Raw genomic sequence first — 121896 nt, 5'->3', positions numbered from 1 at the left:
CTTGACAGGATGAGCACTGGGTGTTATTCTGTATGTTGGCAAATTGAACACCAATAAAAAATAAATTTATTATAAAAAATCTGTACTGGACATAGGAGTTGTGGTTACTAAAAGTCAAATCATATAGGGGAATTAAGGAAATAATGATTACCATTTTCCTTTCACTTTTAATTCTCTTTAAAATAGGAATAAAGTGACTTTTTTTTGCTACCCTACATTTCCTCTAAACGTTGGTTTCTTGATGGAGAAATGGAAACTTTTTCTACTGGAAGGAAAGAAGTTGAGAATTATTTCTGTGTTTAGTTCTGCTTTTGTTATTTATGAACCAAATGTCCATAGACTGAAGAGAAAATAAAAAGACAGGCTGTGCACTGAATCATGGCATGTTATAATCGGCATGTCATAAAGCGAGGGGGTAATTTTATATACATTTCCTCAAAAAGTGATGAAATTAAATTATTCCTAGAATTCAGCAAAGTGACTCTAGGGGCACCTGGGGGGCTCAGCATTTGAGCGTCTGCCTTCAGCTCAGGTCATGACCCTGGGATCCCGGGATCGAGTCCCACGTCGGGCTCCCCGCAGGAAGCCTGCTTCTCTCCCTCTGCCTGTGTCTCTGCCTCTCTCTGTGTGTCTCTTATTAATAAATAAATAGAATCTCTAAAAAAAAAAATTCAACAGTGATTCTAATTCAGTGTAGTGGAACTTTTTTCTTTAATGGAATAGCTACCACATTTTTATAGAGTGACAATACAGTAATTAATAAAAAGTGGTTGTGTCAGTGATTTTTTTCCCCCTTGACTGAGGCTAATCAGTTTTGTGTTCCATATGCATTCACTGAACTGTTTTTAGCTCTATGTCAGGTAATTTATTCAGGTGTTGAAATCATCACAAGACTTTTCTGAGAACTCTAGATCTTCCAAAGTGGCAGAAAGTTGATTGCTGCCTCAGCAGTACCAGTTGGAGCACTGGGTATGCACCATCGTGTTTAGTGGAGCTCATGTTCAAAAGAAGCCTCCCAGAATCCTTCCTGTAATCCTTAATATTAGAAGCAGGTGAACTGAAACACTAATTGGTGAGCAAAGAGTGAGGTGCAGAAACAAGAGGAAAAGATGTTTTGTTCTAAGTCTTGAAGCAACCCAGGCGGTTTGTAAATTGTGATATTTTGTCCTTACATCTTTCACCGCTCTTACCTGCTCTCCTCTGCTTCGCAGTGTGCAGTGCCAACTTACCCGATTTATCACATTGCCCCCATCCATCCAAACGTGTTTTTTTTTTCCCCCATCAAAGCTTTTTTTTACACCAAAATTACCTCCACTCCTTTCCTGGAGTGTCTCTGATATTAGAAAAACAGAAATTTTGTTGAACTGATTTGCCCTAACAAGTACATGGATTATTAATAGCCAGCCTCTTAACGTTTATCAGATGTTATTTTTATGAATACCTGTTCATACCTAGTGAGTTTATTTTTTTTTTAATTTTTATTTATTTATGATAGTCACAGAGAGAGAGAGAGAGGCAGAGACACAGGCAGAGGGAGAAGCAGGCTCCATGCACCGGGAGCCCGATGTGGGATTCGATCCTGGGTCTCCAGGATCGCGCCCTGGGCCAAAGGCAGGCGCCAAACCGCTGCGCCACCCAGGGATCCCTACCTAGTGAGTTTAAATTTGAAAGAATCTCTTTTGTTATAATGATGAAAAAAAGAAATACAGGCAATTTCCAAAGAAGACCTTTTTTTTTTTTTTTTTTTTTTTTTTTTTTTGTAGAGGTAAAGCAGTTTATCTCTTGGGAGACCAGTTTTGCAGGTGTTAGCAACCTAAGCTGTTCCTACTTTTCTACAGTCCTATGCAGACAAGCCCGTAAATTTCTAAGCTTACAGTTATTTCACAGTATCTCCCTTGATGATAGTAGTGCGGATGTTGGTTTTGTTGTATGCTTTGTTTGAGTTCTTTCCTGTACCTTGGTCACAAGGTTACCAGGTGTCTTTGTTGTTAAGGTTCTGTCTTTTTTTTTTTTTTTTAACTAAGATTTACTTATTTATTTGACAGAGAGCACAGGGGGAGCTGTAGAAGGAGAGAGGGAGAGAACCTCAAGCAGGTTCCATACTCTCTGAGGAGCCCTATGCAGGGCTTGATCCCATGACCCTGAGATATGACCTGAGCTGAAATCAAGAGTCGGACACTTAACCAAACTGAGCCACTAAGTGCCTCTGTTTCTGTCTTTTTAAATTTTAAATTTTTAAAGATTTTATTTATTTATTTGACGGAGAAAGCACAAGCAGGGGAGATGCAGGCAGAGGGAGAGGGAGAAGCAAATTCCCGGTGGAGCAGGGAGCCCAATGTGGGACTCGATCCCATGACCCTGGGATTGTGATCTGGTCCGAAGGCAGGTCACTAAGATGCCCCCGTTTCTTTTTTTTTTTTTTTTTTAACTAATCTCTAAACCCAACTTGGTGCTCAAACCTACAATCCTGAGATCAAGATAGATTTTCTGTCTTGAGAGACTCAGTCCAGAAGGAAAAACATGTAATAAGCACCAAATAAAATTTCTTAAAGGAATTAACATTTGGCTTTATTAATTTGTTCATTAAGTATTAATTAGGTGCCTACTATGGGTCGAGTACAGCCTAGGTGCTGGGGATACAGTGATTAATAAGACCTGGTGCCCCATGGAGCTCACTGTCTAGTGGTCCCAGTGAACTGCAGGTAACATGGCTTCAGGGAAATGGTAGTTACATAGATAAGGCAAAGGGCGGAGGCTTCCTCTCATGTTCCCTGATGGTGAGGCGGCATTCGTTCCACACCACGGAATGGCAAAATAGCAATCAAGTTATCTATGGTCACATTGGGCTGTGTACTCACTGAAGAGGAAGTTCTGGGGAATCAGATAACTTGCCATAGACCAATTTAAAGGGGAAGAGGAGTGATTGGGCCATGATGGATGCTTTTAATGGCTTGGGATGATTTAAAAACAAGCAGATTGACATTGTAAAAATTGTAATTGTAAAAATATTGCTTTAATGGAATGACACTCAAGCCTTTATGGGATAGGGTTGAAAAAAATCTCTTATAGCTCATAGTCATAGGGCTGAGGTATCAGAAAACCAAATACAAAGAATGATTCCGTGGTTTGGAAAATTATATTAGTACATGAATTCAAATACTTAACCAAGTATTTTATATGAATGGTAGGTTAGGCTAGATTGGGAGGTACTGGAGGGAATTGACAAATTGAGTGGTGGTATATGGCAAATCAAGGCTTGGAGAACCCCAAACTCTTAGGTTTATCTGAAATAGAGTTCTCAATTGTGGCACATCCATAGTTGAGTGTTAACATCCACTTGGTCATAATTTATGTCATGAAAATATGAGGAATATTTGCAGGAATGGGTTTGAGGGTTCTTGACCAGGAAAATGGAAATGGAATTTTTAGATTAAGCCAAATTAATAGATAGGATTGCACTTTTAGTCACTGTGGTTGCTTGGGCAGCCAGCTGTAGTTCTAACAAGGTACTGAACTGGCTAATCCCAAATAGCATTGAATAGTTAGAAAGAATTTGGTCTAAAAGAAGGGATAAAAAAAATTTAGGATATATGAGTGTGGGATTAGATCTGTCATGCAATCTGCCCATGGACCCGTCATGGATCCCCTGATATATTCCGGAAGACTCTCAGTTTAGTTTAGCCACAGGAATGGGTTAGTGAAGGACGTATGAGAATCTTTAAAGAGCACTTTGCTGGCTGCTCTTTCTAGGCTGAGGATGCGGAAGGATAGAGACCTAATCTCAGTGGGAGAGGGAGAGCCTATGACAGAAATGAGCAAGCAGCAGACGAGGTCATCACATAGCAAGGTGAATGTGATGATCAAGTCGCAGGGTGGCTTTCCCATAGTTAAATTACTTTATGAAAATTTATTTTTGATTGTAGGAGTAATATGTGACACTTTCTTATTGCTAAGAATTAAAACAAAATAGATAAAAAGAATTTAAAAATAAGGATAAATAGGGATGCCTGGGTGGTTCAGTGGTTAAGCGTCTGCCTCCAGCCCAGGGCGTGATCCTGGAGTCCCAGGATCGAGTCCCACGTCGGGCTCCTTACATGGAGCCTGCTTCTCCTCCCTCTGCCTGTGTCTCTGCCTCTCTCTCTCTCTCTCTCTCTCTTTCTGTTTCTCATGAATAAATAAATAAAATCTTAAAAAAAAAACAAAGTAAGGATAAATAAAAATAAGAATAAAAAATAGGTAAAAAGCAAATGCTCCCTTGACTTCTTTCTTCTAATCCCTCTTTCTTTCATGAAATGCTCAGCAGAAATTCTCCACTGCAGAAGAGGTACCTGGTACTAAGATGTTCAAGACGACCCACTCTGTGGATGTCAGTTCTGTTTTGCCGCCAGCCAGCCTGGTGCTTGCTGAATGGACTTGTCGACCAGTGGCCGTGGTGTCAGTGGTGGAGGCGATATATGGGTTTCAACCTCGTGGACTTCCCGTCTTCCTGGCTGCCCCGGTGCATGCCACGGCTGAGGGCTCAGTTATTAGCAACAGCAGCCAGTTCTGGGTTCTAGACTTAGCCTTACACCTGTGGGCACCTTGCCATTTCCCTGTTGGCAGAGGCGTTATGGTGGATCCCTCCGTTGTGGGGAATGGGGAGTAGCAATTTTAGATCTTAGGTAACGACTTCCCTTAGGAAAGCTCAGCACTTAGCTCTCATCCTGCCATCCTCTCTGCTTCCCTTCTCTATCCTGTCAACATAATTTTTGGTTGAGTGGATGTTCAGTATTTACACGATACCTATGCCAACATTCTATATATCAAACCTCATAATATATTATAAGCGTATTTCTTATTTTGTGCTTTTTCTGAGGTCAAAAATTGCTTATTTAAAACTTTTTCTTCTTTTTCTTTATACCAGTTACTGCTTTAAATTGCTTTTCAGTACAATTTTATGTGTCCCAAGAAAAATACTAATGGAGTCCCATAGGCCACATGTCTAAATATTTAAAAGTTAAAAATCAAACTACTAAATAAACCCTCCTTTCTTCTCAACTTGACATATATACCATCACAACAAAACTGAAAATTATCTCAAGCTATGGTTTTATGACTGAAAGCCTGTGAATTATTAGACCACTGAATTTTAATTTTTATTGCCAATGTCTGAGTCAGTGATGTTTGGATGAGAAGTAAAGGCTTGCCAAACTAATAAACCATTATGTTCTTTGCTATGAATTTTGTTTTTCTTAATTTCAGCAAAATATTACCCTGAAACTTCACATAAAATTTGGCTTATTGACAATAATGTCACATTAGACATTTCTTGAGTCATTGTAGACTTTACATATTTTTCTTTTAAAACATTCCTGATAATCTATTAAAACTAAAAAGGTAAGATACTGACTATAGTCAACAAATATAAAAACTTAAAATATTTAAAGCTGGAATTTTTAACTTCATATTTTGAAAATTTAATTAAATCTTATCAAACATTATATAAAAGTAAAACCAATTATAATTCTAGAATTAATATCCGTCAGTATAAAATATGAATAGCTAATTTCACACATATTACTTCTAGACACACACACAGATTTAAGAATAAAATAAATTACTTAATACTACAAGATGTTTCTCAGCTGCCAGGTGTATCAGTGTTGAACAGTATGCTAATTAGTGAATATCACTGAATTCTCTGTGTAGAGCCAAAATGAGGTTTAAAAAAATGGATATTCAATACTCTGAGACTTTAAGATGCAAGTATCTATTCCATTCATGCTCTCAGAGAAGAAGGATTTGTCACACTAGTTTTTTTCTTTAACCAAAGTGCTTCTGTGCACATTCTCTCTTTAGCAAAGTCGGTCTCTGAGAGCGAAGCACAGCCCACACAGCTACACAGTATATCCAGGGCCGTCACCTTTTACTTTGAGGAGAAAGGACAAGAGCAAGAGACGTGGGGAAACCTCCCTCTGGAGCCTAAATGAAGTGAGCGTCACAGAAAGAAATATCTAAGGTTATAGATTGTGCTAAGTTGGCACCGAGTGCTGGGTCTTGAGTGATAATGGTACCCGAAACCATTTCTTTTCTTTTCTTTTCTTTTCTTTTCTTTTCTTTTCTTTTCTTTTCTTTTCTTTTCTTTTCTTTTCTTCTTCTTTTCTTTTTTCTTTTCTTTCCTTTCTTTTTTCTTTTCTTTTTTTCTCTTTTCTCTTTCTTTTTCTTTCTTTTCCTTTCCTTTTCTTTCTTTTTCTTCTTTCTTTTTCTTTCTTTCTTTTCTTTCTTTCTTTCTTTCTTTCTTTCTTTCTTTCTTTCTTTCTTTCTTTCTTTCTTTCTTTCTTTCTTTCTTTCTTCTTTTCTTCCTAGATTTTATTTCTTTATTTGAAAGAGAGAGAGAAGAGATGCACACAAGCAGGGGCAGAGGGAGAGGGAGAAGCAGAATCCTCACTGAGCAGGGAGCCTGATGTGACACTCAATCCCTGGACCCCAACATCATGACCTGAACCAAAGGCAGACGCTCAACACTGAGCCACCCAGGTGGTCCTCCATGTGTTTTTCCATCAGTATATTCTCCTTTGACCTGTGGGCTCTACCATGTGGGGCCTCAATGCCCAGTTCCAAGGCTGATCTTGGGTCTCAGCATTCAGTATGCTCCTACTTAGGTCATGCTCCTATTTCCCATTAGGGTATGTGTTCCTGCAGCTGCTCCGTCACTCCCCATTTACCAGTTCTGGTCTTCTGCAGGAGTAATTTACTCAATACCATGCGGGAAGGGAATGAGAGCTCTATCTCCTTTTCTTATTTTTGAACTTTAAAATCCTTCTAATTTTTTAAAAAGATTTTATTTATTTATTTATTCATAAGAGAGAGAGAGACAGAGACAGAGACACAGGCAGAGGGAGAAGCAGGCTCCCCAAAAGGAGCCTGATGTGGGACTCACGATGCCGGATGCGGGCTCAGGACCTGAGCCGAAGGCAGACACTCTACTGCTGAGGCATCCAGGTGTCCCTAAAATCCTTCTATTTTGAAATTATTTTATTTTATTTTTTAAAGATTTTATTATTTATTTTTTTCACATTTCATTTTATTTTTTAAATTTATTTTTTATTGGTGTTCAATTTGCCAACATGTAGTATAACACCCAGTGCTCATCCCATCAAGTGCCCCCCTCAGTGCCCGTCACCCAGTCACCCCCACTCCCCGCCCACCTCGCCTTCCACCACCCCTAGAGTTTGTTTCCCAGAGTTAGGAGTCTCTCATGTTCTGTCTCCCTTTCTGATATTTCCCACTCATTTTTTCTCCTTTCGCCTTTATTCCCTTTTACTATTTTTTATATTCCCCAAATGAATGAGACCATATAATATTTGAAATAATTTTAGATTTGCCAAAAAAAGTTGCAAAGATAGTATGGGGTTGCTGTATATTCTCCCCCCAGCTTTTCCCCTTATGATCAAGCTGCATGTACCCAAACTAAGAAATTAACGTGAGGATAATACTGTTAACCAAACTGCAGACTGTTTGGATTTCACCAGTTTTTCCATGATGTCCTTTTTCTGTTGCAGGATATCAGATTGCATTCAGTCATGTTCCATCATGTTCATCTCCAATCTATGATGGTTGTTTGGCCTTTCCTTGTGTCTCATGACCTTGACAGTTTCGAAGGCTATCGGTCAGGTGTTTTGTAGACGGTCCTTCCATTTGGACTTGTCATGATGACATTAGGAATATGGATTTCGGGGGAAGAATACTGCAGGGATGAACTGCATCCTATCAGGGGTGCGTGATATCAACATGACTTAAGATGGGTGATGTTAACCTTGAGCACTTGGCCAAGTTGGTATCTCAGGTTTGTCTATTTATTGTTTCTGTTTCCATATGCTGTTCTTTAGAAGAGAGTCACTAACTAAATCCAGCCCACACTCAAAGGGTGGGGAATGTATTTTAAAACTGCATTCTATCAATCCTCATTTAATATTTCTTTTTACCCCCCACTTCTAAAACTCCACTCAGTTCCTGAGCCTTTGGAAGATTCTGTGATAGACATCAATTTAGCTCTTGGCTTTCCCCACTATATCACTTTTCTGCATTCCAGCTAGCCAAATTTTGTTTCTATTATCTCCCTTGTCTTTGTATGTATGATTTTATGGGCTTTAAAAAAAATCTATTTATGGTAGTTTTAGTGGGGTTTCAGGGGAAGTGAAATTGAATTATTATGTTCGATCTACCATCTTTATCTGGAAGCCTTGGGGGAACGTTTTTTAATCATCAAAATTGACATTTAATCTGTTTGGATTTGCCATTTCTGTTTGTTATAATTCTACCATTAATATAATCCACGGACTCACTGAATGTTTTTTTGGGGTATCATTTTTGTATTTCATAAAACATTGTGATCACTCAAGAAACTCAGTTCACAGTAAGTAAGAGAAGTAAGGCTTCTCATGTTGGTTATGTGATTGGCCCTAATTATCAAAGGTAAATTAGGGTTACTGCTATAAAGCCAGACTTATGTAGCCTAAGAACTGCTTCTTTTTACATGACCTGTTATTAAGTCTAACAAAAAACAAAGCAGACTTGGATACCTGGGGAATAGTCAACCAGGCAAAGAGCCCTAGCTGGCTGATGCTAGCCAAAGGCAACCCAAACATGAATGAGTAGAGGAGTAGAGCTAAAATATCCACAATAGCTTCTGGACCAGTCGCATAAATGAAGACAGGAGGCCTCTGGATATTTACTGCTTTTCCTTTCCTCTCCCTTGTCTCTCATCTTTATGTTTCTAGAGCAGTTAGATTCACAGTACAGTGGAGAGGAAGGTACAGAGATTTCCCACATTCTCCCTGCCCCCACCCAGGTGAATCCTCCTCCACCCGAGTGGTGCATTTTAATTTTAATTAATTAATTACCAAGGATGAATCTGTATTGACATAATCACCCAAGGTCCACTCAGTTCAGTCTTGGTGCTGTATTTGTATGAGTTTGGACAAATATATGATGACATATGTCTATCGTTATAGTATTTCCACTGCCCTAAAAATCCTCCTCACTCTCTTCCTGTTCATCCCTCCTCCGATCCCCTGATTTTCACTGATCTTCTGTCTCTATAGTTTTGCCTTTTCCAGAACATCCTAGAGTTGAAATCATACAGTATGCAGTCTTTTCTCCTCTTTTATTTTCCTACAATTTTATATAAAGTACTTTCATATTGGTTTTGTTTATCATTTAGTGACTAGATTGCATTTTTCTCCTATGCATAAATTTATGGTTTTTGTTACTTTTTCTATTGGTAATGTGACTATCTGGCTCAAAAGCCAAAACGGCACAGAATATATATTGAGAAAACTCCCTCTTGCTCTGTCTACCTTGTTCTCCTTTGCCTTACCCACTGTAAGTAACCATTTTTGTTTTTTGTGTGTCTTTATGTTTCCTTATGCAAGTGCAAGCATATGTTCTTCTTCTTCCACAAAAGATAACACACTATACCGTTCTGTGCTCTATCTTCATTGAATAATTTGTATTAGTACAAGGGAGTTTTCCTTGTTCTTTTTTACAGCTCTATAAATGTTCTAATATTTATTTAATGAGCTCCCTTACAGAAAGAGACTTGTGTTTGTTTCTCAAAATACCATTGGTTTTGCCAATAGAATAGACTTCTACAAGTCTCATTTTGAAGGTGTGTAGATATATTTATATGAATTCCCGGGAGTGGAAAAGTTGCAAAATATTGACTTAGCATTATAGTGCACCTAGAGTGGGATTAGCTATCATTTGTTTCAATAGTCAGGGACAATGAGGAAAATAGCAACTGTCTTCAGTATTTACAGAGAAAATATACTACAGGGAAGTGGCTGCCAAATGATAGAACTGAGTGCTTAACTGAGAAAGTGAAGCAATCCAAAGATTAGTAACAGTGGAAGAGCCAGTGCCTGTACCCTGGAAAGATAAAAGTAAGAAAGCTGTGTTACTGAGTCCCGGGGCTGGGGCTCATCTGTTTGAGGCTGGGACCTCTAAGGGCCTGTCTGGTGAGCCCTGGGGCCCTTATGGAGTTGCAGTCACTGCCAGAGACGTGCTTGAGATAGAAGGGAGAGGGAGAGAAGTATCCCGGTTTAGTCCTTCCTGCCCCTGTCCTCCAGTCTTTCAGAAACCAGCTGATAGTAGGCCTGGGCACCACAGTTAAGAGAAGCCAGTGCCCCCTCTGATATGTTGCAGAGCAGTAGAAGGGCAGACATGAATTTGAGGACAAATGTGCTCAGCATCTAGATAGTCCACCCCTTTTTACTACATTTAAGTTCACTCTTCTACTCACATTTAATACCTTCCTACTTCCTACTTTTGTCTTACTAACAAAGACACTCCTTCTCCCCAAACAAGAAGAGAGACCCAAAGTCCCATTAGTCATTGTATCCTCTTCAAGTTCAGGATCTACTGGTGATCCTCATTCCTCTTTAGCAGGTCTAGAGGTGACTTGTGGCCTGATGACTTATGAACAAAGTTGTAAATTAAGTTCCACCCACACTCCGTACAAAGCTGTAAAGGGGAAGGAGAAAAAGTATAAATCATTGGTTAATATGTACTTAACAAAAATACAACACACTTTGGTGATTCAGTCTTCATTGCTGTGAAAAAATCATTGTTGGTCATAGGTCATAGTTGACATTCACCACTTCCCTCTTCTACTACTTACTTCTTATTTCCTTTGTTTTTAGCCAGCATTGCAGGTACTTGGGGTTCTTTACTTAGCAGGGTGACTGGACCGGCCAGGATATGTTCAGAACAATAGAAAACACACCTTGGAATTTCAACAGAGAGCATTTAGCATAGGCAATTGGTTAAGCAGTTTTGGAGAACTGAAAAGACAAAGGAGGGGATACCGAGCTAACCCAGGAGGGGAACTCCAGGCTGAAGCTGCCTCTCTAGGCCTGGAGAGACCGCAGGAAGCTCCAGGGAGAGGCCCTCAGATGACTGAGCAGGTGCCTTGGCCTGACTATTGCCAATGTCTTTGATTAGGCATGTGAGTCTGGTTCTAGAAGTGTCCCCTAAAAATCTAGTGTTATCCTTGCTAACCACTTGTCAGGAAAGGAGTGCATCCCTTCTCCTGTCTTCTGCCTTACGGAGTTCAACAGGAAGTCGACAGGCAATGCTGACGTAGAATTCCCATAGTCCCAGCCCTAGCATCACAAAGCAGAGCCTGAAAACGGGTTTGGACTGAAAGGCAACGCTTTAATGCCGGGGGCAGCTCATCGTGTTGCCTACTCCGTTTCCACACACAACTTCTTCCATCTATTTCAGCTTCCTGGGCAACAATACCAAATTACGGCCATTTCTTTAATAAGAAACAACTACCCTTTGTAGAAATAGGCACTGGCACCTTTTCCCCAAAAAGAAAGGTCCCAAATGTCATTACATTCATGTCTGGATGATGGCAATTACTCAGGTTTACTTGAAGTCCGTCTTGAATATCCTGTAACCTAAAGAGGAAATTGGAAAGTTAACCACTGCCATTCATTCGTAAAACTACAATGGGTAGGCAGAAGGAGAAAAATACATAAACACACACGTGTGCACGTACATTAAGCAAAGAAGAAAATAACGTCTAGGTATTAGTCCTTTTTTCTGTCTGGTCATGAGCCTTTGTTTGATGTTTCTAACTTCCTTCCTTCCCTACTCACTTCATCTTCCCTTCGCTCTGAGCCCGTGTCTATACCAGATGACATGATCCAGAGCTTCACTCCTGAAGGCTCCGAATCTTCTTGGTTATTGCAGTTTTCCACTGACTTTTACAGTGGGAATGTTAAGGAGAAAATGAATATAGGTGACACAAAGGAGATAGAATTGATGGGTTTGGTGATGGCCACATGTGGAATGGGAAGACAGAACAAAAACCTACAGGAGTGCTAAAAATTTTACACCCACGTGACAGTTGTGGCCTGAGTTTGAGTGGACGGCAGACAGATCTGGGCTTCATGCAGAGTTACCAACTGTCCTAGTTTACGCTGGATGGAGGGACTTCCTGGAACCTGAGACTTCCTGGAGCCTGAGACTTCCTGTGCTAAAACTGGAAAAGCCCCTGGTAACCCAGGATAAGTTGGTCGCCCTGGCAGATTAGTGACAACAGCTTCCTGGCGGGGCACCGAGTCAAGTCACCTTCTGGGAGACGGATTCGTGAGCGGCCAAGAAGACTTAAACTTGCAGGAAGAGCAGCTTCCGTGGCCCAGGGCAGCGGTGGTTCCTAGTCCTCCGTGGTGGCTTCCATTCGGACCCATCCTCGTCCGTGGACCCCATGTGTCCAGTGTGGGCTCCAGGGAATGAAGGATGTTGGAATTAAAATCTGTGAAATCTAGCAGAGTGAAGGCCAGAGGGGACAGGCGCTTCCTCACCACAGACCACCCCACAGCTCTGGAAGCCCTCAGGCTTAGTGCGGTGGGGACTTCAGTTGATGGGGTGAGGGGATTGCTGGGGGGCGGGCTAAGAACTTGGTAACAGGGACTGGCCCGTTCCCACTAGCACTTCCGGAAGACCTGAGATGCTTGGCAGGACGGTAACATCACACCAGTTACTACAGCAAGAGGCTGGGGAGCCTGGAGGCCGGAGGAGACTTGGCCCCACCGGCTTTTCTGGAAGCGGAGTCAGGAGGGCAGGACGGGTTGCTTGTGGTTGCTTTCCTTGCGGTGTGGCGTCACCTAGTGTCAGCTTGATGTACTCCTCCTGTCCTAGCTGGATGACCAACCGCAGATGGGAACAGTTTCCGAAGTCGTCATTTTTCTTTCATTCAACAAATACTGATTGAATAGTTTCCATATCCAAATGGTTTTCTAGGTATTTTTTAAAAAAGATTTATTTATTTATTTATTCATGAGAGACCCAGAGAGAGAGGCAGAGACACAGGCAGAGGGAGAGGCAGGCTCCCTGCAGGGAGCCGGACACGGGACTCGATCCCGGGACCCCGGGGTCGTGCCCTGAGCTAGAGGCAGACGCTCCACCGCTGAGCCCCGCAGGTGCCACATAGGTATTGAAATTAAAGCTGTAACAAAACCCCAGGATTTATGGAAGCTTGCATTCTTGTGGGGATAAAGATAATGCCTAAGTACAGTGTGTCCTATGCTGTATTGTTATAAATGTGAAGGAGAAAAAATAGATCAAGGAAGGAAGAATTAGGTTTAAGGTTTTGTGGGGAGGGGTCTATAATCTTACATCCGGCGGAGAGGGAGGCCTCTGAGTGAAAAAGAGATAGTGAGGGAGCGTTTCAGGCCAAGGAAGTAGGGCCAACGCCCCGCCCCGAGGTGGGGGCTCACCTGGTGAGCTCAGGGAGCAGGGTGGGAGGCGGGCTGGAGCAGGCTGGGAGCATCAGGAGGGGGAGCCTTGGAGGCACAGTAGGGACGATCCCATTTATTTTGAGATGGGAAATCCTAACAGAGTTTTGAGCAGGGACGTGGTCTGTGTACAGTGTGACAGGGTCTCCCTGAACAGACTGAGAGGCCAGGGCAGAAGCGGGGAGAGCAGCAAATGCCCTGGAGTCCTCCAGGTGGGCGAGGGCAGCTGAGCCAGGTGGGCACACAAGGGAGGCTGAGGGAGTGAGAAGTTGCGGAGGCCTACTTGGCCCCACCTCGACGCTTTAGGACTGGCTGATTCAGGAGAATAAGGCAAAGGAGGAATTTTTAATTCGCCTGGATTTGGTTTCTGTGTATGGTGAGACAAAGTATGATTTCATTTTTTTTTCATAGGAATATTCTATTTTCCAGGGCCCCCGGTGGTTCAGTCGGTTAAGTGTCTGCCTTCAGCTCAGGTCGTGATCCCAGGGTCCTGGGATCGAGCCCCGCGTTGGCCTCTCCACTCAGCAGGGAGCCTGCTTCTCCCTCTCCCCTGTGATCACTCTCGCTCTCTCTCAAATAAATAGTCTTTAAAAAAGGGGGGGGGCGGATATCCTGTTTTCCCAGCACCATTTACTGAAAAGATTGTCTTTTATGTAAATAGGATTGAATTGAATTGGTAAATCATTTTTGAGTGAACTGACATCTTGACCCCTTTAAATCTTCCAGTTCACCATTTATTTTGGTCCTTAGTGATTTTCAAAGGATAATGTCTATCTTTTGATAGGTTTGTTTATAGATACTTTTTTTTTCTAAAGATTTTATTTATTCATTTGAGAGACACAGAGAGAAAGAGAGGCAGGGACACAGGCAGAGGGAGAGGCAGGCTCCCTGCGGGGACCCCGATGCGGGACTCGATCCCGGGACCCCGGGGTCTTGAGCTGAAGGCAGATGCTCCACCGCTGAGCCCTTCCAGATGCCCCTGTTTCTAGATACTTGATGGTTTATGCTTTTGTAAAAAACATCTTTAAACAATTTATTTATTTTCTAACACTTTATGGCTAGTATTTGGAAATGCAGTTGGTTTGGGTACATTGATTCTTCATCTAGCATTTTGCTAAATGCTCTTATTAATTCTAATTCTAATGGCTTATGTTTTGGAAGGGGTTCAACATACATGATATATCATCTGTAGTTAATTATACTTTTTTTTTTTTTACCTTCACGTACTGGCTGAAATTGCTAGCACAATATAGAACAAAAATAGTGGTATCAACAAACCTTTAATGGCTCTTTTCAGAGGAAAAGCTTCCAATATTCAACATTGAGCAAACCGGTAAGTTCACTTTGTTTATCTGTAGATTGTCTTGATTGGATTAAGAACATTCCAATCTATTTTTTGGGGGGGTAAGTTTTAAATACAATCATGAATGGGTGTTGAATTTTATTTAAAAAAGTTTTTTTAAATTTACGTCTATCTAGAAATAATATTTTTTCCTGCTTTAATTTTTTAATGCGGTAAATCTCACTGTTTGATTTCCTAATGTGAAACTGACCTTACATTCCTAGGATAAATCCACCTTGGTCATGATTGATTATCTTTTTAATATGTTTCTCAATTTGTACTCCTAACATTTTCTTTAATATTTTTTATATTTGTGGCCATAAATGAGATTGGCCTATAATTTTCATTGTCTCTGTCAGTTCAAGGATGCCTGAGAGCATCATCGTTTTGGTTTCTGAGTTTGCCAGCCTCTGAAAGTGAGTCGATGAATCTTTTCCAGTCATTCAAGGGTTTGTGCAATTTTGGTATTATTTCCTCTTTGAATTTACTGAAGGATACATCGGAGCTTGAGGTTATTTTTAAAATTAATTAATTTGTGGGGCACCTGGGTGGCTCAGTAGTTGACCGTCTGCCTTCGGCTCAGGGCGTGACCCAGGATCCAGTCCCACGTCGGGCTCCCCGCAGGGAGCCTGCTTCTCCCTCTGCCTGGGTCTCTGCCTCTCTGTCTCTCTACCTCTCATGAATAAATAAAGTCTTTGGAAAAAAATGAAATTAATTTCTCTTAATTTTATTAAGATACAGTTCACATGTCAGAGAGTTTACCCATTGCAAGCCTGCAATTTAATGTTGGGTTTTTTTAGTATAGTCACAAATATACCATCAGCACAGTCAACTCCAGAACATTTTTGTCGCCGCAAAGAGAGGCCACATGCCCTCAGCTGTCACCATTCCGCCCCTGTAACCCCTCGCCCTGCGCCGTCACTGGCCTGCTTTCCCTCATGTGACTTGCCTGCTCTGGACATCTCGTGTAAACGGAGCCGGATGAGGGGTCGCCTTTCGTGGCTGGCTACTTTCACTCACCATAACGTGTCCAGGTTCCTCCAGGTGACAACATGTGCCGGTCCTTGGTTCCTCTTTATGGCCGAATAATATCTTATGTGTGTGTGGGGAGCCACATTCTGTTTATTTATTCATCCCCTGGTGGACACTTGCATTGTTCTCACTTCTGGGCTCTGCTGAATAGAGCTGCCGTGAACATTCACGTACAAGTTTTTGTTTGAACACCTGTTTTCAGTTCTTTGAATCTATACCTAGGAGTAGAATTTCTGGGTCATATGGTAATTCTATATTTATCTTTTTGAGGAATTGTTAAAATATTTTCCACAGCAGGTGTGTTATTTTACATTCTCACAGCAATGTACAAGGGTTCTGACTTCTCCACACTCTTTCTGACGATTGCGATTTTCCATCTTTTAAAATTATAGCCATAGCCATCCTAGGGAGTGAGTTATATCTCAGTGTTTTGATTTTCATTTCTCTAATGACTAATGATGTTAGACATCTTTTCATATGCTTGTTGGCCATTTGTATATGTAGTTTTAGAAAAATACCCATTCCATTTTTAAGTTGTGTTATTTGTCCCTTTTTTGTTGAGTTGTAAGAATTTATATAGGTACGTCTGGATGCTAGACTTATTAGATAAATGATCTGCAGATTTTTTGCCCGTTCTCTGGTTGTCTTTTCACTTTCTTGACCACGTCCTTTGATGCACAAAAGTTTTGTACTTTCAGCTTATTTTTTCTTTTGCTTGTGTTTTTGGTGTCATGTCTAAGAAACCATTGCCAAATCCAAGGTCATGGTTTGTCCCTATGCTTTTTTCTAAGAATTTTATAGTTTTAGCTCTTATATTTAGATTTTTGATCCATTTTGAGTTACTTTTTGTTAATAGTGTGACGTAAGGGCTTATTTTTTTTAACATACTTTTTGAGTGTTAATTCCAGCATAATTAACCAACAGTTTTATATTAGTTTCAGGTGTACAGTATAGTGATCCAACAATTCTATACACTACTCAGTGCTTATCACGGTAAGTGAATTCCTAATCCTATCACTGGTTTCACCCAGGTCCTAGTTATTTTTGAGGGAAGACTTATCCCCCCCCCCACCTGAGTCAGTGTCTTTAAGATATTTTATTTTTCCCTTTCTACCTGTGTCACTTGCAATTTTATATTTTTCTTTAAAAATTTCCATTTCTTCCATATATTCAGATTTATTGGAGATTTTTGTTTTAAAGTATCCTTTTATTATATTTGAGATATCTGTGGTAATAATGTCTCTCCTTCTATTTATGATATTGGTTATTTGTGGGAGGTTTTTCCTGGGTCTAATTTTGCAAGTGGTTTGTCAGTTTTAATCCTCTTTTTGAGTAGGAACTGCTACCTCATTTGAGACCTAGAACATTGGGGGCACCTGGATGGCTCAGCTGGTTGGGCGTCTGCCTTCAGCTTGGGTCATGATCTCGGGGTCCTGGGATTGAGCCCCACATCTGGCTCCTCGCTGAGTGGGGAGTCTGCCTCTCTCTCTCCATGTCTCTCTGTCCCTCCCCCTGCTTGTGCTCTCTCTCTCTCTTAAATAAATAAATAAAATCTTAAAAAAAAGAAGAAGAAGAACTAGAACATTGACAACCTCTCCTGTTAGGTACTGGTAATATTCTAGATTTCATCATAGATGGTGATTTTACATGTATATATTTTGTTCTTTTAGAAATACATTCATTTTGTATAGTCTTCAGTAGGTGCAATAGATTTCATAACTTAAAAACTTCAAAGGTGAAAGCAAAAATTAGCAAATTAAGTTCTAAAGCTTTGTTTAAGGTACTGAGTGAAAATTTTTGAACTACAAAATACAGAGGTCACCTAGTGATCTCAACAACTCAATAAAGTTTTCAATAAAGTAATTTTTTGTTATATTTCAGACATAAAAATGTAAAGACTATTATAATGAACACCCTGGTACCAATAACCAAGGAAATAAAACATTTCACACCCAGATGAAATATAGTACATATTCCTTTCTGATTGCATTTCCTTTCTATCACAGAGGTAACCACAATCACAAATTTGGTGATTATCCCTGCAATTTATATCTTTATATTTTTGCCTCTATGTATATATCCTAAGCAGTATGTACTGTTACTTTGCATTCTGTAAAGTAATATATAAATGATGCTACATGGTATGTGTTCTTCCATAGATAATTTTTGCTAAATATTCCTTCATTTCATAAACATTTTTCCTGAAGTTTTCTATTATTTATTGATTTTTTTAAAAGATTTTATTTTGAGAAAGAGAGCAGAGGGAGTGAGAACACAAGGTAGGGAGGAGGGGTGCAGGGAGAGGGAGAAGCAGGCTCCCCGCTGAGCAGGGACCCAGACAAGGGGCTGGATCCCAGGACCCTGAGATCATGACCTGAGCTGAAGGCAGACGCTTAACCAGCTGAGCCACCCAGGTGCCCCAGTTTTGTATTTTTTAATTTGTTTTGAGAGAATTTGGAGTTGTTTGTTGAAACTTTTTTTTTTTTAAAGCAAATTCTACACCCAGTGTGGGACTTAAACTTACAACCCTGAGATCAAGAGTCACAGGCTCCATCAACTGAGTCAACCAGGTGCCCATTGAAGCATTTTTTATGATGGCTGTTCTAATTTTTGTCAGATAATTGTAGCATCTGATTTATCTCTATTTTAGCATCAGTTGATTGCCTTTTCTTGTTTGGTTTGTGACTCTTCTTGTCTTTGTATGAATTATTTTTTTATTGTATCCTGGAAATTTTGAATATTCAGTTTTGAGACTTTGTATCCTACTTAAGTTTTTTATCTCAGCAGCTAGTCACCCTGTTTATGTTTAGTGCATCGTCCCTCGCTTTCTTTGCTGGGCTGTGGCTCCAATGATAATGTAGGGTTCAGAGCTTGTCTAGTGCTGTTCTGGTCCGTTTCATTCACCTGGTATCATCAGGGCTCCTGCTTTATTGCACTGATGCTGCCTGCGGGGCCGGGGTGCACTTTGCCAGGCAGGTCCTGAGAGGGGGTGTGTGTGGGGGAGATGCCAGTCTGTGGGACAGTGGGTGCTTCCCTGAGCCTGTTCTCTGGGCCACCCTGTGCCTACCTAATCACTGCTGCTATTGTCTGAGGGAGTGCAATGGGCTCTCCTGGTTCCCCAGTGCCTCTAGGTGGTGGGTGCAGGATGCTGGGCATGTGGGACAGGGTGTTTTCCAGGTCATCTCTCTAAGTCAACTGGTGCTCACAGGCTTCTTACTCCATCCCTGCCAGTGCTCCTGACGGAGAAAAGCATGTACCTGGGCCTCCTTCTGCCTCTGGTGGTAGTCCTCTTGGGTAAAGTCCCAAGAGATGCTAGAATGGGTCTTCCTTTACTGCTGAGTGGAGGCCCAGGGGACACTGGGCCTCTTGGAGCTTCTGGATGGGATTCTCTACCTCTCTCTCTCTGTGCAGGTGCTGCTGGTGTAGGCAGAGCAGGCCAGGCCTCTGATGAGCTGTCTCTTTCCTGGGCCCTTTTCTAGCTAGCTTTTCTAGAGCTTTTTTTTTTTTTTTTCTTTGCCTTTTGGTGGTTCTGTGGAGCTGTGTGCCTCTCCAGTGCCTAGTCTGGGATATATGGGAGATAAGAGAAATCCCAGGGAACTCTCTGACGTGTTGTTCCTTAAGTCCTAAGGTCCCTAGCCAGTCTGCTCTCCTTTTAGAGTCCTCTTACGGTCGCCTGTAATTATTGCCAGGATTTCTCTCTCCGTCTGCTCCTCCCCGCCTCAAAAAAAAAAAAAAAAAAAAAAAAGAATGAATCCAATGTCTTTGTAGCAATAGAGGTATGATGTTTTTGGTAGAACGTCTCTAGTTTAGCTAAGTTCAATCAGATAATAGATTAAATACTAATTGAGATGAAATACAAGCAGTGTATATCTCCCAAACACTTAAAAAGAGTATTTTATGAGTGAGTTGATGAATATTTATTTTTTCCCTTGCATATATCCCTTTGACACTGTGTATGTATGTGTACGTGTATCTATCTATCATCTATCTGTCCATCTATCCATCTTTATTTTCTGAACTAGAGTCTGGGTGTGTTTCTTCATTTTATGCCTCTAAAAGTATTTCTACATTATTTATAATATATAGATAATAACAGCACTGGTACATTAACATTAAATCAATATTCATTTATTCTTAATCCACTTTAGGTAGATTTAGATGGTTCAAAATTGCAAGGAGAAAAACAATTTATTTGGAAGATTGCACATTTTTGTAAGTTTCTAGAACACAGAAACATTTAATAAGTTTTATATTTGAGGAATTATTGTGATGATTCACTTATTAATCCATAAATCTAATAATATAAGCATCAAATACTTGCTGACTGCCATGCTATCTTCACACGTTTAATCTGTGGGGGAGTTCTAAAATTTAGATCCCAATTGTATTCTGGTGATAACAACTTAGTGGGTTTATTGATAAACAAATATTTGTTTAGGTAACATTCATATGTGCTCTGAAGTCCTCTTCTGGTGTCGTTTTGAATTCCTTTTATATATTCTTCAGTGAAGGCTAAAACCTCACGGGGTGTGCCACCAAAAATTGCACTATGGTAATAGAAATCTCCCTCTCCAGGAGGGATGAAAGCTGCTGATTTAGATCTTCTCTCATAAGGGAAGTTTTTGGCATGTCCAAAATACCACCATGCGTGGAGTTGGGCTACAGACTTGCCCAGGTTTTCCACCCCAAAGTTATTCTTGAAGATCTGGTTTACAGACATACTGAAGAGAAAGTCAACTTCATACTGGATGTGTCCTAGGATGTATACACTGAAGTTCCTCATGTATATGTAATTTAAGTCCTTCCACGTATGTTGTTTGAATATAATACATAGTTTAAGTGTTCGCAGGGGGCCTAACTTTATGGGAGGTAGTTTGGAGAAGTCATCCATCAAGATGTAAAAGATAACACTGTAGCCTTTCATGAAGTGTTTATTAGCAGAGTGGATGAACTGTTGCAGGTACTGATCTACAAACCTGTGAAACACGGAAAACAAAACACTTATTTTGCTAAAACTCATCAGGAGAACACACGTCATTTAAACATGCTGTCTAGGGATCCCTGGGTGGCGCAGCGGTTTGGCGCCTGCCTTTGGCCCAGGGCGCGATCCTGGAGACCCGGGATCGAATCCCACATCGGGCTCCCGGTGCATGGAGCCTGCTTCTCCCTCTGCCTATGTCTCTGCCTCTCTCTCTCTCTCTGTGACTATCATAAATAAATAAAGATTTAAAAAAAAGTTTAAAAAAAAATAAACATGCTGTCTAGAAGAGAAACCTCACAGAGGAAGACACAGACATGGCCAACACGCACATGAGAAAATGCTCCGCATCACTGGCCATCAGGGAAATACAAATCAAAACCACAATGAGATACCACCTCACACCAGTGAGAATGGGGAAAGTTAACAAGGCAGGAAACCACAAATGTTGGAGAGGATGCGGAGAAAGGGGAACCCTCTTACACTGTTGGTGGGAATGTGAACTGGTGCAGCCACTCTGGAAAACTGTGTGGAGGTTCCTCAAAGAGTTAAGAATAGACCTGCCCTACGACCCAGCAATTGCACTGCTGGGTGTTTACCCCAAAGATACAGATGCAGTGAAACGCCGGGACACCTGCACCCCGATGTTTCTAGCAGCAATGTCCACAACAGCCAAACTGTGGAAGGAGCCTTGGTGTCCATCGAAAGATGATGGATAAAGAAGATGTGGTCTATGTATACACTGGAGTATTCCTCAGCCATTAGAAACGACAAATACCCACCATTTGCTTCAACGTGGATGGAACTGGAGGGTATTATGCTGAGTGAAGTAAGTCAATCGAAGGACAAACATTGTATGTTCTCATGCATTTGGGGAGTATAAATAATAGTGAAAGGGAATAGAAGGGAAGGGAGAAGAAATGAGTGGGAAATATCAGAGAGGGAGACAGAACATGAAGACTCCTAACTCTGGGAAATGAACTAGGGGTGGGGGAAGGGGAGGAGGGAGGGGGTGAGGGTGAATGGGTGACGGGCACTGAGGGGGACGCTTGACGGGATGAGCACTGGGTGTTATTCTGTATGTTGGCAAATTGAACACCAATAAAAAATAAATTTATTAAAAAAAAGATACAGCATAGGGAATATAGTCAGAGGTATTGTAATAGCACTGTGTGGTGACATGGTAGCTACATCTGTGGTGAGCATAACAAAACATATAGACTTGTCAAATCACTATGTTGTACACCTGAGACTATTGTAACACTGTATGTCAACTATACTCAAATACAAAATTTTTAAATAAAAAATAAAATAAAAAAAAATAAAATAAATAAAATAAAATAAAATAAACATGCTGTCTAACACGTTTTTGTTGCTAAAGAACTACCAGTAGGCAGGAGCAGAGAAGTTGGGTCTAGAGGCTTAACTGTGTTGGTTAGTGAAAAAGGAGGTAGTAAGCCTGGGGGCCTGAGAAGAGCCATAAAGTTGGTTGAGAAGAAAGGAAAAGAGATCTAAGTGGATAGTAATAAAGAGAGGCTAAGTCGTGTAAAGGACTTGGCTGTGGCTGGAGAAAATAACCGATACACGTGATTATGCAATCCGCCGGAAATCATGATCAGGATTAATTGTGAGGAACTCTTTCGATGTCGAGTTCTTGGGCGCTCATCTATGTTTTTCCAGAATAAAAAAGGAGGAATGTCAGTAGCACCTACTTGCCCATAGCAAACACAGCCAAGCCTATGGTGATGTTCAGCCTCTTGTAGTACTTCTCCAGGACTTGTCTATTGTAAGTTCCTTCCCATATGATCGGTGCAAACCAGTCAGTTGTTTTTACATCAGGACGTTTTTTGTTGAACAAAAAGAAACAAATTAGGCAGGGACCACTTTATCACGACAACAGAAGTTGTGGGCCAAGTGATAATCGCTAAGGATACGGTGCTCACCCTGTGCCAGGCACGGTGAGGAAAAGCTTTGCAGCGTTCATTTGACCCTCGCAGTGGCCTACAGTCTGAGCGCCACCATAGCCCTGTGTTTCTTATGAGGAGATGCGAGTGCAGATTGGTCGAGTCAGTGACACGGCTAACAAACGGCAGAGTCGGGATCCGAGGCCAGCCAGCTGGCCTTCCCAGTCTGGCCTTCCCAGTCTGGGCTTCGGTCGGTCCACCGAGACTGCCTTTGGAGCCCAGGGATGTTGTTCCCTTGAGCTCTGACTGTCATTATTGCCTAGAGCAGCACCACCGCCTGCACGTGTCCTCCTCCCTCTTCTCCTGGGAGACCTACACTGCCTTCTTCCCACCCTTCCTGCTGCTCTACAGGCCCAGCAGTGCGACCTGGAAGGGAGTAAGATTAGTCCAAAACAGGAGGCTAGTATTAGGTTTGCTCCTAATAATAACAAAATAATGCAGAAGCGGCAGTGTTAGTGATGATAAATAAAAAACAAAGCAAGCAAACAAAAGTAATAATAACAGTTCAGCCGGAGGCAGAGCATTAAACTGTTAAACCAAATTAACACCTTCAGTTCGGAAGGAATTGAATACAAAATGAGAAGCCATTTGGCTTTTGGTGATTACAGGTTTTATTTACAAATCCAGACCCAGACAAGATTCGGCAACCCTTAATACTACATTAATAATAATAAAAAAAATTCTTTAGGGACTTTTTTTTTAAAACTTCCACATTTATTTGTTGTACATTTATTTTTAAACCTTTCTTGTAGTTGATAATCACACACTTCTTTTTGACTCCATCAAGTCTCAAACTCCACCTAAATATTGGCCAGATGTGCCCTCATCACAGTGACACAGGCACATCACAGATGCAAATGGGTATCGATTTGAGAAGACAAGCATTTGAAGAGTATCCCTCTCTCTTCATTAGATCAAAGATTCCCTGGTAGAACAAAAAGAACTTCTGAAAGCACAAGGCGGTCAGAAACTTAGGCTTAGAAGTTGTTTGATGAGAGAAGAGGAGGGAGCAGGAGACCCGTAGGAGTCAGAGATTCCTGTTGCAAGTGTGGGGGCGGCTGCGGCCCAGGGCACGGTGTGCGGTGTGCGGGAGGTGCTGGGCCAGCAGGAGGACAAGCTGGTCTGTCCCCTGAGGCAGACAGGCCTTGCCCGGTCTCCACTGTGGCTGCCTCACTGTCTCCGTGTAAGGTGGCCCAGCTACTTGGGGTCCAGTGGGGTTTACGCGTGGGCCCAGTGCTGTGGACATCCCCTTGCTAAAACTGAGCTCTAGCCGGTGCTGAGCAGCCAACTTGCCAACAACAGGGGCCGTCAGAGCCCACGGGTGACACCGTCTCCCAGGGGGACCAGCTAACCAAATGATGGCGGGTTGATACATTAGACTGTGAAGAAAGGGACAAAACTCTTCCCTCCGGGGAATGTTTTATGTTCTGGGTAGAAATTTGCTTTTCCTGCCTACAAATCTGTCAGCTTTGTTGACTTGCAGAATATTTTCCCCAGAATATCTTATTAACTGCCATTGAGTCGCACGTAACATTGCCTCCTTCCAAGGTGCTCATTTGATGGTGAACGTGGTGCAGCAGTTGGCCTGCTGCCATGAAGTTCTCTGGCCCGACCGTGTGCCGCGCTGTCCGGAGGCAGCTGACCTGGTGGAAAGTGGAATAGCCAGGAAAAGTCTCCATTTCAGTGTCAGTTCTGAGATGAATTCCCTGAGAAGGTGGAGAAACGGTTCTGTAGTCGTACGCCCTTGACGCTGCGAATCAGGGAGCAACGCGACGCACCGTTTCTTCCAAAGCTAAAATGCGCAGTTCCTAGAACAAGGTGGATGTTGGGATGTTCCTGCTCACAGGTATGTCTAATGGTTCACTTATGGAATGTTCACTTGCCTTCGTTGTGCCCTTGGGTTCATCACGTTTAGTGCTCTCAGTTCCCCCGGGAGGAGTCTTTCCTCTAGGAAACAAGTCCTGGTCCTGCTAACCTGATAGCAGGTCACGCTGTGGCTCCCCGTGCTGCTGGGCCAACAGGCAGGAAACAGCATTGCCGCGCGGGCTGGCATGACTGGTCTCCCGCGCCAGGAAGATACAGTGACGGCCAGGAGGGCTTCATATCCAGTGCAGGAGACTCGGGGTTGCCCCTACTCCTCTCATTTCCAGTAATAATGATCAGTGGGAAATTGTGGCAACTTCATAAGGTCAGACCACCAAGGGAATCAGTCTTCAGGGCTGGAGGTTTGAGTCACCCCATCAGACGGAAACTCTGGCCTTCAAAGGGGTTAGCGGAGGATGAAGACACTATAGGGCGAGGATTATTAGCTACCTCCTTTTATTGCCAACCACCTGTACAGCTACAGGAGCGGGACTGCAGCTGTGATTTGCTGTGTTAATTATTTGCCCCCTTCACCGCCTTATAGAAGGGTGCTAGACAACGCAAGTATTACAGTTTAGGTTGGGAATATGGCTGGATCACCATCCCCTTGATGATACCCCCTGATTGATGTGACTTTTTTTTTTTAATTTTTTATTTATTTATGATAGTCACAGAGAGAGAGAGAGAGAGAGAGAGGCAGAGACACAGGCGGAGGGAGAAGCAGGCTCCATGCACCGGGAGCCTGATGTGGGATTCGATCCCGGGTCTCCAGGATCGCGCCCTGGGCCAAAGGCAGGCGCCAAACCGCTGCGCCACCCAGGGATCCCCTGATGTGACTTTTTATTTCCCCTGTTTGGGGAACATGAGCTTCTCCATCTAAATCAAATTTGAGAAATGATGCTTAGTTGCAAAAAGGATGGATTGTATCAATTATTCTCCGTTTACCATTCCACTCTCCACCCTCAGTCTGTCTCTACCTTGCCTGCCCTGGGAGCAGACTGATCACCCCAAGTTCCCTGCCCTCCGACTTGCAGTAGGTTCCACCAACATAAAGGTCGGGGGCAGGAAAAGAGGCTGCCTGTTTTCTTCGCTCCCAGCTTTGTTGAGATCTTGACACTGGCTGTGTCCACATACAACCACCGCTTCTGCTGGGCAGCCCTTTCCTGGTTCCAGAAATCCCTGGTCTCCAGGAACACTGTCTCTCCCCTCGTCCCTTTAGGCGGACGATGGTCACAGCTTCTTGCTGTTGCAAGCTTCTGGATGCCTCCATATCCTTTGCTGGGTCTCTTAACCTTGTTCAAATCTCTGCCAACCATCCCTTCACTAAAGTTACTTCATCTCACTTGAGTTGTTTCCCTCATACCCGGATAGATTCCATATCTGAGGAGCTTAGAAAATGCTTCATGAGACCTGAGCGGATGGTCCTCGGCAGGATACAAAGTGACCTACCGTCGAAGTATATTGTTAACAATGGAAATTTGCAGAAGGAAGGTGCAGATGAGGGTGCTGAAGTGTCACAGTCTATAGAGTATCCCAGGGATAAGGTAGAAAGAAGCGTGATAATGAAGGAGGGAAATTCTATACATGGCCCAAGACAGGCACATTCTTAATAGAGAGAGAGTAGGTGCTAAGATGATTAGAAGTGACTTCAGCGCTAGAAGCTAAGATTTGATGAGATGAGACCGTGATCATGATCATGAGGTGTGATCGTGTCCCTTTGACATGGGAGGTATAATTTGTTCAAAAAGTAGTTCTGGAGAGACAGGGTGGGGACTCTTCCTGTAAGTCAAGGTTATACTGATGTGTATCTGGTTTTAGGAAACAGAACACAAGTCTAAAAAGTATAAGAAGCAGAAGTGATGTCCTAGAGATTAAATATACCCTGAGCGGGTAGATCACGGTGGCAGCAGAGAATTTCCCGGGGCTGTAGCTCATCTGCACTCCTGCCCCTCAGCGAGTTTCCCGCCTCCCTCCTTCCTGGTCAGATTGTGGGGTCAGCGGCCGGTTCGTGCCCTTTTCTTCCTGCCGTATTGGTAGAATTCCAGCCATAATATGTGTGCGATATGCACATATGCTGAAATACAGGCATATATCCAAGCTTTTAAAATCTTGTTTATTTTAGGGCAGCCTGGGGGGCTCAGCTGTTTAGCACCTGCCTTCAGCCCAGGCCGTGACCCTGGGTCCTGGGATCGAGTCCCACGTCGGGCTCCCTGCGTGGGGCCTGGTTCTCCTTCTGCCTGTGTCTCTGCCTCTCTCTGGGTCTCTCATGAATAAATAAATAAAATCTTTTTTAAAAAATCTGGTTTATTTTATAATGAGATAATGCATCCTTTTCTACACCTTGCCTTTCTACTCAGCACGAGTTTGTGGAAATCCTTCCGGGCTATCGGGGCTAGTTCTTATTCACTCTGTGTAAAGGCCGCACAATATTCCAAGCTGTGGACAGTTATTTAGCCATTTCCTTATGAATAGATTTTCATTTTACTTCTGTGATTTCTGTCATTATGAAAAAATGATGCAAGAAAAAAAAAAGAAAAAAAGAAAAAATGATGCAACAGACCTTGATCTTATGTCTTTAGGTGTTGTTGCTGTTACTTTTACTGGCTGGACCCAGGAGGAGGATTGCTGTATACTTATGTTCATTTTTTTTAATTTTTATTTATTTATGATAGTCACAGAGAGAAAGAGAGAGACAGAGACACAGGCAGAGGGAGAAGCAGGCTCCATGCACCGGGAGCCCGACGTGGGATTTGATCCTGGGTCTCCAGGATCGCCCCCTGGGCCAAAGGCAGGCACCAAACCACTGCGCCACCCAGGGATCCCCCATATGTTCATTTTTAATAGTTGTTACCTGGGGCTCCTGGGTGGCTCAGTCGGTTAAGTGCCTATTCTTGGTTTCAGCTCAGGTTGTGATGTGATGGGTCATGAGATCGAGTCCCTTTGGGGCTGTGTGCTCCGGGGTGTCTGCTTGAAGATTCTTTCCCTCTGCTTCTCCCCCGCCCCCCACTCACTCACACTCTCTCAAATAAATAAATCTTTTAAAAAAGAATTATCCACAAAAAAAAAGAATTATCCACTTGCTTTTTTAAAGGGTAGGCTGCAATACTTCACTGTCCTACCAGCATTTCCCCATTACTATTAGGTTATTACTTTAAAAAGATTTCAGTTTGATGGGTATAAGTAATAGCTCATTATTACACTACATTTCTCTGAATTTGAGTATCTTTTCATATACTTACAGGTGATCTCTAATCTGCTCTAATGTAAGTTTAATATATATATATACATACATACATATATCTTAGAGAGAGCATGAGCAGAGGTGGGGGCAGGTAGGAAGAGGGGAGGAATCTCAAGCAGGCTCCACTCTCAGCGCAGATCCCAGTGTTGGGCTTCATCTCACAACGCTGAGATCATGACCTGAGCTGAAATCAAGAGTCACATGTTTAACTGACTGAGCCACCCAGACACCCCAAGTTTCATATTTTTCTGTTGAATTACTAATTTTTTCTCAGTTCATAAAAATTCCTTATATTTAGATAATTACTCTATTACCCGTATTACAAATAATTTTTTCCCAGATTTTTTGTCTATTAAATTTTTGTTTTAAACCAAATAAAAGTCAAAAATTTTTATATAGTGAAATATGTCTTTTTAAATAGTAGATTTCCAGCATTAATTCAGAAGATTTCCTTCCTACCTAGACTTTACATGTCGTCATACTGATTTTCTAACAAAAATTTTTATCACTTTACTTTTTACAATTAAGTCTATAATCCATCAGGATTTTTTTAATTCATGAGAGACATAGACAGAGAGAGGCAGGGACAGAGGGAGAAGCAGGCTCCCTGTGGGGAGCCCAATGTGGACTCGATCCCAGAACCCAGATCACGCCCTGAGAGTGAGGCAGACGCTCAACTGCTGAGCCACCCAGGTGTCCCTCCATCAGGAATTTATCCTTATTTATGCCATAATATTAAGGTTCCATTCCCCACCACCTACTTAGACTGCCACTAGTATCTGTATAATTTATGAAATAATCCATCCTTTCCTTACTGATTTTTTTTTTGACAGTTAAGTACCAAGATCTTTATTCTCAGACCTGATGTTCCATCTGTGACTACAGATGACGTGTCACTATTTTGAGAACATCTCCACTCTTGGCAAGTCTTCAGCCACAAGGTTACACCTTATTCTCATCATAACAAGATAAATTAATCAGACTGAAAGAGGATTAAGAAGATACACTGAAGATAAAAGCAAAGGAGAACATTTTACAAGCTTAGCATCCCAGATGCCCTACAGGTTAAGTTTCAGATTTACAAGAGTAGCGACAGAACCGTATAATTTCAGTGAAAATCAATGTAAGTTAGATCTTTTTTAAAAAGGGGAAAGGGGTTTAGAAATACTAGGTCAGGCAAGCACGCAAACTTCAGAATATAAAAAAATGCAAGGCCTGGTTGTCCAAACAAATATATCCCTCAGGAGAAGAACTGATTTTAAAATACCATTTTTTGTTATATATCAACTTTGATACATACTTTACTACTCCTCTGATCTATCCCAGGTTGATTTGATCACAAGGATGCTAAAATATGTTTGGATATTTAAGGCAAAATCCTCTTAAATTTTTTATTTTTCACACTTTTATCAGCTGTTCTGAGATAATTATTCTTTTGTATGTACGTTAAGCTTATAGTTTTTTCTACTTAAGAAGAACCAAAATGAACTTCTTCTCTGATATCTCAATATTGAAGAGGTAATTTCATTTTAAACTAAAAGCCAAAGTGATGCTTCATAATAAGGCACAATGCCTTCTACCAGTACTATTACATTGTTATGAAGTGCTATCATTTCAGTTAAACAGAGGGTCTCATGTATTTATTTATTTTACAAAGATTGAACCTCTACTATGTCTATGCTTTTTTTTTTCTAGGCACATTCTCATGGGAGAGGCGGATAATAAATGAATAAGCAAGCAAATATACATTATGTCAAATGTTGATGAGAGCAATGGAAAAAAAACAAATCTGGGTAAGGGAGAAAGGGAATGGGTGTGCTGGTGTGTATGGAGTGATTAGAGAAGGCTTCACTGATAAAATAACATTTGAGTAGAGTCCTGAGGGAAGTGAAAGAATGAGCCGTTTCACTGTTTGGAGGATGAATGGTCCAGGCAGAAAAACCGCAGGTGCAAAGATCCCCATGTGAGAGCATGCTTGAGGTATCCAAAGAACAACAAGGAGCCAGCATGTTTGGAGTGAAGAGAGGGAAACAGTAGTTGAAAGTGAGGTCAGAGGTGGATGTTGGGCAGCTATTTTATCTATAATTTTTTGTATTTTAAACTCTTTGAACTCTTTGGAAAGGCCTTTTACAAGAGTGTTACTTCTTAATGATCATAATAACACAAACCTAGAAACAGTTCAAGTGCCCACTACTAAGACAATGGATGAACAAACTGTGGTATATTTCTATAGTCAACTATTGTGCAGCCATCAAAATGAATGATGGTAATATGCAATTTGGACGAATCTTAGCAATCTAATATTAAGGATCAGAATAAGTCCCTGGTGATTACACACAGCGTTATATCTTTAGAAAGTTACCAACAGCTAAAATTTAAAGATGTATTTTTTTCCAGAATACAGTCGGAAGACCTACATTTATATTAAAAACAGAGAAAGCAAGGGGATGATAAAGCAGGATTCAGGATGCAGGTTGGTTCAAGGCAGAGGGTGAGGAGACTGAATGGGGTTACTGGAAAAGGCAGAGCTGGATGTTGAAGTTCTTGTTTCACTGAAAATAAGAAAAAAAAAATAACCAAGCAAGAAGGTACACGAATAATGTGGGCAGATCTTGCATAACATAATGATGAGAGTGAGTCATGAAGCAAAGATTATTATTTAATTCTATGCACTTGAGGCTATTTTAAAAACATAAATATGGAAAAAGAATTCACAGAATATGAAATACAAACACAGAACACATATATAAAAGATGACCAAATTCAATAATAGTTACAGAAATGCAAATTGAATTGAGATGTTTTAACTAACAGTTTTGCCAATAACAAAATGTTTAATACTACTAGAATAGAATGTAAATTTATAAAACAAAATATTTTTACAGTTATCCACTGTGGACTAGAAAATTAATGGTATAATTATTAAAAGGCAACTTAGCAACCTGAATAAAAATGTAAAATGTCTACATCTCTTAAACTAATGATGTTACAGTAAGTATTCATCATACAGATAAGAGGATACAAAAATACGTGTACGAGAATGTTCATCAAAGCATGACTTATAATAGCTCTCAAATTGCAGACGATTCAAAACCAACAGGGAATTGGCTATATAAATTATGGTATATAGCCATAAAATAGAATATTTGATAACCATTATAAAGAATGAGACTCTCCCCCAAGTGTTAATGCCAAAATCAAGAGGAGTCATTAATGGCATTTTCAGTCTGCTACTAAAAAGATTTTTTTTTCTTTCCCCTAATAAAACCAGGAATGTTAGACTAGATAACAGTTTTCTTATTATGACCCCCAATTGCCTGATTCTTGGTAAATAGACATCAGGTTTATATATAAAAGCCTTAAAAATTCAAACTCCTAAGGCCTGGAGGCTTCTAGGATAGGTACAATTTGATGATGGAAAAAAAATCTTCCCCGTTTAAATTGAGTAGTCTATTATTATTATTATTATTATTATTATGTGTATGTGTGTGTAGAATATTTTTTCTTATTTAGGATTAAACCAGTCTGAGAGCTGAGGTTCTTCGGCTTCATGATCCCTGGGTACAAAGAGAAAGTCAAGTTAAGAGTAATCCACTTATTTAGCAAGTAATTTTTGTGACCCTATCATATGGCAGGCACTATTTGGTGCTGGTTCTATAACTATGAACATTTAGATGCCCTCAGGAAGCCAATCGACTAGCTGGAAAGACAGCAGTCAACGTACAATTACAGTACAGAGTGTTAACTACTAATAGGGAAAAACACATCTCCAAGGGGAGCATATAAACAGTGCATCCAACCTAGATATGGGGTTAAGGGAAAGCACTTGGAGATGAAATATGTAAACTGGGTCTGGAAGGATAAGAGCTAGTTCAGGAAAGTTATGTAGGCAAGAAACAGTATGGGTCTTGAATGGGGGATATATAACAGAGCAAGAAAAATAATGTGTATTTAGACAAAAATACAGATTTAATTCATTTATCATGTATTACTATATGATAGATACTTAATTATGTGTTAAAGGGGTTAGAGTAGGGATCTAGATGTTTATCTTTAATTTTCACTTAAAGATAGGAATCACCTAAAATCTTGTTTTACCTTTAAGTTATTTATTTAATTAACAAGTCTATGAAGGAACTTCACTTTCATAAACTGGGGATATTTTGTAAAATAAGAATAACTTTGGGATCCCTGGGTGGCGCAGCGGTTTGGCGCCTGCCTTTGGCCCAGGGTGCGATCCTGGAGACCGGGATCGAATCCCACATCGGGCTCCCAGTGCATGGAGCCTGCTTCTCCCTCCGCCTGTGTCTCTGCCTCTCTCTCTCTCTCTGTGTGACTATCATAAAAAAAAAAAAAAAAGAATAACTTTAAGTGACTAGTACTTCTAGAAAAATGGAAGAGATACTAATTTTCCCCATTCCCAACACTTAGTGTAGCTAAAAACCCGGGAGATTACATATAAAACAAAAGAAGACTCTGAAAGGAGATGAGAAGAAAGCAGATCAGGTTTTCTGGCACATATAGCCCAGATTGGGTGCCAGAGAAGCTAGCAATCCAGAGACGCATGGGCACAGACCAAAAAAAATAAATAAATAAAAAACCCTGAATAAAGGCTGCTCTTGATAGCTAAGGGCCACCCACCAAGGCAGAGAACTTGTAGGTACTACTCACTGTTTTCCAGGCCAATACTACGGAAAAACCGTGGCCCCATATCCATCTCTCCAGCAAAGGCCAAGTAGAGAGCCTAGATTTCTACCCTCACCAGACCATAAATGAGAATCCCCTCCCTCCCCCACCGGTGTGGAGTTAAAGGAGTTTAATGGGGGTTAAAACTGTCACCACTGCTCAGCAGTTGTAGCAGTCCCCCTGTGGTTGTGTCAGTAGAGACCACGTGGGGGTCCCAAACTCTCATCCCTGCTCATTAGTAACAAGGAGCCCCTCCTCATTGAGTTTCAAGGGAGGCAGAGTCAAGTGTCAAAAGTTTCATCCCTCAAGTGACAGAAATGAGGTGGTGCCATTCTATTTCCCAGCTGCAGCAATGTTAGAGGATGCCTGTGAAAACAAAAGATTTAAATAAGACCCAGAGTTTTGTAATACCCCAAATTGTCCAAGTTTCAATGAAAACAAATCACTTATCATACCAAGAATCAGGAAGATCTCAATGTGATTGAGAAAGGATAATCTATAGATGGCATGATAACACAATTATAATTATCTGACAAGGAATTTGAAGCAGCTGCTTGTAAAAGTGCTTCAATGAGAAATTGCAAGCACTTGAAACGTGAAAAAATAGGAAGTCACAGCAAAGCAATAGAAAGTCTTATTAAAGATATGGAAGATGTAAAGAAGAACCAAATGGAAATTTTAGAACTTAAAATATAAAACTGAAATAAAAATTCAAGAAATAGGCTCAACAGCAGAATGGAGAGGATGGAGGAAAGAATCAGCGAACTTGAAGATAGAATAACAAATCACTCAACCTGAACAACAGAAAAAAACCGGGGGGGGGGGAGTGGTGGGTGGCGTGGGGAGGGAAAAAGAACAAGCCTCAGAGATATGTAGGACCAAAACAAAAGATCTAACATCCCAAAAAGAAAGAAAGAGGATGGGGCTGAAAAAGTATTAAAAATATGACTGAACATGCCCCCCAACATACAGATTCAAGAAGCTGAGTGAACCCCAAACAGGATAATCTTAAAAGATGCAAAGTAACATTACTAGCCAAATTTCTGAAAGCTAAAGGTGAAGAGAAAGCTAAACATGAAAATAATCTTGAAAACAGAAATGATTCACCTATAGGGGAAAATTAATTTGAATGAAAATGGATTTTTTTTATTAGAAACTATGGACCCAAAAGGAAGTGGAACAATATTTTTCAGATGCTGTAAGAAAAGAGCTGTCATCCAAAATGTCCCCCAGTAGAGGCACCTGGTTGGAGCAGTCAGTTAAGTGCCTGACTCTTGGTTTAGTCTTGGGTAGTGATCTCTGGGCCATGAGATTAAGCCCCGTGTCAGGCTCTGTGCTCAGCAGCGAGTCTACTTGAGATTGTTTCTCCCTCTCCCTTTGCTGCTCCCACTAATGCTCTCTCTCAAATAAAGAAATCAGTCTTTTTTAAAAACTCCCCCAATAGGTAGGTAATGGTTAAACAAACTTTGGCACATCCCTTCATGGAATACTACAGAGCAACAAAAAAGGAGTGATCTATTGAGATAAAAAGGTGGCTGGATCTCAAAAGCATTATTCTGGGTGAAAAAAAGCTCATTTCAATAGATCACATACTTCCATTTATAAAACATTCCCAAAGTGACAGAATTATAAAGATAAGAATAGGTTCGTGATACTAGGGGTTAGAAAAGGTTGAGGAGAGGAGGTTGGGAGTGAGTGTAATTGGTAGGTCAGATGAGGTCTTTGTGGTGATGAATAGTTTTGTGTATTGATTGCTGTGGCAGTCTACAAACCTACACACATGATAAGATGGTGTATAATTATATATATATACTGTCCCCAGCATCAATTTCCCGTTTTGATATTGCATGACAATTATGTAGATGTAACACTGGGGGAATTTGAGTGAAGGGTACATGTGACCTCGTTACTGTCTTTGCAACTTCCTGTGAATCCATAATTACAAAATCAAATATTAAATAATAACTTTGAAAGTGCATCCCATTTTGACATTTCAGAAGTGTTTTTAGCCAAAAATATTTTAATAAAGGATTGCTCAAGACTCATGCTTTTTCAAAATCCAATTTGTCCACCATGCCTAACTTCATTAAAAATGTATAGTGACAAATGGAGAACTTTTTTAAAAGCTTATTTTTTGGGGGGGAGTTGGTTTCACTAATTTCTTGGGTTCTACAAAATGGTCATTGTAGAAAATATGGCGGACTACATGGTCTATTAATCTACAGGAAAATATCATCCAGACAGAGATACTTAAACTATAGCAAATGTAAAAAAATCTGTCTGGTATAAGCAGGTGAGTGTGTTGAGGGAGCAAAATTTGGAGACCTGCACACACACACGTTCATGCAAACTCATATACGGGTACATGTACACGTGCCTCAAATATTTCCAAACTGATACTCAGGAAATTTGTCTATGGTTGTCTCTAGAGATTTCTGCCCAGTTTTCTGCTCCTGTTGACTGCCATCACCATTAGAACTCACTTGACTCCAGGCAGTTTGCCCTCAGTGCAGTTTGTAGACTACTTACAGAACAAAGATTCTTACCAGCAGAAATTTGTCTCCTGTAGATGGTTGTTCATTCTTTACATAAATGAAAAAAGATACTTTAGTGTTGAATTTGAACAAATGCCCATGCAAATGGGAATAACAAAAAATCTGGAATTCGAATCCATTCACTTACCCACTTGTTAGCCAAATAATTACTGAATATCTACTATGTGCCAGGCATAATGCTATGGTTCTGGATACATGGCATCCAGTTCTGACATGGCATTGTAGGTCTGGAATCCAGGCCTGCAACGAGCTGTGGTCTCCTAGTTTCTGTTTGACTGAGTCCATTATCTTCAAAAAGATTATAATAATATTATTACAAGTGACAACAAGTCCTTTACACCCTGGGAGGTAACATCTAGAACATGATACCAAAGCCAGGTTTGTTTCAAAAGACATCCGCTCGCACAATATAGCTGATTTGCCAATAGCAGTCAGGAACGTTGGTTTGCTTAAAGAGAATAAAGAGGAAGGCATGGAGGAGGGGAGAATTGGAATTTTTCTATGAGAGAATTCTAGCAGCTTAACATATTCCCGGTACAGCTGTTTCTGTAGCGGGTTACTCTGAGTCTTGTTCCTATCAGGTGGGACACTGTCATAACTTTAAGCTAAAATGTACCTAAAATAGTGCCCAACACTCTCTATGTTCTTATCTTGCCTTATTTCTTTCTTCATAGCTTCTTATATAAAATACAAAGCTCCTGACCTTATATTATATATTCCTTTGCTTATTATCCATCTTCTCCACCTAGAATATAAAGCTGCGTAAGAGCAGTCACTTTGGGTGGCCGTTTTACTGTTTTCCCAGCACCTAGCACAGGACCTGGTGCCAAAAAGATGCTCAGTAAATATTTGTTGAATGTTGAAAAGTAAAAGGATATATTTATAATTTAAATAGTTCCTCAAAGAGGAGACAATCTCCAATTAACTTAGGGAGTGTATATTAACAATTTTTGGACAAAACTCTGCATTTAAGATCAACTCTGCCAATCATTAAAGATGGTGATTCAGGGATACCTGGGGGGCTCAGCGGTTGAGCATCTGCCTTCGACCCAGGGCGTGACCCCGGGGTCCTGGGTCCAGTCCCACATGGGGTTCCCCCCAGGGAGCCTGCTTCTCCCTCTGCCTGCATCTCTGCCTCTCTCTCTCTGGGTCTCTCATGGATCAATAAATAAATTCTTTTAAAAAAAGGTGATGATTCATCAATCTTTTATATTTACCGGGAATGATACTTAATCAATATCAGCAATAAAGCAAATGAAGTTAATAACAGCATCTTCCATTTAGAGTTCATTCTCCCCTAAGGAAAAAAAAAAAGAGGAGAAAAGGAGGGTTTTTTTTTGGAAAGTAAGAAACAACTTCCTTGCCATCTTCTAATTAACTAATCAGGGAATCAATTTATGGAAATTTGGCCACCAAAGTGTCTGATTTCTAATTCTAGAATGCTTGGCTTCAGGAAGAAGGCAGATTTAGGGAAACCACATATTTTGTTTGAAGTGCCTACAAAAATGTCAGGATGCTGACTGATACTTTTTAGATCCGATGCAGAATGTCTGTAAGATTCCTTTTCCTTTATCAAAGTCCACCTTGAATGCCTAAAGGAAATGCAGTAAAACTGTCATTCTTTTCCACTTATGCTTTTGAGAAAAGAAAATGATGTCCTTATGATGTTTTTATGCAATGGAATATATTCTTCCCTCAAAGTTTATTTTTATATATTTTTTCCTCACAAAGGTATGAAGACTAATAATTTATTCAAAGACTATAGGACTAGTAACCCTAAAAAACATACGAGCTTTCTTAAAGGTATTTTCTTGTAAACAGTGATATAAAATCTAAAATAAAGGCACTACACTCCAAAATAGAATATTTGGCTCCAGCCAATGCACTGAGCTTGTGCTGAAGGTGTTAGATAGGGTTTCTCTTTGCCTATGGGGCGTCTCCCTGGCTTAGTGGAGCATGTGACTCTTGATCTTGGGGTCATCAGTTTGAGCCCAACATTGGGGGTAGAGTTTACTTAAGGAAAAAAAAGGATTTCTATTGACAAGCATAAATTGGTTTTCAGTAGGCATCATCCAAGAACAGGTCCTGCTTTTGGGTTATGTGTTGGAGTAAAATGGAGGCCTCTGATACTTACTTTTTAAACACTTATGTAATGAGCAAGATGCTTAGATCTGACCTTCCAACATGGTGGCCACTAGCAACAAGTGACTAGTAAGTGCTTGAAATAATGCTAGTCCAAACAGTGGAGTTTGAAGACTCATTATTGAAAAAATAACGTAAGATATCTCATTAATGATTGTGTATATTGATGAAATGTTGGAATGAAATTTTGGATATGGTGGATTAAATAAAATATTTAAATGAATTTAATCTGTTTCTTCTTTTTACCTCTTTCAATATGGCTTCTAGAATGTTTAAAGTTACAAGTGTGGTTTGCATTATATTTCTGTTGGACTGTTCTATAGACAATACCAGACCGGGAAGGCTTGAATTTGACACAATTTTAGTTCCAACAATTAGTTGGACAATTAGTTCTACAATTTAGTTCCAACAATGTGGAATTTTTAAATTCACCTTTTAAATTTAAAAATATTACAGGGGCATGGGTGGCTCTGTCAGTTAAGTGTCCAACTCTTAGTTTTGGCTCAGGTCATGATCTCCGGGTCCTGGGATCCAGCCCGATGTCATGCTCCGAGCTCAGCAGGGAGTCTCCTTGGGGATTTTCTCTCTCTCCCTCTCCTTCTGCTCCTCCCTCCGCTTGCACTCTCTTTCTTTCAGGTAAATAAATCTTAAAAAAAAACAAAAAGAGTTATCCTATGTATGGGGTAAGAGTCCATCTGTCAGATTATTTTCTGAGAGCGCACCTTCAAAGATACTATTCTTAAGGGCCTGTAATATGTTGAAATGTCACCTATTTTGTACAATATACTTTTAAGGCAAGGTCTGGGAATGACCCCTACCTGTGATTTTGCCAAATTGTCCACCTTTTATACAGTTTCTCCCTAAGAGCCTTACCTTTAGTTTTGGTGATGTAAAAAGAAGAAGTCCTAGGGTGTTTCCCAATCACTACATTTTTGAATCTGTATTTTAAAAATCAGATATTGTAAAATACTCTCCTTATGTTTGAATCTTTTGCTTGTGGTGATGTCACCAGACTCTTGATGATGAAAGCATTAGAAAGTCACAATGATACTGTCGTAATGATACATGTGGTCGCAAGTTCTCCTTGCTGCCAGATGGTGGAACTTTGTCCCATTTGAAAAAGGGTTTTTAAAAATGGTTTGCTTTTAGTTTCCTTTGTTGTGTTTCCTTATCTTTCTTGATGACTGATTTTTACTTACAGAAATGTATTTTGAATACATTGTGCTGTGAGTGTATGTAGGTATCAATAAATGACAAAAAACATGCGCCCTCTTTTTCCGCATCCTCTTTTAGTCATTGTCCAACTATCCCAGGTAAAGCTAATTCCTTCTTATCCTTTCTAGGAATGTTTTATGAGTACTTTCTGATTGTCAAAGTAACACATTTTCATGTTACAAAATTTGTCAAGTGCATAAAACCACAAACAAGAAAATGATAATCAAATGTAATCACCCTCTTCTGAGATAATCACTCTTAATTTAAGATAGCGTGTACCTTTATTATATTATTCTTCTTTTAATTGAGTTCGATTTGCCAACGTACAGTCTAACACCCAGTGCTCATCCCATCAAGTGTCCCCCTCAGTGCCCATCGCCCACTCACCCCATCCCCCCACGCGCCTCCCCTTCCACAACGCTGTGTTTGTTTCCCAGAGTTAGGAGTCTCTCATGGTTTGTCTCCCTCTCTAATTTTTCCCACTCAGTTCCTCTCCTTTCACTATTTCTTATATTCCCCGCATGAGTGAGACCATATAATGTTTGTCCTTCTCCGATTGACTTACTTCACTCAGCATAATACCCTCCAGTTCCATCCACGTCGAAGCACATGGTGGGTATTTGTCGTTTCTAATGGCTGAGGAATATTCCATTGTATACAGAGACCACATCTTCTGTATCCATCATCTTTCGATGGACACCGAGGCTCCTTCCACAGTTTGGCTATTGTGGCCATTGCTGCTAGAAACATCGGGGTGCAGGTGTCCCGGCGTTTCATTGCATCTGAATCTTTGGGGTAAATCCCCAGCAGTGCAATTGCTGGGTCGTAGGGCAGGTCTATTTTTAACTCTTTGAGGAACCTCCACACAGTTTTCCAGAGTGGCTGCACCAGTTCACATTCCCACCAACAGTGCAGGAGGGTTCCCCTTTCTCCGCATCCTCTCCAACATTTGTGGTTTCCTGCCTTGTTAATTTTCCCCATTCTCACTGGTGTGAGGTGGGATCTCATTGTGGTTTTGATTTGTATTTCCCTGATGGCCAGTGATGCGGAGCATTTTCTCATGTGCGTGTTGGCCATGTCTTTGTCTTCCTCTGTGAGATTTCTGTTCGTGTCTTTTGCCCATTTCATGGTGGATTGTTTGTTTCTTTGCTGTTGAGTTTAATAAGTTTTTTATAGATCTTGGAAACTAGCCCTTTATCTGATACCTCATTTGCAAATATCTTCTCCCATCTGTAGGTTGTCTTTGAGTTTTGTTGACTGTTTCTTTTGCTGTGCAGAAGCTTTTTAAAAATTTTTATTTCTTTTTGTTGCCTGATTGCTGAGGCTTAGACTTCTAGTACTATGTTGAGTAGCAGTGGTGAGAGTGGACATCCCTGTCATGTTCCTGATCTTAGGGGAAAGTCTCCCAGTGTTTCCCCATTGAGAATGATATTTGCTGTAGGTTTTTTGTAGATGGCTTTTAAGATACTCTTCTTTTGAAATAGTTTTTTCTTTTTGAAAAAGAAAGACACATACACAGTAAAAAATTCAGAGGGGCACCTGGGTGGCTCAGTCGGTTAAGAGTCTGCCTTCAGCTGAAGTCATAATCCCAGGGTCCTAGGATGAAGCCCTGCGTTGGGCTCCCGGCTCAGAGGGGAGTCTGCTTCTCCCTTTCCTTTTTTTTTTTTTTTTTTAAAGATTTTATTATTTATGAGAGACACACAGAGGGAGGCAGAGACACAGGCAGAGGGAGAAGCAGGCTCCCTCTGGGGAGCCCGATGCCGGACTCGATTCTGGGACCCCAGGATCACGCCCTGGGCTGGAAGGCAGACGCTGAACCGCTGAGCCACCCAGGCGTCCCTGCTTCTCCTTTTCCTCGCCGCCCACCCCCCCATTTGTGCTCTCTCTAGATCTCTCTTTCTCTCTCAAATAAGTAAATCAAATCTTTCAAAAAAAGAAAAAGCTGTTCATGACGGCTCATAGTAGTTTTCTTGGTTGTAGCCAAAAGGCGGAACCGACAAATGCTCATCAATAAGTGAATGGATGAACAAACTATGGCGTGTCCTTGTGATGGAATAGTACTTAGCACTGATATGTGCAACAACATAAATGAACCTTAAAATAATGATGCTGTGAAAGAGACCAGACCAAAAAAGGTCACATACTGTGTAATTCTGTTTATATAAAATTCCTAAATATGCAAAACTGTTAAACTACAGAATGCATGTTTTTATGTTTTATATGCCCAGAAACCCAAACACCATTTATAGGGAATCTTAAATTCAAGAAGCAAGAGCATCCTTATGTTCACTGTGGAAGGTGCAATAGGCAGAAATTTCCTCTCCCCATCCTTTGCAGCTAAATGGTGAACCCACAACCTAAACTCCTGGCATTCTAATCAGATTCTCCTACCTGGGACTTTGAACCTTAAGGGGGTTCAATTTGAAATTATGTGTAACAGAGTCAAGGGCTAACGTTACGCAAGATATTTTCAAAGGCATGGAGATCAGCAGGGCGATAACGGTGTTGGGATCAGCCATTGGTATTCAGATTGTACCTGTGGCAGGATCTTACCTGTGTATTTCCCCCACAGGAAACACACAAATACCCACCATTTGCTTCGAGGTGGATGGACCTGGAGGGTGTTATGCTGAGTGAACTAAGTCAATTGGAGCAGGACAAACATTATATGGTCTCATTCATTTGGGGAATATAAAAAATAGTGAAAGGGAATAAAGGGGAAAGGAGAGAGAATGAGTGAAAATATCAGCGAGGATGACAGAACACGAGAGACTCCTAACTCTGGGAAATGAACTAGGGGTGGTGGAAGGGGAGGTGGGCGGGGGGTGGGGGTGACTGGGTGACGGGCACTGAGGTGGGCACTGACGGGATGAGCACTGGGTGTTATTCTATATGTTGGCAAATTGAACACCAATAAAAAATAAATTTATTTAAAAAAAGGAAATACACAATCTGCGTACTGTCCATTTGTATTTCCTGGTTTTAATTTTTAAAAAAGATTTTATTTATTCCTGAGAGACGGGGAGAGAGAGGCAGAGACACAGGCAGAGGGAGAAGCAGGCTCCATGCAGGGAGCCCAACATGGGACTGGATCCCGGGTCTCCAGGATCACGCCCTGGGTGGAAGGCAGACGCTAAACCACTGAGCCACCCGGGGATCCCCTCCATTTATATTTCTTTTCCAGCAGTTACTTGCTAAGGATGGTGAGCTGCTTCCTACTCTTCTGTAGTAAACATTGCTGTCACTCATCACTGCTTTCTAGCCCTTTTGCATTTAGCAAGGGCGTGTGATCATTCCAGGCTGAGGCACCGAAGAGCCCCTGCGTGATTCTCCGGTATGTCTCTTCCCTTGACACTGTGACAAGAACTATCACAGATAGTGGACTCTCCATTGTTCTGGGTCTGCAACTGGTAACTTGGAGCAGACTTCTGCCTCCAGCCCTCACTTGCATATGTAGAGTGAGTGAGAAACTTGTTTTTGTGTAAGGCTGCTAAGATTTGACGGGTCCATATTTTTACCCAACATGCCATTTCACAAGTTCTTTCTCTGTCTGGATGAATCAGAATCAGTATCAATGCCCCAACAAATTCAGGTTTGGGTGCCAGAGTGAGGGTTTGTAAGCACATACTTTTAGGGAAATAGGAGGAATCTAGAGTTGGTTTTCAGGCCTTGTTTGGGTCTAAAGTCAGTTTTTTAAAAACCACTTTAGTATTCAGAGATAGGGTTCTGGCACCCTGTGGAATATAGTAGTAAACATTGTCCCTGGGTTCCCATGACTTAGATGCTCATCAAAGGCAAAGGATTTGGGGCAAAATATATGATAATGATGACTCCTATGATACTCATGCACCAGGTACTGTGCTGTGCACATATACTAATGTACTTAACAAAATGAAGGACATAAAGAAATCAAGGACCAACAGGTAGGTGAAGTGGCTGTGTCTAATGGCACTAGAGAGCTTAAAGAAAAAGCATAAAGCCAAAGTTAAAGTCCACTCTGTGACTCTAGCTCCCACCAGATAGCTGTGCCCTTTGTGGTAGCAATGGGTTCCAGCCCCAACGATGGCCCTGGCTCTCAACCTTTGGTGCCACCACCTCCTTCCTGTGCTGCTCTGGCTCTCGGGGTAGTCACAGCTTCTCAATTTCCTCACTGTCCCATCTGGCTCCTTAGCAGTCCTATCACCTGTGTAACCAGTTCTCAAATTAAAATCTCTCATTTGAAATACCCTGATTTTCCTGATTGGACCCTGACTGATAATAGTTCTTAAGACTAGGAGGGCTCTGATAACAATTTTTGCTGTATAACAACCCACTCAAACCTTAATGGCTGAAAGCAATGATGCATTATTTTTGCTCATGGGTCTGGAGGCTGATCTGGGCCAGGCTTAGCTGATGTCAGAAGGGGGAGCGCACAGTTGGTCAGTTGGTTGGGGGCTTGCTGGTCTGTATTCACATGTCTGTTGGAGAACATCAACTGGGGCAATGTAAAATGGGCGTGAACACAGAGAGGGGATACTAATATTTACGTTTGCCAACTATATCTACCAAGGGCCCTAAGAAAGGGTCTCTCAAAGTGGGATTCTGGTTTTGGGTTGCTCATCTGCTTGTCTATCATGTAGAATCCTGTCCTACTGTGGGTTACTAGAAATCTGTGGCATGTAGTGACATCACAACTATTTAAATTATTTTGTCATTATTATTGCTTGATAGGAAATACATTGAAGGGAAGACTTTAGGGCATGTCATAGGTATTGTACTCGCCATTGTGGCCATAACAAGTGCCAGGTCTTTGAGATGGGATTGCTGCTTCTGACTGTTCTAGAGAGTTTACAGAAACAAAACGTTAAGTCTAAAAATTGGAAATTTCAGCTCAAGGCTTGGGCCAGACCAAGATGGTTCCTTTGGAGCCTGCGCATGCATGTGTACATATGCACATGTAGCCATAAGGCACACATGTCTGAGGATAAGGCCGCAAATTGAATGATGTGATATACATAATTAGAATATAAACTTTACATAAAACTTCAAAAAGTGTCTTGTATTGGTGGGAATGCAGTGCACCCACTCTGGAAAATGGTATGGAGGTTCCTCGAGAAGTTAAAAATAGGGACGCCTGGGTGGCTCAGCGGTTGTTTCTGCCTTTGGCTCAGGGTGTGCCCCCATGGTCCTGAGATCGAGTCCCACATTGGGCTCCCTGCATAGAGTCTGCTCTTCTTTCCGCCTACATCTCTGTGTCTCTCATTAATAAATATATAAAATCTTAAAAAAAAAAAGAAGTTAAAAATAGAGCTACCCTACAACCCAGTAATTGCACTACTAGATATTTACCCGAAGGGTACAAAAATGCTGATCCAAAGGGATACAGGCATCCTGATGTTTATAGCAGTATTATCGACAATAGCCAAATTATGGGAAAGAGCCCAGATATCTATCAACTAATGAATGGATAAAGAAGAGGTGGTATATGTATACAGTGGGATATTACACAACCATCAAAAAGAATGGAATCTTGTCATGACGTGGATGGAGCTAGAGAGTATAATGCTAAGCAAAATAAGTCAGAGAAAGACAAATAACATAAGATTTCATTCATGTGGAATTAAAAAAGAAAACAGATAAACATAGAGGATTAAAAAAAGAGAGGGAGGCAAACCAGAAAACAGACTCTTAACTATAGAGAACAAACAGGGTTACTGGAGGGAGGTCGGTGGAGGGATGGGGATTAAGGAGGGCACTTGTGATGAGCACTGGGTGTTGTATGTAAGTGACAAATCATTAGGTTCTACATCTGAAGCTAATGTTACAGTGTATTGTTAACTAAATGGAATTTAAATACAAATGTGGGGAAAAGTCTCATGTTAAAATTAGAGAATTTGGAAAGACTGGGACCCCTATATTTGGAAAGAGAACATTTGGGTGGATTCAGAAGAATCTGAGAGCTTGTAATTCTAATCCTTCTGAGCTTCCCTTGTCAGTGGAAACAACTCCCCTTCAACTCTCTGAGAAAATAAGCCTTTCCTTGCTTAAAGATACCATAAAGGTCTCAACTAAGATATTGGATTTACAAGGTCATGCCTGTTCTCATTGCATAAAGACCTAATACCTAGAGTCAGAAACAGCATGCCTCATGGAGGTGATTCAAGGTCTGTTCCAGTAGGGGATAGGTACATTAAAAGAATTTCAAGCTCTTGCTTATTTGTATTAGTAGGGAAACACATGCGAGAATGGATTCTAATGATATTAGATTGGGATGAATAGAGTAGAATATTGGATTGAGCTGAAGTTCTGAAGTCATTAAAACAGGTACATTTACCTGATATTCTGGATTTAATATGTTGTCCTTGTCAGTTATAAGTGGTTCTAAGAGTTTTCTTGGATGTTAACTGAAATTTGAATTCAGTGGTAACCTACATTCAATGAGGCTAAGATGTCATAGCTTTTCTGGCATGATGTAGAAGAAGAAATCCAAATGTTTAGGGAGACAGAAATGCTGAAGCGAATTTATTGTGCTCACACCATCTCCTGCCCCTCAACAATGTTCCAGGGTGGAGTTGGGGGGGCTCAGAGGACTCTCTCTTTCATTAAGTCCTTGAGAAATGAATCAGTGTGGAGACATACTGATATTGAAATGGACTCTCAGATTTCAGTGAGAATTACGGGATTTACATTATTGGGGTAACCCTAGACCTGGTGAGCAGAAACCTGAGTTGAATTGTCAACAAGTTATAGTATCTCATCATGTTCCCGTACCTCAGCCAGTTTACAGACCGGGAGTCTCTTGATAGAAGAGGAGTCTATGTTGCCTCAAGAGAGGACCTGTGGTCATTTAGTAGGATGACTGTATCCTTGGAGGAAAATGCAGAATGGACACTAGCTCAGAGTTGACAATTTCTAAAAGATGAAAATAGCATTGTGATCTACTAAACAGAGTGAGGGCTTATGGAGAATAGAGGATAAATTAAATTCCACCCTGAGTTTATCTCACAGTGGTCCCATCATATAGAAGAGCCACTCTGTGGTCTCTAAATTCCTGAATTCATGCTTTAAATATTTACATTCAGCAACTACTGAAGTATTTACATTAGTCTCTGATTCATGGTGTAAGGGCTAATGTGGTGAGAAGGGTCAAAATGAAGCCAATGGAAAAGGCTTTCTTATTAAAATAGTAAATCAAAAGCCATATAATAAGAAGACCTCCCTCTGGAGATTGTAAAGATCACCATTAAATACTTGAACACTGCAGGCTGTTGATTTCTATTACATCCTTGTTTAATATCTATTGATATTAGATTGAGATGAATGGAATATAATATTGAATCGAGCTAAAGTTCTGATGTTACTGAAACAGGTACACTTCCCTGAGATTTATTAATATCCTTGCTTGTTTGACCATAAAATATGCAAACCAGTCAAGTTGTATCATCATATTTCCATCTATATTTGTAGAATGCCTGGGAATCATTATGAAGTTCGTTAAGTGGTGACTCCAATTACAGCTACGTCTAGTGTTGTATTTTTGCTCGAGCAAATGAACACAGTCCCTGGTATTTGGTCTGCGGGTGACAGATGTTTTTCCTTATACCAGTTAGAATGGATTATCAAAAGCAGTTTGGTTTTACCTGACGGAAGCCTCAGTAAACCTCAGAGTTACACAAACTCTCCTGAGTTATCATAATACAGTCCACGGCCTCCTTGACCACCTGCACCTCTTACAGGATACCATTGTTAACACCATGCTGAGCATTTTGAGCAGAAAGGAGCAAGAATCCCAGATGTCATGCTAATACAAATGTATGCCAGGAGATGGAAGAAAAAATCAGGTGCCTGACACATCAGTGAGATTTCTGCGGAGCATGTAGTGTTATTGGCTCTAGGCAAGTTCCTGCACCTTGCACCACTTATCAACAAATCGGAGTAGGTGTAAAGCTCGGTGGGACTTTTTGGATATAGGAAGCAACATATATTGTACTTGAGTGCCACTCTGACCTGTATATTGAGAAACCAATACCCTGCCCGTTTTGAGAGAGACTCGGAGCAAGAGAAGGCTCCATGTAAGATAGACTGAAGAGCAAGGATCTCTGCCCCTTGGCATGTTAAAGTGGCAAATATAGATACTAGATAGAGCATTTTGTGTAGCCAGGTAGAGAAGTATCTATTCACTGGACACATAGGATTCTAAATTTTGCTTGAACTATGACCTCTCCTACCCACCATGAACTTAATGCTTTCTGATCCAACTAACTAAACACTTGGATATTTGCAGTGTAATCCGTTATCATTGGAAGTCATTTCCATTAAGATTGTACTCAGGCAGGTAGAAAAATTGGTGACAAGAAAGACTGAGGTCCTGTATGGGCTTCTGAAATAGGAACAGAGTGCAAGGCTGTGAGTATCTCATGAAAATTCTCATCAAAGAGCAATCTTAGTAGAGGAGGCTCTCTGTAATCAAGTAGGGAAAAATCTGTTCTATGATATCAGTCAGCCTCTTTTTTGCAGCCACACAGTGCTTTTGTGATGACCCATGTACAAAGTGGCCTTAGTGGCAGGGATGGAAGCTATCCAGTAGCTCAGTAAGAAAAACTTCCTTCCATCAATGAGGATCTGGCTTTCTCTGCTGCTAAATGTGCAAACCACCAAGAGCAAAGGCCACTCTGAGTGCATCTTATGACTCCTTTCTTCTGAGGGACTGGCCACTGGTGGCATAGTAGTTACATTGGATCTTTTTCATCAAGGAAGGGGAAGAAATGTGTCCCCAAGCAAATATATTCTGAGTACAGACATACCTTCCTTTTCCATAGTGCTTCTGCCAGCAGCACCACTTGTGGGCTTACAGAATGTTTTATTTTATTTTATTAAGATTTTATTTATTTTTTCGGGAGAGAGAGAGAGAGAGAGAGAGAGAGAGAGAGAGAGGCAGAGACACAGGCAGAGGGAGAAGCAGGCTCCATGCAGGGAGCCCGACGTGGGACTCGATCCTGGGTTTCCAGGATCACGCCCTGGGCCGAAGGTGGTGCTAAACCGCTGAGCCACCTGGGCTGCCCCAGAATGTTTTATTCATAGTCTCTGGCAAGGAGATAGATTTTATTGTCAAGTGCAACAATAGGCTCCTGTCCATGGAATTCACCGGTCTTACCATGTAACTCATGACCCAAAAGCATCTAACTTTATGAAATGGCCTCGAGAAGACTCACAGTATCAGCTGTAAGACAACATTTGGTGAGGTTGGGGTGCTGTCCTAAAAGTATGGGATATATCTTAAAATAATGGTCATTATATCATATTGTCTTCCTCAAGCCAGGATGCATGGGTCCTGGAACTAGCAAGTAGAAATGTGAGGCTTTCTTTTACATTTACGCCAAATAATCTACTGGAGCAATTTTCACTTCCCTCCCTGCAACCTTGGGCTCAGTGAGTTTGGAGGTCTTAGTGCATAAGGAAACAAAGTGATGGTCTCATTGAATTGGGACCTGAGACTTCCCCTAGCCATTTTGCATTCTCATCATGCTGAATCAACATCCAGAGAAGGGGTCTCTACACTGGATCAGGAAACTGATCACAGTTATCAAGACGAAAGCAGGTTGCTATTACACAATAGTGGAATGAGGGCTATAATTAGAATTCAAGGTGTTCTCTGGGACCCTATTAAACTATGTTATCCAACAGTCCTTGTTAAGGGAAAACCATGGCAAGCGAATGAATAGGCCCACTAAAGACTCAGATCCCACAGGGAAGAGGTTTATGTCATGTCACTAGTAAAGAACCCTATTCAGCGGAGCTTCTAGCAGAGGATAAAGAACAATAGAGTTGGTGTGGAAGAAAGACGTGGTCAACAGGAACCTGACCTTAGAACTGGCTGCGGAAGTGAGGACTACAGCAGGCAGGTGTTTTTATATTACAAATATCAGTATATATTGTTCTCTATATGTACCTTTTTATGTGTTAACCAATTATTTTCCGTTTTTCCTGCTCCTCCTACTTTTTTTTAAAATGAGGAGTGTTAGTTATTCTTTTTTTTTTTTTTACAGTTTTATTTTTTTAAAGATTTTATTTATTTATTCACGAGAGACACACACACAGAGGGAGGCAGAGACACAGGCAGAGGGAGAAGCAGGCTCCATGCAGGGAGCCTGACGTGGGACTCGACCCCGGGTCTCCAGGATCAGGCCCCAGGCCAAAGGCGGCACTAAACCACTGAGCCACCAGGGCTGCCCTTCTTTATAGTTTAGATCAGAGTTCACCAAACTTTGAAGAACCACGTGCAGTCCTGAGGGAGAACCTCATATCATCTTGGGTTCCTGGACATGAGGAAGGAAACGATGTCAGGTGGTACTTTGTGTTTCACCCTCTTGGGAAGGAAGTGGTCATGTATAAAAAGTTGGTTGAATTCTGCAAGGTAGAAACATGAAGTTGTTTTATGGGAGTGAGGCATGGGTAGAAGGAGGAGTATGGGTGTTTTGTGGCAAAATGGTACTGGAACTGGTACTGGAATGGAACTATGGTAGCCACTTACCTGTTTAGCATCAGATTTCTCTCTCACTTTTCCCACGCTCTGCTCAGTATGGCAGGGACCTACATCTCCCGGACTCCCTTACATCTGACTCGTGGATAGCACTGGACAGTAGAAAGCAAACAGGGTAGGAGAAGGAGAAGAGTCTATATATTTCTCTCCTGTCTCTGTCTCCTTGGATGACATCGTTAACAGCGACTGGGACTCCTCTCTTTGTTGTCCGCATTCACGCCAGGCAACTCATGCTAGGTTCCAGCTCTTTCTGGACATTCTACAATTTTTCCTTCAGCCTTTGGACTGCACTGCCTTCAGGAAAAACTAATTATAGGCTGCTTCTCTCTTGTGTGCTCCTTGGCTGTTATTACCTTGTTTATACGTCCAATTCCCTGCATTAAATCCCCACTGTTTAAAATACCAAGAATAATAGAATCTGTTTTCCCAACTGGACCCTGACTACTGATAAAATCTGTGTGTGTGCGTGTATGTGCATAGGTGTGGTACAGATCAGTTTGTATAAAATATTGAATAAGTGTGTGTGTGTGCATATTCATGTGGTGGGTATGTAAATGCACATAAAAGGAGTATTGAAGGATAGATTTTCAAAGGGAGAGTAAACGGGAGGCTTTCAATTTTCTCTCTATATTTTAATTTTTTTCTTCAATTAGTTTTTACGACAATGTCGTAGTTTTAAATACAGTTCTTTTTGAATGACTCAAACTTTCCTAAGTAGTTTTCTGCCCATCTGGTGGCAGCCTTAACACCTTGGACATTTTACGTAGAGAGAACATTACTATCGTTACAGTGACACCTCTAGACACACCTCTAGACAGTCCCCTTTCTTAAGCAATATGAGAAATGTGTATCCACATAGATCAATAAAGATATTTAAGGTTTCATTTTCTTGTGACAGATTTTATTTTGTTCAGTGTGATCCAATAAATAATATTTACTCGACATTCACACAGGATATGAAATCACGTATCTCTATCTGATGTCAATACATTCATCCTGCAACGGCTGTATCCCATGTTATACAATTCAAAATGAATACGAGGAAAAGTGTGAGTGTGCAGGGCTGGTGGTCTTGCCATTTGTTAGTGATTCTTTTTTAGTGCTAAAATTTATCAAGTGCTGATTTCCTAAGGAATAAGACAAAAAGATGCTCTGAATTTCAGAAATTTGAAGAAAGTGCTATCACCCTAAGATTTTTATAATCCTTGATGGCCCAATAGAGTTTGATATTTGGATAATAAAGACCATTCATTCTACCATAATCCCAGCAATATTCTGGTGATAAGAGTTTAGTAGGTTTATGGAGAAAGAAATACTTGTTTAAGTGGCTTTCATCATGCCACACTGCTTCAATGCTGTTTTTCTTGTCATTCATGATTCCTTTTAAGCACTCCCTGGCAATATCAAGTACTTGGATGGGAGTGCCGCCAAACACAGCGGCATGGTAATAAAAATCTCCCATACCAATAGGTATATATGCTTCTGATGACTCATTCCTTTCATATGGCACCTCTTTAGGATCTTCCTTGTACCAATAAGCATGTAACTGAGCCACAGACTCCCCCAGAGTCTCCGACCCATATTTCCCTATGAAGATCTGATCCACGTCCATGCAGAAGAGAAAGTCAACTTCATACTGGATATGATTCACAACATGTTCACTAATAGTCTTCATGCGCATCATACTGATGTCTTGCCATCTCTTCTCTCGCTTTATTTCAAATACTTTGATTGTACGGAGGCGACTCAGCTGTATCCAAGGCATCCTGGATAAGTCATCTATCAGAACATAAATTATGACTTTATGGCCAGCCATGAAAAACATATCTGCAGATGATATAAATTTCTTCAAATAGTGGCCAATATATCTGTGAAACAAATAAGAAATGATTAACTTCCTTGTCTTATATTTCAATGGAACATATGCTACTTAAATTACCCTGGCTGTAGCTTGTCCAAACATGCTAGTAAGCAAACCAAATATTAGATATACTTCTTGAGTTATATTTAAGCAGTGTAAAAGCAAGTGAAGTCGTGTCTTTCTTCTTCCTGATGGGGCTCTGTGGATTATAGGAGAGAAAAGGACTTCTTCATGAGAGGGAATGAAACTTGGTGAGATCAGAAAACAACACAGAGCCCAGTGCAAGATGAGAGCCAGAGTCCTCAGGATTATCAGAGAAGAGGGAGCTTGCTTTGCAGGTTGTAGGCAAGAGGGTCTTGGGTCATTGCAAGAGCCGTGATTGGTGTCTGCGGCTTTCTTTACAAAGACAGTTAGGCAGGAGGGGTTTGAGGTAGCATAGTCAGTACCCCACTATCTGCACTGTGTCTCATGGCTTTTTAATATGGTGCTAAGATTGCTGGATTAGAAAACAAAACTTTCTCATTTCTGGGCTCTCCAACCTTTGAAAAATTTCAGAGTAATAAATGACTTCAGGTAAATTCAAAAAAGGAAGGGTAATCATACACACCTCAGCTTCAAATAATGTTTATATAATCATTAAAAATACATTCTGAATATTGACCTAATTTTTAAGAAACATAGCAGATGGAGCTGGGAGAAAAACTCTCTAGTTTGGAATATCTAAAAATTATGGCAATTTAATAACTAAAGTAAGATAAATTATGAAAGATATCACTTAAAATATTCTACTGAGTTGGAAGCTAGCAACTCAAATCCAAAAAAATAGTTTATCTACATTTCTTTATGGTTAGTGCTTTTGTATTATGTTTCAGAAATGGTTGCCTCCTCAAAGTAGTGAAAATATGCTCCTATATTTTCTTCTAGTTGCTTTATCGTTTTAACTTTCACTTTTAAGTTAGTTATTCGTTTGAATTAATTTTTGTGTCCAGTATAATAATATAGGGCTATTTTTTTGTTGTTGTTCTCAGTCTTTGGTAGTAATCCTATTGGCCAGGAATGCCTGGGACCTACCTTGGCCCTGCTGCTTGCGGTGAGACCCCCACAGACATTTCCTCTACCAGAGCCAATATTGGGCTGGACCAGCCCTAGTGGTTCTTAAGACACTTACAAGCTGCACCTCAGCAACAGCCATCAGAGAACTTTGACAAAACAAGGTTTATTACTCAGTCCTGGTACAGGGGTACAGGGTAAGTGCAGGGCCACAGAACGAGGTCGTAGGTAGGGAGCGAGAAGGGGGGACCTTGAGGCTCCTGCCTTTAAGGGGTGGAGTGCCTAGGGTTTTTCTATTTAAAACTGAAGAGGAACAATGAAAGTGCAAGGAAGGAAAACACAGGGTCACTCAAGTGGTCAGTTACATAGGTTACCCAGGCCTTTCTAAAAGGGGAATCTCATGGGATGGACAGCCTGGCTGTACAGTCAAGGCTGGCAATATGTTTATTTGAGTTGGATGTCTTTGACATGGATGTCTCAGGGATCAAAAGCTATTGTTAGGCACTTACAAGAAAAAAATGTTATTGTCAGGTTATTATCGTCTCACACGATTGTGAACTTAATAATTTTTTTTAATTTTCTATTTTGGAATGATACTAGATTTACAGAACAAGTGCAAACATATTATAGAGATTTCTCATATGTATTCTACCCACCTTCATGTTATTATCTTATATAACCATGGTACATTCGTCAGAACTAGGAAATTACCAGTGGTTAAATACTATAACTAAATCACAGATTTTATTTTAATTTCACCCATTTTTACCCTAATGGCCTTTTTAGTTCCCAAGTGCCAATCCAGGATACACATTGCATTTCATCATTTTGTCTCCTTAGCCTCCTTAGGCTTCTCAGTTTCTCTCCTTGTCATTTATGACCCTGACCCTGAAGAGTACTGATCAGGTATTTTATAGAATGATCCTCAATTTGGGTTCTGATGTTTTCTTAGGTAAGGTTAATTAATTTATTTTTAAGGATTTAATATATTTATCTCAGAGAGAGAAAGAGGCAATGGGAGAAGTAGACTTCCCATTGAGCAGAGACCCAGACTTGGGACTCGATCCCAGGACCCTGGGATCATGACCTGAGCCAAAGGCAGATGCTTTTTTTTTTTATAAGTATTTATTTATTTATTCATGAGAGACAGAGAGAGACAGAGAGAGGCAGAGACACAGGCAGAGGGAGAAGCAGGCTCCATGCAGGGAGCCGGATGCGGGACTCGATCCCAGGACCCCAGGACCACAACCTGAACCAAAGGCAGACATTCAACCACTGAGTCACCCAGGCACCCCTGTATAGATACTTTCAATCTATACTTCTGTTTTTGGTTCCACCTATACTCCTAATTTCAGAGGCACCTGATGCTATTAATTTCTGAGACTTTCAGGGGTTCTTTAACACACAAAAAGGGGATTTTACGATAAAGTTAATGAAGCTTTGGTTTCAGTGTCCTTCACTTACATTGGACTCTTCTAAGTGTGTTCTACTGAAGGGGCGTGGAAAGGAAGCAGAAACTCCATCTGTGTCCTGAAAGTAAGAGCACTGCCCTGGCATGGGGTCACTCACTGTGCCCTCTTACAGATTGTGGAGCAGCAATGGAGAGGGATCGGAATGGATCTGGGAAAGAGGTACACAGAAGTTTCTTCAGCAGGGATTCCTCCTTCCTTCCTTCCTCTTCTGAGTTATCTTCTGTTTAAGTATAAATTACTATCAGAGGTGCCTGGCTGGCTCAGTCAGAAGACCATGTGACTTGTGAGTTTGAGCCCTACATTGGGTGTAGAGATTACTAAAAAAATAAATAAAACTTTTTTTAAAAAAAGGTCTATTAAAAAAAAGAATAGGGATCCCTGGGTGGCACAGCGGTTGGGCGCCTGCCTTTGGCCCAGGGCGCGGTCCTGGAGACCCAGGATCGAATCCCATGTCGAGCTCCCGGTGCATGGAGCCTGCTTCTCCCTCTGCCTGTGTCTCTGCCTCTCTCTCTCTCTCTGTATGACTATCATAAAAAACAATAAAAGATAATGTTTAAAAAAAAAAGAATAAATTACTATCAATATTTAATAATGAGTTACTATAAAGTTGATGAAATTTATAATTTTAATGGGTAATATGTACACTGTTCAACTTAATACTTTTTTGGGTATGATTTTGTTATTAGAGCAGCACTTGCTTCATAAAATGAATTGGAAAGTGTTGTTTCTTTCTCTTCTATTTTTTGAAAGAGATTACATAGAACCGATGTTAACTCTTTAAATATTTGGTAGAATGTTCTGATGAAACCATCTGGGCATGGAGACCTTGGGAGTTTTTTAAATTATGAATTCTATTTCCTCAACAGATAAAGAGCTACTGAAGTGATCACCTTCATTTTGGGTGGATTGTGACAGTGTTGTCAAGGTCTGTTTCACTGAAGTTTTCACATGTATATGTAGAGTGTAGTAGTCTCTGATTTTCCCTTTGATGTCTGCCAGTTCTGAGGTGATATACCCTGTTTCTTTCCTAATATTGGTAATTTGTGTCAAACTTTTTCTTTGCCAGACTTCCTTGATAATTGTGATTTTTTTTCCAAAGAAAAAGTGTTTTGATTCTTTGATTTTTCTTTCTTTTTTTTTTTTTTTTTTGGTGCTCCTATAATCTCTCATTTTCTATAGTAAGAAGCTTGAATGTAAAGGACATTTGCCATTACCTACCTGCCTACAGCAAATACAGTCAATCCCACAGTGATTTTATGTTTTGCATAATACTTTTCCAATACTTCTTCATCAAAAGTGCCTTCCCACACAATTGGAGCCGACCAGCTGGTGTTAGTCAGGTTCATGGATTTACTGTAAGAAACAATTACAATAACAATTATGAACAGTATATCTTTTAATAAAACTGGTAGATGTTACTAATGATTAAAGTGTGTCTGGTTGCAGCATTTCCTTACTTCTAATCCAAAGCCTTGATGGTTACAATAAACAGGAGAACAGCTTGTCAGAAATGGTCAGATCATTACAAAAGTACATGTACAGATTAGTCATACTGTGATTCCAAAAATCTTTTGAGGACACCGTTAAAATGTCACCCAAAGCCTAAAGTCATATCACCTGTGTTTGAACAAAGTCTCCCAGTCTTAGACTTTTTAACATTTATTATTTTCAGATACCATATTTTGAAAAATGAGCTTTCCAGTTTCATACTCTAAAATGCTGCCAGGCTAATATTACTGCATACAGTCAGAAGCAACTTTGTCCGAACTCTGGAAAATAGCCAAAATTTTAGAGCAGTCAAGCAAAAATTAAGGAAAGGATGACAACACAATAGGAGAAGGAAAGCTTTGCAGTATTTTAACTTAGCCTTACTCCAACTCCCTCCGAGTGTGGCAGTGGTATGGAAAACAGCAGATCACGTGTCAGTGTGAGTATGGGCTTCTGGAAGAAGAGTGGGTCTAATGCTGAAGGAATTGTGTTTGTCCGTTTTGACCTGAGAGTTCTCCAAAGGAATGGATTCCTAGTGCTCTCCTTTGTTTCACTTAACTCAGAACTCTCTCAAAAGGGAAAAGTGGCTAAGTAGGGGGCAATCCTTGAAAACATTTTAAAATGGAAGAAGCCCTGCCACCACAGTTGGAATAAACACTGGATACGCTGAAGCCTGGGAGGAAAGGTTTGAAAGAGAGTTCTTTGAAAAGTAAAGGCTTTGACAAGATCCCATGTATAATGAGGAATTGAGAAATCCATGCACATGTTCAGAGCAGGTTACATGCTCAGGAAAGATCCCTGAAGATCCTAAGGTTTCACCTCTGGCTGATACTTAGGCTCTCAGTACAAGCAGGAAGTGAAGGCTTAAGGCAAAGTTGTAAACAGCTGAACTGTGTTGAAGGAGGGCTCAAACACAGAGTCAGTTTTTACAAGAGGGGGGTTATTTTCTTCTTCTTCTTTTTCTTTTCCTCCTCCTTCTCGTCCTTCTCCTTCTTCTCCAATAACCTTCCAACTACCACCATCACCACCACTCTGGCTCTGGTCATTTAAGGATATCTCTGCCAAACCACTAGCTGACCACAAGCTAAAGGAACAGAGACCTCTCAGACCAAACAAGACAAAGAATTCAGTCTTTAAAAATGGTTTGAAAAAGTCACTAAACAGACAAAGCAGCTACAATCCACAGTAAGCAAGAACAACTCTGAGCAGGCGAAAGAATCTGACATCCAAAGCAACCATATCATAATATACAAAATGTCTAGTTTTCAACCAAAAGTTGAGGCATGCAAAGAAACAAGAATGTATGGTCCATTCATAGGGAAAAAAATTAATAAAAACTATCCCTAGGGAAGCCCAGACATTGGGCTTACTAGAACAAGACTTTAACTATTTTAAATGTGCTAAAAGGGCCAAAGAAAACCATGGATAAAGAACTAAAGGAAACCAGGAGGACAACAGCTTAACAAATAGGGAATGTGAATAAAGAGAAATTATAAAAGGAACCACATAGAAATCCTGGAGCTGAGAAGTAAAATGGCTGAAAACAAACAAACTTGCCATTGGATTTCAACAGCAGATTTGGGCAGGCAGAAGAAGAATCAGACATGGAACACTGTAACCAACAACAGAATTCATATTCTTCTCAAATACACATGGGACATTTTCCAGGATAGACATATGTTAAGCCATAAGACAAATCTCAATAAACTTAAGATACTTGGAAACTTTCAAACTATCTTTTTTCATTGAGAATGGAATGAAATCAATAATGGGGCACCTGGGTGGTTCAGCGGTTGAGCATCTGCCTTCAGCTCAGGGCGTGACTCTGGGGTCCTGGGATCGAGTCCCACATCGGGCTCCCAGTGCATGGAGCCTGCTTCTCCCTCTGCCTGTGTCTCTGCCTCTCTCTGTGGTCTCTCATGAATAAATAAATAAAATCTTTTTTAAAGTTTTAAAGAATATCCATTAAAAAATAAGAAATATATAATAGCCTAACCTTCCACCTTAAAGAACTGGAAAAAATCAGCAAACTAAACCCAAAGCACACAGAAGGAAGAAATAATAAAGACTGGAGCAGAGACAACTGACATACAGGAAGAGAAAAAAATGATAGAATTAATGAAGCCAAAAGTTGGTTCTTTGAAAAGATTAACAAAATTGACAAATCTTTAACTAGATTGACCAAAACCAAAAAAATCCATAAGTGACTCAAATTATTAAAATCAGGAATGGAAGTGGGGACATTACTATGGGCCTTATAGACAGTAAAACATTATAAGAGAATACCAAAGCAACTGCACAAGAGTTTACTAGATAACACAGATGAAATGGACAAATTCCTAGAAACACACAAACTACCAAAACTAGTTGAAGAAGAAATAGAAAATCTTTTTTTTTTAAGATTTTATTTATTTATTCATGAGAGACACAGAGAGAAGCAGAGACCCAGGCAGAGGGAGAAGCAGGCTCCCTGCAGGGAGCCCGACATGGGACTCAATGCTGGGATCCTGGGGTCATGCCCTGAGTCTAAGGCAGACATTCAACCTATGAGCCACCCGGGCATCCCAAGAAATAGAAAATCTTAAAGACCTAGAACAAGACAAGAGAACAAGTAAAAAGAAGTGAATCAGTAATCAAAATCTCCCCACAAAGAAAAACCCAGGACCTGATGGCTTCCCTGGTAAATTCTACCAAACATTTAACAGATTGACATCAATCATCCTCAAAGTCTTCCAAAGAAATTGAAAAGGAGAGAATACTTTCAAACTCATTATGTGGCCAGCATTACTGGTACAAAAGCCAGAAAAAGACACCTCAAGAAAATGATAGATCAATATCTATTATGAATAAAAATGAAAAAATCCTCAACAAAATTTTACAAAACTGAATCCAATCGCATATTAAAACCTGAAGTGAGGGGATCCCTGGGTGGCGCAGCGGTTTGGGGCCTGCCTTTGGCCCAGGGCGCGGTCCTGGAGACCCGGGATCGAATCTCACATCGGGCTCCCTGCATGGAGCCTGCTTCTCCCTCTGCCTGTGTCTCTGCCTCTCTCTCTCTCTCTCTCTCTCTCTCTCTCTCTCTCTCTCTCTTTTTGACTATCATAAATAAATTTAAAAAAAAAATCTGAAGTGAGATTTATTCCCAGGAACGCAGGCTGGTTCAACATACACGTGCTGATCAATATAAAATACCATATTAATAAAATGAAAGAAAAAACCTACACGATCATCTTAAATGATGCAGAAAAAGCATTTGACATTCTTTTTATTTTTTATTATTTTTTTATTGGAGTTCTATTTGCTAACATATAGTCTAACACTCAGTGCTCATCCCGTCAAGTGCCCCCCTCAGTGCCCGTCACCCAGTCCGCCCCCCGCCCGCCCATTTCCCTTCCACTACCCCTGTTCGTTTCCCAGAGTTAGGAGTCTCGCATGTTCCGTCACCCTCTCTGATTTTTCCCACTCATTTTCTCTCCTTTCCCCTTTAATCTCTTTCATTTTTTTATATTCCCCGTATGAGTGAAAGCGTATAATGTTTTGAAAAACATTCTTGCATGATAAAAATATTCTACAAGCTAGGAATAAAGGGAAATCCCTCTACATGATAAATGGCATCTATGCAAAACTCACAGCTGACATCATACCTTTTTTTTTTTTTAATAGAGAAAGAGCATGCACACCCAAGTGGGGGACAGTAGGAGCAGAGAGAGAGGGAGGGAGAGAGAATCCCAAGCAGGCCCCACACTCAGCACCGAGCCTGACACGGGGCTTGATCTCATGACACTGAGATCATGCCTGAGCCAAAATCAAGGGTTGGACACTTAACTGACTGAATCACCCAGGATCCCATCATACTTATTTTTTAGAGACTGAAAGCTTTTCCCCCTAAAATTAGGAACAAGACAAGCTGTTTTATCCACTTCCATTCAACATTATACTGGAGATTTAGAGCAGTTGGGCAAGAGGAAATAAAAGACATCCAACCAAGGAAGAAGTAAAATGATCTCTTTTAGTAAAAATTCTATGAAATCTACAAAAATAATCTATTAGAACTAATAATTATAGTTATTATAATTGCAGGATACTGGAGATTTAGAGCAGTTGGGCAAGAGGAAATAAAAGACATCCAACCAAGGAAGAAGTAAAATGATCTCTTTTAGTAAAAATTCTATGAAATCTACAAAAATAATCTATTAGAACTAATAATTATAGACAGTATAATTGCAGGATACAAGATTAACATGAAAGAAAAATCATTCGTTGCTTCCATACACTGGAAATGGACTGAAAATAAAATTAAGAAAACAATGTCATTTACGATAGGAACAAAAAGAATAAAATATTTAGGAATACACAGAGCCAAAGGAGGCGCAAGACTGTACAATGAAAACTGTAAAACGTTGGGAAAGATTAAAGAAGGCCTAGATAAATGGGAAGACATCCATGTTTATGGATTGGAGACCTACATTGTGAAGATGACAATACACCCAAGAAAGTGGTCTAGTGATTCAGTATAATTCTTACATGTGGTGGGTTGAATTGTGACCCCTCCCCCCAAATTCAAATCCACTTGGAGCTTCAGAATGTTATCTTATTTGGAAATAGTGTCTTTGCATATGCGATTAATTATGATGAGGTCATTCTGAATTAGGTTAGGCCTGTAAATCCAACGATCGGTGTCCTTATAAAAAGATAAAGAGCACATAGAAGAGCGACACAGGCAAGGCCATATGAAGAAAGAGGCAGAGACTGGTGTTCCGCTCTCACAAGCCAAAGGCCTGGGGCCACCAGAAACTTCAAGAGGCAGGAAAAATTCTTCCCTGGGGCTTTCGGAGGGGTCATGGCCCTGCTGATAACTTGGGATTTTGGATTTCTGGATTCCAGAACTGTAAAAAAATTAATTTATGTTGTTTTAAGTTATGCAGTTTGTAGGCAATTTGTTACAACAGCCCTAGGAAACAAATACACTATCGATTTTCCAACTGCCTTTTATTTTTTTTCATAAGGAATTTTATGGGCAAAACAATCAGGAAAAGAAAAATAAAGAACAAATCAGAGGACTCGCACTTCCTGATTTCAAAACTACTACAAAGATACAACTATCAAAACAATGTGGTATTGACATAAGGATAGACATATAGATTGATGGAACAGAATCGAGTCTGTAAATAAACTCATACAACTATGATCAGTTAACTTTAAATAAAGGGTGGGAAGACCATTCAATGGGGGAAAATAGTCTTTTCAACAAATTGTGCTGGGACAGTAGGATACCTGCACTAAAAAAATAAAAAAAAAAGAAAGTTGGACTCTTCCATCATATACAAAAATTAACTCTAAATGGATCAAAGAGCCAAAAAGAAGAGTAAAAATGATAAAACTCTTCTCAGAAAACTACAGTAAATTTTCACAGCCTTGGATTTAGCAATCATTTCTTAGATGTGGCATAAAATGCACAGGCACCAAAAGAAAAAAAAGTAGATAAATTAGACTTCATCAGAAAATAAAATTTTGTGCATCCAAGGATGCTAACAAGAAAGCTGAAAGGAAATCCACAGATATAAATGGCATTTTACAGAAGTGAATATCCAAATGGCCAATAGTCATATGAAAGTGTTCAATCTTGATGGTCATCAAATTAGAAAATGAAAATTGCAATGGAAATTGAAGTGCTTTTGGAAGAAAAAAATGCTATTAACTATTTCAGAACTAGTTATGGACTGAATGCTGTCTCCCCCAAATTCATATGTTAAGTCCTCATCTCCATCGTGACTATTTGGAGACAGAGCCTTTAGAGAGGTAATTAAGGTTAAGTGAGGTCATATAAGGATCCAGCCCAAATTCAATAGAACTGGTGTCCTTAAAAGAAGAGGAAGAGACACCAAGGATGCTTGCGCTGAGAAAAGTCCCTGTGAGAATACTGCAGTCAGAAAGCCTTCTGCAAGTCCTGGAGAGAGGCCTCAGGACAACCCAAACTTGCCAACACCTTGATCTTCCACGTCCTGTCTTCAGAAGTGGGAGGAAATAAATTTCTATTGTTTAAAAAAATATGCTGTGGGAATTGAAATTTATCAGTCGCTTATTTGGAATCTGTGTAAATGACTATATGGTTTTCTCCTTTGTTCCATTGTTGGGATAAATCATCACCCTGTTACAAGCATACGCCTTACCTGTCTTGTTAGGGGGATCCTGTGCTCCCTAACATGCTAGCATCTTTCCTGACTAAACCCCCAACACTATACTCAGCAAGCCACATTTGCCCTCTGCCAGCGGGCACCCTGTAAGGCTCTGCTAATAGAGGGCACTGGAGGAAGAAGGAGCTTGCTCTTTCCTGTTTCCAGGGGGCTCCTCACCGCCTCCCATTCCTGCAAGACCCACATACAGCAGTTCCTTCCCAGACTAGCAGTTGAGTCCAGATTTCAGCTTTTCTGATACTTGCAAACCCAGCCTCTCGGTGCCCCTTCCTAGAGGGCTGGTTCCCTGTCTCGAGAGGCCTTTCAAGAGCTCAGAGATACCAGCACATGGAGTTCATTTAAGTTTAAGCCTTCCAAGTTTCTAGGATTTAATAATTTTGGCCTCTTCCTTTCCTTTCTTTGGCCCTAGGAACATAGTTCCTGTAATCTTTCCCTCCATGACACCTTAGAATTCTCTTTTTGGTCTTTCAAGTTACCTAGTTAACAACTTTATGTTAGTTAATCATTCTTTATATTACATTCTCTGTTAAAATAATCTATGTGCTTTCTGTGTCTTAGACAATGGTTACGATATCATGGGAGGACGAGTCACAGACCATTATCTAATCATGATCGTAACTGGATGTCTCCTTTCAAAGTATTAATTAGGACAAGTCCTGAAACCCTGCAGCACGAGGGAGAAAGACCGGTGGGTGTAGTAAGAAGAGGGACGCAGAGAGGCTAGAGGAAAGCCACCGGACTGAAGTGTCAAGTGCACAGATGGCCCACCTGTGATTTGGCCTTTGGTTCCCTCATTGGCAAAATGAGGAGAAGCAACCAGATGATCTCAAATGTCACACTTTGACCGGCCATAATTTTAGGGCCTTTGGGTTCCTGTCATTCTACACCCTCATTTCTGGAGGATGTGGGCCCTAATGTCCATTTTCAATGCATCTTGGTCACTGCTTATTTTTTAAAATGTTATCAAGGATCCATCTGCCGTCCAGCAGTTGCAATGCCAGTTAGTATTGCTGCCGTCTGTTACCTTCTACTGAGCAATCTAAGGATTGATCTCACATATTGGATTTAGAATTCTTACCTGGGAAAAAACCAGTCTGATAGCTTTAATTCTTTTGATTGAGTATCCACAGACCTATCAGAAGAAATAATGCAAAAAATCACACTGTATCTACTTGAGTTTAAGGTAATTCATTGTCTACCAAATCATGGGCTATCTTATAATATGAGGTAAAATGCAAGAAAACTTGAAACAGTAAGAAAAACAATGATGAACTTTGATGGGAGTGGCATGGAAAATCATGATTTCTCACCTCTGCTTAAGTCTCTGGGCTTCCCAGAAGTCGTTATGTGTTTCCACAGTGCTCATTCTCCTTCTTCTCATTGATGGACAAATAGCAGTCATCACATGAATGCTCCCTCAGGCTTCCGCCACCTTGCCTTCATATCTGTCTTGAGCGCTGATTCTCCCCCCTTCTATCACAATGGAAATATATCCCTACTTTCTGGCCTTAAATGTCCTATCTGCTCAGGAGCCTTGGTTTGAGAGTTATTCTCAGAAAGGACTCATGACTTTCTGAGACTTTCTATTTGACTTTCTATTTGATCAGTTGACACTCTTGCAGGCATTTTCCTGTGGCTTCAAATTTTATGTGCAACTAGACTTCTCCCAGGAATTAAGGACTGAGACACCCAACTGTGTTCTGAAGTCCTCTACTTGAAGTTTGCACCAATGCCACAAGTTGAAAATGCTCAGTGTGAGAGTCATCACATCTTCCCCAAAGTAGGTCCCCTTCATCTGTTGCCTTATCTCTCACTGGATCCACTTGGATTGGCGAGGCGGAAGTGTGAGTGTCATTCTACACTTAGAGCACTCCCTATATCCCAACCTCAGATCCATCATCAAGCCCTGCTGGTTGTACCCCCAAAACGTCTCTCAAATCCATCCCCATATCTTCATCCTCTGCCACCACATGACTTCAGGTCACCATCATCTCTTGCCGGGGCTACAGCAGTAGCCTTCTAATTGGCTCACTGTCTGTACACTTTCAACAAGACTCTGTAGGTATGAAAAATGTAAAAGGTACATAAACCAAGAGAAGAATATAATGAACCTCCATATTCCCATCCCCCTTAATTGTGACCCGCTCTCTGCCTATCCTTGCACTGGCCTTTTTCAACCCATTCTCCATATGTCCACTTTACTTCCACTATCTTGTTTCTAAAGCTCCAGTGTCCCCATGTCATTATTCTGTTTAACAGTGCTCAGTGGCTTCCCATTGTCTTGATAATGTCTATATTCTTTGTATGGCCATAACATTTGGCATGATCTGACCCTTCACACTGTCCCAGCCACATCTTGACCTCGCCCTCACAATGTTGATTTTCCAGATTCACTTGCCTTTTTACGCTTCCTTAGACATGCCACAACTTCATGTTGACACCTAAGACCTAAAAGCTAATTCCTGCACAGCATTTAGGTCTTATATTAAATATCCCTACCTAAATAAATAAATAAATAAATAAATAAATAAATAAATAAATATCCCTACCTGAAGGAAGTATTTTCTAACCTGCTGGATGAGGTTAGATTTCCTTCATTAGCATCCAATACGTATGCAATACTTCCCTAAGTAGTATCTAATTTAATCCACCCCTATGAGATAGGTATTGTTATTATTATTATTATTATCCTCATTTTACTAGATAAGGAAACTGAGCCACAAAGAATTTTTGTTATCTTGTCCATACACAGCAAGTGGAAAGACAAGCAGTTGGGCCTAAGCCCTTACTATCTCCTTGCTATCCACTCTAATGGCACCCTGGTCAGCCAATCTTTGGACAGTTGATCCTGGGCTCAGCTCACAAGGGGATTGGGCAGCTGTGGAGTTGAGTCATATGTCATGAGTCCATCTTCATGCCTACGTATACAGGCAGGAGCTCTGCAGTGTCCAGGACGTGACTGAGACATGGCCTTCTGTGCAGGCACCTGCCTCACTGACAGCAAAGCCTTTGGATGCTGAGTATTAGTGTTCTAAGGCTATAGAATCCGGATGCTAAGGAGAGCTAATATTAACGATAGAATGATTGTTAGATTGTGTTGCTCTGTATACATTTTACCAGAAAATATTTTAATTCATTCTTTCTTCCAGCATCTGCTGCAGCAGACTTCCCTTGCACATTCCCACCTTTGTCTGGGGTTTTCCTGCTGTTTTCAGGTGATTGGGAGTTACTACCCCCGTTAGCCATGGCTGTATATAGGAGAAACGTACTCTGCCCATGAAAACCATCTTACTATATAATATTTTCATGCACAGAGCAGCTCACCCATATATGGAGTCATGGTCCTGGTGAGAGTGTCGTGCGCCATAGAACTACCTGAGGCATAGGCCCTTAGACACAAGAAGCATCAGAAAATTTCTTTCACTTCACTTTGTGGGCTCCCATGACTCTAGAGAGAAATTGAAGAACATATTATGATTTGGAGTCTTACACAATCTTTGGGGAAGTTTGCATGCATTCTCATAGTATGATTTTGTAGGTGGCCTGTGGTTAATAACAATCTCCCGAGAGTCTTTTAACCAAAACTTTACTCCTATGTGATTTCCCAGAGCTTTAAAAGACCCAAGATTCCCGGCAGCTGGGTTCTGGCTCCCGTAACACATTTCCCCTAACGAGTTCTCACTGCTCTATCCACAGATGGCACTCCGACTCCTAGTACTCTGACCTTGAACGAAGAACGAACATCTCCAAAGTACGTTTGTAAAATTGTTTTGCTTTACCCTGCCTGCAGGAACCAAGGACTTGGAGATACCCTACTGCCCTCCAACGGGTCTTGTCCTCAAAGAAGAGGCCATAGCATATTTATAAATAAGACTTACCAGCACCGGTATGTCCCTTGTAGTTTCTTTGTGCTTAGGATAAACAAAAAGCATTACATTACTTTTAAACTTATATAAAGGGTTTCTACATTTAACATGACTAGAATTATACCCCATCAATCCACTCATTTTATTAGTTAATATTACCAAATATTCGATGAACACATAATGTTACAGACAGAGCATCTGTGTCCCCTTTGATCTGTATGTTGAAATCCGAACCCCCAACATGAGGGCATTAGGAGCTGGGGCCTTTGAGCCATGATTAGGTCATAAGGTTGGAACCCACATGAGCAGGATTAGTAGCCTTACAAAAGTGGTACCACAGAACTCCCTTATCCCTTCTGCCACAGGAGGCCACAGCGAGAAGGTGGCTGTCTATGAACCAGGACACTAAGTCCTCCAGCACTTTGATCTTGGACCTCTCAGCCCCCCAAAATGTGAGAAATAAATGTCCATTGTTGATAAGCCACCCAGTGTGAGGTATTCTGTTGTAGCAGCTCAACCGGACTAAGACACAAACTATGTGCCAAGTTCATTATTGGCTGTAGAGATACAGTAATGAACGTGATAAAAGAAAATCACTGCAGTTAAGGACTTCATATGCTGTATCTTAAAAAAGGAAACCTAGGGACACCTGGGTGGCTCAGTGGTTGAGCGCTTGCCTTTGGCTCAGGGCGTGATTCCAGGATCCAGGATCAAGTCCCACATCGAGCTCCTTGTGGGGAGCCTGCTTCTCCCTCTGCCTGTGTCTCTGCCTCTCTCTCTCTCTCTCTCTCTCTCTCTCTCTGTGTGTGTCTCTCATGAATAAATAAATACAATCTTTAAAAAAAAAGGAAACCTAATTCTTTGAGCAACAAATGAAAGAAAACATAACTAAATATCATTGAAGCAATGGAATTTGCTAATTGCCAATGAAATCTTTCTACTTGTGAAACTATATAAAGGGCAAATACCATATGTAGTGCAGGAAGTCACCAATATTGGGGATGTTTCTTTTTTTTTTTTTTTTTTTTTTTTGGGGGGGATGTTTCTTAAAGAAGATGCCACCTATTTAAAAATGGCAGGTTCTCTAAAAATTGCTAACTGCCAGCCATAATTACATGGTCACTATCTTGATAGCTTAACATTACTTCTCCTCGCACTTATGAGTTTACAAAAATCATGTTTAGCTTTGATCACATTAGAAACAAAGAACTTCTGTGCTGATGGTTATATTTATGCTGATACATTTGAATGCTATTTGGATATTTTGGGGTATATTGGATTGATACATTTGGATGCTGATTTATTCAGGAGGTTAGCCTATCACCTTTCTGACATACTAGATCCTTATCAAACCCAGAATAAAATATTCATTAGCTTTTAAAAATTACCTGAAACGATGCTGTCTGTGCAAAATCCAGAGAAGCAATAAGAGTAATAACAGTAGAATTATTTTTCTTCTGTATTTCATCCTTTCCTAAGAGGAAAAAGAAACAGATAAAAGTAAATTAAATATAGCACAATGTATACAGAGTAAGCCGTGTTGAATTGTGACTCTCCATGACTTAAACCAATTGATATAATGCATATTGGCTAGGATTTGAGACACATCTGGTCCTTGGAGGTCTCTCTATATGAAAATAGAGTTGAGTCTGTGGAGACACTTTTTATGGGCGCTAGCTGCCCGAAGTCTTAGGACACTAGCTGGTCTAAGCTGGCCTTGATGCAAGAGATTTTATAACCTTCATTTGTCTTTTCTAGAGTGGACAGGGCTTTTCCTACAGAAAATCAAAACACAAATGCCACTTCCCAGCCTAACTCATAGGATGTGGTGTCAGAGAAGAGATAATTGTGAAAATACTTACTTGGATTCTAAAGAGGGGTATGCTTATGAAGGAACTTATTTTTAATAAATTAACATTATGAAGTTGATCATTCCGAGACAGGTTATAGGACCAATAACAGCATAAAATAGATGCTCCTTATTTTGAAAAGGGATTTTCACATTTGGAATTTTACTCATGAAGTTTATAAAGCTCTTTTGTCATATTCAGTCTTGCACTTATGAAATTGTGTGTAGAAAAGGAATTTAATGTGGTTCAGTTTGGCTGAAATTAAGGACAAACTCTTACCTTTTGTTTTCCTAAGATCACATAGGACTTTTATACAGTTTCTTCCTTAGAGACTTAACATTTACGATATGATAGTTTGGGAAGACACGTGGAAAATCTCAAGGGGACAGACAGTTTTCAAGCCGGACATTCTGAGACCTTTGAAAAATCATGAATCAGATAACCTGGTATTGGTTCTATGGCACGCCCCAGTTTGCTTATTATTTCAGTCTTCTGGGAATGATGATGTCATCAGATTCTCTTTTGATGATGAAAGAATTAGACACTTGCAATCACAACAATTCATATGCCACTAGCTTCTCTTTGTCATTACCATGGGATTTGATTTTGTCCCATTTAGAAAAAAAAAAGGATCATTGACGTTCTTTTCCTTACCTGGGATTTTTTTCTGTAATACATTTTTAATTGACATAAAGTATAATACATACAGTTTAAGTGTACAGCTCATTGGATTTTTTACACATGTATATGTCTATGAAAAAATCACTTTATTTTTATTTTTTTAAAGATTTTATTTATTTATTTATTTATTTATTTATTTATTTATTTATTCTTGAGAGACAGAGAGAGAGAGGCAGAGACACAGGCAGAGGGAGGAGCAGGCTTCACTCAGGGAGCCCGATGTGGGACTCGATCCTGGGACACCAGGATCACACCCTGGGCCAAAGGCAGGCACTAAACTGCTGAGCCACCCGGGCTGCCCAAAAATCACTTTAATTAAGATAATGGGATGTCTCCATGACTCCAGTAACTTCTTTCTTGTGCCCCTTTGAGTGACTTCTCCCAACCAGGAAACCAGTATTCTGATTTCTATTACCATACTTGAGTTATTCCTGCTGTAGTACTTCATATAAGTAGAATTGCATGGCATGTACTCTTTGCAACTTGTTTTTTTTTCACTAAAGGTTTTGCAACTCACCTATGTTGCTCTGTGTATCTGACACATTACCAAAAGTTAACTCAAAATGAATTATAGACCTTAGCATTAAAACTAAAACCACAAGCCTTCAGAGAAAAATATAGGAGTGGCTCTTTCTAACCTGGGAATAGATAAAGGTCCTTTAGAAGGTGACAGAAACAACTTAAAAAAATGATAAACTATACTTTATTATATTTAGAAAACTTTTGTTCATCAAAAGACACAATTAAGAAATCAATAAATAAGCCATTATTACTCACCAAGGGTTTATAGTGACCTAAAATAATATATACCATACATGATCCATACAGGAAATAATTTTTTTTTTAATATTAGAAGATTTCTGTTAATGTCCATTCTTCTTAGGAGAAAAATGGGGATGATAAAGAGGGATAATTAAATTAAATTAATACAGAATTAGAATGTTTTGAGTCATAGAAAAGTAGATCACACCAGACTAATGCTCCTATACTATAGATGACAGTCATAAATCCTGGAAGGGAAAATAAAATAAAAGTTAAAACCATTTGAAGGCAAAAGAGATTGAGCAAAACCAGGCTGATCCTTGAAAGGAGAGGGGTATATTGGGTAAAATTTACATTTATACAACTTTTCATCTGAGAGTACCTCAATTCACACAGAGCTGGGTGGCTAGAAGTCAGAGACTTGAGGAGTCAGAGGATGACATTGGTAGATGTAAAGAAGCCTGAAAAGTAATAAAGAGATCCTCAGGAAGAGGAAGATACAGAATGGGGCACCCCCCAGATCTGCATAGAAACTGACTCAAATCCTGGATGACAACTAAATTGTCCCTGTATAGGAAAAACTATAATTTCCCCCAGGAAATAGCAACATATGAAATTGAGCAATTTCTGCTGATGCCCCCTACAGGATAAATGGAGCTGGGGATTTGATTCCAGCCCAGTTAACTCTCTGTCCAAACAAAAATCAACACTCCTCAGAGGAAGATAACAGAATCCTGAGTCTCTACATGTCATCTATAATGTCAGATACACATTTTGGAAAAGTTCCTAGAAATGCAAAGAAACGTGAATATGTGTCCCATAGTGAAGAGAACTTGACCCCAATATGACTCAGATGTTGGAAGTGATAACAAGGATTTTAAAACAGCTATTATAAAATTGTTTGAGGATTTAATGGAAGACTTGGTCAAAATGAATGGGCAGAGGAGTTCTCAGCAAAAAAATGGAAACTGTTTAAAATGGACATGTTAGAACTTTGAAAGTACTGTATTTGAAATGAGGATATTAGTGGATGTGCTTACACGTGGATTGTATACCATAGAAGAAAAGGTCAGTGAAATGAGAGATCAATGTTAATCATCTTATGTAAAAAAGAGAGGAAATGAAAGTCCATTTACATTTAAACTGCAATAAGAGGCCACCTTAGTCGTAGAAGTTTCCACATTCTGTCATTATAGCAGTGTCTCCAGGTTGGGGGCATTCTGGAGGAGGAGAAAGCAGTGGAAGCCTGGGGGTGCGGTGTCTTGTGTTTGGATAAATAAGATGGTGAGGCATGAACAGGCAAAATAATATTAAAAGCCTGTTTTGCAGCGCATCTACCTTCAGGAAGTGTTTGAGATGGCTTACTATTAAGAAAGTGTGGTTACAATAAACAGGGAAACCACACAAGGAGGTGCTTTTTGTTTTAAGGGAACAGAAATGGGATCCCTGGGTGGCTCAGTGGTTTAGCGCCGCCTTCAGCCCAGGGCGTCATCCCAGAGTCCTGGCATCGAGTCCCGCGTCGGGCTCCCTGCATGGAGCCTGCTTCTCCCTCTGCCCGTGTGTGTGTCTCTCTTTGTGTTTCTTGTGAATAAATAAATAAATAAAATCTTAAAAAAAAATAAAGGAAACAGAGAAACATTTATTAAGTCACTTTGGTAGGTGTTTTCACATGACCTTAAACATCCTCACCACTTTGTAAGAATAAAGGTTTAAACTTTAAGTAATTTCTGTAAGGAGGAAGTTAGTTTTATCATTTGCTGTTTGTTTTCTATATGCCTTATAGTCTTTTTTTGCTTTTGTGCTTCACTTTCTGCATTACTGTCTTCTGTGTTTATTTATTTTTTTTGTAATGACATATTCGTTTACGTTTACTTTTGTGTATATTCTAGAGCTATTTCCTTTGTGGGTATCATGGGGATTACATTGAACATACTGAAATTCTAGCACTCAAATTAGAATTTATGCCATCTTAACTGCAATAACATATCAAAACTCTGTTCCTTTACACCTCTATCCCCATCTTTTTTGGTTGTTGATGTCATGAAATTGTAACTTTATACATGATATACCCCAAAACCATGAACTAGTAATTCTTATAAATGCATTAGCCTCTTAAATTATGTAGAAAACAGAATTTGAAGTTACAAACCAAAGTTGTAATAATACTTGCTTTTAAACTAGTAACTTAAAAAAATGTATTAGTCTATAACATAGGAAACAATACCTAGAGTTACAAACCATTGTTACAATACTAGTTTTTATAATTGCCTGTGTGTTTACTTTTATGGATATCTTTATTTTTCCCTATGGTTTTGAGTTACTGTCTAATGTCCTCTCATTTCACCCTGTAAGACTCCCTTCTGGCTTCCAAAGTTTCTGATAAGAAATCTGCCAGGGATATTATGGTGAATCCCTTGTATGTGAGGAGTCATTTCTCTCTTGCTGCTCTCAAGATTCTCTTTCTTTTTATCCCCCTTTCCCCCAAATGTTTCATTATGTGTCTGTCTCAATGTGCATCTTTTTCGGTTCATCTTACTTGGAGTTGATTGAACTTCTTGGATGTTTACATTCATCTCTCTCATCAAACTTGGGACACTTTGGCATTATTTCATCACATATTCTCTCTTTCCTCTCCTTCTGTGATGCCCCTAATGTGTATATTGTTGTGCTTGATGATGTCCCATGTCTCTTAGGTTCTGTCCACTTTTCTTTAATCTTTTTACTTTCTGTTCCTCAAACTCAATTACATTTATTGTCCTACCTTCAAGGTCACTGAGTCTTCCTTTGACCTGCTAAAATCTGTCTTTGGCTCCCTCTAGTGAATTTTTCATTTCAGTTATTGTAGTTTTCAGCTCTAGAATTTCTTTTTGGTTTCTCTTTTGGTTTACTCTCCCTTTATTGTTATTTCCATTTGGTTCATACATCATTTTCTTGACTGTCCCTATGTCTTCTTTTAGTTCTTTGAGCATCACTGACAGTTGCCTTTGTTTACTATATCTGCCATCAGGCCTTTTTCAGGAACAGCTTCTATTTATTTATATTTTTCTCTTGAATGAGCCTACTTTTCTGTTTTTGTATGACTTGTGATTTTTTGTTGAAAACTGGACATTGAAATCTAATACTGTGATAACTCTGGAAGTCAGATTATCCTCTTTCTCCAGGGTTAGCTGTTTTATATTATTGTTTTCATTTATTGTGTTTGCTTTTTTGATTATCATAGGCAGTCTTCGTGCCAAGGATCAACTTAAGGTGTAAATTTAAGGTATTCTTGGGTCTTTTCTGAGCCTTTCCCTGCGGATGCATGGTCACTTACTAATTTTCCTGTATATATAGTCATTATTGAATCTCCCATTCTGGGTCCCAAAAGAGGAAAAGAGAAAATGAAAAGAGAGAAAAGGAGTAGAGGCCCTTTAAATCCCCTGGCACTCACTTCAGCAGAAGGGGAAGGGGCTCACAACAATGAGCTTCTTTGTCTGCATCTCTATGATTATAAGCAGCAGTTAGTGATCAGAGCACAGATCCATGGTATGTGGAAGTCAGGGCCGTCTGCCCACTCTGACTCCCACAAGCTGCCAGGAACGTGTGTACAACTGACTGCCACATGGGTAGGGGTGGTGTTAGCTGATGGAATTGACCAAAATTAACCTTGTTTTACCATCCGCACCCTCCCTTGGAAGTTGTGAGCCTTCACAGCCTCTGGAGTTCCAGAATAGTTACATCAGCCAGCTTCTGCCAATGCAGTTCTTGTCTAGGTGGGGAGACAGATTCCTGGCACTTCCTATCCCACCATATTCCTGGAATCCTCTCTACCTGGGGAGCTTTCAAAAGTCCTAATGCCCATCCCATTGAATCAGAATCTGTGGGGTTGGAACCAGGGATTGATATTAGCTCTCTGGGTAATTCCAGGATGCAGCCAAGTTTGAGGACCAGGGCTTCAGACCCCCTACAATGAAGAGAGAGGTGTAACTCCTCTGGGTTACTTTGGATCCCCCACCCGTGCTGCCTCCCATTTACCTAGGAGTATAAAAGCCGTGAGCTCCAGTGGGCTCTTGGACAAGAGAAAGCTCTCTAGCTCGTCCAGCTTGCAGGCCAGTTGCCTGACACTGGACTCTTATGACCAGTCATGTCTTACATAGTTCAGAGACTCTGAAGTGGAATGGAATGATGGATGAGGGTGTGCCTGGCCTTGGAAACTTACAGCAGAGGCCCACTGAATTCCAGAGTATGGAAATGTCTCGAACAGATAACCATCATTTCCTTCTTTTAAATAGATGTTACTATAACTTTTTCCTCTTCCTTCCTTGTGTCTCACTATTGACTCTAGTGTGTTTGGGTGTGAGCTAAGCTTACCACTTACTTTACAGGTTGCTGAATAGTCAGATAGGCTCTCTAAGCAACCAAAGGAGACACAGTTGTTATCTGGAGACAGTAGACTCGGAGAAGCCTGGCCTCCTGTTGTTGTCTGTGGATTCTGTGATCTGCTATTAGGTGAGGGGGCTGTGCTAGAATAGTGCCTCCTGTTTTTGGATCATGACAGCAGGGAATTTTTTTATTTTTATTTGTGTGTGCATGTCTGGGGAATATTTTAGATAATGTGGGAAAAAATGATTCATAGCTAGACAGCTGTAAGTGGGGTGTCACAGACACTCTGAGAGGCATCTACCCAGCTCACAACAATGTCTTTCTCTGAGAACTGCCCCGTGGTATAATCCACCCTCTGGTAAGCCTGCCCCATGGCGCAGCAGCTGCGAACAGGAGCAGATGAAGTGCTGTCTGCGTTTTCTTTTCCAGGATTTTAAAAGTTTTGAAGGAAGAAACCATGAGTTTGGAAATAGTTGGGGCTGAGCCATATCAACAGACCCCTAAGGAAAGTTGACCATTTTTAGCTGTTAAGCCCTTAGAATTTCCCTGGCTCTTGCTCATGGCCTACTTAGAGTGATGCACCAGTAAACTTAGGAACAGAAGATAGCTCTGTTCCTTGCAATCAAAATACTTTTTAAAGATTTTATTTATTTATTTAAGGGAGAGTGTGAATGAGTAGGGGGAGGAGCAGAGGGAGAGGGACAAGCAGACTCTGCTGAGCACAGAGCCTAGTATGGGGCTTGACCCCAGAACCCCAAGATCATGACCTGAACCTAAGTCAGTCACCCAAATGAGTAAGACACCCAGGCACCCCAGCAATCAAAATATTTGTAACTGAAATACCTAGCTAGCATAACCACATATTATTCTGAACAGTTACAGTCAAATCACTAAAAGTATGTTCTAACTTTGCTTATTTTTCACAACCACATTCTTTAGATATTTACAGCTATTTTCATTTATTCATATCTATTTCTACAGATATGCCGTCTTTACCAGACCCAGAAAGGAATGCAATCACTGCAGTTGCTTCCAGGTGCTCTCTTTGGAAACCCCTGCCCTCTACTGTCCAGGATAGGGAACTACTTCGGCCTTGGCTGTGAATGTTAGAGGAGTAAGAAGGGAGTTCAAGGCTCTTGACACCCCTCAGGGACTATTCCTAAGGGATGGGCCATTGTGTATTATGCATGTTGACTCCCCAATGTCTCTTACTTAATGAAGTTCAAAGGAACTTTACACCACAGTTGCTCAACCTCATCACTATTGACATTCTGAGCCAGATCATTATTGTGGGGGCGGTCCTGTGCATTGCAGGATGCTTAGCAGCATCCCTGGTCTCTACCCACGAGATTGAGTAGCATCCCCTGCCCCCCAAGTTGTGAGAACCAACATTTTCTGACATTGCTAAATGTCCCTGGGGTGAGTACGGGGGTGCGGTGGTGGTGGTGCAAAATCACCCCAGTTGAGAACCAGTGCTCCACACTGATGAAGCCAATTTCTCCTTGCATCACTGGCCTTAAGCAGCACCGAACCCAGCAGGTTATGGCACTAGGTCTGAGTCCAAAGCCCAAGCTGCAATTCCTGAGTCCCCATGCTAGGACTACATATATGAGGTGCCAGATATGAAAGCATCTGCTTTGTGGTAGGACATAGAGTCCACGAGTAAAATTTAAAATTTAAAATTTAAAACAATCACTTAACAAGCATGGTGGGATGGCGGGAGTGGATATGATGATTCATCCATTGATTCTATATGCATTAAGCAGCGCCTCTGAGATGTAGTTGGGGGGTAGAACCGAAGCAAAGGCAGACTGTGGACCTGCCTTCCAAGAGCTAACAACTCTAGAAGGGTTCACTGGGGATGGTTTTTAGTTAAAAGAGAAGCCCATTTCCAACTGACTTAACAATGGGACTCACACATTTAAAAAGGCCACAGGCAATGCAGGCTCCAGGTAAGGCTGGAGCCAGTGGCTCAGGTTGTCATCGGGACCGCCTTTCCTTCAGCGCCCCTCTCCTCTCCTGTCGTCAGTTCCAGCGGTCAAGCTCCTCATACTGCACGCTGCCTCATTTCCTGAGAGGACCTGAGATGCACTTTGATGGGACTAGTTTAGGTCACCTGCCCACCCCCGAATCAATCATTGCCACCAAGAGGATAGAAAGTGCTGATCCACTTAGTCCAGATCCCTTGCTCCAACCACAGCGCCAGTTTGCACAGAAATCACACAGACTCTTGATAGAGCCCAGGAATTGCTGGGAGGGGAGAAAGCCACAAATGCCAGGCAGATGCGGAGAGTCCTCACCAGCCGAGGTGCTCACATGGTCTTCACTGCTTTCCACACAGGTGATTTCATCCAGTGCCAAGGCCCCAGCACCACCTGTGTGGGCTTCTGGGACGGTCTCCTGGCAGCCCTCTGTGCTTTACATCTGCTGCTCCTCCCTCTGAAGCCCTATTCCAGCTCCACTCCTCAGTCACCCCCTTCTCTTCTTTTAAACTCAGAGTCGGCCCTTCCCAGGCAGTTTCCTCCTCCCTCCTTCCGTGCTTCCCTGGACCCTATATTCACGTTTCGTTTGTCCGCTTCTCTAGCATGGCTCTATGATGGCTTGAGACCTGCATTCTAGGACTTTTTGGTCTACTAAGTTCTCTCTTTAATACCTACTAAAGGAATTGAGAGCTTTCGTAGTGATTCCTCTGCTGTCCTCATGTTTCTTTTTTCTTTTCTTTCTTTTTTTTTTTAAAGATTTTATGTATTTATTCATGAGAGACACACAGAGAGGCAGAGACACAGGCCGAGGGAGAAGTAGGCTCCATGCAGGGAGCCCGATGCAGGACTCGATTCCAGGACCCCGGGATGATGCCCTGAGCCAGGCAGACAGTCCACTCCTGAAGCCCCCAGGTGTCCCATGGTGTCCTCACATTTCAAAAACAAGATGGTTAAAGTGTGTGTGTGTGTGTGTGTGTGTGAAAGAATGAAGGGAAGCAGGCAGGACCTGTGAAAAGAGCAAAGGATTTAGAGTCAGACAATCCTGGGTTTGACTTCTAGTCTGCTCCCTTATAGAGCCGAGGCTTTGACCAATGGATCCTCATTTAATCCCATTTTCTCTCCTTAAAAAATATTCAATGTATCTTAAACATTCACACTTTCTTCATTTTTATTTTTTCTTTTATTTTTGCATTCACACTTTCTATGACATTTCACCCATCAGTATGCCATCGTGCCTGTGCGATTCATATATATATAAGGCACATTCAGCGAACAGTACATTTAATAAATACTTGTAAGTATTGTTGTAACTCTGATTCTCTTACTGGTAAATCATATGGTGATTTTGGGAGACGTCAAAGGTGTCATTTCAAGAAGGACAAGAGAAGGCAGGCCCTTCAGGGCTTAAAGAAACTTTCCTCTTCTAGTTGCATGTGGTCCCCGGATTAGAGGCACATGGGGCAGGTTTAGTACACAGAACAGGAAAGAGTACCACAGGCTTGGGAATGTATCTAGTTTTTAAAATCGTAATTCCTATGTCAAAAATTCCCCTTAATAAGACTCTTATAAGTTGCACTTTCCTTGATATGAAACGTGGCCCTTCATATGTCTGGTGTCAACCCATTTATCCTTACAGGCTTCTCTGGCTTGAGCCTCCGCTTGGTCTTTTCCTAGCCAGGTGGCTAACCTTTCTGAACATCACTTTGCTCATCTATAAAATGAAAATAATTCTGAAGAAGGAACTGCTATGTGTGTGTGTGTGTATCTAGTGCACCACACTCATTAGTGACTAGACTAATCTTTCATCTTTATATTTGTTACAAATCCACCCACCCTGACTTTGCTGGATATCCAGCCTTTTCCCAGGGCTCCTTGGCCACATACATTCCCCAGAGGTCGGGACTAATAACCCCCAGATGCAGTTATGACATTGTTTTCTGTCTCTGCCCTACCCCACCCACCCTGGGCTTCAGGGGCAAGCTTTTTCTTTCTGGTTCTTAACTGGCAGTTAATTACTTTAATGCACTACTTTGGAAAGCGCTGCATAAGCATTTGTTTTGAAAGTTTGGGACTCTCAACCGTGTCTATCTTAGTAATAGTAAACACGTTTTTAGAAGGACATCAGGACTTTTGGGAGCCTAACAATATAAAATTTTTTTTTAAATTTTTATTTATTTATGATAGTCACAGAGAGAGAGAGAGAGGCAGAGACATAGGCAGAGGGAGAAGCAGGCTCCATGCTCCGGGAGCCTGATGTGGGATTCGATCCCGGGCCTCCAGGATTGCGCCCTGGGCCAAAGGCAAGCGCCAAACCGCTGCGCCACCCAGGGATCCCCAATATAAAATTTTATAATTGACGAATCTGAACATCCTTGGGAGGAAATGCTGAATCCATGACCAGACCAGAATCTACTGAGAAAATAATATATTCAATTGTGAATCAGGAATTTTGCTATTATTTTTTAATGTTTCAGAATAATTATGAATGAGATCTTGAGTTTGTTCATTTGGGATTTAAATTTAAATGAAAAAAAAAAAAGAAATCAAGATTCCCTCAAAAGTAAACATCAACCCTTTCCCCTAATCTCTTAATTAAGATCGATCATTTCTTTGGGTTAGGACTTAAATGCTCAACTGTCTCTATTCCAGAATGGACCCCAGAAAAGTTGAGTCCTGGAGAGGCAGCGTCCTAACTGATGTGTGGTCTTTGTTTTCTTTTACAAAGTCCACTTCTTCAGGATTTCTGTTGGTTTGGTTTGGTTTTGCTGGGTTGTGAGATTTTTTTGGCAAGGATTGAAGAGGAAGAGTCACAGTGAAATGGTAGAAAAGATGGGATCCCTGGGTGGCGCAGTGGTTTGGCGCCTGCCTTTGGCCCGGGGCGCGATCCTGGAGACCCGGGATCGAATCCCACATCGGGCTCCTGGTGCATGGAGCCTGCTTCTCCCTCTGCCTGTGTCTCTGCCTCTCTCTCTCTCTCTCTCTCTCTCTCTGTGACTATCATAAATAAAAATTAAAAAAAAAAAAAAAAGAAATGGTAGAAAAGAATGTGGGCTTCATTTTATCACATAAGTTCACCGTGTTGAACTTGGACCCTGTGCAGGGGATCTTCAAATAAATCACTTAAAAATGGAAACAAAATGACCAAAACTGGACCACAAGGAAACTATGAATATACCTGCACATGCAGATGTTGCCTCCCAATTTCCTTGACATTGAATCACTTAACTTTAAATAATATGTAGGATTTCATATCTTCTGTTAGAGGAGGGAACTGTGTGTTAAGCTGTTCAGTCATGAGGACTGAGTCTCCCATTGCCGTCCTCTCTGCTTGAGACATAAAATCAATCAGCCACTTTATTCAGTGTGTCTGGTTGTCACGCTTCAGTAGTGCTGACGGGGCAGGAGAAAACGAGGTTCTTGGACGGCAGGGTTTTTCCAAGCCAGTCTAGTCCTTGATGTCAGTGCTCCACCGTGGGGCATGATGGGCTGCGTGGACCTGGGGGCTAGGGCAGGTGGCAGCAGGACACGTTGACAGCCTATTGTCATGCAGCCCAAGTTTGGGAAATGTAACCCCTTGCAAGCTTCTTCTCCACTGCAGGCCTTTGCCTTTTTGGCACCATCCATTTCCTCCGGCCAAGGAATTGGAGACACAAGTTGCAGGGTCTGGCAGAGTGAATGTGACTTAGGCAAGAGCAAGAAGCATCTGCCACGTCAGCCCCCAGCTGCTCTGGTTGTTGGGGGTCTGAGGAGCCGGAGACGACCCGCGCCACCTCCCACTCCGCGCCCGCGTCCATGCTGTGCTTAAGCACCAGCCCCATGCCCTGCGCCCCTCAGAGGTGGCCCACAGTGATCGGTCTTCTCTTGCCATTCATTTCATGGCAAACTCACTTCGTGCCAAGTACCCACTGGACTCCAAACTTTCACCACCATGATAAACACTGGGAATCTCCGCCAATCTTCCGCACAGAAGCCAAACGGCATTTTCCTGATGAGAAAAGAACATGGACAGCAAACGGCCTGAAGCAGGCTGCTACGGACCGACACCATCAGAGGGTTGCCGAGGCGGCTGCATCCTCACTCAGAGTTCTGCCGCTGCCAAGCAGCTCGATGCTGCTTTAGACTCAGCAAAGACACTGAAGTCAAGGGGATGACCCCCCACAATTGTATCTTGTTGCCAAACACTTCCTTAGCACCCTTTTCTCCAGTACACTATCTGGCATGTATCAAGTGTTTCTGACTTTTTCTTTGTGTCAATTTTTTTTTTTTTTTTTTTTGGTTCAGTTGATAGTATTTCCCCCAAATCCAGAATAGATAAGACATCACTGGGAATTTACATCTGATTGCCATAGGTTCATTCTCCCGTACTGCAAGGTTCAAAGTTATAAGGAAGAAGAGCAAATGTGGAAATGCTTGCTGCGTTGGTGTTTTGTTATTGTTTAAAAGTTATGTGTTACTCTTCTGAAGAAGTAGCCAGGATAATACTCTCAAATTCAGAAACCTACCGGCACAGCTTAAAGTCAGATATTATTTCTAACCAAATTATACTCTTTTGTTTGGTAAGATAGTCTTAATATCTTGACAGTCTTAATATCTGAAGGCAGGATAATGTGATAATCCCAGCAATATTCTGGGAATAAAATTTTAGCAGGTTTGTTGAGAAGGAAATACTTGTTTAGGTGGCTTTCATCATGCCACTTGGCTCCTGTGCCACTTTTCTTGTCCCGGAGGATTCCCTTGAAGCCCTCCTGGGTGCTGTTTAAGACCTGAATGGGTGTCCCTCCCAAAATGGCTGCGTGGTAAGAAAGATCCCCCTGGCCGAATGGAATATATGCAGGAGACTCCTTCCGCCTCTCCTAGGTGAACTCATCAGGATCTGCCTTGTACCACAAGGGATTAAAACACTACTGTTGGCTTCCTGCATTGTTATTTGGAAACAAACCAAACATCACACCTCCTGAAAGTCCAAACCACTCTTATGAAGATTTATTGCTGCTGAGTGTACAAGCAGTCCTCTCAAGCCCCAGAGTGGAGAGCATAGGGCTTTCCCCAGGATGTGGGATTTACAGCTTGGTTCTGCAGAGTTGCAGCTGGGTGGTGAAGCTACTGAGGAGCCATAGACAGCATTCTGTTCTTTTTTTTTTTTTTTCATTCTGTTCTTTTAGGGAATACCGAGATTGAATCGATCTGTAACATTCATGCTATGGGATTAGGTGAGCTGAGTATTGGCTCCTGACTCAGAACAGTATAGATTCTCCTGCAGAAAATGTCGACAGTCCAGAGTCACCCTTGTCTATTAGAGATGCCACCCAGGTAACTAATCAGGTCACCATACTTGATTAGTATGGCTTCTTCTAGGCTCTGGGTTGGAGGTCTTAGGAGAACCATCAGACCTTCACGGAACTCTCCTTTAGGCCCTACAGCAGGTAGAGCTGAAGCTCAGATCAACCTGGGCCTTCAACACTCTTTGTACAGGCCAAGGGATCAACTTTCCATGTGGTTTTCAGGAAAGGAACAGAAGGAAAGGCCCATGGCAGGGGAGGGGAGGGACTAGGAAGGTCGAACTTTTGCTTTTTGGAAGAACAAAAAACAAACAGCAAAATGCTCTCCAAAGAGCAAAATGGGTTACATTTTAAAACTAATATTATGGCTACTAATTTCAAGTAAAAATGATTGCAGTTGTGGAAGAGGCGTTCTAAACAAGGAAATGGAAGCCGAAACAGGAACGTATCCAATCTCTGGAAGAGGAAACTCTGGCTAGCTGAGTCCCTGGGGGTCAAGGAAGACATGAGGAACCCATGGAGACATGGAGGACCACCACGCTTGGATCAGTCTAGACTGTGATACCTTCTGTCCTTGGTCCTGGGTCTGAGAGTGAAGGAGGATGGTTGCTGCACATTTGGGCCAACAGCTGCCATTTTTGGAATTTTCAGAGAAAGCCACGGAGGTCAGGGAGGAGGTGGTTGTGGGTGTGCTATAGACTCTAGGCTCCGGGGATGTAGCAGACATTTTTACTTGCACCTGGAGACAGGCCAGCTTTCCTAAGGTGGGGTGGAGACTGTCCAAGGGAAAACTGGGGTCAGCTATGATCTGCTGTGATGGTCCTTGAATCCTGACTTGGCCCCACGGAGTCAGTGGGGTGGTATGACTTTCAGGGCCAGCATCTTCTGGGTGAGGGACAGGAAGCTCTGGTGAGGTGCCTTTGAGGGTTGCCTTTGGGGCCTGAGGGGAATCTTACCTGTACATCTCCATACCCTGCCCCCTTTTGCTGCTTTCCTAGTTCTCTTCTTCCTTCTGAATCCCTTTCCCTACCTCCTGGCCCCTTCCTAAATGGCCAGTGGCATCTTTCAATTTTATCCCTGTGGGTGCCACCTGAGCCTAAGGAGGCCCTAAGTCTTGACGTGGGAGAATGAGGGTGACATTGGAGTCAAACGAGAGAAACCTATTTTAATGTGCCTTTTGCCAGAAAGGGATTTCTGTGTAAAAAACTTGGTTATAGGCCAAACAGGGCCCCAGATTTAAGGGGCTTCTGGTGTTACCATTCATTTTACAAACAAGGAGACAGAGTCACCCAGAAACGCAGGGACTCCGTAGAGCCCCCCTGACAGCCAGGGCTAGAACATGGGGCTTTGGCACACACCCTTCTCAGACCACGTTACCTCTTGCTGGGAGTGCAAAGGGGCAGAGGGGAGGCATGGTTTCTGGGCTCAGAATGCTCGGAAGGGACTTGGCAAAGCCAACACAGACACAGGAAGCAACGCAAGAGCGCCTGCAAACAGACCAACTGCTGAGGGTAGATGTGGAAAAGCAGGCTGCGGGCAGCTGGGGCCCAGCAGGAGGGGCGACATGAGCTCAGCTGTGACCCCCATTTGTTCAGGAACTGGCTGCATTTGCAGAGACTGAAACAGTCACTAGATTCAAACCTCAGCACTAACGGGCCTGTCCCCACTGGGCATCTGCTTTTACTTCATCCACTGAGGGGAGAAGGCCAGTGATGAGGGCAAAGTCCTAGGCGTCCCCCTTGGGTCCCGGCCGGCTGTGTGCATGTGGCCCTGGTGAGGCTGTTGGGGTGATCTGTTTGCTATAGATGGAGCCAGTGAGAACTTCCCCTGGTTCTCCACATCACAAAACTGCCTGTATCCCATCAGCGAAGCTGGGTTTCCCACAGTGAGGTTGGGCAACACTGGGTCAACCCCCTACCTCACCCCGGCCCCAGACCCTGCCCCTGCCCCTGTCCCTGCGCAGCCCCAGTCCCAGCCTAGTCCCAAAGTGTAAGGGAACCTCAACAGACTCTCATCTTTCTGTCCATCTGCCACCAAGCTCTTCACTCTAATTCTTTTTTTATTTATATTTTTAAAATTTAAATTCAATTTGCCAACATATAGTCTAACACCCAGTGCTCATGCTATCAAGTGCCCTCCTCATTGCCCATCGCCCAGTCACCCCATCCCCCCACACGCCTCCCCTTCTGCAACCCTGTGTTTGTTTTCCTTATAATCCCTTTCACTATTTCTTTTTTTTTTATTGGAGTTCAGTTTGCCAACATACGGCATAACACCCAGTGCTCATCCCATCCAGTGCCCCCCTCAGTGCCCGTCACCCAGTCACCCACACCCCCCGCCCTCCTCCCCTTCCACGACCCCTTGTTCATTTCCCAGAGTGAGGGGGTCTTCGTGTTCTGTCTCTCTCACTGATATTTCCCACTCAGTCCCCCTCCTTTCCCTTATGATCCCTTTCACTATGTCTTATATTCCCCGTATGAGGGAGACCAGATGATGTTTGTCCTTCTCACACTGACTTACTTCACTCAGCATAAGACACTCCAGGTCCCTCCACGTCGAAGCAGATGGTGGGTATCCACCCCTTCAGATGGCTGAGGAATATTCCATTGTATACATAGACCGCAGCTTCTTTATCCGTCATCTGTCGATGGACACCGAGGCTCCCTCCACAGTTTGGCTATTGTGGACGTTGCTGCTATGAACATTGGGGTGCAGGTGTCCCGGCGTTTCCCTGCATCTGTATTTTTGGGGTAAATCCCCAGCAGGGCAATTGCTGGGTCGTAGGGCAGATCTATTTTTAACTCTTTGAGGAACCTCCACACAGTTTCCCAGAGTGGCTGCACCAGTTCACATTCCCACCAACAGTGTAAGAGGGTTCCCCTTTCTCCACATCCTCTCCAGCACTTGTGGTTTCCTGTCTTGTTAATTTTCCCCATTCTCACTGGGGTGAGGTGGGATCTCATTGTGGTTTTGATTCATTTTGAGTTTATCTTTGTGTATGGCGCAAGAGAGTGATCTAGTTTCTTCTGCACGTGGCTGTCCAGTTTTCCCAGCACCATTGATTGAAGAGACTGTCAGACTGTCCGAACATGAGAGACATTTAACTCTAGGAAACGAACTACGTGTGGTGGAAAGGGAGGTGGGCAGGGGGTGGAGGTGACTGGGTGACGGGCACTGAGGGGGGCACTTGACAGGATGAGCACTGGGTGTTATGCTATATGTTGGCAAATTGAACACCAATTAAAAAAATTTAAAAATAAAAAGAAGAGGCTTGTGTGTGTGTGTGTGTGTGTGTGTGTGTGTGTGTGTGTGAGTGAGTGTGAGCTTTTCTCCATGTTTGTTGTCTTCGTAGCCTTTCCCTCCCTGAGGCCACGGAGGCAGAGCCTGGACGCACCCCCAGAAGCCAGCATTGGGATCCCAATGGTGAAGTGATGGAAGAAGAGGACCTTGTCCTTGCTAGCAGGCTCAGGACAAGAAGCTGCAGAGGCTCCGTGGCCCAGAAACACCACCCGCCCGCCCGCCCATGCATGGCAGGCATGGCGTCACCGTCTGGGGACACAAAGGTGGCCGGAGCTCGAGAGCAGTCATTGGTGGCCGTTCTGAGGCTTTGCCGCAGCCCCGGCCAGCACGCGGAGACACACTCCTGGGTCAAGGACCCCTGGGAGGCTGGGGAGTCACCAGGAGTCCCAGCGGGAGGCTGCTCATGTCCACGCGGTGGCCCTTCCCCGTGGGGGATGGCGGAGCCCAGTGGACAGCTCTGCTTTAGCTGACTCGGTGGCCGGACCCAGACCTACAGGGCAGAAGAGGCGACGGCCAGGTCACGGCGGAGGGCGGGATTCCCCACACGCGTGGCAGGGACTCGAGGCCCTGCAGACCGAGCAACGCCCCACGGGAGGCCGAGCTGGCTGCGTGCCTCCCGCGGCCACCGAGGCGGCAGGGCCCTCTGGTCCACAAGGCCGGTGTCCCCCGAGGAGCGGAAGGTGCGGGACAGCATCGGTCCTTCTGTGGCCGTCTCGCGGGCTCGCGGGGAGCACAGCCAGGGAGCCCGTGGTGCCGGGCAGCAGGACCCGTCAGTGTGGGGTGTCATCCCTGCCGCTCCCCCAGCTTCCCCCCACCCCGGCTTTCCCTCCGCCCCCCCCCCCCCCCTCGGCCCTGTCTCCCGCTCGGGTCCCTCCCCTTGCTGTCTCTGGCTCTGTGGCCTGGGGCGGGTCCCTGTCCACCTCGCTCCCCTTGTCTCCCGTGTTCTCGTGCCCTCGGGCCTCACCCGCCCCAGAGCCCGCGTCTGCCCAGGGCGCCCGCCTGCCCCAAGGTGCCCGGAGGCCATCCTCCCTCCAGGCCGGCCCAGGCTGGCCGGCGCCCTGGGGGCCAGTCCCCAAAGCAGGAGGAAAGTCCTGAACAGCACCTGCTGCCTGGGGAGGACTCCGGGTGCTGCTGGCGGAGTTCCTGCCGCAGTGCCCATGGGGCGCTGCGCAGACGCTGACCCACCCGAGAAGGGCCTGCAAACGGGCGTCATTCTCACACATGGACTGGTGCAAGGGCTTCCCCTCCGCCGGAGACAAAGGACAAGAGTGTCGCCGTGGAGAGGCACACATGCGTCCCTGTGTGTTCCCCTCCCGTGCAGGGGGACCGCAGGGTTCTGTGTGGGACACGGGATGGGTCAGGACCCAGGATCTCGGGGGACAGTCAGCCGGTGGGCATGGACCTGTCATCGGGCCCCAGGCCTTGGGCCCCAGTGTTCCCTGCGTCCTGCGAGCGAAGGTCTTGGAAGGACCTCCAAGGGCAGGAGCTCCCGGGGCCCGCGCTCCCCAGGCCGCGGCTTCTGAGCTCCCCGCTGACCATGCGGCAGGACGTGCGGTGGCCCAGCCCCACGTGCACCTCGTCCCCGGGACTGTGAGGGGGATGGGAGCCCGCCTCCCTGGACTCCGGCCTCAGGGATGGCCAGCTCCCAGGCCAGGTGCAGGGCTTCCCTCTGGCTCGGCGTCAACACAGGCCTCCTTCCTCGGGGTCCTCGTGGGAGTGGGCCTGTGGGGAGCAGGGCAGCCATCGGAGGAACCCCGGCCCACGGCGCACTCTCTGCGCCCCCCTTTCTGCCATGTCGAACACGTCCCGGTTAGGACGACCGTCCCTTTGCTGCTCACGGATCCCTGAAGCCTGAGGGGGCTGTTCCCTGGGACGCCGGCAGTTCTGCATCTGCCCGTGGGAACAGGTGGGAACAGGTGATCGTCAGGGATCCAGGGAAAGGGCAGCCGGGAGCGAGCCCTGTGGTTCCAGGCCAAGGCCTGGAGAAAACCCGGGTGGGGGTGGGGGTCGGGGGCGGGGTGGGAGCGGGGTGAAAAGCCCCTTGGGAAAACCAAAGGGGACCACATGCCCACTCTGAAACCCCTAGGGAACATGTGGAAACCCATGCCCACGGTGGGTCCGTCGAGGTGAGAGTTCTACTGTCGGCAACTCCGTCTCAAAGAAGGGATTGATCTTGACCCGTTCTCTGCGCCCCCCCCAGACCTAGCTGGCGGCCTTACAGAGGCGGGACTCCTGCTGGGAATCACCCCAGTCCAGGCTCCCCACCGCCGGCAGCCCTATGCAAGCCCCTGTCCAGGTCCTTTGCCCAGACCCCAGGGGAGCCCAGCCCTCCCACGGGTGGCCCAGCCTTCGGGGTGGTCACTCCTTTCCTTGAGCCTGGAAAGTTCTCAGAGTGTCTGGGGAGTCCCAGCAGGGAGCAGGGATGCAACGGCCACTCACCACCAGGGGTGCTGCTGGAAGCCTTGCTGCAGGCAGCCCTCGGCTCGGCTTGTGGGGCGCAGCTGGCGGCTGGGCAGGACCGTAGCGGGACTTCCCAAGGCCCAGGAGGGCCCGCCCCAGGGTGGCCCACCCCACGTCCTTCCCACAGCTTCCTGGGGTGGCCGGGCCTTCAGTGGGGCAGACCTCCGGCGGAAGAGGGAGATCGCCTGGGACCGGGGCCTCGGGACCACTTGAAGCAGGACTTGGAGCCGGGCGTCCGTCCGATGTGCCCATCCCCTGCCCTCTGGACGGATGGGCGCCTTTCCCGCACCCACAGGCCTCTCCGGATCTCAGCCCTGACAGAGGGATGTGCCCTGGAGACCCTGTGGGCCATGTCTCTGACCCGACCCCCTCGTGGCCCCAGTGTAATCACTCAGGATTCTGGAATGAGAGCATGGACCCCTGGCCGCCTCTGGCCGCCCGACACTTGCCTCCTGATTCACATCCATTGAGAGTCATTTTAATTTTTTTTCTTTTATTTTAATTGCTTCAATTAAAGTTGTATGGTTTATTTCTCTTTGGCCATGTTTCACTGACATTGTTCTGATTTCTCTCTTCAGGCGTATTTGTTGCAGTGACTTTGTAATTTGGAGAGATAGAGATAGATAGATGTATTTCTTTTAAACATGTACTTTGTAAGTCCCCTTGGGTTTTGAACCCTTGGCCCGCCCATCTGGACTGGTCAGCCTCTCAGTTTGGTCTGGAGGCGGCCTCCGAATCTGGGGAAGCCCTTTCCAAGGCCCCAGGTGGCCCCGGGCGGCTCCGCCTCCAATCCCGTGGGAGGCACCGAAGATGATCACATCTGTTCCAATCGCAGGAGAAACAGGCCAGGCCAGGTGGCATCTCCTTCTAAGGGGTGGGTGGGGGGTCCCGTCCGTCGGTCGGTCTGCTGGGCTGCCCGTGTTCAGAAAATACCCCTCCTGATGGGGTAAGCGTCCGCCCGGGGTCGGAGGGAGGCGCAGATGCACGGTGCCAGCACCCAGTGTGGGAACGGGCCCCAGGGGCAGCATGCCCTCGGAGTGCTGTGGGCACAGTGCCCAAGCCACCCAGGGCTCTGACTCCCAGTGGGTGCGGTACGGGGGCGGGGGGAGCCATCGCCCAAGCCCTAGGGCTCTGACACCCAGGCTCTGACACCCAGTGGGTGCGGTACGGGGGCGGGGGGGGAGCCATCGCCCAGGCCCCAGCGCTCTGACACCCAGTGGGTGCCGCGCGGCCCCAGCAGCCAGGAGGGACGTGCCCAAGGGGACCCACTGTGGCCGGGTTGGAGGCCGCCCTTGGGCCTTGTCGCTGTGGGCACGGGTGCGGTGCTTGGGCGGAGAGGATGGGCGGGTCTCCTGGGAGCCTGGGCCGTGGGTGCTGGGCGGCCCCGCGGCCAGGGCTCAGCGGGGGAGGCAAGGGCAGCGCCCTCCGAGGGACCCTCTTGCTCCCGGGGCAGCGTCCTAAGGGCAGGCCCTGATGGGGGCTACGCGGCCGGGAGGGACCCCAGGCTTCCGACGGTGTGGGTGGGTCGCCAGGCAGCAGGCAAGGAGGACCAGCACCGGGGGGAGCAGCCTCCAGCCCCCAGAGGTCAGGGGACCGGGGCGCTGGTCCCTACAGTCAGGCAGGGCGGCCAGATGGGCATGCGACCCTCTGGAGGATCCGGTTGGGGTGGGCGGTCAGGGGAGGGTCCTCACTGACCCAGGGCCCTGGGCCCCGGCCTCCAAGGCCACGACCCATAGCCTGCTTGCTGTAGGGTTAGGATTAGGGCTAAGGTGAGGGTTAGGGCTAGGGATTGGGTCAGGGCTAGGCTACATGTTAGGGTATGGGTTAGGGTACCGGATAGGGTTAGCGTTAGGGTTAGGGTTAGGGTTGGGGTTAGGGCTATCGCTACAGTTAGGGTTAGAGCTAGGGTTGGGTGAGGGTTAGGGTACGGGTTAGGGTTAGGATTAGGGTGAGGAAGGGTACATGTTAGCGTTAGAGTTAGGGTTAGATTTAGGGTTAAGGGTTAGGGTTAGGGATTTCGAATAGCTTTAGGAGATAGGGTGAGGATTGGCAGGAAGGTTCAGATGAATGTGTTTGGGTCCGTGGGTCGGTTTTTTTCTTTTTTTTTTTGATTAGTGATAGACACGGGGGTCAGGGCGTGGGGGGAGGCTCCTGCCCCGACACGACCGTCATCTCCAGATGGGAAAGACCTTCTCTCCAACCTGAAAACAGACCAAGCAAATCAGTCATAATAAACTGCTTGAGTGTGACTCACACGCAGCACCTCCTGATGACGACTCAGGATCGCACCCAAGAGCGACTTCCAGGTGGAGAAATTTTCTTAATGACCAACATTAAGACTTTGACATAAAATTAGCACAAAGCAGGTAGGAGACCAGAGGAGAACCGTCGTGTCCCCTCTGCTGTCCTGCACCAGGTGTGGGAACGGCGGCCCGGCCCACTCTCCACCGGGGCCTCCTGGACACGGGAAGGGTGGCCCTGGCTGGGCCCCTGCCCTCAGACTCACCTTCCTGCCCCCGTTTCCTGTGCTACCAATAACAGCACCCACTGCCCGTGAGGAGGGTGAGAAAGCAGCGCAGGCGCGAGGCCGAGGCCGTGGCACCGCGACCGCCACGCCTGTCTCCCAGCACCAGCGCCCAGCACCCGCCCTGCGGCACGAGCCTTACTTTCTGCGATGTGGGGTTTTGTGTGGAAGTGACGGACAAGCTGAGCTCCACGGACATGTGCCTCCTCCACACGGGGTTTCTCTGCAGCACAACCGAGCCTGTGACCACATCTCCCGAGAGCATGGACACGGGCTCGTCCATCATAAACAGCACCTGCTTCCAGTGGGTGGTTCTGCAAGACACGGGGCACGCGTCACCTCTGTGGTGACTCAGCCCTGTCCCCGCTGCTGCGCCCCGAGAGGCCTGCAGGCGCCCCTGCCCTGGGCACACACCGGGCCGCCGTCCCAGCAGCAGGGAGGGCGGCGAGCAGACGGCGGGAGGGAGCCAAGGCTCGGCCCGGATGCGCCAGGCGCCTGGGTGCTGGGCTGCCCCGGTCCGTCTGCTCACCGCCCCTGGGGAGCCGAAGCTCAGCACCTCCGCCTTGCGATGGCCCCACGTGGAGAGAAGCCCCCTGGGATGGCTGCTGCGTCCCACCCCCAGCTGGTCTCCCTGGCCGCTCTGCTTCCACAGGAAATACGGAAAGTAGCAAGTGGAGCCTGGGGCCTGGCCTGGACTGAGCAAGGGGTGGGGGGCCGCCGGCGGGGCGAGTCCCCCCTGGAGCCCTGCCCCGGCTGGTGGTGGCAGCTGGAGGCACTGGCATAGGGCTCTATAGATAGTTTATACATTTGCTTGGAGTTTACACTAACCTATATTTAAGGTATATGATAATTTAGGTTGACATAGTGGGATAGAAATTTTTTCTTTAGAAATTGTCCATACAGTATTCGTGCAGGAAATAGTGACCTGACACAAGACACCTGTCCTCAACTTCACACCGTGGTGAGAGGTAACCAGGATAAACTGCACTTTACTGTGAAAACCGACACCCACTTCCATCCTGCCAGGGTCTTGCATCGTTTGCCTCATTGTCAAGGGGACTTTACTTTCCCTGCTCATATCACAAGGATGTGGCCAGGATCAGGTATATGGAACTGTGTTGGGATCTGCAAGAGACACACTCCAGCCAGCCAGCCATCTGTCCATCCATCCGTCTATTTGTCTGTTTATTGCCTTTATTGAGCTTTCATTCACGCTCACACATGCAGATGCTCACAGAGCCCCGAAATCACAGTGTCCCTCTTTTACAGACTAATAAATGGAACTTGAAGAGGTTAAGAGGTTTCCCCAAGGTCATGCAGCTGCCAGGCAGGTGCTGGCGTGACCATGTGTTGTGACAGGCACTGGATGGTGACTTCGGGTGTGTTAAAAGAAGGCGGGTTGGGAAGGGGCGGGGTGGGAAGGCTTCTTCACTGCCCTGCAGCTTTCTCCCTAATGCACGGACCTCATTTGAGCTGTTCTGCTCCACTGCACACAGCCCAGAGGGCCGTGAATAATGCGGGAGATGCTGGGACCTCTGGGGGAAGCAAAGGGTCGGCTTTTGGGGGAGACGGGCCGTATCAGCTGGGAGTACTGTTAAGTGAGGCCTAGAAAACGAGTCCCATTTTTAAAATGTCAATTCATAAACTCACCCTGGAAGCAAATGCATTCTCTGCCGTGCGAAGAGCTCCACGTGGACTCAGAGCAAAGCAAACAGTGGTGATGCTGGTGATAATGACCATTGACATTTATTGCTATTTTGGGCCAGACTTTATGCAGCATCCCAAAATAGGTATTAGTGCCAATTTTACAAAAAAGAAATGGGCTACATATTAAAAAATACATAAAAGTGGAGGTTGAGTGGGGGCCCTATCAGGAATAAATATGTTTGTTTTTAATGTGCTAGAACATAATTAATATTAAATGATGTGTAAACTAACTAACTAGGAAAATGTGCTGTAGCCGGCCACAATCTACTCTTTTCCATCCAAGAGCAACAGCTCACCTCTGAAATTCATCAAAGTTCAGTTTGAACACAGAAGAGAGAAACTGGAGGCAAGCATAACTTCAATATTTTCAGCATTACTTTTTGTTAATTTGACATTTCATGTTGCCCTTTTTATATTTTGGGGAGCTGTGTTTCCTGAAATATTCTCCCTTAAGAAGTACTGTCTTGTCAGGGTTCTCCCGAGAAGCAGAACCAATAGGATTTACGTGCGCTACCCATTTCATCTCTCTCGATCTACAGGGTGTCTATCTTTATCCTTCATCACTATCTGTATATGTGGATCGTGCCTCTCTCCCGCAGGCTGGAGACCCAGGAGACGTCATGCTGCAGCTTGAGTCCGAAGGTCAAGGTCGTCTGCCATCAGAATCCCCTTTCTCAGGGAGGTCAGTCTCATCTCTACTAAGACCTTCAACCGACTGCATGAGGCTCATCACACTGGAGAGCCTCGTCTGCTTTACTCAAAGTCTAATGATCTAAATGTTAATCACACCTAGAACATACCTTCACAGAGAAATCTAGAACAATGTTTGACTAAATAGGCCTAGCCAAGTTGGCACACAATTAACCATCACAAGTGTCATTCATTCAAAAAAATATATTTGGTTTTTAAAATGTTCTTGAACAAAAAGGATCCTGCATCTAGTCAAACATTTAGAGCTAACTTCTACTCTGCAGGTAGAAGGTCTAGTGAAACAGCAGTCCACAGACGCCAGGTCCCAACTGGCGAATTCTGGGGGATGGATACACCGCTCAGTCACTTGTGGCAGTGACAGCACAGATCCTGCCTCCACTCGGAGAGGGTGGGCTGAGAGAGAGAGGTCTAGGAGGCACAGGAACAAAATTCAGCGTGTGCACCACGTTTGAGTCCTGATGGGATAAAACCAACCGTCAAGGGACCCCTGGGTGGCTTAGCAGTAGAGCGTCTGCCTTTGGCTCAGCACATGATCCCGGGGTCCTGGGATCGAGTCCCACATCAGGTTCCCCGCAGGAAGACTGCCTCTTCCTCTGCCTATGTCTCTGCTTCTCTCTCAGTATCTCTCATGAATAAATAAACTAAAACAAACAAACAAACAAACACCCCAACTGTGGAAGAACATTTTCTTTTTCAGAAATGGCAAGTTTAAATTTGAAATAGGCACAAATTGACATTAAGAAATCACGGTGAGGGGATCCCTGGGTGGCTCAGCGGTTTAGCACCTGCCTTTGGCCCAGGGTGCGATCCTGGAGTCCTGGGATCAAGTCCCACATCGGGCTCCCTGCATGGAGCCTGTTTCTCCCTCCTCCTGTGTCTCTGCCTCTTTCTCTCTCTCTCTGTCTAAAATAAATAAATAAATAAATAAATAAATAAATAAATAAATAAATCTTAAAAAAAAAAGAAATCATGGTGAATTTTCATAGGTGTGAAGATGCCACAAGTAAGAAAATGTCTTTTCTTTTAAAAGATTTTATTTGAGAGACAGCCAGAGCGAGCGAGCAAGAGAGAGCATGGGGAAGGGCATGGAGAAGGACAAGCAGACTCCCTGCTGAGGGCAGAGTCTGACCTCACTCCCAAGACCCTGAGACCATGACCTGAGCTGAAACCAAGAGTCAGACAATCACCCAGGAGCCCCGGAAAATGCCTTTTTTATTTGAGATGCAACTGATGGTTTTCCAGGTGAAATGACATGTTTAGGGTTTTCTTTGAAATTATTCCAGCAAAAAGAAAACTGAAGATCAGTGAAACAAGTACGGCAAAATGCTAATGATTGCCAAAGCTGGGTGACATGTGTGAAGTCCACTGCTCTATTCTGTGTATGTGTAGATGTTTTCATCAATAAAAGTACACAATAAATAAACCTATTAAATATTGAGAATTTGCATGTTTACATATATAAATATAGATAAGCCTATTAAAACATTATGCTGATTTTACACATAAAAAATCTTACATAACAATTTGAATTTGTGTTGGTAAAACTGTATTGTTGAAATTCTTTTCCGCATCTTCCAAGTGCACCTTATACTTCCTCTGTAGATAGAAGTCGTCCGCTTCCTCGGTGGTCTCGTCAACAAGCCAGCTGTTCCTTCTGCATCCCCACCTGCTCTAGGACAGAGGCCTCCGCAGGGCAGGATTTCAGTGATGCACCTACCACCTCCAACACTAATACTTGTTGAATGAATAATTGTTTTTCTCGCCAGAAAATACTCTGAGTCGTGAATAGTCATTTCATAAGTTTGAACGATGCTTCCGTTCAACCATGGAATGATGAGCCAGTGCAACTTTTCAGTAAAAATGCATGAACATAGCATTAGTCTGGCATCTTTTCAGGATTTCTTCCTTCTAGTCCGTACATTTTACAGGCCTGGTAATGTAGCACGATCACACATTACGGTGACCGGCAGATCACAGAAGACTCACATTAGGTCGTCGCAAGAGCATATTCATGAAACTCCGCAGAAAATACCCGAAACGACCTGCACTTCCCTCAAGTACCACCTGACGCGGGCAGCTCAGTGGAGGGAGCGCCCGGGTCCGGCCGGGCCACTCCTGGGGACGCGCGTCGGCTACGGGACGGTCACAGTCTGCGACGCCCAAGTCAACGTCTGATGGAAACTGGCTTCTGAGCAAACAGGAAACGGGTTTTGAAGAACAAAATTCCTCACTGGCTGCTTCCGGGCCCCGCAGCCCACACAGATGGATCTTAGTGACCTAGGGCAGGTCACAGTGTTCAGGCCTCCGCGGCGAGGGGCCACCTGGATCCGTGAGGGGTAAGATAAGGTCCCCGAGCTGGGCTCTCCGCTTCCCAGGCAGGGCTGCAGGATTCACAGGAAAGCGTTGACCTTGCGAGATAAAGCGGTTATTTTACCAGCAAACCGGGTTTCTCCAGGAGCAGCAGCGGGCGGGAAACTCTTTTATATGGAAGGGGGTGGGCGGGGCTGTATGGAAGGAAAGCCCATTGGAGGGCGGAGGCGGCTTCTCGCTGGCTGTGGCCGCGGCTTCTCATTGGCTGCAGGGGATGGTGGTGGCTTCTCATTGGCTTAGCGTGGCGGCGGCTTCTCATTGGCTGAGTGTGGCAGCGGCTTCTCACTGGCTGAGTGTGGCAGTGGCTTCTCAATGGCTGCAGGTGATGGTGGTGGCTTCTCATTGGCTGAGTGTGGCAGCGGCTTCTCAATGGCTGCAGGTGATGGCGGCGGCTTCTCATTGGCTGAGCGTGGCGGCGGCCCGCCCGGAAGTCTCGGCGCTTCCTGCTGCCCTGGGCCGGGCGAGGCCGCCTTTCCCCCTGAGGCTGTCCCGACGGCAGTTCCCGCGAGGTCTCCTCTGCTCGGTTCCGGTTCCGGGGCAGCAGCAGGGGAGGCGGCGGAGGCCCCGTGGAGCCCTGGCTTCCGGCCGGGGCAGAGCAGCTCGGAGGCCTCGCCACGGGGGCTGCGTGAGGGAGCACGCGGCCTCCCCTTGAGCTTGGCGGGTGGCGGCACCTGGGCCCCGAGCGCGTGGCGCGCCCGTCCCGCGGCTCCGTCTGCCTCCGGCCTCCTGGACGACCCCCTGTGCCCGCCCGTGGCCGCCCGGAGCCCTCCCGGCGAGCAGCCCTCGGGCCCCACGAGGACGGCGGCGCGCTGGGCCCGGCCCTGCCCCCCGCGTGGCCCCGCGTGACCCGGACGTGGCGGTGCCGACCGCGCCTGCAGGTAGGCCGAAGCCGCCGCGACCTCCACGCTCCTCGGCGCCGGGACGCCCCGGGGGTCGAGCCGTGGCTCTGCGTCGTGCTCCGCGTCCCTGTGGGGCGGCGCGTGTCCTCGCTGCGAAACACGGGCCTGGAGCCGGGCCCGTCGGGGGAGCCCTGGCCTCGGCCTCGGGGACGCAGGGGTGAGCCCCCCCCCCCCCCCCGCCGTGCAGGCGCGCCCCGCCCGCGGCTCCCTGCGCCCCGCCCGGCCAGGCCGCAGCTTGTCCCCGTGGCTGCGCCGCCGCCGCCGGAGCCTCCCGGGGCTGGAGGCCGCGTGCCCGGCACCGACCACGCCGGGGCCGCTTGCGGGGGGCCGGGGCCAGCCTGAGCCGCCGAAGGGGCCCCTCCCCGCGTGCGCCTGCCCGGGGCCGCGTGACCGGCCACCGCTGACCTGGGCCGACGCCGCGGACGCGGACCCCCGAGGAGCCCCTCGGCCGCCCCGGGCCCCCGCGGTGTGGCGGTGCCGCAGCGGCGCCCTCGGTGTCCCCGCGGCCGCCCCGGCCTCTCCCCGCTCCCGCAGGGGCGCGCCCGGCCCGTCCTCCCGCCCCGTCCCCGTCCTCGGGACCCGGAGCTCTCGGGAGCACACGCGGGCGTGTCCGTGCCGGGTCCGCGCTGGTCCCCGGCGGGCGCCCCCCCCCCCCCCGTACCCGACGCCCCCGACCCCCGCGGGCCGCCTCGACTTTCCTTCCATTCCTGTCCTCCGGGGCCGGTTTCCCTCCAGCGCAGGTCCCACGTGCTGCGGGTGTTGGGGCTCCGGTGTGGGGGTCGCGGCCGCCTGTTGCGGACAGGCCCTGCGGGTCTCCTCTGCCGCCGGCAGGGCTTGGAGCGCGAGGGCGGCCCGTGGGCTCGGCGGCTTGTGCGGGGGCCTCGCTCCGGTTACCGGGACGCGGAACCAGCGCAGACGCCGTCTTCGGCAGCGCAAGTCGCGGGCCCCTCGGGGTGCAGCTGGGGCACGAGAGCGGCGGCATCGGGACCCACTGCGCCTGCTGCGGAGGCGCCTCCCCCCCGGCTCCGTGGTTCTGGGCCCCACGTGCTCCGCGGACGCCGAGGGCTCCGCTCCTCCGTCCTGCCGAGGCCCCGCGGAGGCCTCCGCCCGGTCCTGTGCTCCGCGGAGCGGCCGCGGCCGTGTCCGTTCTGCCCCCGCCCGGTGAGCCTCGTGGGAGCCCCCGGAACACCCGGGGAGCCTGGACCCGAGACTGCCCTGGGGGATGAGGCGTCCTTCAGGATGTGCACAAGGTTTGGCCCGTGCAGAGGGGGCGTAAGTAATTGTTCTGTTGGAACAGGGAAGCCCCGAGGTTAGCGCTTCTCGGAGATGCTCTGTCCTTGGTTCAGCGCGTGCGGCGGGTCCTGGCGAGGCCCGCGGTGCCTGGCTTCGTGCCCGGCGGCCGAGTTGCCGGAAGGTGGAGCCTCCGCCCACAGTTCACTGCTTTCTCCTGGCCCCACGCGGCTCTCTCGTGTCCTTAATCCCACCCCAGGATCGTGTTTATTTCCTAGACAAAGTCACTGGTATCTTTGTTTCTCCGGTTCCTGCCAAGCGTTCGGAGCCGGGCTCTTCATGCCCACAGCACGTGATCAGGATTTTTTACCCCTGGAAAACTCCTTTTGGAGTTCTTTTCTTTTCTTTTTTCTTTTCTTTTTTTCTTTTCTTTTCTTTTCTTCTTTTCTTTTCTTTTCTTTTCTTTTCTTTTCTTTTCTTTTCTTTCTCTTCTCTTTTTTTTCTTTTCTTTTTCTTCTTTCTTTCTTTTTTTTTTTTTAAAGATCTGAAGCATTAAAAATGTAGTTATTTCAGCTTGAGAGTGGGGAGAGATCACAGATTGACTTTTAAGTTACTCTGAGAAAACTGATGATTTGTCTCAATAGATAAATAAGCCCTGACCACACAAATAAAGATGCAGTGATCTTTCATGCCACCCCTTCTTTCCTCAAGAACAGACCCAGCCTCTTCTGTGGCCACTCACCCAGTGGTGATGCATGTTCCTCCTGAACTGTCCGTGGAAGTTTTGTACTTCTGATTTGGGAGGTGAAGATCTGTTACATTTGAGCCACCCAGAACCTGGATTCCTTGCTAAGGTACCAGCAATATATCTTACTTACTTATTTATTTAAATATTTAATTTATTTATTCATGAGAAAGAGAGAGGCAGAGACACAGGCAGAGGGGGAAGCAGGCTCCATGCAGGGAGCCCGACGTGGGACTCGATCCCGGGTCTCCAGGATCAGGCCCTGGGCTGAAGGTGGCGCTCCACCGCTGAGCCATCAGGCTACCCAAGATATCATATTTAGATAGAAAATTTCAGAGAAAGAAAATGTTCAAGTGCCCGAAGGTAGTAAAAGTGAAATATGGTATGCTAATATTCCTAATATTTCCATATACACAAAAGATATTTTTCCTTTGTACATTTGTTTCCTTTCTTGTGTTTGATGGCTTACGGTATGATTTACACATACACCCCTCCCCGAGTCTCACACCTCCTGAAACAGATAGGACACGTGCAGCATCACCCTTGTGGGGAGAGGTGGCTGCTCTTTAACTAGCAGGTGGTTGTCAGGGATGGACATCAAGGGTTTCTGACTGCCCTGTATGACTCTCACCCACATGGCACTTTGGTTATAGAATTGTCTGAAAAATGGAAGGAATAGATATAGAATACTTTATCCAACCAGAAAATTGACTTGATAATTAAAGATAAATTCAACAAGATTTGAAATGAAGTGTTTTTTGAAAATCTCTGAGGCCCCGATTCTGCTATTTTCATAACCACTGACAGGAGATAGATTTGGAAAATGTCATACCGTACCCGAAGAAGCAAGTCTCCTTCAGAAAACAGTTCTAGATTGACCTGTGGAGAGGCGTGCTCACTTCCTCCTGGATTCATGGGTCGGTCAGCTGGGCAGCCTGCAATGCTGTCCTTTAGGGTGGCTGAGGAAGAGAAAATGTCATTGAAAGCAAATGTTTAATGTTCCTGTTTGGCTTAGCTCTTTTTTTGGTATTTTTTTTTATTGGAGTTTGATTTGCCAACATAGAGCATAACATCCAGTGCTCATCCCATCAAGTGCCCCCCCTCAGCGCCCATCACTCAGTCACCCGTCCCCCCGCCCACCTCCCCTTCCACTACCCCTGTTCGCTTCCCAGAGTTAGGAGTCTCTCATGTTCCATCACCCTATCTGATATTTCCCACTCATTTTCTCCCCTTTCCCCTATAATCCCTTTCACTATTTTTTATATTCCCTGTATGAGTGGAACCATATGATGATTATCCTCCAATTGACTTACTTCACTCAGCATAATACCCTCCAGTTCCGTCCACTTTGAAGCAGATGGTGGGTACTCATCCTTCTAATGGCTGAGGAATATCCCATTGTATACATAGACCACATCTCCTTTATCCATTCATCTGTCGACGGACACCGAGGCTCCTTCCACAGTTTGGCACCGAGGCTCCTTCCACAGTTTGGCTATTGTGGACATTGCTGCTATAAACATCGGGGTGCAGTTGTCCCGGCGTTTCACTGCATCTGTATCTTTGGGGTAAACACCCAGCAGTGCAATTGCTGGGTCGTAGGGCAGGTCTATTCTTAACTCTTTGAGGAACCTCCACACAGTTTTCCAGAGTGGCTGCACCAGTTCACGTTCCTGCCAACAGTGCAGGAGGGTTCCCCTTTCTCCACATCCTCTCCAACATTTGTTTCCTATCTTGTTGATTTTCCCCATTCTCACGGGTGTGAGGTGGGATCTCATTGTGGTTTTGATTTGTATTTCCCTGATGGCAAGTGATGTGGAGCATTTTCTCATGTGCTTGTTGGCCATGTGTGTGTCTTTGGTGAAATTTCTGTTCATGTCTCCTGCCCATTTCATGATTGGATTGTTTGTTTCTTGGGTGTTGAGTTTAATAAGTTCTTTATAGATCTTGGATATGAGCCCTTTGTCTGATTATGTCACTTGCAAATATCTTCTCCCATTCTGTAGATTGTCTTTTGGTTTTGTTGCCTATTTCTTTTGCTGTGCAGAAGCTTTTTATATTGGTTAAGTTCCAATAATTCATTTTTGCTTTTGTTTCCTTTGCCTTCATAGATGTATCTTGCAAGAAGTTGCTGTGGCCAAGTTCAAAAAGGGTGTTGCCTGTGTTCTCCTCTAGGATTTTGATGGAATCGTGTCTCACATTTAGGTCTTTCATCCATTTTATCTTTGTGTCTGTTGTAAGAGAATGGTCTAGTTTCATTATTCTGCGTGTGGATGTCCCATTTTCCCAGCACCATTTATTGAAGAGACTGTCCTTCTTCCAGTGGATAGTCTTTCCTGTTTTGTCGAATATTAGTTGACCATAGAGTTGAGGGTCCACTTCTGGGTTCTCTATTCTGTTCCATTGATCTGTGTGTCTGTTTTTGTGCCAGTACCACACTGTCTTGATGACCACAGCTTTGTAGTACAACCTGAAATCTGGCATTGTGATGCCTCCGACTCTGGTTTTCTTTTTCAATATTCCCCTGGCTATTCGGGGTCTTTTCTGATTCCACACAAATCTTAAGATTACTTGTTCTAATTCTCTGAAGAAAGTCCATGGCATTTTGATAGGGATTGCATTGAACCTGAAAATTGCCCTGGATAGCATAGACATTTTCATCATATTAATTTTTCCAGTCCATGAACATGGAATATTTTTCCATCTCTTTGTGTCTTCCTCAATTTCTTTAAGTGTTCTGTAGTTTTTAGGGTATAGATCCTTTCCCTCTTTGGTTAGGTTTATTCCTAGGTATCTTACGCTTTTGGGTGCAATTGTAATTGGGGTTGACTCCTTAATTTCTGTTTCTTCAGTCTCATTCTTAGTGTATAGAAATGCCACTGATTTCCGGGCATTGATTTTGTATCCTGCCACACTGCCAAATTGCTGTATGAGTTCTGGCAATCTTGGAGTGGAGTCTTTTGGGTTTTCTATGTACAGTATCATGTCATCTGCAAAGAGGGAGAGTCTGACGACTTCTTTGCCAATTTTAATGCCTTTTATTTCTTTTTGTTGCCTGATTGCTGAGGCTAGGACTTCTAGTACTATGTCGAATAGCAGTGGTGAGAGTGGACATCCCTGTCGTGTTCCTGATCTTAGGGGAAAGGCTCCCAGTGTTTCCCCATTGAGAATGATATTTGCTGTGGGCTTTTCATAGATTGTTTTTAAGATGCTGAGGAATGTTCCCTCTATCCCTACACTCTGAAGAGTTTCGATCAGGAATGGATGCTGTATTTTGTCAAATGCTTTCTCTGCATCTATTGAGAGGATCATATGGCTCTTGTTTTTTCTCTTGTTGATATGATCTATCATGTTGATTGTTTTACGAGTGTTGAGCCAACCTTGCATCCTGGGGATAAATCCCACTTGGTCACGGTGAATTATCTTCTTAATGTATTGAGAGAGGACTCAGGCCCCCAGCTCTGCCCAGACCAGGGCCGGGACCAACTGAGGATCAAGGTGTTCTCCACGAAAGCAGTTCACAGCACACAACTGGTAGACGGCTGCTCTCCAGGGCAGCCCAGGGCCCATGTGTGCCCCTTCGCTTGGGCCATCCTGGGCAGGGGGTCAGAGCGAGGGCAAGGGTCTGAGGTCTCTTCCACTGTCAGTGGCCTGCAGCACAGCCCAGTGGGTGGGGACAGGCCCGAACTAGCGACACGTGGGCAGGCTGCCTGGAGACAATGGTAGAGGCAAGCAGAGGACCTATTCAGGGTCTTCGAGGGCTGACAGGCCTGCAAAGGACCCCTGCCTCCCTCCCCGCAAAGGATCCCAGCCCCTGTGGGATTCACGTAGCCCAGAATTAACCATTTTAAACTGAGAAACCACCACCTCTCTCTCCATCCAAGATACTGTCCACACCTCCAAAAGAAAAGCCGGTGCCCATTTAGCAGCCCTCCCCGATGCCCTGACCCCAGCCCCTGGGGTCACAGTGGACCCCTGCATGGACAGTCCACAGCACTGCTGTACGAGACTCCACAGGTGCTGCTGCTTTGCAGTTACCCCTGCAGCTGGGTAATTTCATAGTTCTCAGTGTATTTTCAAGGTTGACTAGACCCATTTCATCTTTGAGTTTCTTTTCGAGCACCTGTAACCGTCTGTCCCGTGTTGTTCAGGCCCAGAGTCTTCCTTGGGCCGTCTTCCTGTGCGGCTGCTTACTAGCTATGGAGGGGATGTGCTCAGCTGCATCACCCAGTTTACTGCGTACAAGTCCCAAGCACAGGAATGGGTTAGGACTAGCTCCCAGCAATGACACAGTGGATTAGCAGGTAGGACTTGGAAGAGTAGACTGTGCCCGTTACATGGTAAGGAAGTTTAGGAGAACAAGTGCTCCGGGAGATGATAAGAAATAGCCCAGTTCATAGCTTCAGAAAAATGAGCCCTTTGTTCTGAGCCAAAGCTCTGGAAGGTGGAGGAACATTTAATTTATCACAAGAAATGATAAAGCAAAGGAAGGAAAGAAGTTAGACCATCCGCTAGGACCTCTCCTCTGCACCTGCCATTCTGTGAGCCTGGTGGGAAGCCCGTGCTCGTCTCCTTCCACAGAGAACAGAGCCCAGGGTCCATATGACAGGCTGGGCAGAGAGACACACCTGCAGTCTGGGTCACCTATTGTACCTGAGCTGAGCGTGGGGCCTTCTTCCTGTGTCCGGGACCCAAACACTGCGGTGCCGCTTCTGCCTCACAGGTCAACGCTTAGAGTTTGTGGGCAAGCTCCTCTCGTAACTTGATCTGGAGCCACGCGGCCGCTTACCTGCAAAGCAGCTCTTCACCTTCAGGTAGCCCACGACCAGCCTGAGGATGCAGAGCTTGTCAAGCCGGGCTGCACGTCCTCGGGGAAGGGCAGCAAGGTGGTCAGTTTGCTCAGCTCTGGATTCCGACGGTCCCGGTGCTGCTTTGAAGGGTTTCATTTGGCTCCCTCTGGAGGCTGTGGCTCAGGACTTTGGTGGGGAGAGAGCAGCAATCATTCTCTACCTCCCTCTGTACCTTCACCCGAGTCACCTGCAGGGCCCCCAGGCCATGCCGGACGCCATCTGGCCCCAGGTCCTGGTGCTTGGAGGCAGGGACCCTTGTCCTTCGGGTTCGGGTTCTGTCCTCACTGCCCTCCTGGCCGGTGGGCCCTATTCATACTGTGCACATGCGAGACCTGGTGGCCCTCAAGGCACTAGGGGCCCAGGACTGGCCATCCCCTCCCAACTTTCTGGTAGCCTGACATGTTTGCAACCATTAAAAAAAAATATTTTATTTACTTATTCATGAGAGAGACAGAGGCAGAGACACAGGGAGAGGGAGAAGCAGGCTCCCTGTGGGGAGCCCAATGTGGGACTCCATCCAGGATCCCGGGGTCACGCCCAGGGCCGAAGGCAAGTGCCCAGCTGCTGAGCCACCCAGAAGCCCCAACATCCATACATAAATTTTAAATAAGTAAATCTCCATACCACAATTAACACCGAAAAGGCTGAAACTCCATTTAAGAAATTATAGTTAAGAATTGAGCCTACACACACACACACACACACACAAACACACACACACACATTAACATACATCTACATGTATACTCTCTTTCTTTCTCTGCATGCACGCACCCGTGCACACCCCAGACCAATGTATATCATAATTACATTGTTAAAAACCAGGGATGGGGAGAGCCGAAGGAAAAAAGACCCATTTCATACAGACAAATAAAGACAGAATAAATGACTTCTCGTCAGAAAAAATGCAAACCAAAACACAACAGGGTGATATCTTTAATGTTCCAAAAGAAGGAAGCTGTTAACCCAGAATCTCGTATCTGGAGAAATGATCCTTCAAAATGAGGGCAAATTAAAGAAATTTTCAGACAAAAATTCAAAGATTGTATTTCCAGAAGATTTGAGCTACAAAAATATTAAAGAAATTTCTTCAAGCTGAAGAAAAATGGCACTAGGGGGATCCCTGGATGGCGCAGCGGTTTGGCGCCTGCCTTTGGCCCAGGGCGCGATCCTGGAGTCCCGGGGTGGAGTCCCGCGTCGGGCTCTCGGCATGGAGCCTGCTTCTCCCTCCTCCTGTGTCTCTGCCTCTCTCTCTCTCTTCTATGTCTATCATAAATAAATAAATCTTTAAAAAAAGAAAATATGCTAATGACCAAAAAGCATGTAAGATCATAGGCACCATCATAATTCATCAGAAAAATGCAAATTAAAGTAAATTACTTGTATACATATATTAAAACGGCCAAAATTCAGAAGATTGACACCCAAGTGTTGGAGGGGATTTAGAGTAACTGAAATTGCCATTAGTGGAAAACTTTGTTTCTTTTCTTTTTTTTTTAACTTTCAACATGACCTAGTAATTCCATTCCTATCTACCCACTGGAGTGAAATGAAAACATGTGTCTGCAGGGGACTATTTATAGCACTTTATTCATAATGGCCCCAAATGGGACAAGCCAGCCAAGCGGGTGAGGAGGGGCTCAATAGCTCAGCCCCCACCTCCACCCTGTAAGGCTCCTTGGAGCCTGCTAACCGGGGGACCCTGTCCCACGAGGTCTGCCCTGCTCTTCTCCATCCGGATCCCAGCCCCTTTGAACAAGCCACAGAGAGGGGCCGGGTCTCTGTTGGGCAGCCCCCTCACCACCCAGCTTTGGTGACTCGGCCCGAACCTGGAGGATAACAGAAGTCTCCACCTCTTAGGTTGCCTGGGGATGAATGACAACACAGATGCCATGGTGCAGAACCTGTGCCATCCTCGTGTGGTTTGCTGACAATGTTAGTTTGTGTGTCCCATCACTGTATTATGTGGAAATGTGGACGATTTCATTTTACATTTAAAAAAATTAGGGCACTGGAGGATGTAACTAAGTTCAAAGGACTTTGGGTAGATTCGTTTGTTAAATCTTCACAAACTGCTTTGAAACAGAGCCCTGAGGAGGTTTGTAGGGCAGGATGATGCCACCAACACCTGGATTTGAATCAGCAGAACAAAATGGGCAAATTGGTATATGCTGATGTTTTTTACTCTTGAAAAAAAAAGAAATACAATTTTCAGTACATGTAACACTCTTAGGGACCCCTCGCCCCATTTTAAACATCTTTTTCAATTAACCAGTGATGACTGGTTTCCGTGCCCTGGAAAAATAACTTCTGATGAGCTGGATCTGGGATACCTATGCCCCTACCAGGAAGTTTTATGATATATACATATATATCATAAAAATTTACCATAAAAACATGGTAAAATACACACACCATAAATGTTACCATTTTAACCATTCAGTGGCATTAAGTATACTCTGGATGCTGTATAACCATCACTGCTATCTGGTTCCAGAACTTTTCCATCAGGCCAGGGAAACCCTTCACCCGGTAGCAGTTGCCTCCCCTCTCCCACTCCCTTGCAACTACCCATCTACTTTCTGGATTAGCTATTCTGGACATTTCACACATGGTGTCATGGGCCATTTGCCATTTTGTACATGGCCTTGATCGCGGCACTTTATGCAGAATTAGGATCGGTACTTCTGGAGGCTTTGGAAATTTCTCACAAACCTGCCTCCAGGTGCTAGGAAGGAACCCTGCACCCCTGGAGGCTGCTCTGGGTCTCTGCGTCCCTGGGGAAGCGCTCTGAAGCCTGTGGACGCCAGCCGGGCTCTGTGGGTTAGGGACACCTCCCGGCAGGGTGTACCCCGCTCCTCAGTGGTTAGGGACACCGATCGGCAGGGTGTACCCCGCTCTTCGGTGGCTGCTGGTGGAGCCAGGAGCACCCAAGCAGGGGCCTGTGCGAGTGCGTGTTCGTGTGCGTGTGCCCAGGAGCTGCTCCCCCATTTGTGTCCACTGTGTATGTGATGGTCCAGGTGCTTCAGGCTCCTGAAGAGTAGGCTTCGCACCCCTCAGGTATGGGGATGACGTAGGAGTGCTTTTATTTTAACTGATCATAGAATGAAAATAATCAAGGGCACTTAAAAAACACCGGTAATACAATACATTAGTGACCGACTGTACATTCTCCAGGAGGCGTGATAGGCATCTCGGTATTTTCCTTTGCACATCAGACCCCTTCCTTGAGTTTAATGAGGTTGATTCGAGGAGTGGAGGCAGAAACACGGAGCCCAGTCCTGAGAGCAGCTTACCCCCAAGTGTTTGCAGACGTCAGAAGAGCACCCGGCCAACTGTGAACTGCAGTCGGAGGGGTCTAGGGCCCGGGCTGAAGGTGGAGGAAGGGAAGCGTTTCCTGCCCATCCCCCCAGCAGCGCCTTTGCAGTCCCTCCACAGCCATAGCTGGAGACCCCCTGACAAGTAAGAGCGTCATGGTGGTGCCACAGAGACCGCGCTTCTTCCTGGGTTCCTCTCCCTCTTCCTTCTCTTCCCGGGTGATGCAGGGGCCATTTCCAACAAAATCTGGGAATACATTTCATAGCCTGGGACTTAAGGGCCAGTGCTGCAGGTTCAGGGATCCATGCGCCACAGCCTCTTTATCTCTAATGTAATGGGGGCTGAAAAAGTGGTCTCTAAGTCTTTTACAATATTTTCTCAAAAAAAGACTTTTAAGACTTCTGCTAATTCAGTGGCATCTTTATTCCTAGAACCACTTGAGTTTCAATGGTATTGCCTAATTTCCCAGTCCGTGCTGTCCTCTAATGTTTTTTCTCTGCATATTTTTAAAAAACAGATGATGTGGATAATGTGAGTATTAAACTGGACCCTTTGGACTTTACAACAAGGAAAACTTGGTAATAATTAATTGGATAAAGGGTATAGGCTTATACCTTATAGGCTTCCTAAAAGAACCAGGGTGTGTGTTTCGTATGATTGGACATGCTCTGCTCACTGTTAGCAAGGGCACTGGGTCTTGGTGCCTAGCACCTGTGGGGAGGAGCCAACATTGTTAGCGTGCTGGCTCTTTACTGAGGCCATCAGTGAGGCAGTGCACAACTGACGCATTTCATTTCAGTCCTGCAGATTGGACAGCAGGAAGTTGCCAGCTGGAAAGTCTCCTGAGATTTAAGAGTGCAGAGGACCAGGGCCACTTACAATTCAGCAATTGTCTACCTTCTTGAATTGCAAAAGCTGAATTATTTGGCCCATGGCAGCGTTAGGGATGGGATCATCAAACTGTGGTATTCTGGAAGCCGGGATGTGATAGCCTGGAGGATCGGGGGATCCTGCCCCCCAAACCACTCTTGATATGCCTGCTGCTGCTGAAGGCCTCTGTGCCTCTGGCTCTACCATAAATCTGGGTGGGATGGTGGCCTGGGGACTGAGAAGTGTCCTCGGACTGGTTGGGGCCACCTGGCCATCCCAGTTCTTTGTTCCCACTGCTTTGGAGGCAGAGAGAAGGCTGGGCCAGAAGCCATTGACTAAAGAGATAGGACCAATAGTCATGGCAGGACTCAGGAAATCAATCAATTGGCATCAAAATAGTGTTTGGGACAGTGTCAGCGAAGGGTGCCCTGGCGCAGGAGCCTCTTACTGTTCAGTCCCCAAGGCCACCTCCAGGATAGTTACCTCCACCCTCAGAATGCTGTCCCCAGGCAATAACCCTTTTAGTAGGGCCACAGAGAACAGAAAGGAGCAGAAACCAAGTCTTCCGTGCGTCTTCCATGCAGGGGGAACCCAGCCAGACAAGCTGTCCATTGAGCAGGACGTCACTCTCTCCCTATCCAGAGGGGCGTGATGTGTTATTCAGACCACTGATGACTGGATTTACATTTCCTTTTCTGAAAGAGAATTTTTATTTTGATTGCTCTATTTTCCCTCCTTGATTAGGTTAGATATCTGGGTAACTGTTAAATCCATGGTTCACTTTCCATGATGCATGTACAGCACCTCCAGGTTTTCAGCTTGTTGTAGTATGATCTACTTGGATACAGTCCTGAGCCATCTTCCAAAGGAAGAGGAGTTTTTTTGTGATTGAAAGAAGGATTGTTGCATTATGAGAAGTGCAGTCTTTGGAACAATTAGTTAGGGAAAGGGTGTGTGTACATGTGTATGCAAATCTGCATGCGTACTCGGGAACTGAGGGGTGGACTGTGGTTGAATATGTAATGTTTTTTGCTTGCTCTGTTGTATCAATTGTCAGGGGCTGTTGTAACAAATTTCTTGGTGGCTTAAAACAACACAAATGTGTTCTCTTAGAGTTCTGTAAGGAGTCAGAGGTTTAATACAGGTTTCACCAGGCTAGACTTAAGGTGGTTAGCAGGGCTGTATTTCTTTCTAGAGGCTCCAGGGGAGAAGCTGTTTCCTGTTCATTCAGCTTGTTGGCAGGATTCAACAAGTTGTCGGACTGAGGTCCCATCTCCTTGCTGGTTATGAGCTGAGGGCCATCTCCTCCTCCTCCTCCTCCTCCTCCTCCTCCTCCTCCTCCTCCTCCTCCTCCTCCCTTCCTCCCTTCCTTCCTTCCTTCCTTCCTCCTCCTCCCTTCCTTTTTTCTTCTTCTTCTTTTCTTCTTCTCCTTCCTCCTTCCTTCCTCCTTCTTCCTTCTTCATCCATCTATTTGTTAGAGAGAGAGAATAAGTAGGAGGGGCAGATGGAGAGGAAGAGAGAATCCAAAGCAGACTCTGTGCTGAGTGTGGAGCCTAATGCAGAGTTTGACCTCATGACCCTGAGATCATGACCTGAGCCAAAGCCAAGAGTCAGATGCTCAACTGACTGTGCCACCCAGGTGCCCCCATTCCCAGCTCCAGAGCCCACTCACATGTCTTGATTTGTGACACCTTCCTCTATCTTCAGTGCCAGCAATGGTGAGTCCAGTGCTTCTCACAGACTCTTCTGCTTTCCTTCTCTATGGACTCATCTCATTAGATTGGAGCCACTTGAGTAATTCCAGATAATTTCCCTATTTCAAGGTCAACTGATAAGGTAACCTTAATTCTATCTGTAACCTTAATTATTTTTTGCATGTAGCAGAATATATATACAGATGCTGGGGATTAGGTGGCCATCTTTGAGGTGCCATCATTCCACCTGCCACAGTTACATGCTCAGGAGGGGGGGACTTGTGGAGTGTAGAATCTGCATATGATCAGTTTTACCTGATTCTGCTAAATAATTTTCCAAAGTGGTTGTACTCACCAAACACTATTCTGTTTTGTTGATTTATTTGTTTAATCATATGCTCATATCATACTGTCTGAGTTTCTGTAGCTTTTAATTAGTAAGTCTTAATATCTGGTAATGTAAATCTTCTTTCTTATTCTTCTTTGATATTGTATTTGCTATTTTAGTCTTGCATTTCCATATAAATTTTTGAATTAACTTGACTTCCACAATACCTGCTGGAATTTTGAATGGGATTGTTAGATTCTATCGATAATTTGGGGGAAGAATTCACATTTTATAATAGAGTCTTTTGTTTTTAAAAGATTTTATTTATTTATTCATGAGAGACACAGAGAGAGGAAGAGGCATAGACACAGGCAGAGGGAGAAGCAGGCTCCATGCAGGGAGCCTGATGTGGGACTCGATCCCGGGTCTCCAGGATCACACCCTGGGCTGAAGGTGGCATTAAACCACTGAGCCACCCGGGCTGCCCCTATAATAGAGTCTTCTAATCCATGGATAAGGCATATCTGTCTTTATTTTGGTCTTCTTTATGTCTCTCAATGTTTTACAATCATCTATCCATTTATTTATTTGTTTTAGAGAGAGGGTGTGGATGGAGAGAGGAGCAGAGGGAGAGTGAGAGTGAGAATCTTAATCAGACTCTGTGCTGAGCAGGGAACCTGACATGGGGCTTCATCTCACGACCCTGAGATCGATGACCTGAGTCAAAATCAAGAGTTGGACACTTAACTGACTGAGCCACCTAGGCACTCCAAACACTCAGGTTTTTATTTTTGCATATGCTTTATTAGATCTTTTCCTAAGTGTTTGGTATTTTTGAAGCAATTATAAATGGTGTCATTTAATAATTAATTTTCTACTTGTTGCTGTTATTTAGAAATATAAAATTGTGTCCAGTAACTCTGATTATTAATCATAGTAGTTTCTCATAGACTTCTTTGGATTTTTTTAGTGTTCATATGGTGTAATCAATAACTAATGACATCTTTATCTACTCCTTTCCAGTCTCATTACTTTTGTCTTTCTTGTCTTATTGAGTCTGGGTGGCATCTCCAGCCCATCATTGAATGGGGATGGTGTGAGCAGCCATTTGTATTTTGCTCCAAACCTCAAGGAGAAGGATTTTTTAGACTTCACCATCAAGCATGATGTTTGGTTCGAGTGTTTTGAAGACACATCAACAGGTTAAGTAAATTTACTTCTATTCATAGTTTTTTCTTTTTATCATGAATGGATTTTTAATTTTATACAGTAATGTTTCTTCCTCCACTGACATGATCATATGTTCTATAGATATGGTTAATTACTTAAGTAGATTTTTGAATGCTAAATCAATCTTGCTTTTGTAGAATAAGTCTGTTTGATCACACTGTACTACCCTTTAATACTGTTTGGTACTTTGATAGCATTTTATATCAAATAGTTTTGTAATGTTTTCTTTAGTGATTATAGATTTGACTTTCATTACCCTTTTATTTAATGCCTCTGTGAAGCTTTTGTATCAAGGTTTGCTAGCCTCAGATATTGAATTGGAAATGTTCTCTCCTTCCCTTTCTCTGGATAAATGGATATAAGTTTGTGTTATTTTGACATGAAACACATGGCAAAGTTACCCAGCCTGGAGTTTTTGGTTAGAAAGTGACCCAGAAGGGGTGCTTTCAGCCTGATTCAATGTCCAACAGTCGATTCAGTGTCCAACTGGTGATTTTGGCTCAGGTCATGATCTTGGGGTCCTGAGATCGAGTCCCAAGTCAAGCCCCACACTCAGTAGGGAATCTGCTTGAAAATTCTCTCCCTCTGCCTCTGCCTACCCCCTATTTGTGGATACAATCTCTATTTGATTCTCAAATAAATAAATAAATCTTAAAAAAAAAAGGAAGAATAACCCAGGTGGGAGGGATGCAAGACCTGCTTGTCATGGAGCCAAGGAATATGATAGGAAGAGGCATCTGAAGGAAACAAAGACGGAACATACAGCACTTTAGCTATGTGGCTCCAGTGGACATGAAAAGGGCATAGTGTCTGAGTCTCAAGGTCTGAAGAATTTTCAAAACCTGTGCCCACAGTTGGCTGACCTTCCTCTGATATGAACCGGCATCAACTCCCAAACTGTAAACTCCCTCATTTGCTCTTTTGTTGTCCTTGTTATATTGAGTTTAAATAAAAATGCTTTACACACAAAAACAAATAAACGAGGGGCCTGAATCCCAAGACTTCAGTGAGTCTGACTTCCTGCTGCTTCCCCTCAAAGTGCCTGCTGTTTCAGGGCTGAGAAATTGGGCAGAATGGGGCTGATTGGAAGCAAATGATAAGCAGTGAGTTCCAGCACCTGGAGAGACAGAAACTGGAGTTCTGCAGAGAAGTGAGCCTCATACTCTCTGTTTTCTGCCCACAACAACATTAATCTAGAAATTGGTACTGAGGTATACAATAAGGTATAATAAGGTATATAATAAGTAATACATGATGATGAAGATAGATGATAGATAGATAGATAGATAGATAGATAGATAGATAGATAGATAGTCTCTTTCTATAACATCCAATAACAATGATCCCAGGTCTTGGCTTCTACAAACGAACCAGAGCTCCATGATTCCAGGGCCATGTTGGGAAAATTACAAGGTGAAGCCTGGAGCATCTTGTGCCAAAAAAACAAGGAGGGGCTCACAGACTGGAGGCATGTTACAGGGATACAGGAGCCATCCTGGAGGGCCTCCTGTTGGTCAAGTCTGAGATGGTTTGAATGTCCAGAGAAACAGTGAGAGAATGGACTAACTCAGTAAAATAGGAAATCATATTACAGATATAAATACATAAGTGATTACATCGAAAATTCTATGATGAAGGGGGTATTTATATAGTTGGAAAGTATTTCCCTACAAAATGCTTAGTAATTTCAAAGGAGAAAGAGTATCATCATGGTGGAGACTGTGGGAGATCCCAGCTTCAGTGCGTGTTTGTCAGTAGTACAAGGAGAACTTGTGTGCCTCCTACAAGGACATAGGCACAGCATTACCTCAAGATGTTTTGCCAAAGACACACGACTTTAATCTATGCATGAGGACATGTCAGATGATCCAGATGAGGGGCCTTCCATGTTCTACAAACAGCTGGCTGTGGTGTTGGAAAGTACGCAGGGACTGGAGAGGAGACACGGAGTACCTTTTACTCTGCAGGGTGTTATTATAGATGAGACTTGAGTACAAGCCAGAGGGCCAGGTATCAGCTCTACATCCGTGACAGCTCCCTCATTTTCAAGGATGCACTGCAGTTGTGTGTGGGGAAAAGTCCTTGTTTGTAGGAAATACATGCCAAAATCTTCAAGGGTGATGTGGTGTCAGTTTTGCAACTTTCTCACAAATGTATGTCTAGATTTTCTCTAAGTTTGTGATTATTTCAAAATTATAAGAAACAAATTGAATTTATAACTTTCCCACTAAGAAAACTCCAGGCCTGGCTGGCTTCATTTGGTAAATTCTATCAAAAACCTAAGGAATAATTAAAGTCAATATTATAGAAAATCTTTTAGAAAATAGAGGCAGGAATACTTATGAGATCATCTCATGGACCCAGGATACCAGTGATGCCAAACCAGACAAGGATAGTATAAGAAAAGAAAATTGCAAACCAGTGTCCCCCCATGAACAGAAAAGTCCTCAACAAAATATTGGCAAATTGATGGAGCAACCCGTAGAAAGAATAATACATCACCATTTCCTTGTTGTGTGACCTTGGGCATTTTACTTGGCTGCTCTGAACCTCATGGCCCTAACACACCCTTCCGAGGATAGTGCCTCGAACATTCGTTCTAATGATTTCCCCATCTTTTTCACCGCAGTAGGCCAGGGCCAGTATGAGCACCCCAGCCCCGGGGCACAGTCATTGGGTCGAGGAGCAGACCCACTGCCTCTGCGCGGCCCATCAGTTTCTCTCTTCCTGGAACTCAGGTCTTGAGTGGTGACCAAAGGCAGCGACAAGAGGACATGGAGGTGGCACCCACCGTTCCCACAGCAGCCGGGACTCCGTCTTCCCAGGTGTCTGTCTCTCCTTTTGGCACAATGAGGAATGACCCTCACCTCTCAGTATATCCCCATTGCTTTGGTGGTTAGAGTGAATTTCTCTTGCTTGTAAGCAGCACTTCTCACTGTGGGAGAGGAGAGGATGTGCCTGCACATGGGTGAGGGGGTGGAACTTGAGGGAAGGGCAAGGAGGGCTGAGTCCCCGACAGCAGGTCAGACGGTCAGCCCTGAGGGGAGTGACCTCAGGGTGGGTAGTGAAGAGAGCAATATTTACATGAACATAGCTGAAACTTGCCTGCTTGATGAAAGATTAAGAGTTGGACTCATTTTAAAAAAAGATTTTATTTATGCATGAGAGACGCAGAGAGTGGCAGAAACACAGGCAGAGGGAGAAGCAGGCTCCCTATGGGGAGCCCAATGTGGGACTCGATCCCAGGATCCCAGGATCACACCATCAGCCAAAGGCAGACGCTCAACCACTGAGCCACCCAGGTGCCCCCAACTCAGTTTTTGACTTTGGAGTGCTGGCAGCCTCCAAGCCTCACCTTCCTCTTTCCTTTTGTCCCATGTCTGGGTGAGTTGGTGAGAAAGCTAAGTGCTCCCTCCTTTGACAGGTGGGAGTTTCAAACAGAGAGCCCCTGAGCCAGTGTTGCACTGGGGATTTGTGGTGATTTCCTAAATTCCATAATATATGTAATTCATTCTGAATGTCCTAGTCCTCAAATGTCCAGTTCCCAGAGGGAGAAGAGGGAAAAATAAAGGGGGCTGGAATAAAACCCTGTCTCTTAATTTCCCCGGAGGCTTCTTTAGCCAGTAGGTTTGCAACAATGGCAGTCTGCCTCCCTGCCTGTACCTCCAAGATCAGAAGCAGCAATCACAATATAAATCCCTGATACTTGTCGGGAAAGATCCATATTGTCTACATTAGCCCCCCAAAATCACATTCATGACATGTCACGGATGCAGACATGGATGTCTGCCATGTGGCCGAAGATGAGGATTGAGTGGCCACCACATGCTGAGAGTGGAGAGAAACCACAGTGTGCTGCCCAGTCTTCCCCCCTGAAGGCTGCAAGCCTTTGAAAAGACCGTAGAATTTCAAAATAGTTACATCAGACATATTCTTCAAGTACAATTTTTGTCTAGAATGGGAGATGTTTTCCTGGAGCTTCCTGCTTTGCCTCCTTCTCTAACACCATTCTAAGACCATTCACAGTTATTGTAATCCTTGCCTTTATGAAAATTTGTTCCAGAGGTGCCTGGGTAGGCTCCATCAGCTAAGCGTCTGACTCTTGATTTCAGCTCAGGTCATGGCCTCGGGGTCATGAGAGTGAGCCCTGCATGGAATTTGCTTGGGATTCTCTCTCTCTAAGATATATTTATTTTTTATTTTTATTTTTTTATAATAATTTATTTTTTATTGGTGTTCAATTTGCCAACATACAGAATAACACCCAGTGCTCATCCCATCAAGTGCCCCCCTCAGTGCCCGTCACCCATTCACCCCACCCCCTGCCCTCCTCCCCTTCCACCACCCCTAGTTCATTTCCCAGAGTTAGGAGTCTTTATGTTCTGTCTACCTTTCTGACATTTCCCACACATTTTCTCTCCCTTCCCTTATATTCCCTTTCACTATTATTTATATTCCCCAAATGGATGAGAACATATAATGTTTGTCCTTCTCTGATTGACTTACTTCACTCAGCATAATACCATCCAGTTCCATCCACGTTGAAGCAAATGGTGGGTATTTGTCATCTCTAATAGCTGAGGAATATTCCATTGTATACATAGACCACATCTCCTTTATCCATTCATCTTTCGATGGACACCGAGGCCCCTTCCACAGTTTGGCTATTGTGGACATTGCTGCTAGAAACATCGGGGTGCAGGTGTCCCGGCGTTTCATTGCATCTGTATCTTTGGGGTAAATCCCCAGCAGTGCAATTGCTGGGTCGTAGGGCAGATCTAATTTTAACCCTTTGAGGAACCTCCACACAGTTTTCCAGAGTGGCTGCACCATTTCACATTCCCACCAACAGTGCAGGAGGGTTCCCTTTTCTCCGCATCCTCTCCAGCATTTGTGGTTTCCTGCCTTGTTAATTTTCCCCATTCTCACTGGTGTGAGGTGAAACAGTCAACAAAACTAAAAGACAACCTACAGATGGGAGAAGATATTTGCAAATGACGTATCAGATAAAGGGCTAGTTTCCAAGATCTATAAAGAACTTATTAAACTCAATACCAAAGAAACAAACAATCCAGTCATGAAATGGGCAAAAGACATGAAGAGAAATCTCACAGAGGAAGACATAGACATGGCCAACATGCACATGAGAAAATGCTCTGCATCACTTGCCATCAGGGAAATGCAAATTAAGATTCATTTATTTATTTATTTGTGATAGAAATGGAGAGAGAGAGAGAGAGAGAGAGAGAGAGAGAGAGGCAGAGACACAGGAGGAGGGAGAAGCAGGCTCCATGCTGGGAGCCTGACGTGGGACTCGATCCCAGGACTCCAGGATTGCGCCCTGGGCCAAAGGCAGGCGCCAAACCGCTGAGCCACCCAGGGATCCCCAGGATTCTCTCTCTTGATCTCCTTCTGCCCCTCCCACCCTGCTTGTACTCTCTTTCCAAAAAAAATGTGTTCCATCTGTTCTTTGTTTTCCAACATTTCCAATTTGGAGATTACTGGACACTGGTTCTAAACTGACACTAATTTCAGGAGACCTAAAATGTCACTGTGGTCCACAAGTCAGCACGGGGGCTTAGGGAGACCAGGTGAGCAAGGCAGTTTGGTGCCAGGGCATCTCCGAGCACATCTGGTATGTTTCCAGAGCGATCTTGTGTAACGGAATTACATTTATTGAATTCACATACTCAGTAACTGGCCGAACTGCGTTGCTTCCCTGGCTGCTGGAATAGCGCTATACCGGTAGGAAGGAAGAGGGGTAGAATTCACTAGAACTCTTTCTACTTAGGAAAATAGTAAACCAACAGAAATTCCACATTCTGGAAGAGATTAATGCCACCATGAAGGACTTGAAAGGACTTGGAAAATTGGGGGGTGAGTGGTGAATCTCTCATAGGTTATTCAATTCACATATCTGGCCTGTGCAGAAAACAGAAGGATCTTGTAAAATGATGGTAAATTCTAGTAAGCTTAACTAGATGGTATCTCCAATTGTAAGTGTTGTTCCAGATGTGGTTTTATTGCTGAGCAAATTAACACATCCCCCATACCTGGGTATGCAGCTTTTGATCTGGAAAATGCCTTTACCACACCTTGACATCTATTAGTAAAGACCAACAGAATATTTTTCCTTTAGCTGGCGAGACCAGAAGTACACGTTCCCTGTCCTACCTCAGAGGTATATCTACTCTCTAACTATATATCATAATTTGGTCCACAGGGATCTTGATTGCCTTTCCCTTCCACAGGACACCACATGGGTCCTGATGGCATTATATTGATTGACCTAGTGAGTAAGAAGTAGCAAATACTCCAGAGTTATTGGCAACACATTGGCATGTCAGAGGGTGAGAACTAAATATGATAAATTCAAAGGCCTTTCTCCTCAGTGAAATTTCTAGAGGTCCCTTGGCACCAGGCATGTCAAGATATTCCTTCTAAAGGGCAAAAAAGAGGCAGAATGCCTAGTGGGCCTCCTTGGATTTTGGAGGCAACATATTCCTCATTTAGGTCCATTTACTGAGTGACCTTGAAAAGCTGCTAGTTTTGGGTGGGACTCAAAATGAGAGAAGGCTCTGCAATAGGTCCAGGCTGTCATGCAAGCTGCTCTGCTACTTGGGCTGTATGATGCAGCAGATCCAGTAGTTCTCAAAGCAGCAGTGGTAGGTAGAGGCCTTCTGGATGTGAGTTACAATGTGGACACCTAGTATTTGTGAGGAAAGTCCTATTATCCTCCAAAAACCCTATCATCTCTCTTTGGGGAACAGCTTTTGGCTTGCTACTGGGCCTTGGTAGAGACTGGATGCTACCATGGGCCACCAAGTTACTATGCAGCCTGAGCTTCCAGTATTAAGCTAGACATCGTCTGACCAATAAAGCCATAGGGTCGGGCATGCACAGCAGTATTCCATTGTTGAATGGAAGCGGTCCATACAAGATTAGGCTTGTACATGCCCTGAAGGCACAAGGAAATTACACGAAGACATAACCCAAAAGCCCACGGACCTCACTCCTGCTACATTACCTTCTCTCTCCTAGCCTGCATCTATGCATCCTTAGGCCTCCTAAGGATGTCTGCACTATTAGTTGACTAGGAAAGTGAAAGCTCAAGCCTGGTTTACAGATAATATGCACGCACCATTCAAAAGTGGACAAATGTGGCACCACAGTCCCTTTCTGGGACATCCATGAAGGACAGTGGTGAAAGGAGATCTTCTGAGTGGGAACAATCAGGTGCAGCTAATTGTTCATTTTGCTTTGGAAGAAGTAGTCAGAAGTATGGGTATATACAAGGTTTTGGGCTGTGGCCAACGGTTTAGCTGGATGGTTAGCAATTTGGAAGGAATATGATTAGAAAATTGGTGACAAAGAGGTGTGGGGAGGAGAAATGTGGATAGACCTTTGAGTGTTCAATAAACATGAAGATATTTTTGTGAGCTACTGTACTGGGTGGGATCATTGATCTCAATTAGCAAGGGGAAATTGGGCTGCTACTACACAGTGGAAGTAAGGCCAAGGGTGTCTGAAATACAAGCGAGCCTTTAGGATAACTTTTACTACTACCAGTTTCTGTGATTAAAGCTGATGGAAAACTACACTGATCTAATTCAGGCAGGAGTATTAATGATCCCCACACTTCAGAAATGAAGATTTGTGTAATCCATCTGTCTAAGAACTCCACCTAAGCCCCACACATTATTAAAAAGCTCAAAATGGATATCAAGCATATGTATACTGTAAAACTATAAAACTCTTAGAAGATAAAATAGGAATTCCTTGTGCCCTGGGTCTTGGTAAAGAGTTCTTAAACATGACAAAAAATGGGGCAGCTGGGCGGCTCAGTTAGCGAAGCCTTGGACTTTGGCCCAGGTCATGATCTCAGGGTCCTGGGATTGAGCCCTGTGTGAGGCTCTGTGCTGACCTGGGAGTCTGCTTGAGGATTCTCTCTCTCCCTTTGCAACCCCCCCCCCATCTCTTCAAATAAATAAATCTTTAAAAACAAAACAAACGAAAAATCCCAGGGCACCAAAAGCATGATCTGTAATAGGAAAAATTGGACTTCATAAAAATTAAAATCATTTGTTCTCTGAAAGATTCTGTTAAAAAGATAAAAAGACAAGCTACATCCTGAGAGAGAATATTTACATGCTATATTATTTGACAAAGGAGTCCTATTTAGATTATGTGAAGAAGCCTGAGAACTCAGTGTTTAAAAACCAAACAATCTAATTATAAAATGGACACCCAAAAAGAAAGACACAAAGAGAAATTTCACTGAATAAGATATACAAATGACAGATAAGCACATGAAAAGATGTTTAACGTCACTACCCTTTAGTAAAGTATTGAGACCATGATAAGGTATCACTACACAGCTATCAAAATAGCTAAAATATAAGATAATGGCATACGCAAGTTACCTCAAACTGGATTAAAGACCTAAATATAAGATCCCAAACTCCAAAACTCCTAGCAGGAAACACAGGGGAAAGCTTCATAACATTGGATTTGGCAGTGATTTCTGGGACATGACACCAAAAGCATAGGCAATAATAGCAAAGACAAATGGGACTACATCAAACTTTAAAACACTCATGCATCAAAGGGCACAATGGACAGAGTGAAAAAAGTCTATAGAATGGGAGAAAAGATTTGTAAATCATTAAAGTGATAAGGGATTAATAATATAAGAGTATGTAGACAACTCTTACAACTCAACAGAAAAAAATCAAGTAAGTTGGTTTAAAAATGATCCAACAATATGAACAGACCTTTCTCCAAAGAAGATATACAAATGACCAACAAGTTTACAAAAAGATGCTCAACATCACTAATCATTAGAGAAATGCAAATCAAAACCACAGTTAAATATCACTCCACACCCATTAGGAAGAGTACTATCAAAAGATCAGAAAACAACAAGTGTTGACAAGGATGTGGAAAAATGAGAAGCTCTGGAAAACCACTATGGGAAACCGTGTGGCAGTTCCTCAAAAAAAGCAAAAGTAGGACTACCGTGTAATTTATCAATTTCATTTCTGGGTATAATCCAAAAGAATTGAAAGCAGGTCTTGAGATATTTCCACACCCCTGTTCATAGCAGCATTATTCACAAAAGGTGAACACAAGGGGATCCCTGGGTGGCTCAGCGGTTTGGCGCCTGCCTTTGGCCCAGGGCGCGATCCTGGAGTCCCAGGATCGAGTCCCGCGTCGGGCTCCTGGCATGGAGCCTGCTTCTCCCTCTGCCTGTGGCTCTGCCTCTCTCTCTATGTCTTTCATGAATAAACAAATAAAATCTTTTTTAAAAAAGGTAAACACAAGAAATCCATGAATGGATGGAAGAATATACAGAGTGTGGTATATACATCTACTGGCATGTCATTCAACCTTAAAAGGCAATCCTGTCACACACTACAGAATGGACATTAAGCCTAGTATTATGAACCAGTCACAATATGGCAAATACTATATGATTCCAGTTAATGAGGTATCTTAAGTAGCCAAATTCATAGCAATAGAAAGAATGGTGGTTACCAGATGTTGGGATTAAGGGGAGAAGGAGGGCATTGGTTAATGGGCATAGAATTTCAGATTTGAAAGATGGAAAAGTTCTGGAGATCCATTGCGCAACAACATGAATATACTTAATACCTCTGAGCTATATGCTTATAAACAGTGAAGATGGTAGATTTTACATTATTTGTAGTGGACCACAATTTTTAAATTTTTTTTTAATTTTTATTTATTTATGATAGTCACAGAGAGATAGAGAGAGAGGCAGAGACACAGGCAGAGGGAGAAGCAGGCTCCATGCACCGGGAGCCCGATGTGGGACTCGATCCCGGGTCTCCAGGATCGCGCCCTGGGCCAAAGGCAGGCGCCAAACCGCTGCGCCACCCAGGGATCCCTGGACCACAATTTTTTTTTTTTTTTAATTATTTATTTATTTATTTATTTATTTTTTATGATAGTCACAGAGAGAGAGAGAGAGAGAGAGAGGCAGAGAGGCAGAGAGAGAAGCAGGCTCCAAGCACTGGGAGCCCGATGTGGGATTCGATCCCAGGTCTCCAGGATCGCGCCCTGGGCCAAAGGCAGGCGCCAAACCGCTGCGCCACCCAGGGATCCCCTGGACCACAATTTTTAAGAAGATAATCACATACTAAATATTGGGGAGGATGTACAGCAACTGGATTGCTCCTACACTGTGGTAGGGTAGTAAATGTCCCAGCCACTCTGGAAAGCAGTTTTGCAGTTACTTTAAACATTGAATATACCTGTATCACACAGTACATCAGTTGTGCTTCTGGGCATTTGTTTCAGAGAAATGAAAACTTATGTTTACACAAAGATTCGTATACAGTTCAGAGTAATGCAAAACTGTTGTCTGTTTGTGGTAGCCATACTGCAAAACAACTATAGAGTTTGTCAGTAGGCAAACATTAAATGAACTGTGGGCCACTGATATCAGGAATTTTACTCCACAGTGAAAAGAATTTAGCTACTGATGCCTGCACAACGTGGATGGATCCAGAGACTAAAGCTCAGTGATAAAAACCAAATCCCAGAAGATTATATGCTGTATAATTACATGATATTTATATAGCAATCTAGAAATAGCAAAAATAAGTGATGGAAAACAGATATGTGGTGATGGGGTGAATGTGAATATGAAGAAGTAGCAAGAGGGAACATTTATGTAGATGGAATAGGTTTTTTTGTAAAGATTTTTATTATTTTTATTTATTCATGAGAGGCACAGAGAGAGAGGCAGAGACACAGGCAGGGGGAGAAGCAGGCTCCTGCGGGGAGCCCGATGTGGGGCTCGATCCCAGAACCCCGGGGTCACACGCTGAGCTGAAGGCAGACGCTCAACCGCTGAGCCACTCAGGCATCTCTGGGTGGAATAGTTTTGTATCTTGAGGGAGGTAGCGGTTACATGAACCTACACATGAGCCAAATACTGTACATATATATTGCATCGTCATCAAATAATTCTATATCGTACCCTGTTGTGAAAGATATAATAATCATTAGGGGAAACTTGGTGAAGGGTTAATATGACTTTTCTGCCCTGATAACCTCCTGTGAATCTATAATTATTTCAAAAAGAAACATTTAAATAAAAGAGATTTTTTCCTGTATTTAAAGTTGTGTACATTATATCACTGACCCTGTATTGAGAATTAAAATAAAAACTGGATTGATTTGGTCATTGAACAAGACAAAGCAATATGCTTGTTTTATATGGAAATTTCAGAAACCTGAAATTCAACTCTGAATAGTCACCACCCCAGCCTCAGGGATGCTGCACTGTGGCCAGTGTCTGCATAGTTTGGTCCGCTGAGAGAACTGAACGTCTGATTAGCATCCCATCATTACTCTGGAACCCTGAGGAATAATTTACAACTAGGCCAACCTGGGAGCCGTCTGTTACATCAGAAGGTAATTGTGCACTTGTGACTGACGGTCTTAATGACCCTAACAGGAGACACCCGGCACCACCGAGTCCCGCTCAGGCTCCTGTGTACATGTTGTACATGCCGGGCTGAGTCACTGTACACAAGGCCAATTCCATTTTGGATAACAAAGCAGTTAGTGCCCAGGGGGGAGATGAAGTCACATGGCCCCTTCTCCATAACCCTGACATCCTGCCATTGCTCTTCAGCACGGCCCATGAGCGTTGTCCTCCTGCCCTGGAGCCACAGAGACGGGCTTTGGTAAGGATGCTGCTGTGACTGGGGTCTCAGGGCTGCAAAGGAGATACTAAGTCCTTTCCTGAACTCTGCTGCTCATTTTATTCTCTTCTTTTCAAATCTAAACTTGATCTTCTATCTCTTAAAATTTCCCCTTTATTTCAGATTTCTTCTTTGTATTAATTTTTTATGGTATGATAAGCATTTTGGTTTTGCTATACCACTTTATAAAAAAGATTTTATCTATTTACTCATGAGAGAAAGAGAGAGAGAGGGAGGCAGAGGGACAGGCAGGCTCCCCATGGAGCAGGGTCCCCGATGCAGGACTCAATCCAGGGACTTGGGGATCACGACCTGAGCTGAAGGCAGATGCTCAAACGCTGAGCCACCCAGGTGCCCCTACTATATCACTTTTTAAAAATTGTTCTATTATCTTCTTTTGCTGTTATATTAGTTAATTCCCCATTCATTAAATTCTTAAATTTCTCCTTTGGCTTTCCTAGCTATCTCCATCTTTCTTCTTTAATTGCATGTATTAAAAAAAAATCTCTACGTTTAATTGAGATAACATTATTAGTGCACATTGTCTTACGTATACTTGATGATAGATTGACAGATACCATGTACTGATTGCGTAGCCTAGTCTTTGCCTTTCCTCCTTATTCCTTCCTGGTCCTTCACACTTTGGAGCTCATCCAACTTACTACTCCTTCTATTCCCATTTCTTGCTTTCTTTATTGATTGCACTTTCTCTTCAGCTTTTATGCACTTTTTGTTGTTGTTTTGTTGTTTTTAAAGATTTATTTATTTATTTGAGAGAGAGAGAGAGTGTGAGCAAGTGTGGGGTGTGAGAGGGGCAGGGGGAGAAGGAAAGAGAGTCTTAAGTAGACTCTGCTTTGAGTGTGGAGCAGGACCCGGCTCCAACTCAGGACCGATGAGTTTATGATCTGAGCCAAAACCAAGAGTTGGACACTTAACCAACTGCACCACCCAGGTGCCCTGTATGCACTTGTTTTTAAGCCATTTTTAAAGATACTCTACAGTCTTTTATTTCTTTTAATTATGTACCTAATCGTTTTCCCCCAGGTTAGTATTTTATGTAATTTTTCTCATTATTCCATTTATCTGCTTCTGCAACCCTGTCATTCTCCCTTTCTGTTAATAATCACGGTATTTCTGCTGTCTCCAAAATCTTCACTACCATACCCTATTTCCAGAAGTACATTTGTTGTCCTTTTGCATTTCTTCCCCTTTTCCTTTGTTTCTCTTATAGTCAATATTCCTTCTTCTAGCCTGAGTACAATGCACATACCCAAATACATTCTGCATACCAGAATTTGCAGTTATGTTTGTGGCAAAGAACTCCTCCTCCCTAGGGCTTGTTAGCACACTCACTTTATGTCTTAATTTTAGAGACATAAAAATCTTTTAATATTTTTATTTACACTTGGGCTTTTAAAAAATTCAAGAAAAATATATTGGGTCTAATCTCTTGAAGATAATTATTCTATAAAATATTTAATAGATTTGTTTCTACAATTAGGTGTTCAGTGCATATGAAAATGATATTTTATGTGACATGATATCAGAAATATCTCAGGTCATACTTAGAAAAGAACCTACACTACGGTTGTAAACCATACTTCTTTACTTGATCACATGTATCGGGACTAAAAAACTGTGTTGATTGACTGCTGGGAACTCTAATTTGTTTCATAAGGTGCTCCTGGCACCAAACCCATCATATCTTAATGATGTAGCTTCATACTGATTTACCTTGATACTTCATGGAAAAATTCTTTACATTCTTTTCTTCCTTTAAAATTGCTTTGATTATTTTTGACATTGTGAGTATCATAGACATTTGTACAGGTGAAAAAATCATCTTGAGAATCAGACCTTGATTCTATAATACTTATGCATCATTGTGGAAACATGGACATTATTTGCATATTATATCTTTGAGGCTTTGAACATGAAAAATTATATGCTTTTTCTCTTACTGCTTTCACATGTCTTTTGTTTTTATTTATACTTACTTGATATTTTTATACTGTTTAGGTAGTATCTCAACCTTAAACTTTATTTTATAGAAGGAGTTTGTTTCTGGTATATAAATGCAAATGGTTATAGTATAGTGATATTTTTATCCATTTACCTTGTAAAGTTCTTATTTGTAATTTTTAAACTCTAGATTCTTTGCAGTTTATACTTAGAAAATGATACCGTCTAATGAGAAAATTGTGGGGTTTCTTTCCTTTCCAAAATATGTGCTAGTCATTTTCTTGCCTTAG

At 43.7% G+C, this 121896-nt stretch overlaps 2 protein-coding genes across 2 annotated transcripts; both read right to left on the bottom strand.

The window, feature by feature from the left end:
- Positions 1-19969: 19969 nt before the first annotated feature.
- Positions 19970-48825, bottom strand: LOC112923002 (glycosyltransferase 6 domain-containing protein 1-like). The gene is made up of 4 exons (XM_072731761.1): positions 48815-48825; positions 31219-31263; positions 22351-22488; positions 19970-20636 (listed from the first exon to the last, which is right to left on the bottom strand). The coding sequence occupies exons 1-4, from the start codon at positions 48823-48825 to the stop codon at positions 19970-19972; spliced, it is 861 nt and encodes a 286-aa protein (XP_072587862.1).
- Positions 48826-48892: 67 nt separating this feature from the next.
- Positions 48893-83757, bottom strand: LOC140594818 (N-acetyllactosaminide alpha-1,3-galactosyltransferase-like). Its single transcript, XM_072731760.1, has 5 exons — positions 83465-83757; positions 61967-62020; positions 54425-54559; positions 50081-50691; positions 48893-48915 (listed from the first exon to the last, which is right to left on the bottom strand). Exons 1-5 carry the CDS (start codon positions 83755-83757, stop codon positions 48893-48895), a joined length of 1116 nt encoding a protein of 371 aa, XP_072587861.1.
- Between the last annotated feature and the right edge of the window lie 38139 nt (positions 83758-121896).

The sequence above is a fragment of the Vulpes vulpes genome, chromosome 12 (genome assembly GCF_048418805.1).
Source record: "Vulpes vulpes isolate BD-2025 chromosome 12, VulVul3, whole genome shotgun sequence".
Classification (NCBI taxonomy): domain Eukaryota; kingdom Metazoa; phylum Chordata; class Mammalia; order Carnivora; family Canidae; genus Vulpes; species Vulpes vulpes.
This window is presented reverse-complemented; position numbering and strand designations above follow the sequence as displayed.

Coding starts and splice junctions, on each gene's coding strand:
- LOC112923002 (XM_072731761.1), bottom strand. Junction 22,489..31,218: donor CTCTCAGACTGGTTTAATCC/TAAATAAGAAAA, acceptor CTTTTTGTTCAA/CAAAAAACGTCCTGATGTAA. Junction 20,637..22,350: donor GCTGTGTTTGCTATGGGCAA/GTAGGTGCTACT, acceptor CGTGTTTCACAG/GTTTGTAGATCAGTACCTGC.
- LOC140594818 (XM_072731760.1), bottom strand. CDS start 83,757: ATGACACCCCACACTGACGGGTCCTGCTGCCCGGCACCACGGGCTCCC. Junction 54,560..61,966: donor TCAGACTGGTTTTTTCCCAG/GTAAGAATTCTA, acceptor TGTTTCTTACAG/TAAATCCATGAACCTGACTA. Junction 48,916..50,080: donor AGAATATTGCTGGGATTATG/GTAGAATGAATG, acceptor TCTACTGTCCAG/TGCTATCCACGAGTCAGATG.